The sequence below is a fragment of the Malaclemys terrapin genome, chromosome 7 (genome assembly GCF_027887155.1).
Source record: "Malaclemys terrapin pileata isolate rMalTer1 chromosome 7, rMalTer1.hap1, whole genome shotgun sequence".
Taxonomy (NCBI): Eukaryota; Metazoa; Chordata; order Testudines; family Emydidae; genus Malaclemys; species Malaclemys terrapin.
The window spans coordinates 69,304,508-69,421,800 of record NC_071511.1 but is presented as its reverse complement, the minus strand read 5'-3'; the positions used below and the strand labels follow the sequence as shown (position 1 = coordinate 69,421,800).

The window sequence follows — 117,293 nt, the reverse complement described above, 5'->3', positions numbered from 1 at the left end:
CTGGCTCCGCCTCTGGCAGCTGGGCCGCAGGCTGGTCACGTCCGGACCCGCCTGGGGGTCCGTCAGTGCCAGCCACAGCCAGGGCGTTTGGGATGCGGCCCCTGAGCTCCCCCCGCCCCAGTGACTGCAGGTTTGCATTGTCCTGCCCGCTCTGCTCGCTCGTGGCTGTGTGCACGGCTCCAAGAAACCAGAGATGCACCCGCCTAGGCAGGGGAGCTGAGCGCCCAAAGTTAACACAGCGGCAAAATATAGAATTGTTTGGGGGGTTGTTTTCCAGTTTCTTTCCTTTTTAGCACGTCTGCTATTGTAACCGGACTAACGTAACAACACAGTAGCTGGACATTTTCAGACAAAACGTGACTTGTAAGTTGACTCGTAAAAAGGGCACGTGGCAAATCTCGTTCATATTATGCTCTGAGATTCAACAGTTAAGGCCCTCGTGCTGCAAATAATTATGCACCTGCTTAACTTTATGCAATGTGAATAGTCCCACTGAGGTAATCACAGCTATTCACGGGGCGGGGAAGAGGGAAGGATAAGCAGGTGTTTAAGTCTTCAGGAATGGGACTTAAATTAAGGGACCTGTAAACAAAATGTATTTTCATTTAAATATGGGCTGAAGATTCCCAGAGGGAATGTTTATTACTTTCACAGTAGCTGTTAAAAATGAGACACAGCAGTCAGAAAAGTGATTCTGTAAAAATGGTATGATTTTCCATATTTATTCTCTTAGTAAATCTATATCAGAGTTCCTTGGCCAAAAGTCAAAAGATTTTTTTTCTAGCTAAAAGTCCTGCAAACTCCACTTCGGATTTGGTGATAAAGCTGTAAATGTGGTGTCAGGTGTGAAGATTGTGCAATCAGTTAAGTTGACAATTTTGTTAATGACACTTGAAGCACCATTGAACCCAGCTTTCTTCTGTATTGAATCTGCAGGACTAGCAGGGAAGACTCAGAAAAAGTATGGTGTAGGATAGTAGTGTTTCTCTGTAGTCTGATTATAGCACCATTTTAATCACATTGTGAAGTGCCACATTTTCTATTAGAACATATAGTAGAACAAGGAAAAGTTTAAAGCCCCATTTCTCTCCAGCTACATACTAGTTATCTGATATGCCCACTACTTCCCTTCCCACCTTTTGTCTGTCCTGTCTATTTAGGCCCCAATCCTGCAGACATTTGCCTGCATGCTTAATTTTTACAATTCTGAGTAGTCCTATTGAAATCAATAGGAATAAAGTTAAGTACATGCTTGTTTGTGGAATTAAGGCCTTATTTGTAAGCTCTTCAGATACAGAACCCAGCACAATGGGTTCCTGATCTTAGTTGGGGCCACTAGATATTAGAGAAATACAAATACATGAAATAATAATTGGAAACTGCCAATTTATATCTAGATCCTGCAGACTTTTCTGTTTGAATGTGTCAATCCCTGAGGAATCTTTTCTGGGTTTCTGCAAATAAATATGAAATCTGCCCGATGCCCCCCTCCCTTATTTTCAAATAATCCTTGCCACAAACATAACTATATATTGTTTGTTTCCAAGGAGTATAGAAAATCTTTATTAATGAAAACCAGCAGGGTTTTTTTTAAAACTATGCACAAATAATTGTGTGTCATATAGGGACAAAATCCAACATACCTTAAATACATGAGAGTAAGATGTGGCATCTGATTTCAAATATCTTGGGAGTAGTAAGAAATAGTTGTTTATCAGAGATCTGAACATTTAGGCTGGGGCCCTGATTTCTTAAATGAAGACAGCTGTTCTTTGAAGTAATTTGCAACAAGAAAATGCAGGAATGGCCTTATGCCAAACATTACAGGAAGGAGAGCTGCTAAAAAGGTATGCAGGCCATGAATTTATTTTCCCTGTGATGCTGCTACCAGAAGGAGTGAGCAAGAGGTTGGTTGTGTCCCTCTAGTCCTGCTGCTGAAGCTTAGGGTACATCTACACTACAGGGGGGAGTCGATTTAAGATACGCAAATTCAGCTACGTGAATAGCGTAGCTGAATTCGATGTATCGCAGCCGACTTACCCTGCTGTGAGGACGGCAGCAAAATCGACTTCTGCGGCTTTCTGTCGGCGGCGCTTACTCCCACCTCCGCTGGTGGAGTAAGAGCGCCGATTCGGGGATTGATTGTCACGTCCCGATGGGACGCGATAAATCGATCCCCGAGAGGTCGATTTCTACCTGCCGATTCAGGTGAGTAGTGTAGACCTAGCCTTAGAGTGGGTGGCTCGTATTAGGGATTGCATGGGATAAGGGTCCTCAAGCTTCCAGTTGGTTTCATTGTGCTCAATGACATTTCTGAGAAGACAAGAATGTATGTTAAATGTGGAAAATGACAGACTGAATGGCTCAGAAATTTGACAGCAGGTTACAGAATCTTTACCTTTAATTTACCAATTTTAATCCATTCCAAGTTAGTGACTAAAGCTTTTGTTACCATTTAATTCTTTCTCAGTGACCTATGGGAACTGGAGAAGAGCTCTCTGTGGTTCAAAAGCTTGTCTCTCTCACCAACGGAAGTTGGTCCAATAAAAGATATTACCCATCTCTCTCTGTGAAATGAGTCAGTCTCAGTCAAGCTTCCAGTAGACAAGACACTCACTACACCAAAATCACTACCAAAATTGGCATTAACTGGCATCTTTCTTGGCAGTCTCAGAATCTACCCACTCTTATTTTGAGCTAGTCCCTGAAGAGCAGAGCTCTGGCACTTTGGGCATACAAACCTGGGGGAAGCTTGTAATGTCAGTACCTGTACTGCACCTGCTCTGTAAATAACAACCATAAGACTTTAGTCTCCAAAGCTCTTGAGTTCTGCAAGCAATAAATGTAATTCAATAAAAATCTTCTAAAAAGAGATTGTGGAAAGTCTTTAAAATGGCATAAGAAAGGAGAGAGTTGGTATTAAACAAGTCTGGGCAGATTTCCTTATTGTGAAATTCATGCTAGACATGACAGTTTAAGATAAATGCAATTTGCAACAAAGGGAGAGGACAAATAATTCACACTAGATTATCAGCTCATTTGGCTAGAGCACTGAAGTGTGCCACGGATATTTGCTACTAAATGTTCTGTGTGTGGAAAAACATGTATTCTATTTGTCCTTGAGATAATGCATGCCTGTGAGAAGTAACCATAATAGACTCTGCTTTCATATTTAAACTACAGGACTGATCAATGAGAAGAAAGCAATTCCCTGTATAAACTATATACACAGAACACAAGCCCTGCAGCCCCATATTACTGTGCCAATCACAAAGGGATACTAAATGGGAGCAGTGTGTGTTTCTCCAAGAGAAAAAAAAGCTAGTGTAGCTACCTCACATTGGCCATGGAGCAGTTCTGCAGGCTCTACATCTGAGGGGTAGAGGCAGCTGGAAGATCAAAGTAAATAACCAGCTCTGACAAGAGAGCAGGGTGCTCTGTGTACTGTCACACACACTCAGTATTAGCCTATGTGTTCTTTTGTAGCAGAGGAGAAAATATCATGTGCAGTACTTCTCTTCCTTCCCCCAACTATACCTTCTCCTTATAGAGCAGGGCTACATTGAGAGTATCAGAGGGGTAGCCCTGTTAGTGTGAATCTGTAAAAAGCAACAGATGGTCCTGTGGCACCTTTGAGACTAACAGAAGTATTGGGAGCATAAGCTTTCGTGGGTAAGAACCTCACTTCTTGCATCTGAAGAAGTGAGGTTCTTACCCACGAAAGCTTATGCTCTCAATACTTCTGTTAGTCTCAAAGGTGCCACAGGACCCTCTGTTGCTTTGCACATTGAGAGGTGCACAATGCTGCTTAGGCTTCTATCCACCAACCTCCTACTCAGTGGCCATTTTCACCTATTTCTTTTTGTGCTTTTCATGCCCTCAGTGCGTGCAAGGAGAGGGGATGATTTCATCAACCTCTGCCGCTTGAAGAAAAAGAGAAAAAAAAGTCCTTTTTAGAATCTCATCCTAATAATTTATCTCCCGAAATAGATTCTCTTCAGACGTGGTGGTGTAGCTTTCAGGTAAAGTCTCTCAGAAGTAGAGATGCCATTAGTCTTTGAAGGCTGATGCAAAGACTATCAATGGAAAGACTTCTGGAACCAGTGTGAGATAGTCCCAGCATGTCACTATGCATGGACGGAAAGATTCAGCCCTTCAAGCTACAGAACCTTTTGCAGGCACAACTCCAACTTTGAAGGCCTGAGGCTGTAGTAGCTCACACTATTGGTGCAATTCCTTTCGCTGCAGACAGTGGCTTTTGGATTTGCCTAGTTAAGTGTAGACCTACACTAGCTAAGGGTATATTCAAAATGCTACAGCAACATAAGTTCACCACAGCCATACTTCACTGTAGATAACATACACCAACAGGAAGGGCATCTCCTGTGGGCATAGGTAATCACCTCCCTGAGAGGCAGTAGTTAAGGGAAGAATGCCTCTGTCAATTTACTGCTGCCTACACCAGCGGTTAGGCTGGCTTAACTTCGCTGCTCAAGCATGTGGAGTTTTCACACCCCAGAGCAATGTAGTTAAGCTGACTTAGGCCTAATTTACCCTAGAAAATTAAGTCTTTTCTACTGCTATCCATTCCCCCAAAATCTGTGCTTGCTGGGACACAGCAAGCACTTAGTGCATGTGGAGTTCAGAGTTTCTGCAGGATTCCCCAGTCTTGCTCCCCTTTTCCACAGTAGCCCCTCCTTGGCCACAGCAGAGAAGAGTGGTCAGACTAAGGTTCCACTCTTGAAGTCCTTACTAAGAAAAAACTCTCAAAACTAATGGGAGCTCAGCCACAGGAGCCCTTGCCAAACAGCTGTAATGAACCTGATGAGTTTTGGAAACACCACACACAACAACCTGTGCTACTTCTCTCAAATTAAAAAAATTCAGAGTGTAGTGGTGGATGCTGTTGTGTTTTCTTTAATCATTTTTGTTTTTGAAAATAATTTGAAAGGTCTAGAAAAAATGACCTCTGAAGGCAGATTGAAAAAAAATTGGGTTTGTTTAGTCTGCAAAAGAGAAGACAGAGGGGACATGATTATGTATTTAAACTGTTACTGGAGGGGGGGGGGAGAAGAGAAGAGGAGGGGAATGTTGTTCTTAACCTCTGAGATAAGACAAGCAGCAAGGGAGGTTTAGGTTGGACATTAGGAAAAAAAACTTCTTAAGTTGTCAGGATGGTTAAGCACTGGAATAAGATTGCTTAGGGAGCTTGTGGAATCTCCATCATTGGAGATTTAAGAGCAGGTTAGACAGACACCCGTCAGGGATGGTCTAGATAGTACTTAGTCCCACCAAGAGGGAAGGGGACTGGACTAGACTAGATGACCTCTCGAGGTCACTTCCACTCCTATGATTCTATTAGCTAAGATGGCTGTAAGGGGATGCAGCTTCAGTCTCTCCAACCCGCATGGAGCAGGTCCCAAGAGCCCGTTAGTAGCCATTCAGAAGGTGTTACAAAATTATTGGGGACATAGGGTCAGATTCAGTAATAGTTGCCCCACTTAACCCCATAACAAATACAAATGGAAGGGGCACGGCTCCTGACACAATTACTCTTATCTGCAGTATTGTAGCCCTGTTGGGAGAGGCACAAGACATAAGCTAGTCTAATAAAATATTACCTCATCCATCTTCTCTAAATTTACTCTTATAATTATGTTCCAATGGAACCTTTAGCTCTCTCTTTAAAAAAAAAAGCAAAATGATACTTTTAAAGAACAGAAGTACAATTTCCCCTTGACATTTGTTTCATTGAACAAAACTGAAAACTTTGAGAAAATTCCTGCATCTGAAGTTTTAAATCTTGTAATTCACACTGTTGCATAGAAGTGTCTTTAAGACAACACAATTCCCCCCTGAGCCACTTTGAAGACAGGCCCAATTTTCAGAAAGGCCAAGTGCCCCACAGCTGCTCTGACTTCAACTGGAGTTCTGGGTGCTCACTCTGAAAGTCATGGCAAAGATCTCCTGACTGGTTTTTATGAGCACAGACTGCCCACTGCTCTAGAATCAGCGGGGGGGATGATTCCAGGTGTTGTGGAACCACTGAAGCTCTGCAGTACAGGGATAGAGTAGAGGCCGGTTCGGGGAATCCAAACAGAAAGCACAAGTGTGATATCCTGGTCCTGTTCAAGTCAATGGCAAAAAAACTCCCATTGACTTCAAAGGAGCCATGATTTCCAGAGCTCAGCTCGAGTGCTATGTGAATTCATTAACAGCAGCCTCAGGACTACTATAAAAGTGGCTCTGAATCTGTTCAGCAGACAAATTTGAGAGGATTCTGTTCCACTTCTAGCCTGACAGAAACCACCTTGTGCCACACTAGGCTACTTAAATAATTAGGGGAATAAAATTTTAGCCTTTAGACCCCAATTAACCTTTCATCACATATTTAAGCATGAGTAATCTATTGCAACCAGTAGGACTGAAAGTGGTTTTAACACATTAGCATCAGAACTCGTGTCCCAAGCCAGCAAAGTTTTTGGAAGATGCTTGAGAGAGGTCCCCCCCCCCCCCCCCGGAGATTAGAGTGACAAACAAATAACCATTACTGAATACATTTTAGAAACCAAGTTTACTGAGGCAATTCAATCACAAAAATCAGTACATATCATTTGATAATAAATACAATACTTAGCACTCACATGGTGCCTTTTGTGTGCAAAACGCTTATAGATATTAGCCTATTGTTCTTTGTAAGACCCCTATGAGGTAGTTAAGTATTCTTTCCATTTTAAATATAGGGATGATGAAGGCAGAGAGGCTAAGTGATTTGTCCAAGGCCACAGATGGAATCATTGTAAAAGCCAGGACTACAACTCTGGACTTGTTAATTCTCAATCCATATGCAAGCCACTGGACTACCTCCCTGTAGCTACATCAATGTAAAAAAGAAACACTTAGCTTATATTTGTCTTATTTTATAAAATGAACAATGAAATTGATTTTAAAAAAAATTATCTTAGTTTGAAGCCAACATTTAAAAAAGAATCCACAGCCATTTTTTGAGCATTATACAAATATTTATGAAAGACATATTAAGACATCCTGGCCACACTCCTGCAACTGCATGAGCTTGGGCAGAACCCCACTGAGTTCATGGACTTCAGTCAAACTGCATGCAAAAAACAGGGGGATGCCCATTCAGTAGCCTCTAGGCACTTTGAGCTCTAGGCACAGTTTCTTAAAGGTCTTTTGGTGTCTAACACTCATTGATGTCCAAGATCAATGGGAATTAAGCACCTAAATACCTTTGAGGAGCTGGGTCCCAGTCTCTTCAGGATCAAGCCCTACAGTATAGTATTCAGAGTGCAGCTCAAAAGGATGCTTTCCTTCAAGTCCTGTTACAGCCCACTTAATCAGGATATTGTTAATTCATCTTTTTCTTAGAGGATGAGGACTATGAGAAAGAGAAATGGTAAAGAATGCAAGATATTGAAAAACCCTTTCTTATGGCAGAATTCACGCAATTCAATTAGAATACCACCAATTTTTACAAAACATTGCCTTTTAAGGACTACACATTTTGTTCACAAAAAAAAAAAAAAAAAAAAAAAAAAATTACATCAAGTACTTTTGAAAGAGGGGATGCTAGCAACTAACTAAAAGCACATTAAGTAGGAAAAATACCACCCCACCTCCCTGCAATTTCCACTTAAGTTTTCGTTTTAAAAAAAGCTATTTGCTTTTTTTGTGTTTGTGCCTCTTGTGTAAGCTTTCAGTGGAAGAAACAGAGTATACTGAATAGAAAGTGAATTCTAAACATGAGTAGGCACACCAGATCTGTAGTACATTCTTCCCATGAAGAAACAGACAATCCCCTAAAACTTTTCCCATAACCCCATACCTCCAGTCAAAGCTAACCAACACAGTAGGACTACCAGAGACTAAATAAATAAATACTCAGTGAGCTGTCCGTGACCAGTAAAGTTATCTGGTAGCTAATTATAGACTAATACAAGATCACTGCAAGCAATTTGTTGACAATGCTCAAACAGAAAACACTCAGTGATGAAGTTATTCACTCATTTCTAGCAGCCACCTTCCAACTTCTACATGCTTGCCTTCCCCCCCCCCCTCCTTCCCCCTTACTGACTCTCACACAGCTCTCATAACAAACCTTAAACACACTGGCCAGCAACACTCCTCAGCCTCTTCCCTCTTTCACCCTGACAATCATGCAAATTTATAAGGTGTGAACATATCCACCAAGCTCTTTTTCAGGTATGACCTAAGTGGCAGCTTGAACTCTGGTCACCAGAGGTGAAGGGGTAACTTCTACTACCACCACTTTGCTCTACATTTTGTTCACTTTCAAATAGCGAATCTAGACCAGTACCTAAGACTTCATTTCTCATGTATGACCAACGAGGATCAAATTCATCTATCATTTCTCTCAGTTGTTGCCCAAACAAAGGAACCAGAGGAGTCAACATCCTCTGAGATGTTACCTGACAGTTTGCAAATGTTGAAGGGGGAAGAGTAATGCTAGAAGAAACAGGTGAATAAATGTTCCACTCAGCCTGAGCAGGCTCCATTTTTACTTGTGGGTCTCCTCCATCATGACCTAAAACTGGACTCTTACTAAGATGAGAAGTGCTTGCCTTGACATATGAACACTCCTCATTGATCACTCCTTGGCTAGAGTTTAAGTAGTTGACAGTGACAGGCATCCTGTGTATGTTTTCTTTGGCTGCTTGATATTGAGGACCTTGACCACACTGCTGGCCCCCCAGTTTTAAGGGGGAAGTGGCCTGGAATAAATTTGTATCGGAGTAGTAGTTTTCAGGGAAAGATATCTGATAGTACGGATGTTGCTGTAGTGGCTGCACAGGGTGCTGAATCTGGGAAGGACTCCCCGTGGCTCCTAAACTGAACTGGTTTTCTCTTGACACGTAAGCAGAGCTTAAATGAGTTGATGGGGTCTGGATTTGGGTCCCTGTTCTAAAAGTGCTGTCCAAGCCCTTGAAATGACCATCTAACCTAGGAAGTTGTTGCTCTGAATACTGCATGGGCTGACTAGGAACATTTTGATTCCCTCCTGGCAGATATGGCTGTAGATTGAGTTGACTCTGACCAGATGCAAGACTCTGTGTGATTCTTGGCCTGTTTGGAAGATTGACACTGAAGTGGGTCAGCTTCTTGTTGCCATAATCAGGTTTGGGAAAGGTGGGGGCTTCGGTCTTCTTTTGGTTCAGCTGCCTGGCTCTTCTGTTTTGAAACCAAACCTGGGAGGAAATTAACAGAAAATAAGAAGCCATGAGAGGAGTCTTTGCTGGTGAATTTATTGATATAAGCCCACGCACACACAAATCTACAAGGTCAAATTCTCTTCAGTTACACCAGTGTAAGTCTGGAGTCAATGCACTACTTCAGTGGAGTTCACAGTGTGCAAGAGTGCGGAATTTGGCCCCAGTTTGCCCTGCCCCCCCTTTCCAGTTAAGAGTTGGTTTCTTTAACTATTTGAATTGCCAGGTATTTATGTCCCTCTCACTCTGAAATATTTTGCTAAGGAAAACTAACACCCTTTAGAGGGCAGAAGCCCCATTCAGTTACCATAAGAGTCAATGGAAAGGCTCCCATTCATTTTAGTGGGAGTTTGATCAGATTCTTGCCAGCTGTTTGAGGAAGTTGCAACTAAGTCACTACTGGAGCTGGTTGGCAAATAATGGGCCCCACCCATGATCCAATTGAACCCCTCTGCCCTCAATGGGAGTAGCAGAGATCAATCAGGCCTCAATGTTTCTATTTCCCCTGTCTTTGTAAGGAGCTAAGCTCAGAGGGGTTTTTGTTTTAAATTTATTTACAATACAGATTCAAGTTATAGCTCCCTAGTAAGGGCCAGATTGTGCTCTCCCTTATGTTGGCGAGGGCTTGCTCTCCCCAGTAGTCTAACTCAGTAGTCCTCAACCTTTCCAGACTATTGTACCCCTTTCAGGAGTCTGATTTGTCTTGTGTACCCCAAGTTTCACCTCACTTAAAAACTACTTGCTTACAAAAACAGTGTCACAGCATACTAGTACTGTAAAATTGCTTACTTTCTCTTAACATACAATTATAAAATAAACTCAAATATAAATATTGTACTTGCATTTCAATGTATAGTTTATAGAGAAGTATAAAGTAATTGTATGAAATTTTAGTTTGTACTGACTTGGCTGGTGCTTTTTAACATAGTGTGTTGTAAAACTAGGCATATATCTAGCTGAATTGGATGTACCCCCATAGAAGATATTTGTGTACCCCTGTTGAGAACTACTGGTCTAACTGACATCTGTGGAATTATTTGCCTGAGTGAGGGCTCAGTTTGAATAGTGACTCCACAACTGGACTCTAAATCAAAAGAGTTATTAATTTTACTGCATCTCTGATGGCCCCACAGCTATGGGAATAAGGTTTGCAAGCAAAAAGGCTGCTTGGGGTTGTGTACAACAGTGCGTTTTGGAGGCACCACAGTAGTTTTTTAAACAAGCAAACATTTCCAGTGAGTGGTGGCAGGTATTTCCCACCCCCGAAATAAATACTGGAATCTGGAGATCAGTACTCGGCAGATTGTAACAATTTCAGGGAAGGCCACGCTGGAGCCCCGTGCCCTCTCTCGGGTCCCAACTCCCATGGAGATCAGTGCAGATTCGGGCCACAACGGGACCTTCCTGACAGTGGTTACAATCGCGGGAAGGGAACAGATCTCCGAATTCCGCCAACATCTAGTTGCAGGATCGGGCCCCAAGAGTGCACCAAAGCCATTAACTCAGGAGAGGAGCCAAAATGAAACGGGACATGAGAAGGGGAGCGCTCTCCAGACCGCTCGAGCCTCAGCTATTCTGGGAGGATAGCAGCACGTTGCTCTTGCTGGAAACACTTCTCGATCCAGATCCTCCAGTATCCCTTTACATGGCACAACCGAATGCGTGTTGTTGCCACCGGCCAGCTGAAGAGCTCCAGACCCTGACCAGTCACCAAAGAGAGGGAAAGCAAGGAGAGGGCAGAGCACCTCCTTTCACGGGGCGCCTCTCTAAACGCCGAGCCAGCAAAGAGGAAAACATATTCCAGGTATTCCCCTTGGGAAAACGTGCCTCAGTCTTTAACCACCACCACCCACCCTCCCACAGCCTCCAATACCAGTTTCCTTGGAGCCGGTATAGCGGGATTCGGATCCCGACGTTACAAGAGTCATATCATGTCACTATTGCAGTGCCATTCACAACAAGCCGGCACTCCGGGAGCCGTACATCCCGTGGCAGAAGAACCCTACTATGGACCGACGGGATGGCCTTAGTCGTTCGAGGCCAGGGTTTTTGCTCTGAGCTCCGCCACATATCGGGGCCTTGCTTGTTGTGAACGTCCCCGGAAAAGAGCGCCAGGGCCCGTTCTTGGGGCAGAGGCAATCAAGGGGCACCTAAGAGTTAGCTGTGGGGTGGTTTGTTTACAGAGTGGCACGACATCTGTGATCCGAAAAGCCTCGTTAACCAGAAAACAGGGTGTTGAACAGACGTTGTAACAAATGACCAAAGCGCTTACCTGAATCCTAGACTCAGGTATCTCCGTCAGGCTGGATAGCCTCTCCCGCACTGTGATGCCAGGGTAGGGATCCCTTTCAAACGTCTTAACCAAGAGGTCCAGCTGGGTTTTGCTAAATGTGGTCCGTTTCCTCCTGCTTCCTTCTTTCGGCGTATTGGAAATAACGGGGCATTGCGTGACGTGTTCTGTATTTAAAAAAAATAGGTAAGACAAGAACAGGAGGTATTTGGGAAATAAAGTATTAAAACCTTTAACAAAGCACAATAGCGGCTATAAAGAACCATTGAACTTTTTCCGCTAGTAGAACAAGAAAAGAAAATTCTAATGGCATTGGCCCCAATGTGCCACACGTTTCTCGATTTGAGCCAGCCCTTGAAGTAGCAAAAAACCAACTGATTTTACAATCTTGACTCAGCCAAAACTAATTTAAGGTAAGATTTGTGGGAAGGGCTTAAGAAGGAGATCTGGATGATCTTCAATTATAAACTTACTTCGTTATAGAAATAAAGCGTTTGAAGTTAACAATAGATAGGATCCACACAGCTGCAAACCAATAACATCCACACTTGGGCCACCATTTAATTTTAATCTAACTTTGGGTACATTTCTGAATATCATAATTACCTGTAACGCTGTTTTTCACTTTGGCAGCTTCCATCTTTCGGCTAGGAGCTTGCTAATTTGCAAAAATTGTCAGCTTTGTTTTTAAATCTTCACTCGGGGAGACTGATAAGGCCCCACCCGTTTTAACTTAGCAGCAGGCTCCTCCTTTGAGTAACGCTGGCTCCTTTAGTTTTATAGTCCCCTTCACCCCAGCAGTTAGCAACCCTCCCCCTGCCTCTGCTGCATCCAATGGGGACAAAGTGTTTTATCATATCCTATTTTGTTACCGATTTAAAAAGAAAACTGAGCTGTAGGTTTGTGTTGGGCTGCCCCCTTTTTTTTTTAAGTTAAAGTCTGACTCAGAAAGGTGTCCCACACCTCTATTGTAATCAAATCACCAAAATACACACAATTAGCTCTTGTCCCCTGAGAAGTAGCCAAAGTGTCTCTGACTGGGGCCTTTATAAAGCCAGTGCTGGCAACTGGGAAAAGTTTTTTCAAACGTTCAAAGGTACAATTTTCCCCTCTTATATAACATTTTAGGGGGGCAGGGGAGAAGGGCACAGAAAAGAAGGCCTTGGAGCTTCTCCAAACAAAATTCCCCTTGCTTCCAGATTCAAGGTGAGCAGAGCAGGTCTCCTGCTCCAACCGAACCAGCATTGTTTGTTTCTGCAAATCCAGATCTCCGTTAAACATTAGTAGAGCTCTAATTATGATGATGGGCTTCCTGCTGTGGATTTATTCCTTTAGAACAAAAACAAATCCCGATTTTACTGTTTTTATAATATAAATACTTGCTTTTCCTGCTTCTCTTTAAAAAAAAAAATAAATTTTAACTATTTAGAACTGTTAGTTCAGTTCTATTTCCATCTGGGGAGTTTTACCATTGACATGAAGGAAATAAGTTAGGTAAAATGCTAGTGGTTCTACCAAACATGTATTAAAATCAAAAACATACAGTGGAACATGAATACTTCAGTCACATTAACGGCCACAGCCTATAGTCCTTACTGTAGCAAAACTCACACAGTGTTGTCTTCTGATTAAGCACTGCCCTACTGAGCCCCAAAATGGGATATTGTTATGGCCAAATCCTGCTCATACTCCTCATTCAACCAAGTAACCTGTGGAACATGGGGCCTGAGTCTGAAACTCACATGAGTAGTTTAAAGAAAGTCAAGGGACAGTTCCTATTAGTAAGGATTACAGAACTGGGCCTAAGGTGGGATATAAAATCATGACTGAAGTATTAACTCAAAAGAGAAATCAGAATTATTTAAAGTGGTTAATTATAATATATATATGAACTAACAAGGAGCACTAATATGAAATTCAACATTGGGTTATAGAGTAGGAAATAATTATTACTAGAGTAGTGGGTCAATTAGTTTGTGTAATAATTTGTCAATAGAGGCCACTGAAGGCTGTCACGGGGGAGGTTTCAAGAGTAACAACATAATTATTGTATATGGCTTTTGTTCCAAACTGTCCCCAAACATTTTGCAAAATCTGGGGTCTGTTTCTGCTTACATTGAAGCCAACGGGTACAGATTTGAAGTCCTTAAGCTGTATACACAGCGCTCACATCACCTACCACTGAAGTGCAACCACCTCTGGGTCACAACACAACTTAAACACACAGCAATACCATAGTAGTTTAGAAAAGAAGGCAAATGCACTATCCAATAGAATCTGCATATATGATAGTGTAGAAAAAACATTTGTGGATTTTGTGTAGACAACAATTCTGCACTAATGGAATGGACCAATCCCTCCATGATCCACTCCTTACCCCCGTCCCTGTCCTGCGTGATTTTTGTTTTGTTATGTTTGTTTTCTTTTACCCTATCACTTCCATAACTTGGGCGGTTATGGCACACATCAATTCCATGCAATCTTCTTCATGCATGTCATCTTCAATCACCAACTCTCTGGATGACTTTCCTTTCCATTCAAATGATAAATAAATACATTTTAGGTAGGGCTCAGATTGTGGGGAAGGGGGAAACACAGCAATAATCTCCCAAACTTTGCCCACAAGCCACACTCTCCCCGTGTGAGACTGTACTCATGAAATCTTGTGCAGATGTTTAAAATATGTTCATCTGTGTTCTTGCTTTGGCTCCCCCTTACTGGGGTGTAGATATGCCCAGGGGCAGGTCTGGATTAAGGCATAGGCACAATAAGCATGTGCATAGAGCTTCAGCTCCCAGTGATGTGAGGATGTCTGAATAGAAACTTTCATTTTTAAGTTATGTTTCTAGCCCTCATAGCTGCCAAGAAATGCTTGACAATGTGATCTCAGCATAGCTGGCCTGATCTATACGGGGACTTAATTTGGCTTAACTATGCTGCTCAGGGATGTGGATTTTTCACACCCCTGAGTGATGTAGTCATGTTAACCTAATTTATTAGTATAGACCAGGCCTACATATCTGCTGCTTTGGAAGAGGGGAGAGAAGGGGAAGGGGATTCCTTGTCTACAGTTGGGCCTAGCAACAAAACTGGTGCAGTGACTAGCCATTAACTGAGGATGACTCAGAGCAAGAGAAGGCCTTGGTTAGCACACCATTCAGATGAATAGGGCGGTTCACACTTCCTAGAGCTATTGTTTCAGACACATTGTCAAGCGGACTCTTTACACTTCCATGTTTCCAAGGGTTTCTTTGCAATGCTAATGGCTAGAGATTTAAGTTTTATTTAAAAAACAAAAAAGTGAGATCCCAGAAAGCAAGATGGTAGTTTCAAAGGTCCCTCTCCTCCCTCTCCCACCCCTGCAAAAACACCACAACAGGTCACCACTGATCCAATGTGACCTGGCCTAAAATGAGCTGTGATTTCAGGTATCTGGGACTAAATCAGGGTCCCGCTGAAAACTATTGTAGTTTTGCCATTGATTTCAGGGAGGCCAGTCTGCTGGTATAAAGGAGCCTAAGAGAGGGCAGAAACAGACAGGAAATACCCAGAAAATATTTACAGCACTGGGGCAGCATAGGCTTAGCGACATGCTGGGTGGCAGTAACAGCTAACAAGGAACAGATTTAAAATGTTTATTAAAGCTAATGTTAAAAAAATTATATAATACATAGGTTGAGAAAAGACTGTCTGTACATCTGGATATAGTGCTTAGGTTATCCACAAATACAAACTTTGCTTTTTAAAGTCATAAGATACATATAGTGCATAATCAGCAAAACCCAAATTTAGGTGAATGAATTTAAGAATACAGTTTAGATATTTAGCATCCATTGGGTACATTACTCATGAAAAAAGTTATACAGAATGTTGGTGGCGGAAAGTAAAATATATCATAGTACTGTACAGAGCACCCCATTGGCAGCTGTGGGGAAACAGGGGAGAAGGCTCTGCATCTGCTCTAATTTATGCCATGGGCTGCATCAGCCACCAGAAGAGCTCAGATTCTGGGAGGTGCAAAGGGGAGTCCTGAGTTATAGAGCACAGAATGTATCTGAGCACCACATTCTGTATACATAACAATATGTAAAAAACCTACTAAAACAAGACATTCCACTGCCCACACTTCTCTCCCTGGGGGGAGGACAAGCGAACCAGTAACAACCAACATGTGTCAGATGTTAGTAAGCAGAACGTTCCACTGCATCCAGTAGGGAGTTGTGTTCAAAAATCAGTGGTACAACTTTGCCCTCAGACATTTACACATCATAAAAGAGTGGCTCATCTCATGCCTGCTTATCTGAAACACCTCGTTATCTTGTTGGTGTAAAATTTTGCAGCCCATTATTTACTAATCAACACCACTTTGATTCTGGGCTTGACACCAATGCAGACAGCAATAGAAGGGAGAGCTTATGCCACTGAAATAAAAATGTCAAAGGACGTCTGAAGTGTTCTAAAAGATTTCACATTCAAGTGTATTGTAATAATGTAGTCTAATATAATGTGTTTGTAATGGGTCCATTCTATTCTATATAGGTTCTTATGCCACACTCATTACCATAGTATCTCAGTGCCTTCAAGAAGTACATTAAGCAGCTTTACTAACATCTGACATGTTGTTTGTTTGCTTGTCCTCCCTCCAGGGAGAAAAGTGTGGGCAGGGGAATGTCTTATTTTAATAGTTTCCCCCCCTTTTTTTGTTATGTACATATGTCAGAGAAGGCCATGACATGTTGGAGAAGTGCACCTGGCTCTTGGAGTGAAAGGTAGTGAGGTTTGTTATGATCCTTAGTTTCTGGGTGAGTACATTCCAGAGTCTTGGACCAACCCTTGCGGAAGATCAGCCTCTTGCACATACGAGTTTTACCTTTAGTGTAGTAGAGAGTGCCATTGTGTCCAAGGAGCGTTCTGTTCCTGCTTCTGAAGTGAATTTTCCAACATCAGATAATTGACAGGCAGCCCCGACTTCCCCCGCATCCATGTCAATAAGAGCAGGATCACATAAAAAAATGTACAGCCCTAAAATTTCAGATGTGTTCAATGTTGGACTAATTCTGCTTCCCCTGAGGGAGTTATACAATTGATTTCAATGCACACAGAATTCAGGCAAAATCTCACCCTTAACTGTTATATTTACTGAACCCTTAAAATCCCTCTTTCTATTGCTTGTAAATCCCTGAAACCTGGCTCTGGTCAGCCCTGAAATTAGTTATCTAAAAGAGTGCTGTTTGAAAAACAGCTGGCCTTTTTCTCTTCCCTGCCTGCTGCCGAGTACCTAGGTTCCCAAAGTCATGTGCTGATGTCCAAAGCACAGTTTTCTTAAAAATCTAGCTTTCCTGGTGAAAGAAAGAAAGAAAGGGCAGGAAAACATGACCTGTGTGGAACTGATGCAGTGCCTGAGTCTGCAGACAGCCTGAAACAATAGTTCTGAGAGGTGTAGGCTAGACCATTCATCTCTATGGGTCAGTAACTCTGAAACTCTCTGCTTTGATGAGAAAGGATGCTGACACCATCTCAACAGAGGACTGGCTGCCACTGGACAATTATGGCTCTCCTGGGGCAGTGCTAGCAGGCGTCCCAATACACATCCCTCTTTTGGGACAGATCCCACCTGAAGACAAGGAGCAATGACCTGGGGATTGGAGATGCTCAGCCTTCCCAACGATGAGGGAGGGTGGCCACCCACCAGTCCAGCAGATGGCTCAAGGTGGAGTAGGGCCCCAGTACAAGAGAGCACCTCAGTGCAGGGGTGGGGCAGGGCCATGAAAGGGGCTCCAACTCGGGTGTACCTGCAGTTCAGGAATGTCAAATCCAGCACTGCCTTCATGTTGTCTTCCATACAACACCTTTTACCTGAAAGTGAAACCCTCTCTTGGGCACCAACCAACCTCCCTTCCCAAGAAACACTTTGTCTATCAAGCTTTCCCCCGAAATATCCTCCCCACGTGCAGATGGGTCCTTCCCCTATATATATCTGATCCATATTGCATGTGTTTCATTGGCAGCTCAGTTCTACAAGCCCTACACACACACAAGCAGTTCCACTGAAGCCAGTGGGTCTGGTACAGCTGTATTGTATCTGGCCACTAACTTCTGAAATCCCCAGTATGGGCAAGCCTTAATTTGCATTGCTTTATTGTAATCTTTCCCCCCCATCTCCCCTCTCCTTATCACAGATTTTTTGTTGCCATAGATCTTACAACATGATCAATCAACACTTTCAACTCAGACTTACTTCAATGGCACATGAGGGCCCTCAGCAGCACCTTACAATAGCAGGCTGCAAGTGTTGTAGGACTTTCTTTGATTTCTGTAAAATACCACACCCTTACATAATGCTATGGAAATACTAAGGAAGACAACAGCATAGTCTGCCAAACCTGATTACAAACCTTTAGGCCCCTGAAGAGAAGTAAACTTGGCCTCAAGGCTTTTTCCACAGGAACTGGAGACAAATCGTCTGGAGTCTCATCTCCTCTCTGTCCCCACAGCAGAAGCCCTACCTTTATTTTCACTGTTGTTTTTGCCCTTCTTAAAAGCAATATGCTCTACCACTGCTGGAACATGCTACCCATCCATCTTACTCCACCAATGGCCTCTGTTGCTAGGCCCATGTTGTTGTTTTTCCTCACCTCACTCTGCCTTCTCTCTATGATTCATGTAACACCCACTGGGAAAATGCATTATATTAGAAAAACGTGTTAGTGAACATGATTTTGCCCTTCATGGGCAGTCATGCTTAAAATGTGCCAGCTGGTTGCAGTTAACTCTAGCATACGTCTTTCAGTGATCAGAAACCTTTCCTCTTTCACAACACTATACTCTCCAGTGTCCAGCACCATGCTTTTAAAATCTGGACAGTCTCCAACGCGTTAAACATCTTGCCTTAAGGGTTAAAAGCCAGCAAAAAGGAGGGGTGCAAGGTAGCAAGCCAGCATTTAGAAAATGAAAGAAGTGATATCAGGACCAGGAAGTCATTTATTGGGGATACCAATGGTACAGGTAATCAGGCTAGTGATTAGAGCAAGAAACTGGCAGTCAGGAAGCTCACCAGTAGTTTTATCACCCACTCATTCCTTTACCTTTTGATTGTTTCATGATTCACTGATTGCACAACGCTGGGCAAGCAACTTCATCTTGATTTGCCATATATCTGGGTGTAATTTATCTTTGTAAAGAGCTTGGAGATTGTCAGATGCAAGTTGTTTTATATGTGTGTATATAAAACTGCTTGTTACTATTTTGCTTTTTAAAAAAAAAAAAAAACCTATGCAATGCATTAAAAAACAATAACAGGATAGACTCACGGTATGTGTACACTTCAAGCTGGCAGTGAAATTTCCAGCTCAGGTAGATGTGCGTGAGCTAGGTTGGATTAAGCTTGTGCACTACAAATAGAAGTGTAGTGCTATAGGGGCTACCCTGCTATTTTTAGCATGCTAGCTCAATCAAAGCTAGGGTGTATATGTCTACCCAGGATGGAAATTACAGCTCCAGCTTGAAGTGTAATCAAACCCTGAGTCTATTCTTAGAGACAGAAACACAAAATGTATTCACTAGAAGTGAATCGGCAGCACTAATCAGGTTTCCATCATACATCAGCAAATCCCAATTACAAACCATTTTTAAAATCTTGTCTACACTGCAAACTGGAACCACGTTGTAGCCAGTTCTCCTAAGTCATTCTACTGTAAGCAAGGGCTTAATAATTAATAGAACACGCAAATGTCAGAGGCAATGAATTGTGACTGGGATTCTTTATGTTTATCTTTCTTTTCCTTTCCCTTTTCCTTTTCAAATAAAAAGCCCATGATGATAATTGCATGTCTAGTCAGTGAGATGGTATACAGCATATGTTAAGCATATGGGACTTCGGCACAAATTAAAAGCCAAATGCTGCTCTCCTATGTACATACTCAATTTCTTTTGAAATCAATGGGGTTTCTACATTTATATGCTTAAGGGAAGAATTTAATCCTAAATGTTTGTAAAGATGACATATGACTGAGGCTGATATAGCTAATGAGATCCAAGCCATGAATTGTGCCCCTACAATCATTGTTCAAAATGTGATCCCAAACAACTACAATAGTTTAATTTTCCAGCACATTTTAATACATTAATAATTTATGTATGGCAAATATATAGCTATCATTCTCTTTGTACAAAGAACTTCCATACACTGCAAAAAAAGATGTGTTCTTAACTTGGATTAGCTATTTTGGGTTAAAATGGAAGTAAACACATGGCAATTACCCATTGAACTCAGTCAGGTTAGACAGCTGGAGTTCAACCCTCAAGGTCTCCTGTAGACTTTAGCTTGACTTGCTACAGGGGCACCCGGAGGGGGCAAGTCGGGCAATTTGCCCCAGGCCCCACAGGGGCCCCCACGAGAGTTTTTCGGCAGCACTAAACTCTCGTGGGGCCCGGGACCCCAGAGCTTCTTCCGCTCCAGGTCTTCGGCAGCAATTCCGCAGCGGGGGGGTCCTTCCGCTCCGGGACGCGCCGCCGAAGTGCCCTGAAGACCTGCGGTGGAGGGTCCTTCTGCCCGGGACCCGCTGCCGAAGTGCCGGGTCTTTGGCGGCAATTCGGCAGCGAGGGGCCCCCTGAATCCTCTGGGCGGCCCTGACTTGCTAACCAGAGTTCAAAGCTGACTTGCCATATAGTCGTTGCTATTTTAATCCAAGTTTGCTAACTCAAGTTAGTTAGCTAACCTGAGTTAAGAACACACCTTCTTTGTAGTGTAGACATACCCACAAATTGAAGGGAGAAAACACCCTTTAGTTTTTCTATTTATTTCTGTCTAATGTATTTCTCAATACATTTGAAAATTTGACCACATGTTTAATTGCTTAAATATAGATTTAGGAAGGTAACATTGGGCTTCTATTGTTGAAAATCTTGGCCATTATATATAGTATTGTAAATCTTTGTGAAGTTATAAGACAGAAAATTAAAAAGGATAGTGTTTTTGCTTAGTTTGGGTCTCATCTTAGAACTTAAAAGCAATAGTGATCATTTTAAACCAACCATTAATTAAAAGAAAAAAATATTTTTGTAAGAGGAATGAGATTGTGAGGGAAGTTATTTTTTAAAAAATGCATAGTAAATTAGTTTAATAGTACAGAAATGCTTGCAACACTCTCATTACAGCCTTGTTTATTTAACTCTGAGTAGTGGAAATCTTTTGTTAAGTCCATCTCCTTACAGAACTTACATGGAATAAATACATATTCTGTCTCATCTACACTAGCCTTTCAACTCAGTTCAAAATTGGCTGCAGCTAAATAATTTCCTAACATGGGGCCCAATCCTGAAACCCCGGATTAGCCCAAACCATGTTTCAAAATTCTTTAGATGGAATCAAACTCCTAAAACCTAACCTTTTCCCCCTAACCCTTCCTTCCCCCCCCCCCAAAAAAAAGACACAAAAGAAGAAACCCTGCCTCTTGCTATCTAGTCTCTGGCATCTATCAAGAGCACAAAATACAAGTGACAGACTGCCTGACAAATAGCTTTTGTTCCCAGATAGTCCTAAACCCATGTCTCTAACTTGGAGGGAGAATAAGTTTTCCACTGTACTAGAAACAACACACATGGCTTTAGCATTTAAAATCTGAAAGACTAATTTAATGTTGTAAACAATGTGTGAAATGAGCAGCAGAAATGTAGAAGCAGCATTGCTCCATCTACTGTACTTTAACTGTCTTTCAGCAGGACAAACCCATCAATCAGCTTTTAAACTTGGGCCTGGTCTAAACTTAAAATTTAGGTTGACCAAGCTATGTTGCTCGGGGTATGAAAAATCCATACCACCGAGCAACATAGTTATGTCAGCCTAACCCCATTGTAGATGCACGTAGGTGTATGGAAGAATACTTTGGTCTGGGTCCACCTCGCTACCTTCACTAGGGGAAGTGGTGTTCCAGTGACAGAAAAAAATCCTTCTGCTGGTGTAAACTTGTCTACAGTATGGGGTTATGCTGACATAGCTACAGTACCCTAGTTATGCCAGTATAGTCACCATAGTGTAGATATGACCTCAGTCGCTGTGAAAACTGGCACCTGTGAGCCCTGCAATCCCAGAGGCCTCTCAATGGAAGCAGGTTTTAGAGTGGGTGTTCTGTCTTTGCAGTCTTGTTCAGGGTGAGATATACTCTGTGTTGATCTTACCAAATGATCCATTCTAGCCTTAAATTTTATCTACTTCCATAAATATGAACTGCAGATTAAATGCTATTGAAGAACGAAAGATAAAACAGTTACTGTGCATTATATAGCAATGCAGACACATTTCCCCCCCTCTCCAGTCTCTAAAGATTGCTTTCTCCTTTAATTTTCTAAGGCCAACACACATTCAGACTATGTCTTCCCTGCCAAAAAAGGTGATTTTGTTAACGAGATGACTAACACACGTTAGCTATCTTGCTGTAAAAACCTAGTGGAGACAAGGCACATGTAGTTTTTGTGGTAGTTCAGTTCAGTTTTATATCCAGGCAAGGTCATCACTATACCCATAATTGACATCACATAGCTGCATTGCTGTAAGAACTACTGAGGCTGGTCTCTGCTAGAATTCACAGTGGGATAACTAACTCACTTTAATTATCCCGCTGTAAAAACACAGCTTTTTGGCCAGCAAAGACAGCCTTAGAACAATCTTTTGGGGAGAATCCAAGGATCTTACACCTCCTAACTGTAGAATAGAATATCAGGGTTGGAAGGAACCTCAGGAGATCATCTAGTCTAACCTGTTGCTCAAAGCAGGACCAATCCCCAGACAGATTTTTGCCTCAGATCCCTAAATGGCCTCCTTAAGGATTGAATTCACAACCCTGGGTTTAGCAGGCCAATGCTCAAACCACTGAGCTATAGAAGAGAACTTCAACAAAGGGTAGCCTGTCACAGGGCACACTCCATTCCCTAGTTGATATTTGGAAGTGGAAGGGCTCAAGGGCTGGGCTCAAGGGCTGGCCTCTGCTCCCCAGCTGGAGAAGAGATTTCCCATTTTTGTCAGCTATCATTCCTACAGCTGATTTTCTTCCATGGACTGTGACAGATACCAGCAACAGCTAATACAAGCTGTTTTCCTACATGTACCACTGTGTCAGTTTGCAGCAACAGCACACAGTATTTCACACACTTCATCTAGTATTAAGCCAATTCAGTGGTGGGGGGAAATAAATCAAATGGTTATTCAGTAAACTGATCAAATACCTATAGAGATAAATATAAATCCTCTGAATTTCAGAGTCACTTCTAAAGAGATCTGAATGCAGTTCCAGGTTTCTTCCAGACAGCCACCAGCAGAAAGATTTAGATAAACTGGATGAAATAAAGAGAAGGGAAGCAAAAATAATTAAAGGACTGGGTGAATTGATTTGTGAGGCAATTAAAGGAGCTAATGATGACCCCAGTTTTGCAAAGGTCTTTAAGGACTATTTTAGAATATTTGAAAACCCAGAGCTTCAGGTAAACCACTGCCCTCTCTGTATTGTTTTTAAAATTTGGATTAGAAAGGAGTAGCTAAATGGCTGCTCATAAGATTGTGGTTAGCTGTATTGCTAGACTAAGGGATGGCTAAAGTGGTAATCCTATACCGGGTATTTGAAGGGTATAAATCTCAAGAATGGGCCCATCTCATTCCCTTTTGTGGAAAAACCTGTAGTAGGAGGCTATGTGGGAAAAAACCTCAATGAGGATTCCCTCACATCTGCTGGTGCTGTGGATTTGCATCTCTCCTCCATCATGGAATGGGCTTTGGGACTCACCCCTTCAAACCTGGTAATCCCCAGGAGGCCTGGCTAAACCCCAGCAGTCCCACCCCACTTCTCTGGTAAAACAGCCCCTTTAGAGTCACACTACCAGGGACTTCCCCAGCTGTGGCTGCCCTACAGAAAAGATATAGCTTGCTGCATTAGCTTGTTTTCAGAATTTCTGCAGTGCCGGGGCTGGGGTGGAATGATGTGTTTGCCTATGTCTGCTTACTCCTCTTGCATGGACCCAAGACCAGTGAAGCATCCGGGGGGGAACCCGGGGGTGTGAGCGTGTCCATGATGGGGGTGACTAAGGAGACGATCCCTCTGAGAGTGGATCAGAGGGTGGAGAGGAGGCCATGGAGAGGAACTGCATAGGATTGTACAAAGGGCATAACTAAGAATAATGGGGTAAAATTAAGAAAGGGGAAAATACTGAATAATGGGGAAAGCTCCGGGTAGTGAGATCTATTAGGCTGTAGAATAATCTAATACTAGATTTCTCCCATCTCTAATCCCATGATATAATCAAATGCAAATTCTCTCTGTAAGGAAAGGTAGTACTATGAAGTCAACGGAAACTATAGTCTCTACACCTGTTGCAAAGACAACATGGAGCCTGAATTCCTACCTCAAACTCCTGGACCTGTACAAATACAGATTTGAGGTCAGAATCTGGGACATGGTCCTATTAGGAGATTATTAATTGTAATGTCCTCACTAATCATTATTATTGACATGTTCAGAGAACTGTACCAAGTTTAACTAATTAACACACAGCACTCCTTTGATTGTCCCCATTTCACAAAGGGGGAAATTGAGGTGTGGAAATTAAGTCCCAGATCCAGAAAGGTATTTAGGTTTCTAACTTTCACGGAAATCAATGGAAGTTAGGAGCCTAAGTACATTTATGGATCTGGGCCTAGGTGACTTGCCCAGAGTGAAAGCCAGGCTATCTGCTTACAACTACTTGCTCATTACCCTGGGCTACAATGCCTACTTCAAATCAGATTCACTCTACAATTAGTGACAGGTTTCAGAGTAGCAGCCATGTTAGTCTGTATCCGCAAAAAGAACAGGAGTACTTGTGGCACCTTAGAGACTAACAAATTTATTTGAGCATAAGCTTTTGTGGGCTACAGCCCACTTCATCAGATGCATAGACATGGATTTCCACTCCATATGGCTAAATTCAGTGCCTTGCATAGTCTATGCATCTGATGAAGTGGGCTGTAGCGCACAAAAGCTTATGCTCAAATAAATTTATTAGTCTCTAAGGTGCCACAAGTACTCCTGTTCTTTTCACTTTACAATTAATTATCCCAAAAGTGGATTTGTCTTTCTATTCAGAAAATCACCTGCAAAATCCAGCCTAGTGGTCTAACAGCAGCACTAGTTCTTGAATTCCCAAGCAAGCAGAAGACATGTGGCTCTAACCCCACATCTGCACGCTGCATCTGCTCAAAGCTCAAGCTGACACAAGTCTTCCCTAGGGAGCTACATGGAATCCATGTCAGAGGGGAGAGAGAACAGCAACAAGAAGCTGTTGATGGAGGGGAGGAGCACAATGTGGGATTCACAGGGAATACCCCTCCCCATTAAAAACCACCTGCCTGAGCAAGTCTGAGTATGCAAGTAGACAGGACCTTTGCAGAAAACCTGCCTTTGTTAGCAAAGATTTAAGATACCCCCACCCTTGCCCCGACCTGGGGCACCATTTCAGATTTGGGGAGGGGTGGAACTTTAAGCATGATTCTAGTGGCCAAGTAAGGACCTGAAAACTCTAGTTTTTTGGCAGATAATTTAATAATTAGCTGACAGGAGCACTGTATCTAATTCCTAAAAGAAAAGAAAAAATAGACCCACTCAGCTCTAATATTAACATGTTCTGACATCTTGTGGCAAGTCACTTAAGGGACACTGGTTAGGTTTACAATTTTAATGTATATTCTTACTCTGTTACTAACTCTGAGAGAGAGATCCCAACAGGACTTCTGGGGAGTGGAGTCTAGTGGGTTACAGTGTGTGGGGGGGTGTCAGATACTTCTGGGTTATATATAAGAACTTAAGAACAGCCATACTGGGTCAGATCAATGGTCCATCTAGCCCAGTATCCAGTCTTCCAACAGTGGCCAATACCAGGTGCTTCAGAGGGAATGGACAGACAGGCAATCATCAAGTGATTCATCCCCTGTCACCCATTCTCAGCTTCTGGCAAACAGAGGCTAGGGACACTTCAGAACATAATGTTGTACCCCTGCCCATCCTGGCTAATAGCCATTGATGGACCTATCCTCCATTAACTTATCCAGTTCTTTTTTGAACCCTATTATAGTTTTGGCCTTCAAAACATCCTCTGGCAATGAGTTCCATGGGTTTACTGTGAAGAAATACTTCCTTTTTTTTGTTTTGTTTTTTAAATCTGCTGCCTATTAATTTCATTGGGTGATGCCTAGTTCTTGTGTTATGTGAAGGAGTAAATAACATTTCCTTATTCAATTTTTCCACACCATTAATGATTTTATAGACCTTATCATATCTCCGTTAGTTGTCTTTTCCAAGCTGAAAAATCCCAGTTTTATTAATATCTCTTTATACTGAAGCTATTCCATACCCCAATCATTTCTGTTGCCCTTCTGTGTACTTTTTCCAATTCTAATATATCTTTTTTAGAGATGGGGTGACAAGATCTGCATGCAGTATTCAAAATGTGGGTGTACCATGGATTTATATAGAGGCAATGATATTTTGTTTTATTATCTATCCTTTTCCTAATGATTCCCAACATTGTTAGCTTTTTTGATTGCCACTAAACAGTGAGCTGATGTTTTCAGAGAACTATCCAGAATAACTCCAAGATCTCTTTCTTGACAGGTAGAAGCTAATTTAGACCCCATCATTTTGTATATATACTTGGGATTATATCTTGCCATGAGCATTACTTGGCATTTATCAACACTGAATTTCATCTGTTATTTTGTTGCCCAGTCAGTCAGTTTTCTGAGGTCCCTTTGTAACTCTTGTCTGCTGTGGACTTAAGTACCTTGAACAATTTTGTATCATCTGCAAATTTTGCCACCACACTGTTTATTCTCCCCCCTCCCCCCCCCCAGATCATTTATGAACATGTTGAACAGTACTGGTCCCAGTACAGACCGCCTTCCCCCCCACCCCCAGGGGACACCACTAATTAGTATTTACGCCGCTGCATTCTAAGAACTGACCACTAGTCTTACCCTTTGTTGCCTATCTTTCAACTGGAGTGCCTGACAATGCTTTCAGGATCATCTAAGGATCCTTAATTTGATGACAAGCCTTTTGTCACTTTAATCACCATGCCTCTGTTTATAAAATCAATAAATCTGTTAGTCTTTAAGGTGCCACCAGACTCTTTGTTGTTTCTGTTTATAAACACACTCCCTGCCCCAAGGGCTAAAGCTGGCAGCAGCATGGAACTCATCGCATTCAACACTCAAGCTGTGCTGCCCTTAAAAATCTATCTGAGGCTAGGGCATGTGCAGTAAGCAAACCTCCGACATGAAATGAGGGGGAGGGGGAGGAACCCCCTCTCTACATAGCGCCCCCATGCATGTAATTCTCTAGCGAGAGAGCTCTGAGGAGCTCCAGCGCGCTCAGCGTAGCCCTCTCCAGCGAGCCCCGGGAGCTCGAATGCACCCAGCACGTCCCCGTCCAGCTGGGACGCCAACCGTGCCCCGCAGCACCAGAGCCAGGGGGGGTCGGAGCTTCTCCATGGACGGGGCGGGGACTCTGACTGCTTCCCCTTCCTCCCCAGCAGAGAGGTTCGAGCTCAGGCCTGATCGTCCCCACTTCCTCCCCCCGCGGCCGGAATGGTCTGGTCCGGGTGCAGTCCGCTTCTCCCCCCTTCACCTCGGGCGACATTGGCGGCCCCGCCTCCGTGGGGCGATGCTGTGAGCGGCGCTCGAGGCCAGTGCCAACATGGCGGCGTCCCCTGGGGACCCCGGCGGCTATTTCCGGAGCACCAGCCGCTTCTGGATGGGCGCCATCGCCATCTCCATAGGCTACTTCGCTGTGAGTAGCCGGGCGCCCGGCGCTGGGGGGCTCAGGGCTAGGGTGAATGGGTGTGGGGGGGCATGGATGAGGCTGGGGGTGTCGGGAATAGAGGGCGCTGGGAGCGGCTAGGGTGCGTGTGGCAGGGGGGAGCGGAGTGCTGGGGGCAGAGTGTGTGTATCCGAGCGGGGGGCAGGGCTGGGGGGGTGGGGGATTGTTGTGGGAGTTCAGTGAGTGAGGTGGTTTCTTGCACTTGCGAGGTGAGGAAAATGAAAACAGCACAAGAAGGGCAGTTGTTTTAGGGGTAGCTATTTTCCCCCACCCCACCTGGTTTGTTTATGCGAGTGGGATATAATTCCCCCTTCTCCAAGAGTTGACAGCAGAAACAAATTTTGCCAGGAGATGCTGAAGTTGGTAACGATACTATAGATCTGCCATTCAGGTACACCTCCTATATAAGGCTTGTCTAGAGTAGGGATTTTTGTATATCTATAAAAAATATCCCACTCTTGCAAAGAGCAGAGCATCTTCCCCTGATACTAGCACTGCACTCTTCGTGTGCTCACACAGCTCCTGCTACCATGCTTAGAGTACATTAAATTGGCATAGTGTCAAACATGGGTGACCTTGGGAGGCTTGTGTACAGTAGCCTTCTGTCCAGTTCTAATAGTGGGAGAGCTGAACCGGTATTACCAACAGTTGGAATTAAAAATAAAATAAAACTGCAGACAGAGGCAACTGTGGCTAGATTTTGTACAGAAAAAGAGGTTCATTCTAACTGAGGAATGAAAGACACAGCTTGTGCACTAAGGAGGAGCACGTCCATCAAAGCTTTTTAAAATAAGGGCAATTTAATTGAATTCTGAAGTGAGTGGGGATCCAGCAGAGAGTTTGAAGGTGGACTACACATCTTTAAATATAGGAGAAAGTGAAGCATTGCACTCGTAATGCAAATTTTGAATAGGCCGAAGGGGAGACAGGTTTCCAATACTTTAGAATTTCAACATAGTGGAAGCTGAGGCAGAAGTGTGTATTGATAAAAACCACTTCTTAATGTGAGTAGTGACCAAAAGTTACACTTGGCCAATCAGTAAATTGCATGAAAAAAGTGGAGGTGGGTTGAGTTTCATTGAGACAACTGCAGCTACCATTCTGTTTTGGATTTTTGTTGGCAGATTCAGCAAAGGGCTAGTCTACACTTGCAACGTTAAAGCGCTGCCATGGCAGTGCTTTAACGTGGCTTGTGTAGTCACAGCAGAGTGCTGGGAGAGAGCTCTACGAGCGCTCTAAAAAAACCCCACCTCCATGAGGAGCATAGATACCAGCGTGGCTCCCGGCACTAGGGCACTATCTACACTAGCGCTTTACAACGCTGAAACTTGCTGCGCTCAGGGGTGCGTTTTTTCACTAAAGTGTATGTTTCTCTTAGTGGGCAGTCTTTTTACCTTCAACAATACCCTACAAGAATCTGGGACAATTTGGCCATTTTACTAAATATTTAGTGGACAACCACCCCAAACTGCTATATAATGGGTAAGTTTGATTTGGAAAGCTAATGTTTTTGCTACTTACATTGTTTTGTTTCCCCATCTCCACCCCCTACTTAAGATTCCATAATTTAATTTGATAGTTTGTTACATTTTAATGGCTTGTGTTTCACCTCGGTGGAGGTAGGGGTGGTGAAAGGCTAGGTGAATGAAACTTGTCAAGGCCAGTTCCTGAGATCCAGAAGCTGAATTGGGAATTTGCTCTCTTTAGGGTGAAAAAACATATAGATTAAATAATTCTTGGCAACAGTTAATATCTAAGTTTACAAGGCCTCTTATTAACTTTTCTCAAATGCTTCTGTTACCCTGGAAGCTAAATGGCTGTACAGACACTGCAGGCTGTTTCCAGAGTTCTCCCTTTTTCCTCTTCAGAAGGGAGATGTCTACCTTAATGCTTCAACTTCTTAGGCCTTGTCTACACTAGGAGTTTATTTCGAATTTAGCAGCGTTAAATCAAATTAATCCTGCACCCGTCCACACAACGAAGCCATTTATTTCTAAATAAAGGGCTCTTCAAATTGATTTCTGTACTCCTCCCCGCCAAGTGGAGTAGCGGCAAAATCGATATTGTCATTTCGAATTAGGGTTAGTGTGGCCGCAATTCGATGGTATTGGCCTCCGGAAGCTATCCCACAGTGCATCATTGCTGTCCAGAGCGGTCACAATCTGAACTCGGATGCACTGGGCAGGTAGACAGGAAAAGCCCCAAGAACATTTGAATTTCATTTCCTGTTTGCCCAGCACAGGAGTGCACAGGTGACCACAGAGAGCTCATCAGCACAGGTAACCATGCAGGCCGATAATTGAAAAAAAAAGCACCAGCATGGACCATACGGGAGGTACTGGATCTGATCGCTATATGGGGAGAGGATTCAGTGCTAGCAGAACTTTGAAAAGATGAAATGCCAAAACTTTTGAAAAAGCCTCCATGGGCATGATGGAGAGAGGCCACAATAGGGACTCAGAGCAGTGCCGCGTGAAAGTCGAGGAGCTCAGACAAGCCTATCAGAAAACAAAGGAGGCAAACGGTCATTCCAGGTCAGAGCCGCAGACATGCCGCTTCTACGCTGAGCTGCATGCAGTTCTAGGGAGGGGGCCGCCCCCACTACCCCACCTCTGACCGCGGATTCCAAGGTGGGGGTAATCTCATCAGCTACACCTGAGGATTCTGCGGACGGGGAAGAGGAGGAGGAGGAGGAGGATGAGCTTGCGGAAAGCACACAGCACTCCGTTCTCCCCGACGGACAGGATCTTTTTCTCAGCCTGACTGAAGTACCCTCCCAAGCTAATACCCAAGACCATGACCCCATGGAAGGGACCTCAGGTGAGTTTACCTTTTAAAATATAAAACATGGTTTAAAAGCAAGCGTTTTTTTAATGATTAATTTGCCCTGAGGACTTGGGATGCATTCGCGGCCAGTACAGCTACTGGAAAAGTCTGTTAACGTGTCTGGGGATGGAGCAGAAATCCTCCAGGGACATCTCCATGAAGCTCTCCTGGAGGTACTCCAAAAGCCTTTGCAGAAGATTTCTGGGCAGTGCAGTCTTATTCCGTCCTTCATGGTAGGACACTTGACCACGCCATGCTACTAGCAAGTAATCTGGTATCATTGCATGACAAAGCCTGGCAGCGTATGGTCCCGGTGTTTGCTGGCATTCCGGCAACATCCGTTCTTTATCTTGCTGTGTAGTCCTCAGGAGAGTGATATCGCTCATGGTAACCTGGTTGAAATACGGGAATTTAATTAAGGGGACAGAGGTGGCCGTTCCTACTGGGCTGTTTGCCTGTGGCTGAAAAGAAATCCTTCCCTGCAGTTAGCCAAGTGTGGGGGGAAATTGGCGCGGAGCTTTTTGCTTTTGTCTAGCAGGGCTCTTCCCTGATACCAGCGACACAGTGGGGGAAGGGATAAAGTGATCAACCCAGAGAATTGGATGGGGAGGGGGGTTAGTTTGTTTTCTGCTGCTGAAGGTTAACAGGAAAACCGCAGCAGTCAACAGGCTTTGCTTGGTATGTGGAAAAGGAGGGCGCAGAAGCTGAAAGACAGCGGCTTACCATGGCCGCATGCAAGCCGAATTCTGTTGCCTGGACCTACGTCTGTGATCTCTAACACCAAAGCCACAGGCACTCAATATTAAGATGGAAAATGCGACCTTGTACTGAAATCACATGTGCTATGTAATGTGAATAGTGTTTTTCACTATGAAAGAGTATAGGTGTTGTTCTGTAAAACGTATCTTTTTAAAAACTTCTCTCCTTTTTTCCATCCCCCCCGCAGGCTCTCTCAGATAAGGTGTCGGAGAAAGAGGACGCGAGACAAGATGTTCTTGGAAATAATGGAATGCACCCGCAATGAAAGAGCTCATTTGAATGAGTGGAAGGACACGGTATCTAAGTACAGGAAAGATGCCAGTAAAAGTGAGGTCATGAGGGACGCTCGAGATGAGAAGTGGTAGGCTGCAACACTGGGACTGCTGCGTGATCAAACGGACATGCTCCGGCGTCTGGTGGAGCTTCAGGAACGGCAGCAGCATAACAGAGTGCCGCTGCATAACCTCCCTCCCCCCTCACCATGTTCCATAGCCTCCTCACCCAGACGTGTAAGAACCCGGGTGGGGTGGGGGAAAAGGGGGGAAAAAAGGCTCCGTGCACCCTCCCATTCCACCCCAGTGGACAGCCCAACCAAAAGGCTGTCATATTGAATTTTTTCAGTGGCCTTTTACTTCCCTCCTATCCTCCTCCCAAACCTCATCCAGGTTACCTTGTCGGTTCTCTCCCTATGTTTATAATCAATTAATAAAGAATACATGATTTTTAAACAATAGTGACTTTATTTCCTTTAAAAGCAAGCTGTGATTTAAGGGTGGGGGAGGGTGGTTTGCTTACAGGGAATGAGTCAATCAAGGGGCGGGTTTTCAACAAACAGAACTTTCACCCCGTAGCCTGGCCAGTCATGAAACTGGTTTTCAAAGCTTCTCTGATGCGCAGAACTTCCTGGTGTGATCTTTTAATTGCCCTGGTGTCTGACTGCACATAATCAGCAGCCAGGCGATTTGCCTCAGCCTCCCACCCCGCCGTAAAGATCTCCCCCTTAATCTTACAGAGATTGTGGAGCACACAGCAAGAAGCAATAACAATGAGGAGATTGGTCAGTAACCAGCACCAGTGACCTTTTAAATGGCCAAATGCACATTCTACCACCATTCTGCACTTGCTCAGCCTGTAGTTAAACAGCTCCTCACTCCTGTCCAGGCTGCCTGTGTATGGCTTCGTGAGCCATGGCATTAAGGGGTAGGCTGGGTCCCCAAGGATAACTATAGGCATTTCAACATCCCCAACGGTTATTTTCTGGTCTGGGAAGTAAGTCCCTTGCTGCAGCCATTTCAACAGAGTAGTGTTCCTGAAGACACGAGTGTCATGAACCCTTCCCGGCCAGCCCACGTTAATGTTGGGGAAACGTCCTTTGTGATCCACAAGTGCTTGCAGCGGTTTATGTACTGGCTACCCTGGTGCTCCGGTGCCAAGATAGGGATATGGGTTCCATCTATCGCCCCACCACAGTTAGGGAATCCCAGTGCAGCAAAGCCATTAACTATGATCTGCACATTTCCCAGAGTCACAACCTTTGGTAGCAACAGCTCAGTGATTGCTTTGGCTACTTACATCACAGCAGCCTCCACAGTAGATTTGCCCACTCCAAATTGATTCCCGACCGACCGGTAGCTGTCTGGCGTTGCAAGCTTCCACAGGGCTATCTTCCACTCGCTTCTCAACTGTGAGGGCTGCTCTCATCTTGGTATTCTGGTGCTTCAGGGCAGGGGAAAGCAACTCACAAAGTTCCATGAAAGTGCCCTTATGAATGTGAAAGTTTCGCAGCCACTGGGAATCGTCCCACATCTGCAACACTATGCGGTCCCACCATTCTGTGTTTGTTTCCCGGGCCCAGAATCGGCGTTCCATGGTTATAACCTGCCCCATTAACAGCATGATCTCCAAAGCACCGGGGCCTGTGGTTTGATAGAATTCCATGTCCATGTTGTCATCACTCTCGCTGCCGCAGCCTACTCCTTGCCACCTGTTTTTGCAGGTTCTGGTTCAGCATAAACTGCACGATAACGCGCGAGGTTTTTACAATGTTCATGACTGCTGTCTTGAGCTGAGCTGGCTCCATGCTTGCCGTGGTATGGCGTCGGCACTGTTCACCCAGGAAAAAGGCGCGAAACTGTTGTCTGCCATTGCTTCCCTGGAGAGGGGGAAGGATGTATCCAGAACCACCCGTGACAATGTTTTTGGCCCCATCAGGAATTGGGATCTCAACCCAGAATTCCAATGGGCGGAGGAGACTGCGGGAGCTATGGGATAGCTACCCACTGTGCAACGCTCCGGAAATCGACGCTAGCCCCAGTACATGGACGCACACCGTCAAATTAATGTGCTTAGTGTGGGCGCATACATTTGACTTTATACAATCTGTTTCCAAAATTCAAATTATATAAATTCAGATTAATCCCGTAGTGTAGACATACCCTGCGTCTCAGCTTACATTGAAGGACCTCTGTTAAAGGTGTTACAATTTATAGTGTAGACAGGACCAAGGGTTTTTTTGGGTTACATAACTTATGGCTTTATGCCATTTAAGCCTGTCTATATATGGAGTTTTTCAGAAAGAGCTTTTTTTAATCAGGCTGTTCCTGAGTAACTATGTGTAGACACATTTTTATTCCAGAGTAAGTGTCCACACGTGGAGTTATTCAGGAACAACTGGATAGAAAGAGCTCTTTCTGAAGAACTATGTTTAGATAAGCCTTTATTGCAGCCAGCTCTCATCACTTGTGTGTAAAGAGAACCTTAGACTGTTTGGGACATTCCAGCTTCACTTTTTGTTCCTTTCACCATGCACTGAATCAGGACTCAATCTCATTGTGATTTCCAATCACCAGAGGAACTTGGAACACTTAGTATCTAGATAAAAGTTACTCAGTGTGCCTTGGTGTGTTGCTTCAGATGCAAGATTGGTATCCACAGCTCCTAACTGGAACAAGGCTATACATTAAAATTGGTGGTGGACAAATACTGCAGTTCAGAAAAGCAGGTATCTGGGCACCAATATACAACAGAAGGGCAATTTACAAGAGCATATTAATATAGATCAAAATGATTTCAGAGACCTGTTTTTAGAAGGGCTTTGTTAAAAGCTTCAAATTGCCCCATCATTACTCCACTTTGAAGACTGACCGCTTTTGACTCATTTGAAAAGCTAGTCTTTTCTTAAATGCCCAATTAGGCATGTATTTGATCTCTTTATACCATCTGTTTATAAACTAAAGCTAATAAAACTTCTAGTAACTATAAATCCAATGAAAAGCTGACCATTTGACTTCTCTGGTACTTAGATTGCACCTCTAATAAGTACAAGGCTAAATTCTGTAGTGAGGCAAGCTTGTATTGACTTCACTGAAAGTTGAGCCTGATATTGGGCCAAATTCTGTAGTACAGTATCTGCTATTTTACAAACATACCATGACAAGTTTTGGATGAATACCAGGTGCTTTAGGTGATGCTCTGTACCTGAACTTCATAGCTTGTTCTTAGTCAGAGCACAGTTAAGAGAGACTCTGCCTTTCTTTCAAATACGCCCTTAGACTAAAAAATTCTCTGTTGTCTTCTAGAAAAAGCAGAAAGCTAACTTGTCGGTTTCTTAAATATCGTCTTTCCATCTTTTGCATTATGGAAACAGTGTGGTCCTAATTTTCAGCAACATTAAAACTAATGTGTGTGCTTATCTTACCAGGTTTTGGCTTGCCTGGGGAATTCATATAGCTGAAGCATTGTACAGTATCAAGTTATGCAAGTAAGTTGTGTGGGGTTGTTTTTTTAAATTCCCCTCTATCTTAGATTTTAGGGACAAGATTAAAAAAAAAAAAAAGCCTAAAAAGGATATGGGTTTAGGAACCTAACTTCAGGCACTGTTACTGAGGGAATTTGGGAGGAAGAGTTCATCCTCCCATGTGGTGCTCTGATATTTCAGTTAGCCATTTAAAAAAAAAAAAAAAATTCTGCCAAGTCTATCAGTTTAAGCATTTTTTCTATTAGATTTAAACTTTTACAACTGAGCAAATCTGTGGGTTTTAAACATTTTTATTATTTTTATCAAATTAAGTTTTCAGTTGTGGGAAATTGAAAAGTCAGAATTTTTTAATGAGAGGCATTGAGATTCAAAAAGTTAAAGCCTTATAACCTTAACACTAGTTGTCAAAATATACAAAGTAAATAAATATCCTTAAACTGGGTTCTCAAGCAGCATTTTTCTTAACTGAAATTTGCAGATATTAAAAGTATTTTTATTTGTCTGTGTGTTTGAAATTGATGTTTACTGACATTTACCGATTAATCTTTCCAAATCTAACTATAGTGCAGAGTGCCATAGAAGAGAGTTATATCAGTAGGTGGAATAAAAACAATTATGGTACTTTTGGGGGGGGATGGGGGGAGACGGGGGAGGGGAGTGGGGAAGAGGGTGGTCAAGGGAGCCCTTGACACCTGATATCATTTATACTCTTTCCCTTATGAGAGAGGAGACTCTGGATGAAAACAGGGTCAAAGATGGCCTGTCTCTCAGGCAGTGTCTTTCTGGATTCAGCTCTGTGAGCTTGGTCTATCAGAGTCTATTACCGCCTTAGTGGGGCCTACCTTCTGCCCCTCTAGGGACTTACTGCTTTGCTGCCAATCAGGTCAGTTGAAAAGGCAATGGTCACAAGCTGCACTCTCTGTTGGCAGCAGTCTCTGAAGTGGAATAGCCTTCTTCCTGTTCACTGTCCCTTCCCTTTTTAAGCTTCTTCCTTTCCAGGAAGAACAAGCCTTGCAGGTTTGCTTCATTAGTGCTAAACAGGCCCAGAAGAGCTGGTTGATCTCCCCTACACCAGAGTTAGGGCATGTCCCTTCACATACCTTCAAATATTAAGGCCAAATGAGGGGCTTTTCTTTAAGCAGATCTCAAAGATAAACAGGATTATTGGCCTAGTGTATGGGAGAGAAGCTGTAGATTTCAAATCTTGATTTTAGTAAGGCTTCTTGATACAGACTCACACACCAGCGTCATAAGCACATAGGGAAATGTGGTCAGGATGAAATTACTTTAAGATGGGTGCGCAGCTGTCAAAAATACCATGCTTAAAAACTAATCAATGGTTTGCTGTCAGACTGGGAGGGTATATCTAGTGGTATTCTGCAGGGATCTGTCCTGGGTTAGATACTATTCAGTAATGACTTGGACAATGGAGTGAAGAGTATGCTTATAAAATTTTCAGATAACACCTGGATTCAAAGGACCTTAACAAATTGGAGAATTGGTCTGAATTCAACAAGATAAAATTAAATAAAGACAACCACACTTAGGACAGGGTTTGGGGACAGGGGAAAAACAAAAACAGAAACAAACAAAAAACCCTCAAATGTACAGTTACAAAATGGGGAATAACTTGCTGGCTTACAGTGTATCACAAATTGAACAAGTCAACAATGTAATGCAGTTGCAAAAAAAGTTAGTACTCTGGAATGTTTTAACAGAACTGTTGTATGCAAGACAAGGGTAGTAATTGTTCCACTCTCCTCAGCACTGGTGAAGCCTCAGCTGGACTACTGTGTCCAATTCCGAGTGCCACACTTTAGGAAAGATGTGGACAAATTGGAGAGAATCCGTAGGAGAGCACTAAAGATGATAAAAGATTTAGAGACTCAGACCTATGAGGAAAGGTTAAAAAAAAAAAAAACTGTCCATGTTTAATCTAGAGCAGTGGTTCCCAAACTTGTTCCGCCACTTGTGCAGGCAAAGCCCCTGGCAGTTCGGGCTGGTTTGTTTACTGATCGCGGCTCCCAGACTGCCAAGCGACGGAGCAAGTTTGGGAACCACTGCTCTAGAGGAAAGAAGACTGAGGAGAGAGACCTGATAGTCAAATCTTATAAAAAGAAGACTGTAATCAATTCTTCTTCTTGTCAACTGAAGGTAGAACAAGCAGTAATGGGCTTAATCCGCAACAAGGGAGACTTGGGTTAGATATTAGGAAATAACTATTCTTATGGTTAGAAAGTAAGATCCGGAATAGGCTTTCAAGGCAGGTTGTGGAATCCCCATCATAGAAGTTTTTTAAAAACTGGTGACCAGACACCTGTCAGGGATGGTCTAGGTTTACTTGGACCTGCCTCAGCACAGGGGGCAGGACTTGAGGACCTTCCAGCCCTACATTTCTGTGATTCTATAAAATAACTTCTCAGCATCTTTGTAATCAATAGAGTAGATACATCTTGTGAAAAATTTCAGAGTAACAGCCGTGTTAGTCTGTATCCGCAGAAAGAAGAACAGGTACTCCTGTTCTTCTTCTTGTGAAAAATGTGAGTGTGGGGGAAGGCAGGACTGGGCTGCCACCTAGTGGGTCTTTGTGAAATAGAAAGTGTATATAAAGGAATTCTGGAATATAAGGATTCTGTTTGCATCAGTCAGTGTCCGGAAGTCGAGCCCTACTCAGACTAAGATGTATATGGCTCAGGAGTAAAAGATTGTGAAGGCTCTACAGTCAGAGTAATCGTTCTTATGTTTACTCTAAACCCCATGTTGATCAGCAATACTTTCGAAACTTAATACTTTCAACTGACTTTTTAAAAAAATTATGTAGCTCTTCTGCCAACTCGTAAAGTTGCAGCCTTGCTTACATCTTGGTTCATGTGTACTGGGAAAGGGAAGACAGTCTCATGCAGTGTTCTGGAAACCTACACATGCTCCTCTTCCACTTGTCACAGGCTGTCTGGCACTCCTTATTCAGACAAACAAAACAAAGTAAATAGTGCTTTTGTTTGGTCCATGTTTGGTCCATTGCTTAATGTGGTCCTCAGATTATTTGTATTTGGAAAAAAAAAAAGTTGGCCTCAGTTGATTTAATTAAAAGGGGAGTATGAAGTGATGCCTATTTGCAGTTATATAACTTCCCAGTTTTAAAAGGAGAAAGGGCAGACTTCTCTCACAGTTAAAAATTCCTAAGATTGTGCACAAATTTACAAGACTTATGCCGGATGTCAGACATAGTAGGTATGACAACCCCTTTCTAGGTTTTGCACCCTGCAGAAAGCACTTAAGTTTATACAGCATTATTAAAATGTGAAGTACTATGAAGAGGCAGAAATAAAGACTGCTTACTTAACACCTTGTTTCTGATAAGCCTCTGTCCAGGCAGCTGCTGTTAATATAATTCCAATGATACGAACATCCACTTTCCAGTAGTACTTTTAGACATTACTAAGGAGACAGGAAATGAAATCGAACAGTTAAATCTCATTGAGGGTAGAAAGTATTTGTTTGCCTAGATTATATATATATATATATATATATATATATATATATATACACACACACACACACACACACACACACACACGTTTTGCAAGAGTGTAATCTTGCATAAGCAAGTTGCAGTATTTGAAAAACTGCAAAAGAATGCAGGAAAAAAAAAATTCAGGAACACTAAAACCCTGTTTGGACTACACTGCCTTTCTTTACAGTAGGTACTAAAAACATGTTCACATGTATTAGCTAACACATTTGCTATCTACTCATCTTCCTCATGTAGACAGGGCCCAACAGTATAAACAGGGTTAGGATATTTTAGTTGAAATTGGTAGAGGGAGCACCAAGTAAGTTGAGACAGTGTGTCTAGTTAAAGCTTCCTGTATTACACATGTTCAATCAGACCTTGAGTCTAGCCCATCCGCTATTTTTATACCTCCAATAATGAGCTTTTCACTTAGTTCCTGACCAGTTTGTCAGGAGCTTTTGTGGCATTATCTGTTTACCTTTTCCCCAATATAAGGAAGGGCAGGGAAAAGTTAGAGCTTTACATTTTTGGGGATTGTTTTTTAAATGAATCTAAATGCACTCCCAGTCTTAGTCTACAGTGACTTAAAGCATATGCTAGATCTCTTGATACTATTCGCCATATGCTCTTGGAAATGACTGCAGCACGGGAAGAAGCCATTCTTCTGATGGTTTCACCAGTGAAAGTTATGATTTCCAAAGCAATAGCACCTGACGAGGGAAGGAGAGGGTTGGAGGCTTGTCTCTAACTAGCAGGTGTGCTGCCATCAGTAGCATCTTTTTTCCTCCTTTCTGCACTATGGAGAAATGCCAAAATAGTTAGCCAGCCCTGCACCTGTTGAGGTCACAGATCTTTTAATGAACATTCAAGAGGTTAAAATTAGTGTTAAATGTGCCTCGTATGTTCATTTTGTTTGAATTTGCCTTGGAAATGTATAGTCAGTACAAAAGTTGCAAACTGTATTAATTCAAAGACAGTTGAGAAAACTACTCAAGTGTAATCTCAATGGATCTGGGTTAGTATTGCTCCCACCACACTGTGATGTACTGTTCTTGGGATTGCTAACCATCACTGTGCAGCCCATTTCTTTAACTGATAAAGTAGTCTGAAATCATTACATAAAGCACTGAAGGCCATTAGTCTTTTTAGTGACTAGTGTTTCCACACAATCAACTTTCCACATGCAAATCAGCTGTTCCATATGAAAAAAGTTTCACACTGTTTAAGAAACATGATCCCTGTTATTGCTGCTAAGTCTCATCTGTTCACATAGCAAAAAAGGAAGTCTGTGTGCAACTAACTTGCTGTCTATTCTCCAGGCTGCCACTGTAACTGAAAAGCTCTTACCATAGTGAAAATACATTAATAAACTCTGTATCATGTAGGGATTTGCTTAGCGTACTGTACTTGACTTCATGATTACTTTATACTAGTAATGCCAAATGTCTCATCCCCATGCTTATTTTGCACTTCAAAATGTTAACTGTGCATAATGTTAACATTGACAGCATCAATAACTTGACTTAATGTGTCAAAAACAGGTCTAGTGATCATGATTAACAAGTCTTCATTAGTGGTACAGACTGCGTTAAATGGAGTGTAAAAGTTGAGCCTCATTACTAAACATTCCTCACATCAAGGTGCTTTGAGCTGTAAACATCAATCAATATGATCAGTGGTATGTTAGATCCATTTCACAGTTCACTTTTATGGAAAGTATATAGTATGTTAAATAAAATCTAACTTTGTTTTACTGCAGGACCAAAGGCATCACTGACAGCTCTGTTCAACGTCGATGGTTCATCCAAACCTTCCTCTTTGGTATAGCTTCTCTCTCCCACCTGCTAGCCTACAAGCCTCCGCCTAAGAAGCAGAGATAAAGGATTGGAAAAGAGGCAAATAAGGCTAATATATTTCAACCTTGTTCTTAGAAAGTGGATTCACCCTATGTGTTTAGTTGCTGTGAATGATCTAAAAGGCATTTCTTGTTATGTGAGCCGGTGCACTCGTGCCAAGGCAATCTTGTGGTATCACTGCTATTATTAAATGCCTGGTTTGAGATATGGGCTCACTTGATAGCTCAAGAAATTAGTATGGGAACATGGAGTATCTCACTTTGTGCTTGCAAAATTCAGTCCAGATTGGGTCAGGGACCAGATATCACTGCCCTCAGTTGGTTGTTTAATGGCCTATATCTAAGGCTACGATTTTGTCACAGAGGTTGCAGAAGTCACAGGTGGCAGGGGGCCAAAGGTGACTCGTGGGAGGGACACAAAGGGGGCACCAGCTAAAGGGGATGTGTCCTCTCCACGTGACTCCTCGCCGCCCCTAGCCTGGGGTCTCTGCACTCTCCCCATCCCACATTACCTCAGGGGGCGGGCTCTGTCCTCCCACTGTACCAGCTCTCCCTGCATGTTCGGCTGCTCTTCCTGGAAGCCAGGCCCCAGAGCTGTTCCCGGATGCTGCCTGATGCAACACAGTAGCTGCCTGGGAGAATGCCTGGCTGCCTCCCGCCCAGGCTTGGCTTCTGGGACAGCAGCTGAGTGAGTTGGAGCCCCCCAGACCTCTCAGAATTGGCTCCTGTCCCCAGAAGCTGAGCCTGGGCTGGGGGCAGCCTGCTGCTGCTGCAGCCAGGTGCTCTCCCAGTCAGCCACTACACTGTGCCAGGCAGCATGGCTGGAAGAGGAGAGGCTTTGGCCCAGGCCCGCTGCTGGGGGCACTTGGCCCTCCGTTATCCTACCATGAGTCACCCCTGCAGGGGGCCCCCATGGCTGCCAGCCATGGAGCTCCCAATCAGCCAGGAGATCCTGGAGCTCTGAGCCATAGGCAATGGGGGCCCCTGGAGTGCCGAGCTGGGGATCCCGCAGCTGCCCCATTGCTGTGGGCAGTGGGGGACACCAGAGCCCCAGCAATAATGCATGCTGGACCCTTATCCATAATAAAATGGGTAGGGAAATTTTTAGTACAAGTCAGGGACAGGTCACAGGCTTCCGTGAATTTTTGTTTATTGCCCATGACCTGTCCCTGACTTGTACTAAAAATATCCGTGACAAAATCTTAGCCTTACCTATATTCTATGTTCAATTTGCTTCAAACTGAAAAGCACAATTCCTCTCTACTCCCACCCAAAGAAAACCCCACCACCCTTGTTGGCAATAGGCATTAAGACAGAACTACCCTTTTTTTGGTAGGTGTTTTTCTTCCACATCAGCAGAGAGACACTTTACTTATGTAGTATAGAGAAGTCTCTGCTTGTTCTAGGCTAGAATGGTTTTCCCAGGCTTTCAATAAATAATTTTCACCAACATTTTTGGTTAAAATTCCACCTACATGTTTTTATCTTGTTCAGTCTTCCCATATCAGAGAGAAATGTCCCTAAAGTTGCAGGAACACTAACAAGTGGCTACATTATACAGGATGATGTTCAATGATCTGAGCCAGAATATGTAGTGAAACAATTCACTCAGTTAATTTAAGGTGACAGAGAACTTGTTGATGTTACCTTGCCTTAAGTCTCGCACAGTGGGAACTTGTCTCTTTGAATGGTGAGTTTAGATTATGGAAGTCAGTGACCAAATATAACTTGAGGGAGAGCAGATTAAGTGCAGCTATTTTCTGAACAACTGATTAACAATACATGTAGAAGTTATAGAAGGTTAATTAGGATTCCTAGATATAACATTTTCTTATCTCAAAACATAAGTCTTATATCTACTGTTACTGTAATGAAATGTAGATTAACTATTCAACTAGATGTTAATGCACTGGTCCAAGAGACTCTATTATTCAGTTCCCCAAATGTAAGGAGTAAAATTCTGCTCCATCTTTCTTAGACCACTTCTAATAAGCAGTCAATTTGTCTGTGGTTTGACAGGTTTCACTCTACTGTACACTATTGTATTGGTCTATTGTTGGACTTTTCAGGAGGATTAAGAGTGAAAACGTGTTCTGTCATGTTTTAACATTGCTCCAAAGGAGCATGACCACTTAAAATATCTGAGCTGCTATATTCAAGGTATTTTTTGGGGGAAAGATGGTTAAAGTATTACTATTATGATTCATAGCTAAAACTATTATTTAGTCATGGAGGTCACGGAAGTCATGGAATCTGTGACTTCCAGCAACCTCAAGGACTTCAGCCTGTGGTGGTTGGGAGCTGCAGGGTCCCCTGCTGCCCACAGGGGGCAGGGATCTGCAGCATACTCCTGTCGTCTCTGGCAGCACCTGGAGCTCCTAGCTCCCCACAGCTCCCAGCCCCCACAGGCAGTGGGGAGACCCCCAGAGCTGCATATGGCAGGGATACCCCTCAGCCGCTACAGGCAGCTCCCAGCCTCTGCGCAGCTGCACTGCTTCAGGCAGTGCATGGACCCGAAGATCCCCATTTGTCATGGAGATTTTTAGTAAAGTCACGGATAGGTCACAGCTTCCATGAATTTTTCTATTTTGCCCGTGACCTGTCTGTGACTTTTACTAAAAATATCCGTGACAAAAATCTTAGCCTTATTCATAGCCCCTGTGGTGTTAGGCTCCTTTTGGGGTGGAGGGGAGGCTACCTGATGACTCTTACATAAATGGAGAGAGCAGCTGCCAGTCCTGTTGCTGCAGTAGTGGAGTCACCTTGAGTAATCTTAAATACCTTAGGCAGTGCCTATGTCTGCCTGTGAACCAAGGCTGGCAGATTTCACAGTGCTGGCACTCCCCTTTTTAAGCAGCTAGTAAAGGGGTGCAGAGGCTTCATCCAAGCACTAGAGCATAGGGAGTTAACTTCTTGACAAATTCTGCTCTAAGCATAAAGGTATAAGGCACACCTGAAGAGTTAATTGGCAATTTAACAACAACAGTCCTGTGCTGTTAAGTGTAAGAGCATCTAGGAGGGTATAGTGTCATACCTGGTAATAAAGAACAGGGTGTGAGAGCACAAGCTTTGCTTCATTTCTGTAATCGGCCTGCCCCTTTAGAACTTCCAATCCTTGAAACTTAAAAATAAAGAATAGAAAGAAAAAGCTGCCTTGAGACTTTTACTTTTGTGAACTGGCAAAATAGGTTATCCAGATGAACAAAACAAACAAAAAAAACCACAAACACCTATATACTCAGTATAAATACTCACTGTGAACCACAGCTGTCTGAAATGCCCATTTAACATATACTATTTCTTTCACAGATTTCCACACACTTTCCAAAGAGTAAATCCCACAAGATGCCTGAGAACTAGTTATTAGACTGAAAGACAGAAGTTACAACCTCTCTAAAGCTACAGTTAATCATGGCAGAACTGGGAATAGAACACAGGAATCTTAACTCTTAAGTTCCTTGTTCTAGCCACAGGTCAATATTCCTCATTCTCTCCATTTCTAAAAATGTACACAGTCGTCCAGCATACTGTGTGAATATCTTTATTTTCATGAGTTCCAAGGAAGATTTTTTTAGTTTAAACAATTCTATGGGTCTGTTAAAACTTGTTAAATTGTCAACAAAGTATTTATGAGCCATAGAAGAATGGCAGGCAGGGAATTGTCTGCCCATCCTGCATAGTGTTGCGGTCATGAGGATATTAGAGAGATAATAAGTCCTGCCTCAGACAATTAAACTCCTGCTGCACTGTGGTAAAGGCTCCCTGGCAACATGCAGGGATATTCAACACTGCATAATTAGTTAAAGTAGCCCATAACTATAGATAAGGTTATAGATATATAGATGGGTATTTTTAACAATGGCAAGCAAAGCAGGCATCATTACAAATCCATCCAACTACAAGCTTAAAGCACTCGCAGTGCTGTAGCAGAGGTGAGTCAGCAAGGTTGTCACAATAAGGCAGCAATAAGGTAAGCTACATTGGGAGTAGATAACCAGTCTCTCGCCCCTTCCAAGAAACCTGAGAAGTAAAGAAAGGGACACAGAGCGCCTCATCACCGGCACCATCTCTTACTGCTAAGAAAAAGGTTTAAAATATAAGAAGGAGAAAATTGACTAGAAAGAGAAATGGAGAAGATAAACAGAGTTAGGCCCAGGATAGAGACAAGAGAGTGGCTCTTCCCTGAGTACAAAACAATGTTATGAAGGATCTTGTATACTTTAGGTCAATATTTAGACAGCACAGACCAATGGCTCATCAGCAGGACCTCTTCATTGTTTTCAAAACACCATGTGTGTGCACATGCAGTGCCACAGAAATAACAATTTGGATAGGATTTTCAAAAATGGCAGGTACTTAGGATATTGGGACTTACCCCGTTTCTCCATACAGTACAGACTAATCTCTCACAGCTAACTACATCCCAGTATTAAGGGTTGCCCCCGGGTCCTTTCAGCAAGATATGGCTGCCAATCCAAGGGGCAAGCCTTCATTTTATTGTTATAATCATTTTGTTTCTTCAAATTCAGCATTGCTAATATATTTATACCTTTACCCCACAGTTGAAAGGAACAATCACTTGTTCATAGTTCTGTTTATACTCAGATTCTGAGCATAAGTCCTGATTCTTAGTTTATCCCTGCACTTGGGGCAGGAACTCCCCAATGCAAACCCTGTATTCTATGGCAGCTGGTGAACTTTGCAGCCTCTGATGTAGGTTACAGTTTAGTTAGTTACTGCTCTTAGTGCCCTCTGTCGATGCCTCCTCACCACCTACAACACCCCGTACACCAGTGGGGGTAGGAGTTGGCCAGAATGGAGCCCTTGAGCCAGCTTCTCATGAGCTAGAGGCCTTCAGCACAGAGTGGCATAAAGGTACCTTGGTGCTGCTGCAAATCAAATCCACAGCTTATGCTCATTACAGCTTTTGGCTACCAGTCACAGTGAGGTGGGCATGCTCCCAAGTGCAGCTCTGCACAGCGATCTTTGTAGTGCGGGGAGCTAGAATGCAACCTATTAGGAAGGGCTGGTGGATTTATCCTTTCAAAGGAAAGAAATAAACAGGCAAGAGAAATCTCACCACAGAATAAGAAAACTACTGTGAAAAATATATTCAGGTGATAACTAGCTAAGCCATCTTTGATAATGGGTTTTGTTTTTAAAATTTTTTTTAATATTTTTAGAAGACATTAGCCAGGTATTTTTCATGATTTAAAAAATATTCTCTCCCCATTCCATTGCACATGCATAGCACTTTGGGCTGGTGCCATTGATTTTGTATTAATGGGAAAAAGCCTTGAAACATTTGTTGTTTTAAAAATTACAAATAGTTTACATGACTCATGAACTTTTCAGATTAACAAGAGGGTGGTGGTGAAGATATACGATGGATGTTTGGATCTACCAACAGTGTCCTGCAAGTTTTCCACCACTATAAATATGCCTCAGTATTACTTTATTCACAAAAGATTTTCAAAAAAATAAGTGATAGATCTGATTCCTAACCCATTAAATCATGGTAAAACTCCCATGGAGTTAAACAGGCTTTAGATTAAGCCAAGTTTGCATTTCTTTTCTGGGCTAATTAAGCCCCATAAAAGCTAGGAAAAGAGTCACAATTATATCGGCTATGATCTCTGAAAGTCAAATTTTCCAAGGGGTATTGTAGCACAATAATGACAAAAACAATAGTTTGTTTTATACAAGTGAATTCCATTAATCCAAAATGGCATGGATATTTATCGCATAACTGGGTAGTTGGGTAAACTGAAGTGCTATTTTTAGGTGCAGTTTCACATAGCTTCTCAGCCTTATCATGAAGATGAAGTATAAATGCAGTTTTACTGATATGAGGGAAAAACTGAATGTTGATTTTTAGTATTTCTTAAAAAGATTAAAATTCAACTTTAGTGAGTTTTTGTTGCCATTCTGCCAACCTGCTGTTGAAACCATAACAGCCTTTCAAATAGAAAGCCATTGTTTAGTGCCAACAGGCACTAAGAAGCTAATTGACAAGCTAGTACAAATTCATTAAATACATGGGGGACACATTGTTCATTTGGTAACTAAGCTGGAGGGATAACTGAAATTCAGATATTACTTGCATAGCACTTTTCCCCTTCATAAATTTCAAATCCCTTTACAAAAGAGGATGTAATCATTCCCATTTTACAGGTGGGCAAACTGAGGCATGGAACAGTGACAAGATTTGCTTACGGTCCACATAGCAGGGGAGTGGCAGAGCAGGCAATAGACCTCAGGTCTCCTGGGTTCCAAATCTGTGTTCTAACCAATGGAAGTATACTCACTGAAGTATGCATTTTGCAAATTAAACTAAAGTACCTGAAAGTGTTTTTAAAGCAGTCCTTTTAAAAATAGGATTAAATGACGACTTTCTCCCACCTGCACAAGGTCTTACACTTCATCACATACAGACTAGAGAATTACAAAGAGAAATCTCACAATTGAATTCAGCTCAGCTTTACCCAGGTTGTGGAGGAGGTCACTGAAAAGAAGGAAAGTTTTATTTTCAAACTCATTTGACACTGAAGTATACGGAGAAATCCTACTTGCCATCTGGGCTTTCAGTACGCTGCCCAGGGCAAAATACAAAGAGTTGTGTTAATGAAACAGAACCAATATAAAATCTCCTGGGGACAGATGCCAAGAGACTCAGAGATGACTTTGCCTCAGCAGTGGCCTGTTTTGTGTAAGCAGGTCAGACTAAGAAGAGTTAGTTTGTCTGGCTTGCACCAGAGATGAGCAGAAATTAAAGTGATGCAAGTACTTATTACTCACAAACCGCTCTGCATGCTGGGTTTGTTCAGTAATCAAATTCTCTTAGAATTAAACAGCAGGGACAGAAACTTTCCAGCTCTTAAAAGTAATGGTCACTTCCAAGTAGCTTTATGCTCACAATTGCCATACACTCCTACAAAGTATATCTCGGAGTAAACCCCACAGCCAGGTCAATGTGCTCAGTAAACAGCTGCTTACATGGCTAGGCTGTAATGCCTTATTTAACTGAATGAGTTTCGTTGTGAAGCTAGGCTGAGAAATAGGATGCCATAATCAGAATCCTGGGAAAGAGGAAAGCTCAGAAGGCTTCTTCTGAACCTCTCTTATAAGGTCAGCTAAACATAGATGCAGTAAGAAGCATGCCATCTGCTTCTAGAAGACTTCCTGATGCCTAAAAGATATGGTTGAACCTTGAAAACACTCCTGAATAGCTTCCTGATAGAGACACTAGATCATACCAGATTTTGTCTCTTTTAGGGCCTCATCTAAATCCTACGAAGACAGCAGGAGTCTTTCTATTGACTCCAGGAGGCTTTGGATCGGTCCCTGAGGGTTCATTCGGTCCTTAGGGACATTTTATTTGTCTTGTGGTTGATGAACGAGTTCCTGATTGATAAATGACATAGACCTCCTTGATGTTCCAGAGCACATCACCAGTCCAACCATTCCTTAATACCCAGGTCATAATGGAGCCTAGGAAGCTTACCTAAGAACTCTTCATGATTTGCTAAGGAAGAGGCTGAAGCTATCACCAGCTGTTTAATATATTAAGGCACAATTCAGTGAATATATACGGTGGAAAAAGTTCTATAAATATTCCTCAACTACATTTTAAACTCTTACTCTATGACATTTAACTTAGAACCACGCAACCACACCTATTTTCCAGTCAGCATGAGATAAGCTCCGGCTTGACTACATCTGCCAGAATAATGTTCCAATTGATCTTGGATTTGATCTGTCTTTCTTGTTTTTCTTCTTCTTCTCTGCTTATCTTAAAATTTTGGATTTTCTTCCTTCTGGGTTCATGGCTAACATTCAGCACTGTGAGATGTAAGCAATGCTTTACTTCCTCTAAATTGCAGTATGTTTATTCATCTCCTGTTTACATGTAGGATTATTAGCCGTAGTTACAATTATTTGTCAACTAGTGGTATAACAACATGAATTTGGGCAAAGTTTTATTTTTAAAAAGAGGATGTTGAGCTAACGATAATCTCTTACATCGCAAAAGTAAGAACTGTAATCAAACAACACGGTATGTAATGGGAATCAAAGCCTCACAATATTTTGCAAAATAAGACAAGTTTTAGGCTGGTCCTTCACTATAACACTTTTCCAAAAACGTTTTCCATTTGGGTAGAATGCTGATCTCACCCAAATAAGGAGCAATAAGCACATTTGCTTTCATACGACCAGGATTTGGCTTTCTGAGCCAGATCCTCAGCTGGTAAGTGGTTTCACAGAAATCAGTAGAGCCACACCCGATGAGGATCTGGTCCATTTGCATGTAGCTTGCTAGCACCCACAACTCTGGCACTATCCCAGCCATAATTGCAAGAGCGAAATGTCTTTACTGGTCAACTCCCACTGGTATTAGCTCAACAGATACCAAGGTGTTTCAACATTTATGTTTTGTCTTGCAAATAGAAGTGGCCTTAAATAACAGATTGCGTTCCTCTTGTGTTTGTTATGTTGTTGCACACATGGCTGCTTAATGATAGCCTCAGCATATGATTCATGTCCTGTTAGTTTAGCCTGTCTTGTCAGTATTATGTTCCCCCCCCACCCCCCAATCTGGAGGTCCAGCCCCAGACAAGGGCTGTGTAAACAGCACAAGTGATTATTTTCTTCCTTCTTTTCACAAATTGAAATGAAGATGAATAAAAAAAATTGAGTTCATTTACCATCCTTATTCAAAATATAAAGTGGTTTGCATATCTGTATGAAGGACTGAACTATGCAGCTCACTTGAGAATACTGCATCTTCAAATAGAGATTTCATTGACTGAAATGTAGTCTTGAGCCAAATTCTACTGTGGAGGTGTGGCCTTCCCACAAGACATAAGATCTTATTAGCAAAGAGAAGAGAAACTTCTTTTTGGGTAACCAGAGATCTGGTTATTGTTTATTGAGCCAATGCAAAATGAAGTCTTTTTCTAGAGATCCCTCAAGTTCCTCATGCAAACACATTTAACAATAATTATATAAGCACTCAAAGTACATACCTTTTGCATATTCCTGTAGGCAGTGAAGGAAGAGTCCTCTTACCAACAACCTGGGACCTTAGAGACAACCCTCTTTGAGATGCAGGTGTAGCTTATTTAACCCCTTCATCTGAGGGAACTCCCCTGGGTCCTGGCTTCCCTCCGTTCACTAGGGAAACTTGGATGCAGCTGTGCTATGACCATAAGGTCATAAGATGTCTTTTAGATCTTGAAGGCTCTGTACTAACTCTGACCAGGGACAATTTGCATATGCAGCTCTCTGTTGTCTACAAAGGCAGAGCAAACACTGAATACATCAAGCAGTAGAGAAAGTGCTTTTATTTCATCTCCAGAGTGTGGCTGGGAGGTATGTACAGCTGGACGGGGGTGGCAAGGAAAGACCTGAGCAGTGGTGCAGAGGATGGAATGGTAGGCTTGGTAAGACTGAGCCTGAGTTAGAGGTCAGAGTTCTTGTGGAGCAGGTTGAAGGAAAGTGAAGGGTTGCAATAAGAGATCTCAGCATGTGTGGGGAAGGGATAGGGAATCAACTGATTGGGGAAGGAGAGAATTGATGGATTGAGGCTAGAGCCATACTAGATGGAGCCAGAGGCTGGGTTGGTGGGAAAAATGGGCTACTCCTCAGCAGATGGTCTGGGGAACGATTTATTTGGGAGCAGAGGATGGACAGGGATTATTAATTATTTGGAGAAGTTTTTGAGATGAGGAAGGAAGAGACAGATGAATTGGGTAATTGAATAGGTGGAGCTGGGTGAGGCAAAGGACAGATGGAAACAAATGCTGGATGGATTGAGCGTGGGGAGGCAAAACAAATGAGAAATGGAGAGAGGAGGCAAAAGAGCTGCAATCCCAACAAGGGCTGAGAGCAAGACAGCAGAGGTTAAGGGCGCCTCAGGAAATAAAAGACTATGGGAGCAGGAAGACAGAACAGAAAAGGGAATAGAGAGCAGAAGGGGAGCCATGGAAATTAGCTTACATTATATGGAAGGGGGAGGCAAAGAAGCGGGGGGAGGAGGAAGAGTGAATGCAGGGATGTGTCAAACAGAAGAAAGAAGGGTAAGAGGGACAGAAAATTGAGGAGGGTGGAGCTTTAGAGCAGCACAGGGAAAAAGTCAATCTGCAGAAAAAACAGACCCAAGGAAGAGAGGCATAGAGGAACAAAGGTCACAGGAAGAAAGATCAAACCAGGGAGACCCAATAAATTTGACATCTGTTTTGACTGATTAATAGAAAGCACTGTGCCAAAATTTGACATCAGGCAGTCTTTTACTGGCATGTTATGAGAAGGCCATGGTAGGACAGACTGCCTTTGGGAACTGGACATGGGAGCCTAGTTTTCCCATGTGCAGTAAGGGGATAAGCTGGCTTTGGTGACAAGAAACTGATAAATAATTTTTACATTTGATTTTTGTCCAGTTATGTCTAATGCCAGTGACATGGGGCTTTTAGAGCCTGGGCTTTTTAACGGTATGTTTCTTGGCATTTAATAGACCATGATTTGTCCCGGTAAGTTATGCTAGACATCAAAATAAAAAGAGAGGGTAGGTTTCACCTCCTCCCCCCTTAAAAAGCTTTGTCTTAAAATCTTCTAAAAATGCAGAAAATTGCACTTCATATTTCAGAGTTTAGCAGCCCTCCTGAGCGCCCCATGTAAATGTGCACTGCCTCCCACCCCCACAGCCTCTTTGCCTTGGTTTACCCACCATGAGCTACAGTAAGGAAATTGTGTACATACTGGAAGTCTGAACATGAACCTCACCCACTCAGACAACACGGAGGGGCCTGTAGGATGTAGTATGGGTTGCTGTGACTCACTTTAATAGACCTCTGTGGCCTGATCAGAGCCAGCAATCATCAAAAGCTTCAGTAAGATGGCTAATGATGGACAGAAACTGAATATCCAGCCAGGCCACTTTAAAGACCTAGCTACAGAGCAATCTGGGTGGTGCTCAATCCCTTTGGGATTTGCCATGATGATAATAATGTGGCCGGATTAGTGTGTGTGTGTGGCGGGGAGAGGAGGGGGGAATTGAGAGGTGAATTCTATCAATAGCCCCTGGCACTTTTCAGAATTCTCCATTAGCTCTGGGACATTGGCTTCTTTTACAGTATTATGGCAGCAAAACTTTATCACACAATGGCTCTCTGGGTAGACTTGACCACATCATAGCGTGCCTTGTGGAATGGGCATCAGTGGGCTTTGGCCAGCTGTTACAGCACTGGAACAACTCTCTAGTTCATTAGGACAGTAGCTCTTATGTGAGCCATTTTTCCCTGTAAGGCTGGGGCCAGCTCCCTGCACAGAAAGTAAAAAAATGGCTTTGCCCTCCACAGATTTCAATTAACGGGCCGTCCTGAGAGCCACAAGTTATTTCTCCAGTGGGTGCAGTTAGTCCCAGCCCCAGTCTGGACATCCTGCAATTCAGTTTGGCAATGTAGATAGACACAAGGCTCTTCATTCCATGTCATTTGTAGCTACTACCTCAGACTGCTGGCAAATGCTTCTATCCTGCTCCCTTCCAAGCTGCCAAACAGAGAACTGGGGGAGATTGCAGCACCCTGAGGTGCTGGAAAATGGCTACTGTGCCCCATGGGACAGTGCATCATAGTATTTGCCAAAGAAAGCCTAGAACATTAGGTTTAAAGAGGGCCTTTAAACACCCGCTATCCTTGGGGCTGAGAGCGCCTTGAGCTAGCTGCCAGGAGTGTCTCAGAATCCCTTTTTTAAAAAGCACAGACAAAAGGGATTGGTGTGGCTGGGCCTATGTGATTGCAGTGATTCAGTTCCATGTGACCACAAACTGAACTGCAGTACTGCTGACCATGCTGCAACCAGGAGTCACACAGGTGTGCAGAGCTCCAGGGGCTAAAATAGGATGCCAGCAACAAGATTTTGTCTGTCTTTGCAGGCATGAATGAACCAGATTAAAACATAGTAATTTCAGCCACAACCATATTTAAACGTGTGCTGGAAGTATTTTGCTGTTACATGTTTTTTGCTGCTGTCACCTTAAAAAAGTTTAATTAAAGGGTTTTGGGATGGGAAGGTAGTTATGGTTGGTAGCTTATTAAAATGGGTTTTATTTATGGTTGGTAGCTTATTAAAATAGCTTAAAGACATTTATTCAAATGTCACATCACACACACCCCAAAAACAAAAAAACAACCATCTGGGCAGAGACAAGCCTTATCAAATGTGAATGTGACAAGGCTTGTAATGGAAACTGGCTGTGCAAATATTAATTGAGCCTGAATGCTCCTAGCTGGTAGATGATATATAAATGAGCAAATGAGGTTGACTCACTTGCCACACAAATCAGTAGCAGAGCCAAGACTCCAACCCAGGAGTCGTACAGTTTCTTGTGCTAACCACTGGGCCTCATTCTTTGCTCTGTGTACCTGGTGGTAGAATTTAGCAGACATGTTCATTTACAGCATAGATAATTTACTAAGTGCATTTTGGAATAGGCGGCCATACCATTACTGTTACTCTCTCTGTAACATTCATCTCCCTTTAACAGAAATAGAACCATATGTCTGCTCACCAGTGGCACTTCTGCTCTCAATTAAAGCTAGCCCCAAATGAGGCAAGCATGAGGTGGTTGTGGGTTTTTTGTTAAATGTCTGTCTGACACATTGCTTTCTTCTCACAACTCATTTTAAAAAGAGGTTCTTTAAAAAGGAATAGCCTAGACCGCAAGAAAGCCATTCAAGGAGGCACAATGCCATTAGTATGGTAAAGTGAACTATTTATGTAACCCAGAGGTGGGCTTCTTTGGTGGTTAACTGTTGTAAGGAGCAATTAAGTCCCTTTTCAAGAAATAAGAAGTCTTTGCTGGCAGGCAGAATGCCCTTTCAGATAAATTTGAGATCCAAAGCACTGCTAGGAAGGCTAGACAGCCTGGGTCTTTGTACACAGCTCCCCTTGCTCTCTCCCAACCCAGGACTAACCTTCTATAAACATGGGCAGCATACTTGCCTTGGTGCCCAATGGCACTCTCACTCACGTCAACAAGTTACCCTTGTTCAGATCACAAGCAAGCATATTGTTTCCTCCTGCATATCATCAATGTAAAAAACCCAGGTGATGGGGCCTGGAAAGGAGCCAATGAAATTATCTCTTGAAGTGCAAACATGGAATCATGTTTACTGCTGAGGAACTGCATGTTATTTTAATTCATTGATCCAGATTTGCTACTTTCACTGACAAGATCTGAAATGACTATAATTTTTGATCCAGGTTACACTTAAATCAAGACTGGCTACTGATGTGTATAACACTTATGTCATCACCTCATCCCCTCTGGAGGACAGGAGTTAAAACCTTACCCCATGTGCCTGGAGACACTTCCTCCCCATAACATAGACCTCTGAAAACCAGAAATCTGAGGGTAAGATTCCACCACTCCCTGTCCAACAAGGTGGGAACTAGGTGCATGTGCAGGAGGAATGTTTGGGGAGGAGGGGCCAGCCACCATTTTGGTTTGCCTGGCAAAGAGCACTTGGAGGCCTGATTGTGGTAAGAAGGCCATTAATAAGCTGCAGTTTCAAGGAAAAGTTGCCAACACAACCTTTCAAATCCAGCAATCAGGTTTGATTTTAAAGGCTATCTTGCCAACAAGATGGGCCAGAAATCTTTGGTTTGGCTGCTTGGGGTGAAAGCTGAGAGTAGCCCTTATTTCTAAATGGTTTAACCAGGGCCTAGAGTCTTCTTCCATAGAATATAAGTAATGTCCATCTAAGTGAATGAGAGTCAGTCCTATCCGGCGCCAAGAGAAGACTACTCCTGAAAGATAGGCTTGGTCAGGAGTGGAGCTACTGGAGTTTAAAAGATTCCAAGTTTAATAGTGAATGGCTCTAAAGTTAACCACCTGGCTTTTCTAAGAACATGTACAGACCCTAGTTATCATGTGACAAAATTCACTCAGGTGAGGACAGCCAGCCTAGGCCCTCTGCTGCATTTATCTTCAGAGGATTGCTGAGTGGTGCAATACGTCTGCTACTCGTAAAGCATATCCTGCATCTCCAATGTGCTGTGAATGGGGTCTTTGTGCTAAGTCAACATGGAGGGTGGCACTGCAGGTGAGGCCATTTACCCAGATCCAGTGGCCCAATCACTTTGTGCAAATGGTAGAAGAGTCCCCTATGTCCATTCCATAGGCCCGAGAAGCAGCCTGGGCCCAGCTCTGTGTTTGGGGATGAGGTTAGATGTCCCATCCCCACCATAGTTCACTCACAAGGCTTCTGCAAATGGGCTTTAGGTGGATGAAGCGAATTTCATGTCACCCATTGAGGACATCTGAGTAAAACCAGCCTTGAATTCCTGATCCAAGTGGGGGTTTGAAACTAACAAACTGTTCTAGTATTAACAACACATCAGAGGGTGAATAATCTTTCACTACTAAGATGACATGTTGTGATTTTAACTTAACAAAACAAAACAAAAAACAAAAAAAGGAAATATTACTCTGATGGAATGTTTGCTTGTTTTTACAATTTGTGGAACTAACAAATTTTAATATGTTTTAACCAAAGTTCTTGTAGGGGACTTAAAACAATGCATACTATATATACTCCTTTAAATGAGAATTTAATGTGTTAGACATTGCCTTGACAATCCCATTGTATTTCAGAATACAAAAAACAACTGGTTGCACAGACCGTTTATTATCCTCTCCTGTTGCGTACATTGATTTAAGTATTCAGAATTACTTTTACCTATGTATATATTTCATTTTAGCTTTAAAAGCCAACTGACTTGCAGTGAAAAAGCACTATAGTAGCATGGAAATCAACTCTGGTAATCATTTCATTAACTGATAAGGAAAACTACCAGGATAGAAGAACTATGAGAAACATGTTAATTATTCATAGCCAATACAACAAGATAAAACCACACCAATGTTATGTGTGACTTACATTCAATAACTTGTAGACGCTTGCAGACAACACTTAGACAATTTTATTTTACTTGCAGCCTTCTTCTGGAAGGCTGAGAGTCTGCAATCCCTATTGACTTCCACTGGAGTTATGGGTGCTCAGCACCCCTGAAAATCAGGCCCATGGTGTCTCAGGTTGGCCATCCAAGCATTCAGACACACAGAATCAGTGGTTGCTACTGAAAATTTTGGTTGTAGGGTCAAATTCTCTGCTCAGATATATACATGCAACTTCCACTGAAATCAAGAGGACTTTTGCCAGACTCGTTGAGGTGAAGTTAGGCTCTTATTTATGTTTTACATCCCATGAGCCAAATTCTAGATGTGCACAAACTCTTCAGCTTCCAAGGGAAGTCATATGGGGGCATCTCCAAGGACAGAAACAGGCCTAATGGCCGTCTCTTTAAATGGTCTGAAGTCTTGTAACCAGGGAATATGGAGCTGTAGTTGATAGTTTGTGATTTACAGGATGATGAAAGTGTGTAAGCACTCTGTTGCCGTGTATGTATTTCTACAGCCAGCAGAAAGACAGGAACACTCTGGGGTATGTCAGTAATTTTTAGTTTTCATGTGCAAATAAATATGGTTCTAGAAAAATTACAAATCACTGAACTTTCATGTCAAACTCCAGGGGTGAGATCCTCACACCTAGTCCCACTCTTTTAGACTGGATAAAAGAGCCAAAGAAACATAAAGGAGCCCTAAAAGTCCTATATTCCCCAGCACAGACACTGCAAAAACAGCTCTACGTCCGCTCTCCAAGGACCACCTCACCAGCCCTAGAATAGAGCACTTACAGCGGGGCAGGGCTGGAGGGCAGGGCAGCACAGTAGTCCATAGGACATCCCTGATTAGGCTGCTGTAACTTACACAGGTCCCAAAGCTGTCAATTATGCTGTCAGTTTCCAGCTCACAGACTAGCCCACAATCATGAGGGGGCAGAGGTAGCGGTAAGTCACCAGAGCCTTCTCCCCCCAACCTGTGAGTTCCGTGCTGCGCCTCTTAGAGACACAGCACAGAATTTTACACCCATAACAGTGTGAGAGATAAGTGTATGGGCAAGCACAGTGCTCTTCAAACAACTAGAGGGGGATAAAAATTTCAGGTCAGGCGATCCATATTTTAATTGTAATATAGAAATGTATACGGTCATTACAGGGCTTCTATTACTCCCTTCTTCTTCAGCCCCTACAAACAAAATTGGACTTATAGTGTATAAGTCCTGGGCATCTAAATAGGGGGCAATGCCCAGTGACTTCAGGGGGCTTTGGATTAGGCCCTAATACTGCATATAAACACAAAATGTCCATTTAACCTATTTAAGCCCTAACTGGAGCAGCTGGAGGCAAATATGCCCCCATTGGAATATTGGGGTAATTCTGTTTAATTTTAACCAATGGAATGATTTTGGTTGAAGCCATTATAGGTCAGCTTGACTTGAAACTCATCCAACTACAGAGGCAACTGGAATACCTAGGCTCAGTAATAGACTCCAGCTTTCTCTAACTAAAGTCTCTCCTCATCTCATGGTGCTAATTTATTAATAGCTCTCTGGTGATGGTTATGTAACAATTGGTAATCAGGGACATTCAGTTCAATGTGTTCCTTCTTAATTGCATTAGTGATTTGCTTAAGACTTATGCTTCCTCTTCTCCTGGAGCAGCCTTTGCTTATATATAAGAGAGCTAGTTAATAACTCTTAATGTTATACTTAATCTGTCACGTGAGCTGGATAGATTCTGTTTTGAGCAGATTAAGATGATCATTTGACTTCTAAGCACAAAATTCAAGTGCAGAGGTTATGGAGGGGGAATATACTCTCCTTAGTAAGGTGAAATAAACATTTTATATATTGTTTGTTGTGGTAAATTCCCATAGGATCAAAGAAACCCTTTGTTCCTGTTTGATGCACATTAATCACTGGTCTAATCACATTAAAGCAGCCTTTTATAATCACAACATTTTTAGGAGCCACATCCATATAAACATGATCATCTTCCCCTAGGAAAAATGCAAACTGTTGTTTTCCCTTTCAACAAAGTCTCTTTAATGTGTGTCATTAGCCTTCCCCCTTCCTCCCCCTGCCCATGAAAGTGAAGGTATTTTATGCAGACATAAATTCACCTGTACAACTGCCAAGGCAGACTCAGTAGATGAAGTGCTGCCTCTGGCTTGGAAAACATAAAATGAGCATAGTAGTAACATGTGAAAAGCCAGCAGAAGGAGGGTGCATTACTTACTAAAGCAGTGGGCATCAAAATCTGAAGAGTGATGAGAGAGCTGCATTATGAACTAAAGAAAAATGTCCTCTTGCTATTTACTTATTGAACACCACAGGATTCTACATACCAGTCAAAATCCAAACAGCCACTTGATAACTTAGTAATGAATTCCAACACAAGCAGAGGCTATCAAGCTTTCCTGAGCTAATCTAATGCTTCAAATTTTACTTGATTTCAAAAGGACCGTCACTTTACTGTGAGCAAATAAATAAATCAATTGATTCTGTAGCTATTTGCTAACTGTTCAGTTTGGAAAGATTTATGCATATTTTGTTATTAGTGTCTCAAGTTTAGCTTTCCATAATGTGTTGGTTAAAGAACCTCAGCATTTTCCATTGTGCATTGCTCATCACCGTTCTGTCCACATCATTGTTGGGTAGCGTTCCAGGAGAGCATTTCTGAGTTGCGCCGTGTGGATTTTGTCTCTAGTCTCTATAATGCAGGTGACCTGGGAAAAGAATTAGGAACATTTTTGAAAAGATGACAATATTCTCAGACCACAATAGTATTTCCAACTAAACCATAAAATGCATCCATAAAGGCTAGATGATCAATCTAAGTTAAAAGCTTCTGGACCCTGCACTCCCTATTTTATAGCAATGCTATGCTTTCTCCAGTCCTCTGAAACAGAATGCTGAAGTCCTCCCTTGGTCCCACCTGTCTCCCCAACCCATCTCCCCTTTACCTCAAAAATTTTTGACTACAGGCTACTCCACTGGCATTGATTTCCTCTCTTCTGACTCTCTCCTGGATGCCCTATAATATCATTCCGGCCCTTTCCAGTAAACTGCCATGAAATCACCCATTACTACCTTCTGGATGAATCTCTTCTCTGTTCTCATTTCCATGATTTGCCTATCAGCTTGGCTTCTTCCTCGCTCCTCTTCGATGCTTACCTCTCTAAATTTCCATGATTCTGTGCTATCATGGCTCCAATGGCTCCTTCACTATCTCCACTGGACACCCCTTCTCCTCTCTCCTGCTTTTGTCAGCATCCTTTAGGGATCTATCCTCAACCCAATATTCTCTCTAGACTACCTTGGGTGACTTCACCTGGTCACATGGTTTACCACCATGTCTCCAGTCCTCCACTCAGTCCTACATCTCTTAGTATCTCTGCTGGACATTCTGCTACTAATTCAAATTAACATGGCTAAACCAAACTCCACATTTTCCCTCCCACTCTCTCCCCCCTTCCACCAGTATATTGACAATTCTCCTATTTTCCTGGTCACCCAAGCTCACAACCTCAGTGTCATTTTCAACTCCCCTCTCACTCATCTTTTCCAGCCACTCACATCCATGCTGTCCCCAGATCCTGTCAATCTTGTACAAGCATTCTAAAATCTATTATTTCCGCTCTAGTTTAATACTGATTTTAATTCCACCTCCCTCTAAACCTTGTGGAAGGCGAGGCTTGGATTGGAAACTGAAATCAAAACCACCGAATATAGTTCATTCTTTTGTGGCCCATGCTGTCATGAAGAGCACCAAGTTCCTTTTACGATGTACTGTATAGAACTAGCTTGCAAGATGCTGCACAACACTGCACAATTTAACCTAATGGAGAAGTCCTCTCACTGGACTCACATAGCAGTTTAGGGGAAAAATACACTCTGCTACTCCAGAAGAGATGTGGATAACATATGTTACATTTTGGATGTGGCCATTTTTAGAGGAACTCCAGGGGTTTATTGATTACTCTCAGTCACCAGTGACTATGCAAAAAGTATGGCTGATGAGTAGGACTCTCCATTATGCAGTTTATATTACAGCTATAAGGAATAGATACTTTCAAGGAAGCAGACTAAAAACATTATCTTTCAGCCTATCATCTCAAAAATACTCAGTGAAATTCTGAAAATCAGACCCTTGAGAATTTCATACTTCCCCAGCATAAAGTTTAAAATAAAAATAAACACTGAAAAAGCTATTTGAATGGTGAGACACCCCAAGACCCAGCTACAGTCTGTGCCAAGTAGCCCTGAGCTCATTTTTATTGATTATGGTTTCCCACTAGCCAACATGCTCTAGGCAGGGCCGGCTCCAGGCACCAGCCGAGCAAGCTGGTGCTTGGGGCGGCAGATTGAACGAGGTGGCATTCCACCCAATCCTAGTGCAGCTTTTTTTTTTTTTTTGTTCCACTCCGGCCGCCCTGTAGGGGGTGGCGGTGTGGAGGACGGGAGCGCCCTGCAGCAAGCCTGGCAGGGCAGTCCTCGTCCTTCCTTCCCTGCCGACCAGAGCGGAGCCCTCCCGGCAGGCGGCAGGGTGCGGTGGGAAGGGCCGCATGGCAGCGCCCCACTGTAGCCCTGGCCACTCCCCTTCTCTCTCCCTCTCCCCCCCCGCTAGCCGGTCCCCCTGCATCCGCGCTCCGGCAGCACCACAGGTTTTTTTTTTTTTTTTTTTGCTTTGCCGTTCTGGCCGCCCCGTTTTTTCTTTCTTGGCTTGGGACGGTCAAAAAGCCAGAGCCGGCCCTGGCTCTAGGAATTATTTTGGAGAAGTTCTGTGGCCTGTCAGACTAGATGATCACAATGGTCCCTTCTGGCCAGGGAATCTATGAAAAGCCATGAAATGAAGCATGATTTATTACCCACAACTATGCGCCTCAGTCTGAAGATGGCTTTATTATTTTTCCCCTTTAGAACATACAACAGGCCTACAAGTAACTGGAGATGTAGGGATTTTTTAGAGCAGTGTTTCTCAAACTGGGGTCCATGAACCTCTGGGGGTCCGTGAGGACACTCCAGGGGGTCCACAGGCCCCACTGATCAACTCCTCCCCATCCCTCCCAGCACCTGCTGCATGATGGGGAGCAACAGCTGACTTAAGATTTTGCTGCCAGAAAAACAGAGAGAGACTGATTGGCAAAGTAGCATCTATAGTCTATCATTATTATTAGTTTCCATGTTTGGCTGAATTAATTCCCGTGAATGTTGGATGGACAGAAAACTAAACAGCACTCAGGACACTATGAAGAAGTGCTGCTAGAACCCTCTGTGCTAAACTGCCATCAGTATAGACCTTCTACTCCTGGTGCTCTGATGAGTTTGCCAGTCCTGTCAGTTTGTGTTGTGGTTTTTGTGAAAAGGACAAGTGTTCACTAGGAACCAGAAGAGCCCAAACTTTCTTTTTTCTTCCTGGAGCCAAGCAGGATACTGATCATCCATATGCTGACAAGCTATGGATCTGTAGCAAAGCCTTGAGTAGTCCGGTAGTAAAAATTACATTTTCCTTCAGCTTTGTATCACTTTGATGTTGTTTACTCGCTGCCTTTTTGCTCCAGTACATGGTGTATGAGACTCATGACATATCTATTTGGGAGAAATATGCACCTAGACTAGAGGAGTATTACAGATGTGCATGGAATAGATTTCACTCTCAGTAGTGTCTTCTGTATCATAAAAGTTTAACGATAACATTGTTTACTTGGGTAAGTGGGATCATGCACAGCCTGTTAATTACAGCCACATTTTATAAGTACATAAATCCAATGTCAATTGAAGGAGAATGGGCTGGTGGGGACATTTGTGCCCCTAGTTAGTGGAATTCACCACATGCATTGGATATTGTTAAGCCATCCCTGCCAAGGTCTACTCTTGTACCTGTCTGTTATCTTCTTCCCAAGGGGAGAATTGTGTGTGCAGGGAAGTGCTTTGGCTTGGAAGGGTTTTCTTTTATACACGCATGCTGCTCGGTGTTTGTATTGGAGAAGGCAGGTTAGAGAAATGCACTTAGAGTGGAATGTGGGGAGGTTCATGATGGTCCTTAGTTCCTGCAGGAGTTTGTTCCATAGTCTTGGACCAGCTCCTCAGAAAGTCTGTTTCCCACACAGATGAGCTTTACCCTTATGGCAGATTTCATTGTGGCCAAGAAGCCAAGTTGTTGACCACACTCCATCTCAGAACTTTAGGCTGTTTTTTAATATGCTGAGCCCTGGCCATCCAACATCTTGATGGTAAAGAACAAGATCTTGAGCTTGACTTAATCATATTCTCTCTTTAAGACCCCACCCCCAACTCCTCTCACCCTTCAGCACATGCTTAGACTTACTGGCAAACTGTTTATCCCCACCACTGTAAATCACTCCCTCCGAACACTGACCCCCTTCTTTGCCCTGACTGATCCATGAAGCAAGCTACTGAGGGAGAGCCACAGCCTCTCTAAAGTTCTTCACGCACTGACTGACTTTCAGTTATGCCAAAGAAGAGAGTCTGCTCCCTGGTTGCTAGGAGATTGGAGAGGAGGAGGAGGAAGCAGCAACTCACCCAAGAAACTGCTCGATGTTGGATACTGGGGGAATAGTTGGGAGGAGAGAAACTCAGGACCAAATTGCAATGCTTACCCAAACTGAATAGTAGCTTGTGCCATAAATAGTCCATTGACTTCCACAGGACTACTCTTGGTAGACAGCAGTATTCAGCCTAAGGGGATCAGAATCTAGCCATCAGTGAGTTAGACTGATTTAGAAAAGGGAGCAGCTGTGAAAAGCTACCACCAGCTGATTAGGGAAGCAGTACTTCACCCTCTGACTAGGAGATATCTTCCAAAGCTCAGAGACACCCTCCCCCGCATCTATAAGCCCACAGTGATGCAGGCCCATTTCTCTCCTGGGTCTGACCCAGACTTTAGCTTGCTATTGCTGATTGTCCATCTTTCTTCAATGTCAACACAAGCAGGAAGGGATTGCTAGATTTTTTAAATGATTTGGTAAGAGTATATTTTTATATACTTAGAGCCTGTAAGATGTTCCCAAACTGCATCTAGTGTGAAGCAGGTCATGCCAGTACGTTAGCACCCAAAGAGATCAAACGCATTCCTTTGGAAACTGGGTGGATATTTGCCTCGTTTAATCATTTCAACAGCTCACCCCACCATATCAAAAATGGAGCAATCAAAACAGCTGGAGGAAGCATGTTAATGATTTTCACTCCTTGATGTTACTACTTCAATTTTGCTGCCTAGCACAATCGGGAGGCTTTAAGATTTTGCATTTTTCTTACTGTAGTTCTATGTTGGCACTGACCATTCTCTTCTGCTCCAGATCTCCTTTCTCAAGGTGCCACTGAATTGTATAGACCCACAGAGACACACTTTACTGTCCAATGTGGAACCTAGGCTAGGAACAGTGGGGAAAACATTCCCTTCTCCCTCTCTGAGTCCCAAAGTGGTCACCTGGTCCCAGCTCCTCAAAGGCATTTAGGCACCTAACTCCCACTGAAAAAATCAAACTCCCTCTCTGAAATACCCCAGAAGGGAGAGGGACTAGGATTCTCAGCCCTCAGAAGAGATCTGTGGCCTTTGTGCATAGAAGGGAAGGAATGGCAGAGAGGGGAGAGTCTGGGGAAGGGGATAGTCTTTCAAGGTCTAGAACCCATATTTGCAACCAAACTCACAAAAAATGGCTCACTACCATCCTCTATAAACAAATTCTGCAGGGTGTAAACATGAGGTGCACATAAAAACAAATCCTTCGGGGAATTGCCCGTTCCTAGTTGTTTCTAACCTGCCAAGGACTATTAACAGGTGAAAAATCTTGTCTTTCAAAACTACCAACTTCAACATGACCTGGCTCCTGGTGACACTGCTATTGCTGCCAGACCAGTGATCTGTAATCTACTGCAAGACAAAAATCTCACACTAGTAAAGACCGTCTAAATCAGAGGTACAAAACAGAAGATCTCCAGAAGATACTCTTGCACATTCTAAAAAACACAAGCAGCCAATCCCATTGCATAGGTCACGTCGTTAAGTAATTGCTGAACCTCATGAAGCCACATCATCAGCAGCAGCGAAAGAGTAAGGAGATTTGTTTTCCCCCTTTTCAATCCTGCTTATTTTCTTCAGCACAAAAGTTCCTGCAGAGATTTTTCCAAAAGCAGAATGTGCAGTTGAACACACAGCTTTTTTTTTTTTAAGCCATCACCACACAACAACTGGCTAACAACAAAGATCTTTCCACAGATATACCCCAAATCAGTCAACCCTAGTACATCAAGCCATCCTACCAGTGAGTAAAGTCACTCCATCATCATGATAAACAGTGAGTAAAAGCCAAGTTTCTCTTACTTGGAAATGAAACAGTAAATCCTGGGCAAGATTATGCACTGGAATGATTTAACTCTCTGAATGAGCCACTACATTCATTGTTAACTCCATAGTTCAGGCAGAGAATCCCACATCTGTATTTACAATAGTGAGTATGTATTTCAGTGCTTGTCTATGCAGGGACACTCTGGAAAGTTAGTGTGATTTAACAAAAGGTGTGTATTTAAAGTGGATTAGTTAAACTGCATTAAACCCCTGTGTGGACACTCATTCAGACCTAAAGTGGCCTAATTCAATTTAGCTTAATTCACTTCCAATTTCACAGTACTCACATTGAAAAAAGTTAAATCCTTGTGGGATTGGGGATTTAAGCATATGTTTAGAGTGCTTTGCTGAAGCAGGAGCAACACAGGAAGAAAAGAAATACAAAGTATGTGCAATGTGGGTGAATTAAAGTTGCTATGAAAACCTAACTTTTACTTTTTGACTTCTGAGAATTCAGGAAAAAAATCCAGAACTACTAAATTTGAGGATTAACTTTAATGCATTGGATAAAAAAAAAAAAACTCAAAACATTTTGGGATATTTTGGTCTGGATCCCAACTTTGCAGCTCAGGTTTATCTCTAATTGTATCACAAAGGTGTTCCAGCCCCTTCCAGTACTGTTAAAAATCATCATCAGGATCATTCAGTTTGTGAAACACTTCAACCTTTAGATTAGATAGCCATCCAAATCCTGTTGCAGTACAACTGAGAGTCTACTGGAACGGAAAGCCTATGAAAATAGATCATGTTTAAAAGCAGACATGAGCAATGGCACACTTTTTTTGGTCAGAGAGTATATTTGGTTTCAATATTCTGATGCACTAGCCCCATAGAAAAGATTGCAATAGACACGAAAACTCTTGTAGCATTCTCTGCCAAGAAACTAGGAAAGATGATCTAGTACAACTTATTTGGCAACATAAATAAGTGGTAAGCACTATTTCATGAAAAGCTAATTGAGAAACCTTGAGTTCCAAGGGCAGCAAAATCCAGCTTTCAGTTTAAAAAATATAAAAGATAAAACTAGGAGGGGCTTTAAAGATGACTCCATATTGTCCAGTTGAAGAGTAAAAAATTTCAAAAGTACCTAAGGCTCCTAGAGCTCAGATCATCAAACATATCCCATTGATTTCAGCTACATCATTCAATTGTGTGCGACAGTGAATAATGATTGAGGCAAGGAATGAGTAAGAATGACGCTACAGCCTGGTGGTGAGAGGACTCATCTAGGATGTGGAATACCTACTGTCAAGTCCCTGCTCCAATAACTCTTTATTTATACAGAGTGGAATAGCTTCAACAGGAGAAATTGAGACTATCCCATAGCCACGTGGCTAGGGCGCTTTCCCGCTATGTAGGAGACTCCTTTTCAAAACTCTTCTCCCCATCAAGCAAAGGGGAAAAACTGAACCCCCGTCGCCCACATCCCCTATAACCACTAGGTTAAAAAATAATAATGAGGCCAGTGGCACCATCACCACCACATTCTCTGGCCATTTTGTGCCCTTTAAAAATACCCAGAACAAAACCTTCAGGTCAAATTAAAAGTTTGACTGGAAACGGATTTTTTTTCAATGGGCCAACATTTTTCACCATTTTTGGTTTGTCTAGAACAGACTCTTTCATTGATTTATTTTTCAGAACTTCCAGCAAGCCAAAACCAGAAAAATTAGTGCAGAACTGAGGTCCCACCTCTAATCAAAGATTCCATAACACTTGGCCTAAGAATAGCAGTGTTAGCCATAGAGGGGGTCTTGGCCCAAGTTTGGGTAGTTACACTCAATCTACACAGATTCCTCCTGAAAGTTCAGCTGGATGCTCTTGTTCATCACTTCCAGTCCAGAGATGTTATATCCAACGTAGCGCTGCAGTACCAATAGCTGCAGTATTTCACCCAGAACTGTCTGCATTTCAATGACAGGAGAAGCTACTCATGGATTATTTATATGCCTAAGAACGCAGTGATTAAGTTGTCCTATAACACAGAGTACTGCTGATTATCTAACATCCTGCTTCCAAAGTCTGTATTTTCTGCTGGGTGGCATTACAATGCCTTATCAACCCACATGATTATGTGAAGATATATGAAGGCAGAAGAGTCCTAACTTCTCTATAATTACCATTACAACCAAGTTTGTGAGAGGCCAGCATTGCTGAAGTGACAAACTGCATTTCCCCCCCTTACCTTAATAGTAAAGAGATCAGATATCACAAACATGTGTTCTTGTTTGATGTCCAACACCCTAGAACAAACAAAGCATAAATTAAAGAACAGGGCAAATCCTTGTCATTGTCAAATGCTTTCTGTAAGTGTTTGAGCAATAAACAAATTCATGCAGGTGTCGTCGGAGGAAAGAAGGGTGATATACTTCAAACCGTATTCATATGCTGAAATAAATATGGGGTCATAGCAGAGGCTGTTCACATCCCTAAAATGCTTTTAGTCCCATAGCTACTGGCCCTTCATGACATCTGCTGCACCACTGTCATCCTATTACCATTCCATTTAAATCAATGGATTGTTAGCACATATCTGGGAAATTTATAGCAGCAATCAAATGGATATGCGTAGTTGAACCAAAGTGCAACAGCTAGATGGGAGCAGCCAGGAACAGAGATAATACACTAAAATTAGACAGCATTGAAAGACCTTGTAGAAGTTTAACCCTGAAGAGTTTTTTCAATTGCATTCTCCATTGCATCTCCCAAGTACTCCCCCTTGGAGTCACTTGGCCTGCAAGTTTTGTTAGCACTTCACCAATAGATATGCCTCTGCTTTTAACAACTATGTATTTTATTTATAGGGTTAAGGGCCAAACTTAGCTTTTGTATTTGTGCACAGGACTTGCATTTACATCAGAAGGCAGGATTTGCCCTGTACTCTATACTGTTTCAAGCTTCTGAGAAGCATTTAATATAGAGATTAAAATGACTAGGAGAGAGACTAGCACAATATGCCTTAGAAAGCAATTCAAATTTGTTTTAATAAAAGTAGAGGCCTCGCAATGACTAGAAGCAATTAAATTCTACATTTCAACATTGATGAGCCACCCAGAGCAGGAGAGTTGTAGACATATTGTGGAGGGCACATACCAATGTTCCGCCTGTGACAGGGAAAGGTTTTCGACAGAGGCTACAACAGCGCTATATACATAGATTCCCTGGGTTACTTTAGTCATTTGTGTAAACCACTGGATTACTCCCTTTGCCTTCAGCTGTCACTTATAAGCATGCAATAGTCTTTAAAAACACTGAGTCCATTGTGCTATTTTCTCAACAGTGTAATACTGGCTATAAATACAGGATTCTGAATTACCTCACTTCCTCCCGAGTCAGTATCTCCAGTAGCTTTGAAATATTTCCTGGGCAATCCGAGAGAAGGAGGGAAAATTTGCAGACTCTGTTGTCAAGGGTCAGGGCACGATCTATGCACTGTCTCATCAAAGGTAGCTCCAAGTTACCACTGCATATAGTGATTGCCACTCTGAAAGACAAGAGCAAACAGGACTATTTCCTTCTTGTTTATGCAAAGAAATTCCTATAGAATTGTCATACTAGAGAGTAATGCAGATATGGCTGCATTTCTTTGGTGTGAGAGACGCCATGTACACGCCTTCCAAAGTAGTGCGGGATGCTTCCAGATGAAAGGCATCATGTAAGTGTACATTCATTATATCCCTGCCCTGGAGGGGAGCTCGCTCAGTCTGGAGTTTTTCCACCAGTGACGTTCCACAGGTGCTCCTTTTCCTGCTCCTGTTTAAAGAATGGAGCCCATGCTCCACAGAGTACATGGGAGTAAAAATGTCTGTGCTGTGTCAATATTAGCACTTCCACTGTTACAAGCAGTTGAGCTGCACTGGTGTAAGACCAAGACAGCGAGAGGTGCTGAATATGCTCAGTGGGGATATATTTATTTCCATTTAATTTATATACAATTACACAGAGAAAGACCAAGTGACAAGAATATTATGAGCGTTGCAATGTCAAGCACTCAAAAGTTAGAAAGTGCCAGAATTAAGGTGTTTGTGCAATCTTAATTCAGCCCCTTTAGATGTATGGATTATGCTACCATCTTTAATTACATGGCCACAGACTATTTTTTCTACAAGATCCCTGCCTCATTCAGTGCACAGGATGGACAGTGCTCACTCAGTAAGTAGCGATTCAATATTTTGTTTTCTCCTCATTCAAAGTGCAGTCCCCAGGCCCTATTTACTGCACACTAATCAAACCCTTCTCTCAAGACAGAATTACTAATTTCCTCATGGGAGTTTCTATGGTGCTCATCACTATGGTATCACACATCAAGCAGCAGCTCATAGTTAAATACCAATACCCACATTCATCTTGAAATCCTCTCACTGCTCTTCAAAGGTCATGGAGCTGTAGTGTACCCTGAGCATCTATCAGTCCAGAGCTGGGAGGGCATTCCCAGAGCCCCCAGGACCCTTATGAGAACAAACTGTCGGCCACACCCCCTCTATTATATCAGTGCCTCTGTTGACCAGACCTGTGGCAGTGTGTCATAGTGAAAGAGGTGCTCTCTCAGGCTACCTCTACACTATGAGCTAAGGGTGTGATTTCCCTGCTCACATACACATCCTCACATTAGTTCTCATCGAGCTAGCACGAGTATAAATAGCAGTGTGGCCACAGTAGCGTAGGTGGCTGCAGTGTATGCACGGCTGAGCTGGGCTGAGTACGTAATCACCCGTTTGAGGCAGGCTTGTACTAGGCATGGCTTAGCTGTGCCTCCGCTGCCACTACCCCTGCTATTGCACCTACACTGCTATTTATACCCATGCTAGCTCAATGAGAACTGGCACATGTACATCTACACGAGCAGGGGAATCACACACCTACCTCATAGCATAGATGTAGCTTGTGAGGCTCGTCCCGGGCTAGTTAAGGCTTTAGAGGCCTTAATGTTGTTACAGTTTAGAGTTCTGTTTAGTAGAATACTGGGATGATGATTTGTACTGAAGTCCTGCCTAGGAGCCCCAGACACTGTCCAGGGCCTTGTTGTGCTTGGCACTGTTCAAAAAGAGAAGGCCTCTGCTCCAAAGAGCCCTTTGCAATCTAAGGAACAACAAAGATCACAAGGTAACAATGAGACAATACTGGTACTCGTGATAGGCAGTGGTCTCAACACACCAGTTGCCTGACCATTGTCCAGTATTTTCTGTAGGCAATTGTGGGACTGAATATCCAGCCTCCCCAGATATCTGTGGGTACCATCAAAATACCAACCGATGTTGTCAAGTAAGATGAATCAATAACTATTAAGCGACCCCCATCTAGCAATCGCAAAGTAGTATTAAGCCCAGCTCATTGGAACCGCCCCTCTGAGAATCACTGTGAGGGACTTTAGTAACAGTGAAAAAGCCCATTGAATGTTTGGGTGATGCGTTCAAGGTGCTATATAAACATTAAGTCTCATCACAATTCTGTAGACTGACCACAGAGAGGTTAAGAGCCAGATCCTCAATCACATTTAAGCGCCTATCTCTATTGAAATCTAAGTGATTTGTTTGAAGTCACACATTAGTCTATGGCACTGCTAAAGAAGCAGAACCCAGATCTCCTCACTCCCAATTCCAGGCTTCTTCTCTTTCACTACAGTCTCGCTCTGTTTGAGTTTATTGCACTTCATCTTTTCTAGGAGCTACTCCATAACTTAATTGCCAGTATAATTCTCTTGTTGAGCCTACAAAGTGACCAAATACATCAGTTTTGTCCAGAGGAGATCCCACACAATGAAAAAACAAAACTGAAATAACTGAAATAACCCACACACATTATGGGCTACGCCAAGAGCTTGGGCTCAGCCCTGCAAGGTGCTGAACATCCTGACCCGAATCCAAGGCGGCATTTATGCATATGCTCATTTTTAAACACATGCAGAATCCCACTGATTGACGTTGGGGCCAGAGTGCTCAGCATCTTGCAGGATTGAACCCTTTGGATCAATTTGTTTCGTTCCATTGATTGTTACGGACAGAGGTGAAAGTGGGCCGGGCCGGCCTACCGGTAAGAAATGGGCACTGGAATGGGCCCGTAGGCAGCCGACAGCGCTTTAATGTTGCTGCCCCTTTTGCCCCCTTCCCCCTGGGCTGCGGTGGGGGGGGGGGCAAAAAGGGAGTTGCCCCAGGGCCCAGTGATTTAAAAGGGCCCAGGGCTCCCAGCTGCCACCATTGCAGCAGTGGCCAGAGCCCCGGGCCCTTTAAATCGCCGCTGGAGCCCTGGGTGGCACGGGCCCGGCCACGCTGAAGAGGCTGGCTGTGGGAGGCTGACCCCCAGCCCTGCCCTGTCCACCTGAGGCCCTGCCCCTTGTGGGGGCCCGGAGCCAGGTCCCTGTACTGGTAAGACTTTTAAGTTACTTTTGCCCCTAGTTACAGAGGATTTCAGCTGAAGGTCTGGCCCTCTTTCTCTCTCTATTTCAGCAAATTGTTCCTAGTGCAGCGTCCCACTGACAGTAGTGGGTGATTCAACATTCAGAATAAAGGAGAATAAGAGACCCCTTTATGTCTGAGAAGTAGAGTGCGCACACACTCTCTTTCATGTGACTTCCTTGGTAAGCTCTGTGTTTGCAATAGCTAGGTTATAGATGCTGTACCTTTTACTCTTTAACTCTGGCAGCTTCCCAGCAACTAAGGCTGCAAGTCCAATAGCCCCCTCTGCATCCACCGTGGCTCTCTCATACTCCAGCAACCGCAGCATGGAAATTAGAATGTCCTCTTCCCTGAAGACAAAAGGAACAGTATCAAAACTGAACAAATACAGAGTGAATTTAAAAGAATTAATGGGACGAGACAAGATATTTATGTATGAAGGGATTTCTTTGGCTCCCTGGTGGGTTTATTTAGGACTATAGCATTATGGGAAATTGTACTGCTGGGTGTGAAAATAGGTCTTGACTGCACGGTATTTTTTGTAAGAGTAGGGGCTTTAGCCTCAGCATCCAGGCTAAATATCCAGTGGGTTATGTACATCCCACCTACCTAAATTGCCCCTGCTGTTAGCCAGTGGAAAACAACTTATCCAAGTCAGTCCTGCACTGTTGTATAGTATTGCTGTATGCTACTAAAGGGCTGTGCCTACACCATGAAGGTGACCAAATTTAACTAATGGGTGAAGTCCTTACTCACATGTGGTAGCCCTTTTGTTACCCTGGGACCAAACATGTCATTAACAATTGTAAGATAGGGCTTGTTTATAGCATCTGATATTTGGATAAAAGGTATTATGTGTACGTGCGCATTTTGCCATTTTCCCACCAATATTCTCTTTATTGTGTTATTCTTAGTTATTCATGAATTTCATTAACACCTAAATCTTGGCCTTTAGATTGTTAATATTTGCAATTTATGCTATGTTGTTTATATACAAAAGTCACTTGGCATTGTTTCTGTTTGGGTGATTATATAACCCACACAGAATTGTGTATTTTACAGTGGAATATACAATTCAAAAGTCACCTGAGCTTCATGTTCAATTTTTGTCAATATTCACACTGCTAAAGTTGGAGGGCTTAAACGTTCATAGAAAATGAACATAAATGGTTCATGAACATGTCTGAATCTTGATTAGCTTAAACTTCCAGGAATAATTTTCCCCACTATTCATCCAGCTGTCACTAAGAGAACCTGCACTATCTCAAGCTAGATAATGCAAGCATAGTTGCCCTGAAAAAGGCATAGGGGTTGATCCTCAACTGGCCAGTTTACCCCAGTGATGGATCTGGCTTACATTTGTTCTATGGGTTGATCATATATTAGGGTAAATAGCTAAACATCAGCTACAAATTCCATACAGTCAGCCACAATGCCTGTTATCTGGAAGAGCCTCCCTTTATTCCCCTGCCTGTCTCTCTCCATTTTAACCTAGAAAAGCACTTCTCTCCTTTGCTTCTGTGTCTAGATACCTCTTTCCCATTTTAAAATAGATAACTGCATAAATATTATTTATGACCCTGAAAGTACTTGGGATACAGTTGGTATGAAATACACTATATGAAATAAAGCTGAAGGCCATACAGTCAAATGAATGCCAAAGCAGATGGGAAGATAAATGCTACTTAACATAATGTATTATTGTCACTTAGTTGGAGGTTATCTCCCCATTTAAGAGCTATAGAAAAATCAATAGAAAAAATGTTCCTGACTTCAAAGAGTTCACTCAGGACCTCAGAGCTTGATCCTGCAGTCCCAAGCAATTGAAACTTTAATTGAAAAATCGATAAACCATGGAATTCAATGGAAGTCAGGATTGATCAGGCCCTCAGGGAGGAGCTTACATAGCCCCTCTCTAACGTACAACAGTATTTCGAATTACAAATACCCATTCAAGTCAACATCATTCACTACATTGTTCTTCTTCACCTACCTCACGGTAACAACCTTGTCTACAAGCTTCCCAGTCAACTGCAAAGAATTGGTACCAAAGCAAGGTCCACTCACATCTGCAGATTTAAGCAACACATTAAAAGTGAAGCTGGCTATTTAGTGATGTCCAAACATGCCTAGAGCCCTGCGCTCTTCCTTTTTTTTTTTTTTTGAAATAAAATAAACACAGCACATTGTCATTATGCAGTTTTTAAAATATATATATTTTAATTACCTGTTATTTCTGTATCCAAATAAAAGTAGTTTGCCAACATAAGAGACCACAGACTTTGCACTCTTAGGCCTAGTCTTCACTTACCGGCTGGTCCGGCGGCACGCCATCGATGTTCTGGGATCGATCCTGGAAGTGCTCACAGTCGGCGCCGGTACTCCAGCTCGCCGAGAGGAGTACGCGGCATCGACGGGGGGAGACTTCCTGCCGCGTCTGGACTGCGGTAAGTTCGGACTAAGGTACTTCGAATTCAGCTACGTTATTAACGTAGCTGAATTTGCGTATCTTAGTCCGATTTGGGGACTTAGTGGGGACCAGGCCTAAGGCCCCAGTCCTACAGTAAGAACCATACAGCTGCACCCCAGCGCCTGCAAAGTCCCATTGACTCCAATGACCCAGTGATTATGTGGTTCTCACTGTGCAACAGCACCTGAATTATATATTATAAATAAATATGAGGAGTTGAAAAGGACATCAAGTTTGTGAGCCATAGTGGCTAAGTGGGGTGGTCAACAAATGAGAGTATAGAGCGGGAGGGATTATTAACAATAAGAAGAAGTTTGGTTTTGGTATCTCTAGTTTAATTAAGTGGCGGAATATCCACAAGTTGATATGAGAGCGTGCGTGAGCTGGGAGGGAGAGATTGTTAAGAAGGAAGTAGAGATTTTTCATGCTGACACAGCTGTATTTTCAGAGGTGTTGACCTCTGACTCTCATTGAGCTTAATGCAGGAGATGCTCTGAAAAAATAAGCTAAAAAGGGGGTTTTGTTTATTTTAATATGCAGGTTTCTCTGAAAATTAAATGACAAAACCTCAAAACTGGGAACCCCATTTCCAAATGCTGCTGCCTTGTTGTTTTATACATCTAAGTAAGTAATCACCATATCCTGCCACCCTTATGTTGATTAATGTCTTACTTTGCAAGCTATCCCATTGATTTCAGTGGAATAAGGTATTACTGGTTGTGATACAACTGGCAAAATGTGGCCCTAAATAAATACATTTATGTCCCTAAGTGTTCATTTGTGCATCAAAATGCGGGATCTGGAAGTCTTATTATTGCATCCATGTTGTGAAGTCCAGCTCCGTGGGTTGCTATTAGCAGCATTTATTAAACCATGACAATTCCCATGAGACACTTCACTTCAGTTAGACTTGATGTGGATCAACTGGAAAAGAAGATTCACAGATTGTAGAAATCCATAACAACATTTATTGTCTGATTTCATACTTTTACCTCCATAAAACTGATGGTTGCTACAGGCCTGGTCTTCAATAGGATGGCCTATCTTTAATGATTGTTGTAAAACAGGGAAACTCTCCGATTCAACACCCTGGGAAAGAAGGAAAAAAATCATCTTTAACTACTATGTAGATCAAGTTACAACGGGAACCACCAACACCAAGGAAACAAATTCTGTAAAAAGTGTAGGCAAAGTTTGTCATCATGATTAGCAACCATTATGAACCCTTTTTGCCAATTAAATTTTAGCTGTTCCCTCGTACTAAAGATATACTGTCTGTTTGGTAAAGGCCCAATTTTTTTTTTTTTTTTTTTAAGAAAACCTAAAGGGATGGGAATAGGTTAAAAGTAAAAGTGAACAGAAATGTTTGCATGAATTTCAAAAGGATCAAAACCATTTCCCTACATGGGAACCCAAAACACAGCAGCATTGTACTGGTACAAAACAAAATGAAATTGACTAATCTAATCCTACTGACACAAGATGACAGACGAGTTATAATTTTGCTTTTAGTTGAATATTCGCTATTTGTTTACATTATAAAAAAACCTTTCAATAAAATAGTTTATTTTAACTGGATAAAGTGGTGTGTTGATTTTAATTTATGATTTTACCTTGACAGTGGTCCCTCTACAATTTCTCGTCGCTAAACTCTTCCAAATAGATCAAATTAAATCTCTCATCACTTTTGGCATGAGAGAATAAGCTCATAAAAGGAGTCTGAATTGTTCCTTTTGACTTGTCATGTGGTCATAAAAGATTCCTTTTAAATAACATCAAGTTCTATTGTAACGGGAGCAAGCAATAAATAAATAAAAATGTATGTTTAATCCAACAGTTCCTTTGTGTCATAGAAAGAAAGGACAATTAAGTCATTGGACTACTACATCCCTCCCTAAGAAGAAAACACACTGGCACCAGCTATCTTAAACAACAGGCATCACCTCATTTTCTGCAGACTTTATATCAAAATGAGGAAAAAATAAGACACACACAAAAACAGGGTGAAATTCACCCTGATGCACAGGGAGAGCACAAGGCCCATGTGCCACTTAAGTCCTCAAAATAGGTCTTAAGTAGTGCCCAAGCCTTTTGCCCAGGGATGGGGAATAATGGAATAGCATCAATATTATCATATACATTTCCAGCCTTGAGTACTATGGTCCTCTGGAGATTTCGGTCTCGTCAATGATTCATACCAGTTTCCATTATATTCAGTATAGGTTTGTTTTTCCCTTGGGCCAAGTTCAGAGTTCTCTATTCAGGTAAACTCCCAAGATTGAGTAAAAAATGACCAAAGACCTCAGGTCTTATCCCCATGTTTTTAATATATAAATCTAATTTATAATGAATAATCACCACCACCACCAATATGCAGAGATGGACTAGAGCCTAAAAATTTGGCTCTTGATTCCAATTTCTTAAAATTCAGAGGTGTTTGCATTTAAGGTTTAGTTTGGTGCCCATCTTTAAGAACTGTCCAGGTAGTAATTTTGTATAGCTATTATACATTTGTGGGTGGCTAAAGTCATTCAACTTGCAACGTCATGCAACCTTGCATCATCCAGAAATATGTTGTCTGTTGTATCCCACCACTTACAATTTCAACAGCTGCTAGCTGAAATTTCTACACCAAGAGCCAGAAGGGGTTATTCTGTGTATAATTTGGGATGAATGTTTTATTTTATGGACAAATTTTCACAACAATCCAAAGAGACCTCAGTTTTAACCTGAATAGGTTGCTTCTTCCAGGAGTAAAGATTAAGTAATCTCCATACTATTTTGGGGATCTATCTAGTTGAAGGTCTTTCAAATAAGAATTCTACAGTGTCCTAAAACTTGGAGGCAACTAAAGACTTTTAATAAGATCACACAGGTTTCAAACAAGCTAAATAAACACTCTTAAATCCATTAAACAGCCCCAAAACAGGTCAGTTAAAACTTTAAATGTGAAGAGTTTGGTCTTATTTGCTTTAAAAAAAGGTTCCTACATAGTTAACAAAAACCCAAACAATTAACCAAGAAACAAAGCAAGCTGCCCAAATTCTAAAATAGCGTTCTCATGGAGGATGACCATGGGAACCAATAACTTCGGTCTATAGTGTACACAGACTCATTCCCAGTACTTTAGTAGAATACAGAACCTTTCTGAAGCCTGTGAGATAGGAGGATAAATCTCTCAAAATACACAGTTGAAAGGTGAAAACAACTTACAATCACAGCAATGTGTGGGTTGAGATGTTTGAGGGCAGCAGCTGATCCTGCTAGCAATCCACAGTGGCCTCCTGCAGGAAAAATCACTGCATCCAGCTTTGGCACTTGTTCATATATCTCCAATCCCATGGTACCCAGTCCTGACAGGTATATAGCACTGTCCTCCCTAGGGGAAAAGAAAAAAACCAAGTCATTGCAGAGTTGGGACTTGTTAACAGTTCACTATTGTAAAGCTATAGTTTATCAGGAAAACCGCATATGGAAATATATAGTGTTAGAATTTCCAGGAGGCATTGCAAGTACTTACTGCTACTAATCACATCCTCACATACATTGCAGTTATAGATATTGCTGCAATGAACCTTAGCAATCCTGACACTTTCTAAAACAACATTACATTGAAAGGCAACATGGAGCAAAATAATCCCATGAGAAGAAACAGACGCAAGTTCAGCAGTTTCAGCCAGGTCAGCAAATGTTTCAAGATCTCTAAGCCACTTTACTGTGTGCAATCCATCTGAGTGTGACAGGGGTGATGGATTTCATCCAGGTGAGTCAGGATTAAAGTGACAAGCAGTGCTTTGCTCGATGAATGAGCTGAACTTTCTGCCCTAGAAAGCCTATCCTGCTAGCTCTCAGGCTACTATAATTATGATCAGGTGAATTCTCTATTGGCATCGCTGGCAGATATCACTGGTCTACAATTTTTGAGAAGTCGTCTGCTTCAGAGATAAAATGTGCTATTTATTATGTATTTTGATGTGCTGAATTCAAATATGACAATTAAAACAACTGATTGGCTACTGTTTCTAAGATATTTAAGTTTTTACATTTTATGTCTATGTATATTGTGTAGATAGTAGAGTTTTAATCATAAATTGTAAACCTAGGTCTTTTCATGTGTTTATGGTTGCTTTACATGATAATATTTCACCTGTCCTGTTTATGTAATACTTTAAAAATCAGCAAAAGGGTTATATACATAAAATTTATTATGAAACAAAAGGCAAAAAACTATTATATACACAGTTTAGTCCTATTCAGTGTCTACTCGGCGCTTCTTGGCTTGTCTCTTGTATTTATTAAATGGAGCATCTCTTGTCACTGTCCAGCAATAGTCTGCAAGCATTGATGGGCTCCATTTGCCCCGATAGCGTTTCTCCATTGTTGCAATGTCCTGGTGAAATCGCTCGCCATGCTCGTTGCTCACTGCTCCGCAGTTCGGTGGAAAAAAATCTAGATGAGAGTGCAAAAAAAAGTCTCTTTAGTGACATGTTGCAACCAAGGCTTTTGTATGCCTTGAGGAGGTTTTCCACCAACAACCTGTAGTTGTCTGCCTTGTTGTTTCCGAGAAAATTTATTGCCACTAACTGGAAGGCTTTCCATGCCGTCTTTTCCTTGCCACGCAGTGCATGGTCAAATGCATCATCTCGAAGAAGTTCACGAATCTGAGGACCAACAAAGACACCCTCCTTTATCTTAGCTTCACTTAACCTTGGAAATTTTCCACAGAGGTACTTGAAAGCTGCTTGTGTTTTGTCAATGGCCTTGACAAAGTTCTTCATCAGACCCAGCTTGATGTGTAAGCGCGGTAACAAAATCTTCCTTGATTCAACAAGTGGTGGATGCTGACCAGTTTTCCTCCCAGGCTCCAATGACTGTCGGAGTGGCCAATCTTTCTTGATGTCGTGGGAATCTCTTGCATGACTACCCCATTCGCAGAGAAAACAGCAGTACTTTGTGTATCCAGTCTGCAGACCAAGCAAGAGAGCAACAACCTTCAAATCGCCGCAAAGCTGCCACTGATGTTGGTCATAGTTTATGCACCTCAAAAGTTGTTTCATGTTGTCATAGGTTTCCTTCATATGGACTGCATGACCAACTGGAATTGATAGCAAAACATTGCCATTATGCAGTAAAACAGCTTTAAGACTCGTCTTCGATGAATCAATGAGCAGTCTCCACTCATCTGGATCGTGAACGATGTTGAGGGCTGCCATCACATCATCAATGTTGTTGCAGGCTACAAGATCACCTTCCATGAAGAAGAATGGGACAAGATCCTTTTGATGGTCACGGAACATGGAAACCCTAACATCACCTGCCAGGAGATTCCACTGCTGTAGCCTGGAGCCCAACAGCTCTGCCTTACTCTTGGGTAGTTCCAAATCCCTGACAAGGTCATTCAGTTCACCTTGTGTTATGAGGTGTGGTTCAGAGGAGGAGGATGGGAGAAAATGTGGGTCCTGTGACATTGACGGTTCAGCGCCAGAAGTTTCATCCTCTTCCTCGTCTGACTCAAGTGAGAATGATTCTGGTGCATCAGGAACCGGCAGTCCTTCTCCGTGGGGTACTGGGCGTATAGCTGATGGAATGTTTGGATAATGCACAGTCCACTTTTTCTTCTTTGACACACCTTTCCCAACTGGAGGCACCATGCAGAAGTAACAATTGCTGGTATGATCTGTTGGCTCTCTCCAAATCATTGGCACTGCAAAAGGCATAGATTTCCTTTTCCTGGTCAACCACTGGCGAAGATTTGTTGCACAAGTGTTGCAGCATGTGTGTGGGGCCCACCTCTTGTCCTGATCTCCAATTTTGCAGCCAAAATAAAGGTGATAGGCTTTCTTAACCATAGTGCTTATACTGAGCTTTTGTGATGCAAAAGTCACTTCACCACAAACATAGCAGAAGTTATCTGCACTGTTCACACAAGTACGAGGCATCTCTGCTCACTTTGGCTAAACAGAAATGTGTCCCTTTGCAAAATCAAACACTGACAAATAAGAGAGCACGACATTGTATGATTTCTAGAGCTGATATAGGGCAATTTGTTCAGCAGAGTGATGTAAGCTTCATTATGATTGCATCATCCATGACTTCTAGGAATAACACGATGCAATTCATATCATGTATGACGCAATACCAGCTTCAGATTGCATCATTCATTGTTTTGCCTAAAAAGCAAGAACTGTCCAAACCCAGTCATAGATTTATTCATAGATCCAGTCAAAGATGTATTTTAGTCATTTCTGGTTTAAATTGAGATCCCTTCCCTTTATAACTCACTTATCCTCCGCCATTCCCAAGTCAAGGGTCGTATATACTGACCCAATAGTATATCTTGAAAACTAGAGCCAATCAACAATTTTAAGCATCATTTTCGTTCTCAGTGACCCAGAATTAGTAAAGTTTGTCTACATTTATTTCAGAAGCATTTTGGCTGTAGAGCAGTGAAATTGCTGGAAAGGAGAGGACTCCCATTTCTGTTGCGATCACTTCCTTAAGCTGCATGAGTTCTAATATCCTCCAGTCAAAACTGTAAGCAATAAGAAGGAATCTAGTGTAGGTACAGCGATCTCTGTTCACTTGAGTGTGATTTAGTGCTCACAATAGTGGGAATTTACAGGAAAGGAAAGCACTGTGTTTACGTAGTCACAGTAGATACAGACCAGATCAGTGGAGCACAAAACTTTCCACAATCTAGGGCCAAAATCTGACATCTTAACACCCCTTGGAAGACCTCCATGAAGGATAAGAGGAGGATTTAGTCTGCCTAAGTATTCATTGGAAAATCACTTACAGCTACAGGCAGTTTAATGAACATATTAAGAATACACACAGCCAGCAAGGTACAACAAGAGACTGTTGTAACTTCAGAGCTGGCTGATTTAGAACCATTTTAATTAAACCTGCAGAATGACAAATTGATCAAAAACTGTAAGACTGTTGAGTACTTGTGTGTGTTCTACATACTTGGACATCAATAAACCAAACAGAATTACTGTACCAGTGATTTCATTTTTTACATTCTACCAAAATATTCACCCCTTAATTTTATCTCTAGTGCAAGGGGCTGTGTTTATTCATTAATAGTAACACCTAGAGGCCCCAACAGAGCTCAGGGCCCTGGTGTGCTTGCTGCTTTACCTATACAGTGAAAGACAGTTCCCTGTCCTGAACAATCTACAATATTAATCAACAAGACAGAGAGGTGGTGCAGGGGGAAGGAATCAATATTATCCCAGTTTTACAGATGAGGCAGAGAGATTAACCCACTTGCTCAAGGTCACACATGAAATCTGTGGAGGAGCTGGGAACTGAACCCCAATCCAGGGCCATAACCTGAAGATGATCCCTTCCCCTTTATATAGTATTGTTTTACAAGTAAAGCAAGATAAAAATACCACTGGCGCTTTGACAAATTCGACTGGGCTATTAGAACACTTTTTCCCCAACCAAGAATTTTTTTTTTTTTTAAAGTTACCCTTGCAATCTACATGTTGAAGTTCATGAGGACTTGCAAAGGTGAATGTGGCTCTGGAAGATTCAATGTACATATAAAGCTGCTTTAAAAATGCAAAGCTGTATCAAATGCCAGACTGCCTTTCATATGGCATGATCAACATTCCTATTAGCAGCTTGGACAGGCATTTTAGACAGTCAGACGTTCCTTGCTAACATTTAGAAAGGACTCCAGTCCAAGCCTCCTACATTAATGTTTAACACTTTCATTTGTGGTGAACTAATTCATTAGGGTTTTTTTACCTTTACGTGCTTAGATATAAAGGGAAATATGAGCAGCACGTTCACTTCCCTCTTTATACATAAATAGTAATTTAATAGAACATAAATCCCACATTTGTATCCTAAAATTAGCACTTGTGATATAAAACTAGCTATTTGATGAGTGTCTATTTACTTCCAAAATGTAGGATTCAAATGCCCTGTTAGATGCCAGTGTTTGAAAATAGGCTCCCCACCTCAGGCATTCTATTATAATTTTTGCATGGCATAGTTTTGTACATGTCCTTCAAAACTCCTGGGGCCAGATCCTCAGGAGTATTTAGGCTCCTAACTTATACAGATTTCCTTGTGCAGACATAGCTCTAGAAATATTTAACCCTGTGTAGTACTAGATGAACTTGCGACCTCAGGAAGCATATCAGATCTCAAGTGACTTAAGGTCCCATCTGGTCAGTACTTGGATGTAGTGTTATACAAGAAAACCCAGGACACGCAAGGAAGGAATGTTTGCAATTCTTCACTCTCCAATGCACAAATGAATCCATGCTTCAGCATTGTTCTGGAGTCATTGTGCTACTGTATGTGCTTTCTTTCAGGAGAAATGTAAAGCTGATGTCCTGAAGACTTGTGGCTATTAAAGATCCCCTGCCACTAGTATGGCATTAATGTGGACATCATGACTGAATTCCAACTTGGGTAATTACATACTGCTACCTAGAATTTCACAGGCAGTTCTACCTGAATATGAAGTTTTGCTTCCCCACCTAAAGTCTCTTGTGTTGGTTTTACTGACTCAGAATAGCACTTTATTTGCACTCTGGAGGTGGAATAGTAGTGAGCTTGACACCAACACTTCCAACTGAGAGAGTTAGTATTTGTCAACAAGGATCATAACTTAGACTTAGAGGATGGTCAGATGGTATCCATAGCAGAGGAGGAAGGATAGTTTGTTGATTATGTCACTGGACAGAGACTTTGGAGATCTGAGTACCTACATAACTGCCTGTCACAGCCACAGTTGTGACCGGTGTAGGCATTTGAGCTAGAGTCCTCTTGGTTAAGTGGAAGGAGACTACTGGCAGGAGACCCCTCACCTCTGAGATTTACTTGATCCTAGTCTCCTAAGGTCCAGATATGTTAGCCTCTTTGTCACACTTTTCATATTTTTTCAGTAAAGTGTGTGGGTGATAGGGTATATCTAGTGTGTGATGAATACATCCACATGAATGGTTTTTAATGGGATTGTAATTGCTATTTGGAAAGGCATTATTTCGATTTTTAACAGTTTGGGCTCAAAGCATCAGGCACTTCAAGTGAGTTACAAATCCAAAGTAGAAGAATCAAATCTTGAGGTGGGGGGGGGGGGTGTTGAGGTTTTTATTTTGGGTATTTTTGCACAACTGCCAACCAAAAAAAAAACTTCCAAACATTATAAAACATATTGCTTACAAAACCATGAAACAAATACTCCTGGGTCTCTGTACATAGCCTAACTTTCCAAAACACAAGTTACTCCACAGGAAATAATTTGGTCTATTATGTAAAACTGGGACAGGTAGTGTTGAAACTCCTGACACACAAGAGCTCAAGAGTATGAAACATGGATGTCTCCTGTGAGTGTATATTATTCAGGAATGCTGTTCAAATCTACACCCAAAAAAGTAACATCCCTTTAGGGCACTGCTCTGTGTTTTCTTTTTAGTTTGGTGTCTGAGTCATGTTTGTATGTAGAATTAGGTTTTTGATCACAGAGTAAGAGATCAGGTGCTTTTGCTTTATTATAGTTGAGTTTTGAATTAATCAAGGTGCTTAAAAGCCACCTGGTGGAAGCATCTATACATTGTAATTGATATTTATAGTAATCAATTATAATTGCAACTGCTCTAAAAATTCTCACAAGCACAACCTGGAAAGACTTAAGAACCCTCTTTGTTCCATCTATATTACCATGTTCATTCTAAAACAATAACTCCTTACATTTTTTTGCATATATTCTCCCATTTTAAACCAATGTCCCCTAGATCTGGCCTTTCCAATGCCCTCAAACAGATAATCATGCCTAATTTTATAATAATCCTTAGCTAGTTTAATACTTCAGTCATGTCACCTCTTAAATCACCTTCTCTCAAGGCAAAGTCCCAGTTTTGTCAATCATTCCTCATATGCAAGACTCTCCATTCCATTAATCTCTCCTTGCCTTACACTGTATTCTGTCCATCGTAATCACATTTTTCTTCAAGAAAGGGACCAAAATTGAACACTACTTCATAAAATATCAGCACAGTATGCTTAGACTTATATAATATGCCCCTTGACACAAGCCAATATTTTATTAGCCTTCTACACTGGTGCACACTAGATTGAATTTAACAGATGGGTATAGCAAGATATCTAGATCTTTTTCCTCTTCCATATTAACTAATTCAATGCCACGTATATGGCACTTAGCTTTGTCTATCAAAACTCATCCCTTTGCTCTTAGGCACATTAGATTTCATATTTCAGCTCTGATTCCATACACCGAACAAAGATCTTTCTGTAAAACAGATACATCCTTCTGACTTTTAACCATTCCCCCCTCTTTCAGTATTACCTACATGTTATGGTCCCAAGTGGGGAAGTTTCTTCCTAATGCATGTCAGACAGTAGTTAGCAGGAGAGATTATATTCGTCAAAAAAAAAAAAAAAAAAAAGGGGGGGGGGGATCCCCACCCAAGCAGTGATCCAAGCTAACGTGGCCACTGCTCTGCATCTACCCTCACATTACAGGGTACAAGACCTGGAGTTCTACCTGCACAAGCTTCTTAGGGCTGCACCTCCTGCCTCAACCTGCTGAGTTACCAGGAACCACTGGTAACTTAGTAGGAAGCAGAGGAGTAAAGGGCATTTTTGTTAGTCATCTCCCGTCTAGATTTCATTGGTTGGCGTCTATAGCCAACCTGTTGCTGTTCCCATCTCATACTTAAAACACTCTTCTTCTTCTGTTTGTTGTAGCACAAATTTCTCCATGGAGTGTGCAATGCAGGACCTGTTGCTGACTTGTTGCTAATAGCTCCTGCTGACTAGTTAACACCTGGCTGTCTCTGGCATCTCCTTGGCCTGATACCCAAGTAACTAGTTGCTCCTTTTCCTGGAATGGATGGCAGGCTGTGGTTGGAAGGCTTCTTTGCCTTGGCCTGTTGCTCCCTTGTTACTGCTCCCTGGCCACTAGCTGTTGTTCCCTGGTTACTCTGGTCCCTGGCCCCTATGGTTACAGACAGGTGGCTACTGCATTGTCCAGCAGCTCTCTGGCCATAGGTCTGAGTCTATAGCAGGGGTCGGCAACGTTCGGCACGCGGCTTGCCAGGGTAAGCACCCTAGAGGGCCAGGCCAGTTTATTTACCTGCTGATGCGGCAGGTTCAGCCGATCGCGGCCCCCACTCACCGGGGTTCGCCGTCCCGGGCCAATGGGGGTGGTGGGAAGCCGCGGCCAGCACATCCCTCGGCCTGCGCCGCTTCCCGCCGCCCCCATTGGCCCGGGACGGCGAACCGCGGCGAGTGGGGGCCGCGATCGGCCGAACCTGCCACGGCAGCAGGTAAATAAACTGGCCCAGCCCGCTAGGGTGCTTACCCTGGCAAGCCGCGTGCCGAACATTGCCGACTCCGGTCTATAGCCATGGGGAGGTTGACAGATCATACTCTAAGATGCCTTCTATGGTTAGCGTCCTCCAGGCTATGTCTCTATAGACAGAGGTGTAGCCTCGTGAGCTCTTGCAGCTTTCCAACTTGTAAGATTGAAGTGAGGAGTAGTGCAAAAAGTGGCCAAAAAGAGGAGTCACCTGGCCAGTCTGGGAGATTTAACAGGTCTGAAATATGAAGAGAAACCACTTAGGTTTCCCACCATTTCTAAGGACTGCTCCCATGATGAAGGATTTGCAGGATGGTGCTTTAATAGGAACTGTTCCACCATTTTAATATTAAATGGTTAGATTTGCATGACCATATACGTGCCGTCCATCTACAATATTTCTACACAGCAGAAGGAGGAAAATAGGGGGTGAACATCACTTCAAGTTTTGCTCTGAACCAGGGCCGGCTCTAGGTTTTTTGCTGCCCCAAGCAAAAAAAATTTTGGCTGCCCCCCTCCCACCCACTGCACCCTCCTGCTGCCCCAGCCCTGGGTCACTGGTAACTCGCTCCCAGGGCGGGTCATTCAGCAGGAATTTTGGATGTGCACAGAACACAGACAGGATTGGCTCCCATATGGTTACAGAACTGCAGTAAAGTGGAACAATTTTCAGCTTGTGTGATTGAAGGCTATCTGGATGCATATTATAAGACTGTCCTACATAAATGAGGAAAAGTTGAGGTGCCTTTATTATTCTTTTGTTCCATTCTTTGTTTCTATGGGGAATTTGCCAATGCAATATCACTGTCTTCCTTTTAAACAAATAAAACTAAAAACTTAATAATAATAATAAAAGCAATGGCTGTTGAAAATAGCAATTCCAGTCCTAATAACCACTGGGAAGCATTTCTTGCTCAATTTATTCTACTTTTTCCTATAGCAAGTTACAGTAGATCAGTATATTTGATTTGGGAGAAATGAAGTAACAGCTGCCCAAATTGAGCGTGAGCACTTCTGAATTTTGAGGGTGTTCAAATCTGGAAGGCTGGTGCTGGATTCCCTTTCTGAATATTAGCTAAATCTGGAAAAGTCAATTTCTGCTTCCATGGCTCAGAAGTGTAAATCCTCCTATGTGCCTGGTACTGTATCTAAAGCTGCCCAGTCTAGTAGAGCCTCCCCTCCCTTACTTTTCATTTTAAATCCTAGTGGGATCCACGTACCTGCCTTGCTAGGCTTCAGATAGAGAGGTGCAATGTCCATTTAGTCCACCCAATTCTTTCTTTGGGGGAGAGCCCAGGGCTGGGGCGGCAGGAGGTGCAGGTGGGGGCCAGAGCTGGGGCAGCAGGGAGTGCGGGTGCGGGAGAAGAGCCCAGGGCTGGGGTGGCAGGAGATGCCGGTGGGGGGACAGCCCAGGGCTGGGGCAGCAGGGGGTGCGGGTGCAGGGGGGGAGAAGAGCCCAGAGCTGGGGCGGCAGGAGGTGCGGGTGGGGGCCAGAGCTGGGGCAGCAGGGAGTGTGGGTGCGGGAGAAGAGCCCAGGGCTGGGGTGGCAGGAGATGCGGGTGGGGGGACAGCCCAGGGCTGGGGCAGCAGGGGGTGCGGGTGCAGAGGGGGAGAAGAGCCCAGAGCTGGGGTGGCAGGAGGTGTGGGTGTGGGGGGAGGGAAGAGCCCAGGGCTGGGGTGGCAGGAGGTGCTGGTGGGGGCCAGAGCTGAGGTGGCAGGGAGTGCGGGTACGGGGGGGGGGGGGAGAAGAACCCAGGGCTGGGGGGGGAGGAGATGCGGGTGGAGGGAGAGCCCAGGGCTGGGGCGGCAGGAGGTGTGGAGGGGGCGGGGGGAAGAGCCCAGGGCTGGGGCGGACGGAGGTACGGGGGGTGGAGGGAAGAGCCCAGGGCTGGGGCGGCAGGAGGTGCAGGGGGGAGGGGGAAAGAGCCCAGGGCTGGGGCGGCAGGAGGTGCAGGGGGGAGGGGGAAAGAGCCCAGGGCTGGGGTGGCAGGAGGTGTGGGTGGGGGGAGAGCCCAGGGCTGGGGCGGCAGGGGGTGCAGATGGGGGCCAGGGCTGGGGTGGCAGGGGATGCAGGTGGGGGGAGAACTCAGGGCTGGGGCCGCAGGGGAGTGCAGGTGGGGGCCAGAGTTGGGGCAGCAGGGGGTGTGGGTGGGGGGGAGTGCAGGGCTGGGGCAACACAGGGGTTAAGGGGGAGCCCAGGCTGAGGTGCGGGGGCAGCAAAAAACCTAGAGCTGGCTCTGTTCCTACCATTTACAGCAAGCTACAGCATGAGGTTTCAGTTCTACGCTCCTTCCCCCTCCCTTTCCTGTTAATTGCGGCCGAGGGAATGCTGGGAAATGTAGTTCTTTCCCTGCTCCAGGGCTGGCTCTATAGGCAGGGAGCTAACCAAGGAACTACAGATCCCAGGGCTCCCTGTTGGTTCTCAGCTCTCATGCGGGATACTTGTGCCCCTGCAAATTTGCCTCCCCAAGCACCTGCTTGCTTCACTGGTGCCGAGAGCCGGCCCCGCTCTGAACCATTACAAAAGCTCAATACAAATTCCAACCAAAGCCACAAATTTGCCTCATTTGGAGAGGAAACCATGCAAGAGTGCCAGTGATCATGGACTCATCAGAAAAATGAAAAATGTCAGTCCAGACTCTCAGGAAGTCTGTCCCAGGCTCATAGGAAACTCAGTGAAACCTTGGTGAGCAAGGGTCAAGATTTGCGGTTGTAATAAAATACGACACCAAATGGGTTTTACAGAGCTGAAGATTCTGAACAATTATCTGATAAAACTTACTTACTCTTCGAGGTATAGATAGCCATTCTCTTGGGCCAGCCTCCTTGCATGGATCTGGGAATCCTTGGCTGTAGTGCCATAGGAGATCACCATGGCACCATACTCACGGCACATTTTCACTCTGGCTGGCGAAGTGCTGGTAGACATGATGACAAATACTGGAATGCGGAGTTCTGAGGCATGGTATGCTACTGCCATGGAAAAGTTACTGTCAGAAGCCACTATCACACCCTTTTTCTGCTGCTCCTGCAAAACAAATTTGCTTCTAGGTCACACAGTATCACAGAAAATGGCAGCTTAGTCATATAAGCATGCAAAGATTAATGGTGGATGATTTCAACTGTTTTGTGCTAGCCTTTTTTAAGTCTTCTTCCCCAGTGTTACATTATCAAGGTATGGCACAGATATACAGTGTCGTGTGATCTTAAAACACAGGACTAGGAACCACAAACTTTTGAGTTTGAATCCCAGCTCTAATATTCCCTGGCCCAATCCTTCTCCCTTTGAAATCACAGCCAAACTCAGAGTGATTTTAATAGACACAAGATCAGGTCCTCATCTCTGCCCTGGAGAAAATCACTTGACCTTTCTGCCTCACTTTCCCCCTCTATAACATAATGATGCAGAGTGGCTGTAAAAATCAATACTTCTAAAGTGCCCTATCTAAGCTAAATATTATTTCTTCTATAGATAGGTAACACATCTTATACAACAAGGGGGATAAAACCAGTATTCAAACTGCTGGAATTCTCCCCCAGACCATTCACTAATCGAGGTTCTTCTCTCAGAATCCACACACGATTTGGGATTTCAACATTTTTTGTCAGTCTAGTAGTATATAATATGCATCAGGATCAACTCATTCAAACACCATGAATAAGCTCTAAAATCTACATACTACCAACTTTTCCTTCAATTATTCCCATAAGATGTCATTTAAAAAATCCTGTTGATTTGTCAAAGATATAAGTACTATGTTTTAATTAATTTATTCACAGGCATGTCTAGGCTGCTCAACCCAGCAGTATCTGAATACTTAAATGAGAAAACACAGCAAGCCAGGGAAGGTTTACAGATAATAGGATCACCTTTAATTTTGCAGCACGAAGTTGCACATAGATTAAGCATGTTTAATTTTTTGTTGTTCTTTATAGGCTTGGATAATTTGTCGTACCTGCTGTAGAGATGTTAGCAGGTAAAGCACACCTCGCTCCTTTACAGATCCTGTGTACTGAAGGAACTCTTTCTTTAGATAGATATCCATTCCATATTGCTTTGAAAGTCTAGAATACTAAAGCACAGGAAAACGATCATTATGTTGCTGAGGTATTTTACATGCCTACATTCCAAGACAGTCTTTCACTTGTTTTACCACAGCACAATCATTAGTCAGTTCCAGCAAAATATAAGTATTACATATTTCCATTAAGAAAGAATACATGATGGTCTGGTGTAATTTCCAAGATTCTTGGGAGTTATGTAGATCATGCCAAACAACTGTCCATAAAACATTTACACCGCACCATTATGTATCTGTATATGTCACATATTTTACAGCAAAAGATAATTCAGATATTTTTAGAGTAATACTTAAAAGAAGGTTATAAGTTTTATTTTTGACTTCCTTCCTTGTATGGAGCCACCTTACCTTAATACCACACATGCATCATTTCTCACATGGATACGGATACCACATGCAAGTTTGCATTTTTTTAATATTACTTTATTATATACATCACTACATGAACAAAACCATTTCACTTGCCACCAAAATTCAGTCATCTGGTACGAATGTGACTGTTATATAAACAGCATACAACTTTATGAAACAGGGACTTGATTTCCACCAACTTAAGATGGGCGTAAGGACTATGGTTTGCAGGATCAGGCCCTAATTTAGGACAGTGAATGAAGAGAGGTTGTGTTATTTTAAATATACAGTTGGACGATATATATTAAATCTCTCTATATGTATATATTGCAATATGTCATACCATATTAATTATGACAACTGAACAGTTTTGGAAAGATATTTTATGGATTGTTGGACTTTTAAAGTGCAATGCATTTTATAGCAAGCAGAAATAGACATATATTTTCTTAGAAGTTAATTCAGTTAAGCTATTTTCAGGTGCTTAACTAACTCAGGCTACATCTACACTATGTGTTAGGGACATTTTAACTAGCAGGCCACCCTCTTCAAATTTCTCCTTACATTCTTCCACGAGGCCTATGTATACTGTAACTATTATACTCCTCATAGTAACAATAGCTGTCTATTCCCAGATCTTCCCCAACCTGCTGTAAGCCTAGGTTTGCCAACCCTCCTGGTTAAGTCCTGGAGACTCCAGGACAAAAGATTAATGTTTAATTAAAGATTACGTCATTTGATGAAACCTCCAGGAATATGTCCAGTCAGAATTGGCAACCCTATGTGCAATGGGGCCCTGTTCTCAGCTAGGGCCTCCAGTTGCTACTGTAACACAACAGCATGCACATCAAGAACCAAAACAATCACACAAACTTATTGCTACATCCCTTTACATTTGCATGCACGCCCACTTTCAAAGTTGGTAGCTTTATGGAAGATGTTGCAATTGACTGGAGAGATGCTGAAGCATGTTATATTCTATCATTCATATCATATTATGCTTAAAAAGCCTCAACAATTTCCCTCAGGGCCTGAGGTAGAAAATATAGTTCTAATGACCTCTTCACAAGTGGTACTTTGGAGAAGACATTCATTGGTGTATAACATGATGGGTTTGCCTTTTTCAATTTGGCCCAGAAAACATGTTTAAAACACATTGCAGGCAATTAGATGGCCCTTTGGATTGGTAATGAAATGCAGAACCTTTCACTTTTGTGTTGCTGGCTCCAGTCTATCCAATGCTAGCAATGATGAAGTCACTGCCACCTGGAAGCTGGCAGATGAGTTGTAATGAGACCACTACCCCTGCTCCCAAGTTCATGCACTAGTACACTTCCTTGTGCACAGGTATCCACATCACATGGAACACTATCACACTGGCAGTGTCTGTGGAGAGGCAAAGGATGAGGGAGGACTCCAATTTACAGATGATCTCACTAGGTGACGGCAGTTTCTTGATAGCATTGTGAAGCTTGCACCACAGTCACTTTTGCTGAATCTGTCTGGTTCCTCACGGCTTCACACCCTTTTGGAGTCTGAGTAGGGTGACCATATTTCTGTAAGGGAAAATGGGATATCGCGTGGGGCTAGCCTGAGCCACTCACCTGAGCCCTATCCCCGTGAAGGGCTGGCCAGAGCTGCTCGTCCTGCACAGGGCTTATGTCGCTGCTTGCCCAGCTCCTGCCTACCCCCCACCTGAGCCCTGCCCCTGCCCCCACAAGGGGTCAGCGTCGCTGCTTGCCAGAGCCCTGCCTACCCCCAGCCCAAGCCCTGCTTCCCGACCCTGCAAGGGGCTAGCATTGCCGCTCCCCACACACACATGTTCCTCCACACCTCACTTTGACAGAAGTGGGCATTTGTCCCATTTGCTGTTGCCAACTGATCAAAAAGGGACTGTCCCAGCCAAAATGGAACTTATGGTCTCCCTAAGTCTGAGCAGTAGCATTTTACACAGAAGTAAATGATTGTGTGAGGTGCATGGAAGTGAGGGCCCAGGCTATCAGTGTACAAGGAGTCAGTGCAGCATTTCTGCTCTCCACATTTAAATAGAACTTGCCATTTAATATATTCTTCTACAGTTTTACTTTATTAGTCACTGGTGTCTTTTTCGTTCTTTTTTCTCTCCTAACCCCCATCAGATATGCTCATGTCTGGACTTTATAAAGAATGGTGCTTACATAAAACCTGTAGCTTGCCAGAACTTTTAAGGCATGTGTATTCTGTGGATTCCTGTGACTTAAGATGTATTTTGGAGAGGTTATATTAAGCAAAATAAATGTTAAAAACCACAGAAATTTTTATAGATAGCCAAAATCAGAGAGGAAATGGTAAATTATTTACATGTTACATATCCAGCACACAAAAAAAGTTCACTCTGTTCTGGTTTTCTTTCCTTAATGCAGTTTTAAATCTGACAAATAAATACCAACTCAAGTTGGTTAGGTCGGGAGACTGGACAAACAAGCAAAGGCTCCGGAGCCCAGAAGGCTCCCTCCCCAAATCCCCGCCTCTTCCCCAAGCATGCCATTCCTCCTCCCTCCACAAGCTCTGGAAGGAGGCCCCGGAGACGCAGGGGGAGCGCGGGGCCGGGGTGAGTGAGAGTCCGGCCTGGCTCCGAGTGCACGCAGGACTCAGTCGGGCGGTACCTGGAGGGAGAGTAGGAGGGTGGCCCGCGGGGCCAGGCAGCAGCTGTTCTCCCAACCTGGGCAGCAGGACTTGGGAGCAACCGCTGCTGCAGCTCCCACTGCTGCGGCCGGAGGAAGCGGCTGCGGCTCTGGTGCCCGGGTCCGAACCCCCCGAGCCCGGGCCTGTTGCGGGGACCCAGCAGCACACACACTGCACCCAGCCCCTGGCCAGTCACGTCTGGGCTGGCTGCCCAGCTGGTGCAATCCCGCGGCGGCTGCGGGGCGGAGGCATCGGCAGCCCAGCCCCGTTTGTTCCCCTGCAGGACCCGAGCGGGACGGGGGCGGCTGGGGCCTGCTGCCCCCATTCTGGGGCCGCCCGCGGGATTGCACCAGCTGGGCAGCCAGCCCAGATGCGACTGGCTAGGGGCTGGGCGTGCGTAGCGTGTGCGCAGCTGGGTCCTTGCAACAGGCCCAGGCTCGGGGGGTTCGTGGGCGCCAGAGCCGCAGCCGCCAAGCTTGGCCAGCGGCCGCTTCCTCCCCCCACGGCAATGGGAGCTGCAGCAGCGGCTGCTCCCGAGTCCCGCTGCCCAGGTGGGGAGAACAGCTGCCGCCTGGCCCCGCGGGCCACCCCCTACTCTCCCTCCAGGTACCGGCCGACTGAGTCCTGCATGCACTCGGGGCCAGGCCGGACTCAAACTCACCCCGGCCCCACACTCCCCCTGAGTCTCCGGGTCCTCCCTCCAGCGCTTGCGGAGGGAGGGGAAGGGTGTGTGTGTTTTTTTGCTCTGCCACCGCTTTTTTTTTTTGCCCCGCCCCTTCACCCCCACGTCCCGATATTTGACCTGGGTGATCTGGTCACCCTAACTAGGACCCAGGGGTGCCCTACGCAGCTGCATATACCTAAGGATAGCCGTGAGCCTACTCCACTTAGGGTGACCAGATGTCCCGATTTTATAGGGACAGTCCCAATTTTGGGGGCTTTTTCTTATATAGGCACCTATTACCCCCCATCCCCATCCCGATTTTTTACTCTTGCCATCTGGTCACCCTAACTCCACTGCCCGCTTGCATATAAAGTGATAGGAAACCTTAGCTATGGGCATCAGGCCACTGCTGTGTCTAAAACAGACTGACAAGACAGGACACAATGGGAGACTCAGAGAAAGATGGTGGCTTAAAAAATTTCTCTGTTTTAAAAAAAACAAATCTATTTTTCCTACTATCTTTCTCTCCCCCTTTAGGCAGTGTGGAATGGTTAGAGAGAAAAATAAGGGGCTGAATTGTGTTCTCTCCTGTTATTTTATTCTTTGGACATAGTTAGATGAAAGACCTCATTCTTACTTCATTGTGACTTAAATGTCTGAGGAAAAAATCCAACCAAGACAGAAAACACATGAAAAACAGATAGCTAGCAAACCTGAGCTATGCATGCTTATTCAAGTTTACCTAGATAACACGATATTTGGGCTCCTAAAGACCCAATATACACAACCCTATGGAAAAGGCATATGCATCTTGCGCTCCATACTTCCCCTGCTCACTGCATGCTACATACAGAATTTAACACTGGATGTTTAAGTCACTTTTGTTTTAAAAGATCCCATGATGTTCAGACCCCATTTAGATCGTTGTCTCCAACATAGTGCATGCTGGGTTACTACACTGGAGCCATCACCTCAACCCCAGAACACTGACTTTTGCTCCAGCAATATAATGGGTCAGATAAGTGCTTTATAAAGGATGCAGCAAAGTTTTACATAATTTCCATTGGGATATTGGTTCTTAATAATTTTATTTTTTAAGTGGATTACACAGTCATCTGCTACCAAATTTAAATCTGAGGCCCTGCTGAAAAATGTCTGCCTGTTATGAAGTGAAGGGTTTATATGCTGGAAGTGCTGCCAAAGCCTTCAGTATAACATTGTTGAAAGGGACACAACAATACACAGTTTACTGCTACATAAGCAAGAAGATACAGTACTTGTGGCAAGTGTTTTTAACTGGGTGCATAATGCAATAGTATTCTTCATTCTACAGGTCACTGTAAGCAATTGAGAATTTAGGATAGTGAAAAAACGGAAGAAAAATTTTAACATTGTTGGAAGGATTATCATCCTATAGAGACGCATCTGCTATTAATGCACGTTCCCTGGTCATTTCTGACTAACTCCCATAAGATGAGAGAGATTCAGAGAACAAAACATTGTAAATACCATACCATGCAGGGGGTTTTCTGGACACCACTCTGGATTTTGAAAGCTGCAGCACTAATATCTTCAAATCGAATCAGCTTGTTATAAGTTGGCTGGCTGCTTCTACTGTTTGGTTGAGTGACTGGGTCAAGGGCATCTCTGAGCAATTCCTCATTACGGCTCACTATCTTCATTTCCCAAGTCTTCACGTCCCCATTCAGGTAGTCCTCCTCCCCAAAATCTTTCAGTCTCTCGGGGTTGATGGATGGTGGCCGCTGCCCAACATGGCCATTTCTAATCGGCCCCTCCTTACAGCAATGACGTTCACAAGGTGTTGGAGCATCTTGTTTTTTCACTTTCCGGTCACTCCTAAGGAAGAATGAAATAATCTTGTTAGCAATGAAAAGCAATGAAAGTTTGGAAGATTAAAAGATTGACATCTACTGTTTAAGAAGGACACCATGCCTCATCTTCTCTTTCACTTGCATGCCTCAGACAGATAAATTAAGTTATTACTGGACTATCATGTTCCATGTGCATAGTGAGCTCACGCAGCTAGCCAGCTGGCACAGTGGCAGCAGATAACTGGGCACATGAACAAACCAAGGAATTATCATTCCCTTGCTAATAAGGATGTACCTGTGCACCATATGGAGCTAGATTTTCATGAGTGTTCAGCACAAATAGCTCTAATTTGTTCAAAGGTTGCTGAAAAATCCAGTCTTGTGTTCGCAGCACTACTGAAGTCTGGAAAAAGACAAATGGCTGTGACACAGCACTCCCTTAAAGCTAATAATAGCAGTAGCAAGTGTGATTATATCATATGTATCAGGTGGCTGCTTCTCTGCTCTTAGATACTTGCGAAGTACGCTGTTAGCAGCCATTACCTGGCATGTGATGTGGATGGGCTGACTGCAACAAGGGCTAATAATGATGACCTACCATGAAGCTAAAGGATGACGGCTCCTAAGCCCCAATTTAAAACATTCTGTACCTGGATAACACACTTGAAAAGTGGGGAGAAATAAAGGGAATTCATTCTTTGGGGCCTATCAGGAAAAAAAATAAAAATAAAAAGGATGACAACTTAAAAAATGCTAACACCATACATAGGCATAGGTTGTGCCAGTGGATCTCCAGTCTCTTATTAGTTTCTCTAAGAGATATGCACATAATGCACAAGTGTAGCTACCTGAATTCATTCATTCTTAAATATTTTTTAAAAAATAAGTAAATTAGCAAGTCATCAAATCAGTCTGACAAGCAGTTAACCAAGCCACCAAACAACCTATGCCCATGTGTAGAGCCAAATTCAGCATTCATTTTCACCAGTAATACCCACTGATTTCAAAGGGTTTCATGAGCAGAATCTGACTTAGTCCCAGGATAGGAACTATACTTTATTACTAACGTTAAAATAAAACCCTCACTTAAAAATATGAGGGAGAAAACGTATACATTTAAAAAATTAAAAATTAGTTGCCTAGGTACCAGTGATCATGATCTGGTTACATTTATTTTGTGCAAAGAGTATATGGCATCAGTCAGTAATAGGGCCATTTTTCCAAAACTTAAAGCAATTGTCAGCATAATTGACCAAGAACATAAATTTAAAAAGTGGGAAGTTTTAACAAAAATTAATGAATGTCCAAACCCCCCACAATTCCACAGACATACCAAAAAAAAGGTATACTGGGCAAAAAGTTATCCTAGTTAAAAGATGTGGAAATGGCAATAAAATGAAGAATTTATATATAAAGAGGGGAATTAAACAGCAATGAATAAGTGAAAAAATATAGGCAACTGATAAGGGAAGCTAAAAGAATAAGTGAAATATTGGTTGCCAATAGGTTTAAGATAATAAAGGAGCATGTTTTAAACATTAGGGGAATAAACCCAAACTTTAGATCAGGTATAGGTCCATTGCTAGATACAGATGGTATAACTGTAAATAATAATGTAGAAAAGGCTGAAATGTTTAATAAATATTTCTGTTCTGCATTTGGAACAAAGCAGAAGGCTATATCCATCCTATATGATGCTGTGGATGGAATAGAAAGGAACAAAGGAAGCTGTGAAGCAGCACCTGCTAAAATTAAACATTTTCAAATCAACAGGCCTGGATAACTTACACCCAAGAGTTTAAAGGATTTAGCAGAGCTCTTAACCACTAATATTAATGTGTAACAAGTCTTGAAAACCAAATTCCAAAGGATTGGAGGATTGCCAACACAGTTTCAACACATCAGTCCCAGGTACAATAATGCAATGGTTAATTTGAGACCATCAACAAAGACTTGGAGGCTAAAATTAAAATTAATGACTGTTGGCATGGTGTCATGGAAGGTAGGTCAGATGATGACAAAAATATTTGCGGGTAAAGTTTACAGTTAAAGATTGGTGGGGAAGTAAATAATAAGAGGACCGGTTACTGTTGTAAAGTAATCTGAACTGCCTGGTTAAATGGTCACAATCCAACAAAAAATGCTTTTTAATACAACCAAATGCAAGGTAATACAGCTGGGAACACAGAATGAAAACTATGCCTATAGGACGAAAGACTCTTGGAAAACAAGCGTCTCAGAAGGACTTAGGGTGGTCATTGTAGATAATCACCTCAGCATGAGCTTGCAGTGCAATGCTGTGGCAAAAATGGCTAAATATAAAAAGTGGTATATCAAGTTGAAAGTGATCTCGCTTCTGTACACAGTATTGGTAAGACTGATGCTCAAGTACAGCATCCACTTCTGAAGTCTGCTCATCAAGAAGGATGTGGAAATATTAGAAAGAGTTCAAGGGAGGACCCCAAACATTTTCCAGGGGCTAGAAAACATATCTTAAAATGTGAGGCTTAAGGAGCTCAATCTAAAAGTTTATCAAAAAGAAGGTTGAGAGGTGACTCAATCACTATGTATACGTATTTACACATGGAGAAGAAATCTGATAGCAGGGTAGCTTTCAACCTTGCTGACAAAGGAACAACAAGATCCAATGCCTAGATGTTGAATTTAGACAGGTTCAACCTTGAAATAAGATTCAGTGTCCTACCAGTGAGGGTTATTCAACATTGAAACAGCTCACCTGGGGTGAGTCCTCCATCTCCATCACTTGGAGTCTTTAAAAGGAGATTTGGTGTCTTTCTAAAGGATTTTCTTTAATCCAGCCTCTGGGATAAATAATGTGCCCCTCCCTCCCCCATGTGCTGGATGGTGGTGGGAGTCTCTTCTGGCCTTGGAATCTGTAAATCTATTAATCCTACTGTTTGTTCTCAGCCTTCATGGGCCATGGAGAGTACAGGAAGCTCTGCATTGCCTTTGCCATTCTCATAATAGTTGCAGCTCTACATTATGACAATGACTCTAATCAAATCTCATGCATCAAGACTTCAGCTGGTTGCATGCGGGGTCCCAGGAAGGAATATTTCCCCCTGCTGCACAAGTGACCAGATGTATTATGGACCTCCTCCACCCCCCTTCCTCTCAGGGACTGGCCACAGCTGGCAACCAGACACCAGATGGAGTAGGCCACTGCTCTGACATGGTACAAAAAATCCTCTTTCCTTGGCTAATCTGTATTGCTCAAGGTCTAAACAATTGCCAGATTTGGAGCCATAAAGACGTTTCCCCCAGATTGATGGGCAGGGACCTTTTATTTATTTATTTTTTTTTGCCTTTCCTCTGAGCCTGTGATGTGGTTTGCCTGCTGGGACCAGCCAAGCATCTCTAACGCCACCAACTCCCTATCATTAAAGGAGCCTTGGGCACAGGTGGCACCTTGGTCTCTCCTTGTTCTCTGCCTGTCTCACACAGCTGTTCAGTCTCCTGAGGATTGAAATGCTTTAATTGAACTCAAGAGGTTGGGCTCAGTGTAGGGGTATCTGATCATGATTTAATGGATGCTGATATATAGGAGACAGTGCTTAATTTGTAATGAAAGAGGGGCCAGGGCTCAAGCAATTATTTTACATTCAGAATGGAGAAGCCCACATGTGCTGGGGCTATGAACTGCCAAGCCTAGAGGCACTGGGGCTCAACCCTGGCACAAATTAAGCACTGATAGGAGGTCAGACTAGATGATCTAATAGTCCCTTTTGGTTTTAAACTCTTTCAGTTCATAGTTTGATGAAGTACTCAGAGATACTGCAGTCTAGTAGATTGAGCACTAAACTAGAAGTCAAGAGACCTGGGTTCTATTCCTGGTTCTACTATCCTACTCTGAACTGCTAGGTCATATTAGCAAGGCTAGTTTTATCCTCTCTTCTTGGAATTTTTTTTTTTTTTAAGTGGAACAAGACTAGCATTCCAAATCATCTTTACAAGTTATTCGTTGGAGATTATAATGTGTAGTCCTATGCATGAATTCTCATGTACTGCAGTCTCTCTGAAAAGATAAAGGCCAAACTTCCAAAAACTCTTGGAATTCAGGAAGTGACTTCTAGAGGGAAAGAGACATAAAACAGAACATCACAATTGGAAAGATAGGGGATAACTCCCTTGCTCATACTTCTGTGGTTAAAAAAAAAATCTAATAAAAGCCAAACTTTCTACTGTAATAGCTCAAAGAAAGAACAGGAGTACTTGTGGCACCTTAGCAGTGCCGGCTCTAGGTTTTTTGCTACCCCAAGCAAAAAAATTTTTGGCTGCCCCCCACCCCAGCCCTGGGTTCTCCCCCTCCCCCCAACTGCACCCTCCTGCTGCCCCAGCCCTGGGTCACTGGTAACTCGCTCCCAGGGCGGGTCATTCAGCAGGAATTTTGGATGTGCACAGACCACAGACAGGATTGGTTCCCATATGGTTACAGAACTGCAGTAAAGTGGAACAATTTTCAGCTTGTGTGACTGGAGGATATCTGGATGCATATTATAAGACTGTCCTACATAAATGAGGAAAAGTTGAGGTGTCTTTATTATTCTTTTGTTCCATTCTTTGTTTCTATGGGGAATGCACTATCGCAGTCTTCCTTTTAAACAAATAAAACTAAAACTTAAAAAAAACCGCAATGGCTGTTGAAAATAGCAATTCCAGTCCTAATAACTACTGGGAAGCATTTCTAGCTCAATTTATTCTACTTTTTCTACAGCAAGTTACAGTGGATCAGTATATTTGATTTGGGGGAAATGAAGTAACAGCTGCCCAAATTGAGCTTGAACACTCCTGAATTTTGAGGGTGTTCAAATCTGGAAGGCAGGTGCTAGATTCCCTTTCTGAATATTAGCTACATCTGGAGAGGAAAAGTCAATTTCTGCTTTCATGGCTTAGAAGTGGAAATCCTCCTAAGTGCCTGGTACTGTATCTAAAGCTGCCCAGGTCCAGAGCCTCCCCTCCCTTACTTTTCATTTTAAATTCTAGTGGGATCCACGTACCTCCCTTGCTAGGCTTCAGATAGAGGGGTGCACCGTCCAATTTAGTCCCCCCAATTCCTTCTTTGGGGTAGAGCCCAGGGCTGGGGCGGCAGGAGGTGCGGGTGGGGGGAGGGGGAAGAGCCCAGGGCTGGGGCAGCAGGGGGTGCGGGTGGGGGCCAGAGCTGGGGCAGCAGAGGGTGCAGGTGGGGGAGGGGAAGAGTCCAGGACTGGGGCAGTAGGAGGTGCAGTTGGGGGGAGAGCCCAGGGCTGGGGGAGCAGGGGAATGCAGGTGGGGGCCAGAGCTGGGGCTGCATGGGGTGTGGGCGGAGGAAAGCCCAGGGCTGGGGTGGAAGGAGGTGCGGATGGGGGCCAGAGCTGGGGCAGCCGGGGATGGGGGGGGGAAGAGCCCAGGGCTGGGGCAGCAGGAGGGTGCAGGTGGGGGCCAGAGCTGGGGCGGCAGGGGATGTGGGCAGGGGGGAGCCCAGGGCTGGGGCAGCAGGGGGGGCGGCAAAAAACCTAGAGCTGGCTCTGTTCCTACCATTCACAGCAAGCTGCAGATTTCAGTTCCATACTCCTTTCCCACACCCTTTCCTGTTGCTAGTGGCCAAGGGAATGCTGGGAAATGTAGTTCTTTCCCTGCTCCAGGGCTGGCTCTATAGGCAGGGAGCTAACCAAGGAACTACAGCTCCCAGGGCCCCCTGTTGGTTCTCAGCTCCCATGCTGGATTCTTCCCCCCTTTGCAAATCTGCCGCCCCAAGCAACTGTTTGCTTTGCTGGTGCCTAGAGCCGGCCCTGCACCTTAAAGACTAACAAATTTATTTGAGCATAAGCTTTTGTGGGCTACAGCCCACTTCTTCGGATGCTGTAGCCCACGAAAGCTTATGCTCAAATAAATTTGTTAGTCTCTAAGGTGCCACTAGTACTCCTGTTCTTTTTGCGGATACAGACTAACACAGCTGCTACTCTGAAACCTGTAATAGCTCAGTGTCACTCTAATACAAAACAACATGTGCCAGATTTTTTTAAAATATATTTTCAATATGAGATTTTAGCATCCTTGCCAACAAAATCTATGAGTTGTGGTTATTTTCTGTGGTCCTGGAAGATTCCCAAGTGATTTAGGAGGCCATCCATCCATGGAGATGGTGACTGGAATGGCCCTCTAATTTTACATTTTTGATCACCATGGTGCTGCACATTCCAATCACTTTCAACAAGACTTTTATGGCGCATTTAGAAGGAAATGTTCCCTGGACAAATCCTCTCTTTTCCAGAGCTGCAAACCCTGTGCTGAAGAACTGCCATCAATGCTCCTACATGGACTCCTGAAGCATGTTAGAGGCTCTACTTCCCAATACATTCTTGTTTGTTCCACTTCGAGGCTTGGAGGAGGAATGTTTAGGGCAGCTAAGAAAAGGGTTTTGTTATTTTGGATGCAGTCCTGTATTAACCTCATCAATTGTTTTGCAAATGTAACCTTATAAGAGTATTTTTGTGAGAGAGAAGGAAAGAAGACTATTTCCCACAAAAACTTTCCTGTCTCTTCAAAATTCCTCATTAGAAAAAAAGCAACATTATTCCATCACTATTCTAAGCAAGATTAGATGAAACATCTGTGTCTTGAACAAGGTCTCTATTCCCAGGCTTCTAATTTAGCTGGGTTGAAGTTTGTGTTTTAAAGATTCTTCTCAGGAACACATCTGAAAATTGCCATATTCTCAGAGCACAGGCTGTGGTTTTAAATTAAACTCTTTCATCCATTAGCCTATAGCTAATCGATTTCTACAGTTAAGTTATTTTGGAGTTGGGAGTTAGTTCTCCTGCATGGTGTCTAGCACAACACATTAGACCAAAATGGCTCCTACAGGAGTTATTACAACATATTGCAAGATTCCATGACCTAAATAGGCCTAATGCAATCACGATCTAGCAGACTAACATCTCAGTTCAGCAGTTCATTGACCAGCAAACAAAACATTTTCTATAACCCAGTAGACCATAATTACTCTAAAGGACAAGGACAAGAACACACATGTTCATAACAACTTCCTAATGCACATTTGCCTAGTTCAGAAATTAGTAGAAACATATCAGGTTTCTTACATGGGTGATGGGTAAAAAGGATAAGTTATTAGGTAGATACAGAAATAGGGATTTTATTTTCAATTCAAACGGACTGATTGATTTGTAAGAAAGATACAGATACTAGACACACTCCTATTTTTCTATTGCTATTAAAAAAAAAGCCCCCAAAACTCTATTAATTAGCTTAGACTGATGTAGATCTGAGGCTATGATGTGATACTCCCATCATGCATTTATGCAATCAAATGTTTTTCTCTAAAAGAGAAGAGGCCAAAATGGCAGACTGGGGGTTTTGGCTTTATTCCTGGATTTCCTTGCTTTGGCCCAGGAAAGGGGTGAAGAGAGGTGGAAGGGGAATAAATCAGACTCTTAGACTTTGTCTAGTCTACAGTTTTGATGGCTACAGGAACACTGGGCCAAATTGCTTCCTGGCATAACCCCATTGACTTCAGCAATTACTCCAGTTTACTTTGTCCACATGAGAGCTCTCACTGCTACCAGTGGGAAATTCTTGCTAAAGAGGTTAGCAGCCACATCACCAAGGATACAGCTGCAGGTTATTGTAAGTGCTGATTGTCTCATATGTATTTTATCTGTCTCATCAGACAATTAAATTTTTTCCTATAAAACCCATCTGGATGTGCCATCTACCTATTGAGAGCTCATGATCTATAGAGGTCAATAGCCAATTTGAGGGTTTGCAAAGCTATCAACAGGTAACTAATTGCCATGCCAGGTCACCTGCATTTATTTTCCTGAAGGCAGTTTGTTTACTTTGCTTAACTTGCTTCTTCATGTGTTTCTTTAGCAGAGAGACTTACTTACAGTTAATGCATATATAAAAACATGTGAACAACAGTCTGGGCAATGACTGAAAGTAGAAGCATGACTTGTCATGCACTGTAACAATAAGTGGTATATGATTTAGTGATCAGAACTAGAGCTAAGCAAATAATTGATTTTTCACTTCAGTGGCCCAGCCAGAAAACCAAAAAATAAAATAAAAATAATGGCTAGTTTTGAACTGAAACTGAATGGTTTTGTTTTTTCTCAACAAAACTGAAAAAAATGTGTTCAGGTCAAATGCAACATTTTAAATGTCAATTAAGAATGGTTTCAAAAATCAAATGTAAATTTTAAGTGACATTTCAAAATGAAATATCAGTTCAAGTCAAAATTTAGTTTAAAAAATGTCATTTTAAATTAACATTTCATTTTGAACACATCTAGGAAAAAAAGTCAACATTTTTGTAACAAAAACGGTTGTGACTTTTCCAAAAGTTTTGTTTTCAAGGTTTTTTTGGCCAGACTATTCCCAATTCAGGTCAAATTCTTAGTGCCTTGGAAAAATGTCTCTCTCAGTTAATTTGTTATTCATTGGGGGGGTGGAGTGGGAGAAATGTGCCCAGCTCATAAATATATTCCTCACACAATATAAATCATAGCTGTTTCCAAATGAATCAGCTGTGCTTTTCAATAGATTCTCCTAGAAAAGCTCAGTGAATGAGCTTCTTTATTTCCATGCGACTCTCCAGCACATACATTAAACAAATATCCAGCTATCAAAGTTTTATTGCACGCATATAATTCGTGCCATTTCACATTCAGTCTGGTTAGTAAAAACAACCATGCAAACATGGCTTATAAACCTACTTTTCTGTGAACAGTTGCTCAGCATAGCTGGGGGCAGGGGAGGGAGGGAATCCATATGGAGACATTCCAAAGAGAATGAAGGAACTGTAGGAAATTATTTACTTATACAGACAGTCTTACCTAATGCAAAGTCTCAATGCAGCTGCATGGTCATTGTTTTGAAATATGCTCTTAAAATGATAAAAAGCTTGGAATAAATTTTGTCTTTCGGTTTGTCTGCTTTCAAAACTCTCAGCATTGTAAATTAAGTGCAGTAGTATTTGGGGGGGGGGGGGAAATTCTGCACACTTTATTTGAACCACAATTGCCTTTTTTGTTTCAAGGAGGAAAGAAATACACACTTATAGTTATCTTGCAGTAGCTTGTCAACTGGCTAAACTCCACACTCAGATGCAACATAACTGCTAAGTGAAACCAATGGGCATTGGACACATACCAGAGGACAAAATCTGATCCATTTGTCAGTCTTTCCATCTATTGCAAAATGAGTATTCATGGGCAGAGATGACAGAAATATGCACATCCATACAAGAAGTCACTATACTGCTTATATTAGCCGTAAGATGATACAGGAATGTAGCAATGTCTGGATGTTAAAATGCCAGAGGCCTCCCAGCCTTCCCTCCCACCCCAAAAAATCTTCAATTTAAAATATGATAAAATGTTTAGGATAGCTTGAGAACATTCTAACTGGACAGTTATAATTTCGATCCGTGCTGATACAGCTAATTTCACTAACTCTTCACATTGGGCTTTAAAATATGTTGTATTACTTCTGGGAACACCCACTTAGTAAAGAACTGCTATAGTAAAAATAGGTATACTATCCTGATGCCACATTGATAGGTCAAATTCAAGACCAAAATGCAAATTTAAGGAAATTTTAAGATGATGACCTTATATAGCAAACCTCCCACTCCTAGAAGAAATAATTTGCATTTTGCTGTTCAAACAAGCAAATCTTGTGGATTCTGACAGCTGGTACTAATGAGTAAATAGTAATTAATTGCACAAGATTTTGTGGTGCCAGGGGACAGTCAAAGCCAAGTACTACTTATTAAAAGATAGAAGGGTACTTGTTGCTCTTGTAAATAGATTTTACTTACTTGTGTAAGTACTGTTTAAACAAAGATGATTACAACATTTTCCAAAGAGCGTTACTCAAATCAACGTGCTCAATAAATCCCCATGACATCAGAAGCTGGAAAGGTTTAAATGACTTGCACACCCTGTCCCTTTGAAAATTTAATATGCTGACAATCTAGTGGAAAGTGATTAAAATGACTGGCTATTTCAGACATTTTTAATACTACGGTGTGGTTTTTGTGTGTGTGAAATACTGTATTTGGTTATCTACTTTCATATAAGATATTATGGATTCTAGTACAGTTTAAGAAAAAATTGTTTATCCATATCCAAGATCATACTTCATTTATCTGTTCTTATGTGGTCATTAGACTACTGGAAAACATGCTGGCTTATTTAGAGATTACAACTGCCCATAGTTCACCAGAATTTTTGCTATCATTGTATGAGAAGTAAAAGATATTCCATGGAAATAGTTGCAGTATATATATACTGCAAAACTGTGAACAGATTAACAAGCCTTTATTTATACAGGCTGTCACAGAACATTTCCTGCCTAAGTATATTGAATTATCAACAGTACGGAAACAATATTGGAAAGGGAATATATTTTACTTCAGTTATAAGACAATAGGTCAAATTCTGACCTTAGATACACTAAGGGGACCAGTCTGATTTTATTGTGTTTCACTAATATAATTAAAAGAAAGGATTTGATTCAATGGGCCAAATTCAGCCTTGTGCAAGTGGGTGAAACTCAACTGATGTTAATAGAATTGCACCTGCTTGTGTGGGCCAAATTAGATTCACTGGACAAAGCTTTCCTAACTTAGGTACCTAACTTCAGGCACTTGAGTGCTCTAAGGTCAATGGGAGTGGTGGTGCTTACTTTAGGTACCCAAGTTATGCATGTTTTGGGCAGTGAATCAAATGTGGCCCCCCCAGATAAGCAGGTGCAATTCCCCTGGTAACAACCATTCCACAATGCTATTTCCCCATAAGGGCAATGACTGAATATTTAGTCTCTTTATGTGTGTAAAAGATGGTGTTATGCAAGTGTTATTTGTAAACTACAAGAGATACCTCCAAGTCCATTAAAAAGCATCAAGCTTTCCATGTTGTTATAGGGTGCCTGCTTCACCAACTACCACTCAGCCATGAAGTAACTCCTGAACATGCTAGAGGACATAGCCACCCGAGCCCTGCCTAATTTCTGACCACCAAACCAGACAAACACTGTCCTGCTCTAGAACACTGTAGAACGTAGCCAACTGACAGGAATTGAGAACTATGAATTACCCTGGTTACACTTGATTGCTCCCTCCCAGGGAGGGGTTTCCTCACGGAGGAGACTCATTTATATGAGCTTGTGTATTGCTCTTGAATATTTACAAGAGAGGTCACAGTTAGGAGTCAGAATGTTCATTTTCTTAGCTGTAGCACAGTCAGAAGAGCCAAGATTGCAGCTGTCTTCTGAGGTACTGGAATTGCCATCACTTTTCTGCATTTTCACAGAAAGTCTACTTGGGCATGCCTTGGAGCCCAGCCCTATATGGTAGGCTGTTTGCTTGCTCTATATCTGTTTGAGTAGAAAGCCCAGAGGGCATTAGAGTCCAACTGCCTTTGTTCTGAGGTTCTCTAAACCCAACAAGTGAGGCCTTTCTCAGAATGGGGTCTGTTTGTTTAAGCAAAGGAGCCTCTCATGGTTTGTGATGATGGCTGGATTCCAGATCCCCAGAATTATATAAGGGTGCCTTGTGGAGGCAAAATGGCCTCAATCGATCACCCAGCCTTTGTTTGTTACAAGGACCCAAACTAGAACTCAAGTGGTATAAGGGAAGCCTTCTCTTATTAGAAGGTCCATTTTCTAGACTTGACCCCTCCAATATTTCTGGAGCCAGAGGCCTCAAAGTTAGGCTGGATATTTTCTTGTGAGCTAAAGAGGTAAGTGGAACGTGGGGCTTATCGGATGTCCCACTCATTATGAAGTAGTTGGATAATTGTAAATATATAAGCACTCCTTAGGGCACTCATGCCCGTGAACTAATAGACAACAGACGAGTGGTGTTTTATGTGACTAGGCTATGGGGAACCAGGTCCGCATGGATGGCCAGTCTGGAAAAAAAAAAAAGGGAAGTTTTTTCATAACAAGAGCTGCAGTCTCGATGCACAGCACATTCCGGGCAGAAAGAAAATGATAACTGATGGGTTGTACCAGGGCAAAGGTCCAGGTCCAGAGAGATTTCTTCACCTGTGTCACACAATGTCCAAAGCTGGGCTTGTTCATCAGTTCTGAAACACCCACAATTCTTTAGAGGAAAAATGTGTTCTTGATATCCTTGACAGGACCCATTGGTTTTCTTACACCACATGCCAGGTAGTGCTGGCAAAATTAATGAAGGATTGGCCAGAGAAGCATCTGAACTTTCCCATTGAACTTCCAGGCCTCCATTTATCAGTGTTACCATTTTAAAAGACAGACTTCCCTCAAATCATCTGGAAGCTGGATAAAATAACATGCCAACACTGGTAGTAGGAGGACACCACTTTTGTGAATGCTTCTCTGATAATAGTGCCTGCTGTCCGGCAATGATTCCTCTCAAACATCTGTGCCCAAGTCCCATGCTTTGCATGGGCAAAGAATGCTTCTGCTTTTTTTCCCCTTTGCTATTACGTTGACAACAGATTAAACGCCCCTGGTTCTAAGTCTGGATAGCCCAGGAATGCCTATGAAACCCCTACCCAGCTGCCTGTACTCAGATTACTCAGGTCAAGAGGGAAAATAAGCTGAGTGGGAGTGCAGTGGAAGCGGGAGGTATTTGCTAAGACACACAGAGTACTCCCCAATCCCTACGTCCTGCCCATGGCTTCAAGGAACTGTGGATGGTCTATTGAGTGTGAAATCCAAGGTTTTGTGGGGTTGCTGGCAAGTTAGAATAGGGGCACAACAAGCTTCTCATTGATGAGTCGATATAAGTGACTGACAGAATTTGGATCTACAAGTTAAGTTTCAACTCTAGTACAATCACTAAGAGACAATACTGGGGCTATTCAGGGAAGATGTTAGAAGGGTAGTTATATGTGTGTTTATTTCTATATGATCCAAAACTCCTCTGCATAAGTCACAGGGGACAATGGTAGTGTGCAAACTTGCTAGGGATTATTATGCATCAACATCATTCTGATAACACCAATTAATGTGGATGAACCCCCAATTCATTTTAACAAACATCAAATCTGGGTTTAAAAAAAAAAAAGAGCCAGATCCTTTTATAATCAATAGGCCCACTTGTAGTTTGCATTCAAGATAAGGCCAGTCAGCTCTCATGCTTCTAGGTCTCAAATGACTTCCAGGGATGGAAGGATTCCTACCCCTGTAAAACATTACTCAGCTGAGGCCTGACCCTGTAAGATACTAACTGAACACACCTCCTTAAAAAGCTAAGCACCCTAGCACTTCTCAGGAGTGGCTCAGCAGTTTACAGGAGCCAGCCTTTGTGACACCCATTATAGATTTTTTTTTTTTAAACCTTCCTCTGAATCAGGTGTGGGCCACTACACTTGATGGACTAGAAGTCTGATTGACCAAGAAAAATACTGTAGACTAATCCTCCAGTCAATGGTAGTTTTGGACTAAGGACTGCAGATTCATAGATTTTAAGGCCAGAAGGAATCATTATGATCTACCAGTCTGACCTTCCTGCATAGACCATAACATTTCAGCCAGTAATTTCTGCATCAAGAGTATAACTTGTGGTTCAGCCCTATGTTCTGAAGTGCATTGAGAACAAAGATCAATGGAAAACAAATCAATACTTGCATATTTATAAGTTATAAAAAGCATCATCACCAGCAGCAGCAATTATAAGCACCACTCAGAGTGGTACAAGTGCATTCTACATGGCTTGGACCAGAGGTACAAAGGGTTTTCCCCTAGTACAGGGAGCACATACCCCAGGACCCCCTGCAGCACTCTATCCATAATGGCAGATTAGAAAACCCTCTGCCAGTTTTATTACTACTTTTATTTCAGTAGCACTTAGAGACTCCCAAGGCTGTAGCACCCCATTGTGCTAGGCACTGTACTAGGGCACAGTAAGAAACGGTCCTTGCCCCCCAAGAACTGACAATTTAAGGGTGGGTTTTTTCCAAAGCTGCTCAGGGATTTAGGCACCCAACCCCTACAGAAAGTCATTTGGACTTCTGCTCCTAAATCCCTCCAGCACTTTGGAAAGCCTCCCCTGAATAAACCAGACAGACCAAGGAAGAATTATAATCACTGTACAGACTTGAAATCAGGGCACAGAGAGATTTAAGCAACTTGCCTAAGATCATGCAGGAATTCTGTGTCTGAGGTGGGAACAGAACCCAGATTTCCCAAGTCCCAGTCCCAGGCCTTAGCCATTCATAACCATGCCTTAATGATAAGCCTACCTCTCTACAGACTAAATGCACTGGATGATGGAGCCAAATACATCACAACCAGATAGTTTAACAGGAGTTTGTTTCAGTTAAAATAAACTAATTGAATAATCAAGCTGGGAAATGGTTTGGACACTATACATACAGCAGGCACATTCGTCTCAGTTCCTCATGTGCAATGTTCTACAATTAATGGATGTAAAGCTCAGGCCCAATTATGTCTGCTGCCCAGCAGTCAAGCTGCAATATCAAGTTCTATGTATTTTCTATATCTCTCTGTGTGTATAGCATTAGCTTCACTAATTCAGCATCATTATAGGCAGAGCCAAGTCAAACCCTTTATTTGGCTTCAGCCTGACCAGCAGTCCTGTCTGAACAGTCACTGTGACCTCAGTCCAAACAAACGCCACTGCTTAAAGCTGGCAGTATTATCCCCTTAATAATCTGACACCTCCTTAATATGGGAATTAAAAATGTGGAGGCATGATGAGTTTAAATGGCTACACTTTGTGTGGTTCAGTCCCTCTGATGCTAATGCTACAATAATTCCGCAAAGTTCCTTGAATGGACGGAGGCTTCTTCCTTAAGAAAGTCAAATGAACAATATTTACTTCAGGGCTGGCTGCATCTGTTAGGAAAGAGAAGGATTAAAGCTAAAACAATTGTAAAACATTTTTATAATTAAAAAAAAATCTTAAAATGTAGAGTTCCAAGTTTATTAACCAAATGAGAAGTTTTCTATTAGCTTTCATGTAAGAAATGACAAACAGCACAGATGAGAAGGGTGGTCCAGTGTTAGAGACACTGGACTCAACTCTGGAGATCTAGGATCTATTCCGAACTCTGCTGAAAACGTCTTACATGACCTTGGAGAAGTCACTTTCTCTCTCTCTGACTCAGCTCCTCATTTGTAAAAAATGGGACAATACTTCATCTGTCCGTCTTGTCTGTATAGGTGGAAATGCTCAAATGTGTGCTTAACTTTGAGGACATTGCTATCAGTGCGGCTACTGAATATTTAGCACAAATGTAAGGATTTGCAGGATCAGGGCCTTGGATTGTAAGATCTTTGGGGCACGGAATGTTCATACCTGTCTGTACCTAGCACAATTGGCCATTGATCTCAACTGGAGATTCCACACATTATTGTAAAACAATAATTAACAGTAGACCATGATCACCAACAGAAAGACATCTAACATGCCATTAACACCAGATTCCAGAAATACACATAAAATAAATGTCCCAAAAGACAGTTCATTTTTCAATATTTCATTGACCACTTCAGGCCTTTTTCCATCAGGATATATTTACAGAAAGGTAAAATCTTTGAATCCCATAGATAAGTCAATTCAGTCTTCACCTGTACTGGTGGGACAAGTTCATTCCCAGCGCTGCTCCACTGATTCCAGTGCAGTGACCTCAGCGATCACTTTGACCCACTAAGAGCTTTAGAAAATATTGAATAACTACAATCACTTTGTTTTTTCTAGGGAACAGGGAAAGGAAAGGGAAAACAAAAAGCATTACCTATAAAGCAGAGCAACAAAATACACAAAGAGGTGAAGCAGAACTCCGACTATAGCACCATAAGAAGGCAGAAGGGATCCAGGGGAAGTGATGCCCGCAGCTCCAGCGCCAGGTACAGCCCTGGAACTGTCCATCACTCGTAAGGAGGAGAAAGGAGCAATCTAGTTCTAAGTCACACAGCAATATTCTCCAACCTTTGCCAGAAAGGATCATAGTCTTCCTCTTCCCTGGAGCATTCCCTGGGAGTTCTGTTCTTTAAAACCTTGGAGTAGAGAAACTGTGCCGCAAAATTCATAGCAATTCCCAGCGTTAGCCAAAGCGGCGAGACCCCAGGCAACTGACTCACTTGCCTTTGGAACGTACCGCCCCTGTCAAGCCTGGGAGGGATGTGTGCTCTGTAGGTGACTTGCTGTAAGCAGCTCTCCAACGCTAGACAGGGCAAAAGAAATGACTTTGAGAATTGGCTGCTTCTATTTAAAGAGATTATTTCCCAGGCCAGCCTGTCCCTGTCAATTTGAGTCAGGGCCTGGATTATACTTAGGTGACATTCAGTTGGCAGAACACGTAAAGCTTTAGATACTTAGCTACAGAGCATGATCTAGGTTTGTTAAATGGCTCGTGAAGTTAGCAACATTGACTTCTGCAGAAAGAAACCGCAAGGAAAGGCTGCCACTTTCCTGAGGGAGTCACAATGGTTTATGAATTCACAATGGGGCATTTTACTGACACCTGGGTTTTATACTACTTAACCCACAAGCCTAAGAAGCAGAGTTTTAGCATGCTGGATCCTTGGAAGTCTGGAATCCAAGCCCTGAATTCAGCAGTGTCAGCAGCAGAGTTGCTGAGTGATGGGCTGCTTTGCTCAGGGTCTTCATAGTAGGAGAAAAGTCTACACAGCTCATTCAGGGAAAGTAGGAAGATGAGCCCTCTGGGGTTAGAGGAAGACGATTGCAGTGACATGTCTCCGAGGTCAATTCTGACCCCTGGTATATAGGTGCAGTAAAGGAGCATTAGTAAAAATCAGTGGCAGAGCTACAGAGCTGCAAGACTTATGTATTATTAGTGGGGAAAGATATGTCAGGAAGAGAGAATTTCACTTCTTTCCCAAGTGACAGAGCATAAGATTTAGACTGCTTGGGAACCCCTACATTACTGCAAACTTGACAATTGTACCACCACAGCCTCAGTCATTTTTTCTCCTTCCTCCACACAACAGGCCTGCAGGCTTTCACCCCCTCATCTGTACTCCCCAAGCTGTGACACAGTTGCTGCACTCTCCTTCAACTCTCCATACTTCCCCCACTTCCAGTTCTCCCACATATCAGCTGTTTCGGTGGGGGGAGATGGCCTTGGCTGGGAACCATGAGAGGCCATGCTACACGTGGTCTCACCTCAGCAGAATGCCATGGGTGCAGACACACCATGTTCAGGTCAGTGGCTACTGCCAGAGCCCTCAGCCTTGTACATGTGATCTAAGCCCAGGGCCAGTTTTATTAAGGGGCAAGGAGGGAAAGTGAGTGGACTTTCAAGGAGTCATCAGCTGCTTTACCCAGAGAACATTTGAAGCATGGGGGTGGAGCATGCGCCTATGGATATAAACCAGTGCTCTTTATTTCAAATGTTCTGAGAAGGATCCTATTATTATTACAAGAATTTTTGAGGCACTCCTAACTAATTGCCAAGTGCACTTCACATGGTTTTGATTAAAGACAAAAACTTTTCCCAAGGCATAGGGAGCCCCTGCAGCATTGCTGTTTTCAGAGCAGAGATAGGGAAAACCTGCACTGAATGCTAGGGGGAAGGGAGAGAGAAACAAGGACCATATATTTCAGGTATAACAAACGCTGTGAATTCCCCAGGTCTGGCCTGGCACCCCCAAGTTGAAAAACACTGTTGTAGATGCTGAAGACTGCTGTCACCGTTTTAAAGATGTTACAAGCCAAAAAGTAATACTAATTTTCCATTCTATCACCTCTCACAAACCAGCTTCTCAGGAATTTATTTTACTCTTTTAATACATGGGGAAACTGAGGCACAGAGAGTGACTGATCCAGAGTCACGCAGTGAGTCAGTGGCAGAGCTGGGAACAGAACCCCAAAGCCAACGACCACCTATTTTTAGGTTTGTACAGCACCTAGCACAAAGGGATCCACATTTGGGACCATGAGGCGCTACTACTATTGTTTGTATTATGGTAACAGGGAATCCTTAGAACTATTTTGCCTAGCAGCTGACAGCCAGTTTACCAAGTTGAGGCTATTCTGGGGAGAAACATTCAAAACTAAACTACCATCCTGCAGACACTCTCCAACTGCTGGGAGAAGACACTTCCACAGTCCATGTCAAGTGTCCATATCCCAGACTGAAAGCCTTGCCAATTAAGTTTAGGCTGGAAATGCTGACTGGGCTGTATCTCAGAAGGCGCTGCATTACCATAATTGCTCTAAGTTAACAGCCATTTTCCGAGCTGCTGTTTCCTTAATGAGAGATAAACGGTTAAACATGCCCTATTATTAGATGTCTCTTCCTCTCATTCTTGCCTGTCAAACTTCATTGTCACTGAAAGCTTCTTATGCTCTGCTGGCTTGCGCTGCCCAGACACATGCTGGCCCTGCTTACACACTACACCACACGCACACTCTCACCTGCCTTGCTTTCTCCTCTTTTGAAGCAACTGGATTTTATCACCCTTTGTGGGCACCAATTTTATTTTGAATGTCTACAGTTATTTCCCTGACCTTGACCGCTTTCTAACTCACTTAAATCCTCTTCATAGCTAGGAAGTTAATCTGGTCTTTCCCTCTCCCTAACACCCCACTCCAGGAAATTCTATTTCCTTCCTTTTTGCTACTGCTATTATTGGAAGGAGTTAGATTATCATGGTGTACTTCCCATTGCTGTCCAAAAACCTGAAACATCCAAGCCTGTTTCCAGTACTGAATAGTAACTCTAGGATTTAATAATGAGGCACACAATTCCCTTTTTTCTTTATGGAGACCAAGGGACCTGTCTGAGGGTATGTCTACACTACGAAATTAGGTTGAATTTATAGAAGCTGGTTTTATAGATATCGGTTTTATACAGTCGATTGTGTGTGTCCCCACATAAAATGCTCTAAGTCGGCGGACCGCGTCCACAGTACTGAGGCTAGCGTCGACTTCCGGAGCGTTGCACTGTGGGTAGCTATCCCACAGTTCCCGCAGTCTCCGCCACCCATTGGAATTCTGGGTTGAGATCCCAATGCCTGATCATGCAAAACAGTGTCGAGGGGGGTTCTGGGTACATGTCGTCAGGCCCCTCCCCCTCCGTCAGAGCAATGACAGACAATCGATTTGCGCATTTTTACCTGGGTTACCTGTGCAGACAACATACCACGGCAAGCATGGAGCCCGCTCAGCTCACCGTCACCATATGTCATCTGGGTGCAAGCAGACGTGGTACTGCATTACTACACAACAGCAGCTAATTGCCTTTTGGCAGTAGACGGTGCAGTATGATTGGTAGCAGTCATTGTTGTACTTCTCAGTGAGTTCAATCAGAGGAACCCGGGAAAGTTCTTCAGCAGATTCCTCTAAGAAATACTGCACCAAACTTTCCACTCTGGGCATCTGATTCTTGACGATGATGGCTATCAATCATAGTACATCATTTTCTGCCAAGCACCCAGAAGATGCCAATGGCTATCAGTCATGCTGCACCGTCTGCTGCCGGCTTAAGATATTCTGTATTCATTTGCTTCCCCCTCCCTCCATGAAATCAACGGCCTGCTAAACCCAGGGTTTTGAGTTCAATCTTTGGGGGGGCCATTCTGTGTGACAGTTGTTTGTATTTCTCCCTGATGCTTAGCCATCTTTGTTGATTTTAATTCCCTGTACCTGTACGCCATGTCGTCAGTCGCCCCTTCCTCCCTCCCTCCGTCAGTTTCGCTCCTTTTTTCAGACCAGACGCCATAGCACTGGGATCATGGAGCCCGCTCAGATCACCGCAGCAATTACGAGCACTATGAACACCACGCGCATTGTCCTGGAGTATATGCAGAGCCAGGACAAGCCAAAGCAAAACCAGGACCAGCCGAGGAGGCGATTGCAGCGCGGCGACGAGAGTGATGAGGAAATTGACATGGACATAGACCTCTCACAAAGTACGGGCCCCAGCAATGTGCAAATCATGGTATTACAGGGGCAGGTTCATGGCATGGAACGCCGATTCTGGGCCCGGGAAACAAGCACAGACTGGTGGGACTGCATCGTGTTGCAGGTGTGGGATGATTCCCAGCGGCTGCGAAACTTTGCCATGCGTAAAGGCACTTTCATGGAACTTTGTGACTTGCTTTCCTCTGCCCTGAAGCGCCAGAATACGCCAGGATGAGAGCAGCCCTCACAGTTGAGAAGCGAGTGGCGATAGCCCTGTGGAAGCTTGCAACGCCAGACAGCTACCGGTCAGTCGGGAATCAATTTGGAGTGGGCAAATCTACTGTGGGGGCTGCTGTGATCCAAGTTGCCAGGGCAATCAAAGACCTGGTGATATCAAGGGCAGTGACGCTGGGAAACGTGCAGGTCATAGTGGATGGCTTTGCTGCAATGGGATTCCCAAACTGTGGTGGGGCGATAGACGGAACCCATATCCCTATCTTGGCACTGGAGCACCAAGCCACTTAGTACATAAACCTCAAGGGGTACTTTTCAATGCTGCTGCAAGCCCTGGTGGATCACAAGGGACGTTTCACCAACATCAACGTGGGATGGCCGGAAAAGGTACATGATGCTCGCATCTTCAGGCACTCTGGTCTGTTTCAAAAGCTGGAGGAAGGAACTTTCTTCCCGGACTCCAGCCTGGCCCCGGCCCGAGCGGCTCCGGCCCGGACCCAAACCCCACGACCCCAGCCCGAGCGGGGCCCGATTCCTGGGGCCTTTGTGGGTCGGATTTGGGGTAGTGTGGATGGAATTCAACGTTATTGGCCTCTGGGAGCTATATATAATCTGCAGCGATTAATTAGTGAGAGCAGAAGAAGAGCTTGAAATGGCCTACTGACAATGGAAAATGAAATTAGTTCATGCTCCTATATCAACACTTTGCTACAAATATCCCTAGCCCTGATTCAGCAAAGCATTTAAGCAAATATTTAACTTTAAGCACATGCTTTGCTTAATAGGGATGGTCTGGTTTTAAGCACCTACTTGATGCTTTGCCAAATCAGGGCCTAAATCCAGTACAAAACTATAGTATTTGAACTGTGTTAACCATATCACCATAAGCAACAACGACATGGTAGTTTTAACAGTCTTACTCCTCTGTATTTCATTGTCTTTTCAGGCTTCCCCTCCTTCCTCTTCCCCAGGCAAAGCGCTGTAATTGCTAGAGGTACTTTATGCTGGTCTGAATGATCAAGTAAACATAGCAAAGAAACCCTGAGGTTAGCCCCACAGCTGGTCAAGTGGACACTGACAGTTGAAGTCATCATGGTGGGGTCACCACACTAGCTCTCTCACACTGCCCCAAATGCAACTACTGTCAGCTGTGAGGAGGACATCAGTCCGTCCACCGGGAGCCGCAGTGAAACATTTCATATAGGCCACCAAACAGCCTTTTGGTCACTACTGGCCAGTGACAGATTTGAACTAATGACCTAGAAGTGAAAGATTCTCTATCCCATTAGCAATCCCCTCAATGAGCCATCCAATTCCCTATAAATCCCTTTTTCCAATATTAGTCCCAGTAAGCCAGTTATTTGCAAGCTTTAGTAACTATCGTGGTTGACTGAGCGACCCACAAGGTGCCTTGTTCCCTGCTTGGTTGGTTCTGCAGCAAGCAGCATAGTTACGCTTCTACAGTACACCATCTATTTTAAAGATGATCCAGCTAACCCTTCACATGTAACCTCACCGTCTGCCTCGTGGATATGAATTACCAGATGTCCCACAATTAGCTCTTGCATAGCACTGGGTAAAGTACATTGTGTTAGGTTCAATCATTTTGAACCAGTTCTGAAACTGGAAAAGAGCACATCCTTCGGGATATGCCATCACTAACCTCTTATCAGCAGAGTGCAAAGGGAAGTCACCTAACTCTTTGAGGAGTGGTCTGTGCATGTTTTAAAGAACTTCCAAGTCAGCTTGCTACAACAATTTTGGGTGAGTTCAAGGTTCTAGCCAAACTCTTTAAATAACCCGAAGAGCCCTTGTAATTGCTGACTAAATTTTTTAAAGGATTTACTAGACTATTAGCGTTAGTAATACCCTGTGGCAGTGAGTTGCCTAGGACACATTGTCCCTTTCAATCTCTTCCTCGTTCATTAACTCCCCACATTGTGTGTAAGAAATATGGGGCTTGGGATTCACACTTTTCTCAGATTCCTTGAATATCTGGTTGCAACAAGCTGAACAGAGGAAGCACGTGAGCCCTAACTTTCAGCCTCCTTCCGTGAAGCAGTTTAACTCAGAAACCAAATTTACCACTACCACATTTTGCTGATCTTGCATGGACTTTTTGTCCTTTGACTCAGCTTTAAATGCCAAGTATTGCAATTATGATCTCAAAATGCATTTCATAGGAATGCAATTAGTACTGTGATGGTATGGGAAGTAACCACAATTTTGAATCAAAACAATTTGAACAGGGCTGCAGAGTTAGGGCTTTATCCTACAAGAGTTACTGCTTTGTATATTTCACTCTGTTCAGAGTCCCAGTGACTTCTCCACACAGTAAGAATTGCAGAGTCCAAGTACATTATACAATTTAAGTGACATACAGGGATCCATTTATTCCCCATTGAAATGCAGCCACCTCCAAGCCAGAATGCTGTTGAAGAACATACAATAACCAACACAGGAAGGAAAAATGATCTTTTACAATTAAAATTATAATGGGAATTTAAATAGACAAGACAATGAACCTGGTGGCCTGGCTAAATTCCAGCCTGAATAACACCCCTATTCAAATACACCTGCTGCCCTCCCCCCGCGCCTCTCCTGAGTGTGGGCTGGCCCCCCTTTGCTGCCCCCTGCATCTCCCTTCCCTGTCTCTCCCCTGAAGCTCCATGCTGCCTGCCTGCATTAACTGCCACCGCAGGGTCCTAGTGCCCCACTCCACTACTGCCAGGGCAGGCTGCCCTTCCCCCTCAGACCCTTTCATTTTCCGGTGGGACCCTCCACCAGTACAGCCACCCCCCTGCCCACAGTCACTGCTCTTGCCCCACGCTGGGCAAGGGACAGCCCCAGCCCCCACCCCCAGTGAGGCTACAGTGAGGGGCAGCAGCAGGGGAGGAGGCACACATGTGATGGCAGCCCCCCCCGGCATGGCACCCACCACAGGGGAGGCGAGGGGGATTCCTGGACCTGAGAGGGGCCCTAAGAGCACGTGCAGTGACCCTGGGGGAGGTGAGTGTGCTGCCAGGGGGGAGAAGGGGGTCCCTATCCCAGAGCTCGCTGCTGCCGGCAGGGAGAGGGCTGGGGGGAGTCCTCCTCTCTGGCTCCAGTCCCAGGGCAGCCTGCCTGCACCCCAAACTCATCCCCAGCCCTGCCCCACCCCAGAGCCCACACCCCCAGCCAGAGCCCTCATCCCCCCGCACCCCAACCCTCTGTCCTAGCCCTGAGCTTCTCCACACACCCCGAACCCCTCATCCACAGCCACACCCCAAATCCACCCCCAGACTCACCCCACAGCCCTCACCCCAGCACCCTCTCTTATCCCCAAACTCCCTCCCAGAACCTGCACCCCTCCCTCCTTACTCCCTCCCATCCCCAAACTCCCTCCTAGAGCCTGCATCCTGCACTCCTCCTGCACTCCAGTCCCTTGCCCCAGCCCAGGGCCTGCACCCCAGACCTCCTCCCCAACCCAAACCCAGAGCTCCCTCCCAGAGCCCCACTGCCAGAGCCCTGGGGTAGCGGCGGCGGGGGTTGGGTGGCGATTTAAAGGGCCCAGGGCTCCTGCTGCCACTACCGCCCCGGGAGGTCAGACTAGATGATCATAATGGTCCCTTCTGACCTTAAAGTCTATGAGTCTAAATCACCACTGGAGCCCCACTGCTGCTACCCCAGGGCTCCGGGGACAATTTAAAGGGCCCGGGCCCTTTACGTAGGCCCCGGAGCTTGCCGGAGCCCTGGGGTAGTGGCGGCAGGGCTCTGGTGGCTATTGAAAGGGTTTGGGGCTCCCACTGCCTCTACCACCCTGGGCCCTTTAAATAGCCACTGGAGACCTGCTGCCGCTACCCCAGGGCTCCAGCAGCAGAGTTCCGGAGATGATTTAAAGGGCCCTAGAGGGTAGCGGCAGCCAGAGGCCCTGCTGCTGGAGCCCCGGG

At 43.2% G+C, this 117,293-nt stretch overlaps 2 protein-coding genes across 4 annotated transcripts; one reads left to right on the top strand and one right to left on the bottom strand.

The window, feature by feature from the left end:
* Positions 1-27,205: 27,205 nt before the first annotated feature.
* On the top strand, positions 27,206-43,253 carry TMEM254 (transmembrane protein 254). Of its 2 annotated transcripts, XM_054036024.1 has the most exons (4): positions 27,206-27,347; positions 28,756-28,859; positions 34,663-34,722; positions 39,993-43,253. In XM_054036024.1, exons 1-4 carry the CDS (start codon positions 27,255-27,257, stop codon positions 40,111-40,113), a joined length of 378 nt encoding a protein of 125 aa, XP_053891999.1. In that variant the 5' UTR covers positions 27,206-27,254; the 3' UTR covers positions 40,114-43,253. The 2 variants fall into 2 exon arrangements, with proteins under 2 accessions (XP_053891999.1, XP_053892000.1); XM_054036025.1 differs by lacking the exons at positions 34,663-34,722; positions 39,993-43,253 and adding an exon at positions 31,150-31,689.
* Positions 43,254-54,682: 11,429 nt separating this feature from the next.
* LOC128841200 (L-threonine dehydratase catabolic TdcB-like) lies at positions 54,683-109,285 on the bottom strand. Of its 2 annotated transcripts, none has more exons than XM_054036022.1 (11): positions 108,998-109,285; positions 92,907-93,249; positions 87,588-87,704; positions 86,418-86,659; positions 75,498-75,663; positions 73,277-73,373; positions 71,808-71,883; positions 70,039-70,164; positions 66,739-66,906; positions 65,608-65,665; positions 54,683-57,780 (listed from the first exon to the last, which is right to left on the bottom strand). In XM_054036022.1, exons 1-11 carry the CDS (start codon positions 109,129-109,131, stop codon positions 57,682-57,684), a joined length of 1,626 nt encoding a protein of 541 aa, XP_053891997.1. In that variant the 5' UTR covers positions 109,132-109,285; the 3' UTR covers positions 54,683-57,681. The 2 variants fall into 2 exon arrangements, with proteins under 2 accessions (XP_053891997.1, XP_053891998.1); XM_054036023.1 differs by lacking the exon at positions 108,998-109,285 and adding an exon at positions 108,831-108,990.
* Positions 109,286-117,293: the final 8,008 nt, after the last annotated feature.

Coding starts and splice junctions, on each gene's coding strand:
- TMEM254 (XM_054036024.1), top strand. CDS start 27,255: ATGGCGGCGTCCCCTGGGGACCCCGGCGGCTATTTCCGGAGCACCAGC. Junction 27,348..28,755: donor TCTCCATAGGCTACTTCGCT/GTGAGTAGCCGG, acceptor TGTTTCTCTTAG/TGGGCAGTCTTTTTACCTTC. Junction 28,860..34,662: donor CCCAAACTGCTATATAATGG/GTAAGTTTGATT, acceptor TTATCTTACCAG/GTTTTGGCTTGCCTGGGGAA.
- LOC128841200 (XM_054036022.1), bottom strand. CDS start 109,131: ATGGACAGTTCCAGGGCTGTACCTGGCGCTGGAGCTGCGGGCATCACT. Junction 93,250..108,997: donor TTTGTTGCTCTGCTTTATAG/GTAATGCTTTTT, acceptor ATTCTTCCTTAG/GAGTGACCGGAAAGTGAAAA. Junction 65,666..66,738: donor CTGACTCGGGAGGAAGTGAG/GTAATTCAGAAT, acceptor TGTTTGTTCTAG/GGTGTTGGACATCAAACAAG.